Source organism: Xiphophorus maculatus, chromosome 3, assembly GCF_002775205.1.
Source record: "Xiphophorus maculatus strain JP 163 A chromosome 3, X_maculatus-5.0-male, whole genome shotgun sequence".
NCBI classification, from domain to species: Eukaryota; Metazoa; Chordata; class Actinopteri; order Cyprinodontiformes; family Poeciliidae; genus Xiphophorus; species Xiphophorus maculatus.
Window position 1 is genome coordinate 22,362,953 of NC_036445.1, and position 103,745 is coordinate 22,466,697.

General features: G+C 38.0%; 3 protein-coding genes and 1 non-coding gene across 4 annotated transcripts; 3 read left to right on the forward strand and 1 right to left on the reverse strand.

The window, feature by feature from the left end:
• Nucleotides 1-29,816: 29,816 nt before the first annotated feature.
• Nucleotides 29,817-78,103, forward strand: LOC102231365 (A disintegrin and metalloproteinase with thrombospondin motifs 16). The gene is made up of 24 exons (XM_014473504.2): nucleotides 29,817-30,368; nucleotides 30,517-30,604; nucleotides 34,882-35,240; nucleotides 42,622-43,042; nucleotides 43,907-44,109; nucleotides 45,304-45,387; nucleotides 45,824-45,983; nucleotides 49,471-49,576; nucleotides 50,038-50,175; nucleotides 53,009-53,162; nucleotides 56,726-56,821; nucleotides 58,336-58,484; nucleotides 60,082-60,254; nucleotides 60,370-60,500; nucleotides 60,817-60,940; nucleotides 61,622-61,866; nucleotides 61,948-62,089; nucleotides 63,331-63,457; nucleotides 74,747-74,951; nucleotides 75,289-75,483; nucleotides 75,613-75,669; nucleotides 75,789-76,004; nucleotides 76,394-76,541; nucleotides 76,627-78,103. The coding sequence occupies exons 1-24, from the start codon at nucleotides 30,279-30,281 to the stop codon at nucleotides 76,740-76,742; spliced, it is 3,927 nt and encodes a 1,308-aa protein (XP_014328990.1). The 5' UTR covers nucleotides 29,817-30,278; the 3' UTR covers nucleotides 76,743-78,103.
• A 3,702-nt stretch (nucleotides 78,104-81,805) lies between these two features.
• Nucleotides 81,806-81,877, reverse strand: trnae-cuc. Its single transcript has one exon. It is a non-coding gene; the product is annotated as a tRNA-Glu (tRNA).
• Nucleotides 81,878-82,602: 725 nt separating this feature from the next.
• On the forward strand, nucleotides 82,603-92,769 carry ice1 (interactor of little elongation complex ELL subunit 1). Its single transcript, XM_023329808.1, has 20 exons — nucleotides 82,603-82,820; nucleotides 82,970-83,028; nucleotides 83,517-83,628; nucleotides 83,741-83,817; nucleotides 84,299-84,336; nucleotides 84,419-84,501; nucleotides 84,598-84,674; nucleotides 84,791-84,828; nucleotides 84,973-85,055; nucleotides 85,149-85,185; nucleotides 85,371-85,421; nucleotides 85,529-85,612; nucleotides 85,709-86,064; nucleotides 86,225-88,600; nucleotides 89,744-89,912; nucleotides 90,097-90,257; nucleotides 90,625-90,815; nucleotides 91,517-91,617; nucleotides 91,725-91,823; nucleotides 91,960-92,769. The coding sequence occupies exons 1-20, from the start codon at nucleotides 82,731-82,733 to the stop codon at nucleotides 92,139-92,141; spliced, it is 4,464 nt and encodes a 1,487-aa protein (XP_023185576.1). The 5' UTR covers nucleotides 82,603-82,730; the 3' UTR covers nucleotides 92,142-92,769.
• Nucleotides 92,770-93,761: 992 nt separating this feature from the next.
• LOC106700028 (non-canonical poly(A) RNA polymerase PAPD7-like) lies at nucleotides 93,762-103,250 on the forward strand. Its single transcript, XM_023331623.1, has 11 exons — nucleotides 93,762-94,730; nucleotides 94,856-94,979; nucleotides 95,618-95,664; nucleotides 95,999-96,119; nucleotides 96,246-96,353; nucleotides 96,433-96,561; nucleotides 98,661-98,874; nucleotides 99,310-99,433; nucleotides 99,525-99,628; nucleotides 99,774-99,955; nucleotides 100,944-103,250. The coding sequence occupies exons 1-11, from the start codon at nucleotides 94,048-94,050 to the stop codon at nucleotides 101,523-101,525; spliced, it is 2,418 nt and encodes an 805-aa protein (XP_023187391.1). The 5' UTR covers nucleotides 93,762-94,047; the 3' UTR covers nucleotides 101,526-103,250.
• The last annotated feature ends 495 nt before the right edge of the window (nucleotides 103,251-103,745 follow it).

Consider the following 103,745-nt stretch of genomic DNA (forward strand, 5'->3'; position numbering starts at 1 on the left):
ATGTTTCGGGCGAGAGGAGAGGTACACCCTGGACAGGTCACCAGTCTGTCGCAGACTGGTGACCTGTCTGTCCTGTCTGTCGCAGGGACAGACAGGACAAACAACCATGCACACACACTCATACCTAGGGAGAATTTAGAGAGAGACCAATTAACCTAGCAGTCTGTGGGACTGTAGGAGAAAGCTGGAGTACCCGGAGAGAACTCACGCATGCACAGGGAGAACATGCAAACTCCGTGCAGAAAGATCCCAGGCGGGAATCAAACCCAGGACCTTCTTGCTGCAAGGCAACTGCGCCACTGTTCAACCTAGCAGAGCACTGTAATAAAAATAGTTTACTAAGTTCTGTAAAAGTCAATAAATTGAAACTGTTCATAAGAGTAACTTATGTTTTGACGTTCATGAATTAAAAATTACATTTTTATGCTCACTGGTGGGGTACTGCAAAGCTGATTAGTGTATTTATTATATGCCAGACCTTTCTTACAACACTTTGGAAACTGTACTGAAAATATAATCCAAGGCATTTATGTTTAAAATAATAAACAAAAAGAAAAGTCTTAAAAATCTCTCTTATTTTCATTCATCCATGTTGTGCCACTAACACTCTTAATGTATTTAATAGGCATAACCTTAAAAACACAAGATTAAATCAATGTTAAAGCAATCATCTGCCCTTCTTAATTTACAATTTGCCTTGAAAATTATCTGTAAAGGAGCAGCAGGTATTTATTTATTATTCCTTCAAAGTGGCAGTTTTTATCTGTCCGTAAGTAGAAGAAGATCCAAATCATACATGTGTTTGGTGCATTTCTGTGTAGTCTCGGCGAGACATGCATAGTCTCTCTCACACAGAAACACATGCAGGTGTATTGGGTTTTTCTGGGCTTAAATGTGTTTTGTTTGCAAGTGCCCTCTCACACATCGCAAGTGCACATGCTTCATTGCCACAGAGAGAGAGGTGGGGGGGTGGATCCATCTTTTCCAGTCCATTTTTTGGGGATAATGACGACCATTTCTTCTTCTCAGTGACTGATGACAGGCAGAACTAACCGCTAATGGCATGCCAGTGCAGGAGCGTGCCACTTATGTTATTTTTCCTGACAAGGCTCAGGGGAAGACTTTATTTTTTTGACACTTGACCATGCAAATTCACTCTCGCTACATTATTCCACATTTACAACCCTCCTCCTCCCATTCCCGTGCGTCTCCATTCACCTTACCCCACCCATCACTTCCCCTCACAATTGCGCAGTGGTTGCCGATGGTAAAAAGCAAACCTTTTATACTTGATTTTTTATTTTATTTATTTATTTTATTCATACTTCTCAAGCAAATGAGCAGATCGAATGCAATAGGATGCGATACATATGATTCTCCCAGGAGCAGTCGAGGAGAATATAAAAGCCACCAAATAATTCATAGACATGGGAAAGTTCAAATTGGTTTTCGTTTATTGCGATTCTTTTGCTTTGTGACATGCATGTTACAGAAACCTTACAGACTGTAGGAAACTACTCAGATGGTTGGATGGCTTTATGAGTTAGAAAAGCTATTAAAAGAACATTAAAACAGCAAAAAACACAGACAGTTTGGATTTTATGGCATTTGGGATATTAGTACGTTAGTCGAACCTTTATTTCAAATATCAAAAGAGCATCTATTTCCCGCCGTATGACAACAACTAAATTAACTATGCATTTATTCCAGCAACTTTAGATCTTTGCAGGGGATCTAAAAAGAGGATCTGTCCTAACTAAGTGATTTTGGTTTTTCATCCAGTTACATCAGTGTATTGCTTAAAGTGTTTGCACATTTGTGTATTCGTACCCTTTGAGATGCCGTTTGTTTGTTCGTCCCCATCAGAGCTGGGATTCTGTATATGATGGGGAGGGGAGAGCTGTATAAGAGAGAAAGGCAGGAGGCTGGAGGGTCTTGGTGGGTCAGCACACCCGCTGTGGTTACAAGCACTCTGGGACAGGTAATGTTCTCTGAGCTGACAGGAATCTCCCTCACAACTCCAAAACCCGGCCCACCTTCTCTCTCCTTCCCCTTTAGCTCGAGCTTAGATAGATTGCCCTTGTAACGGGGGCTAATAACGTGCCACGAAAAGCATTTTAATAGGTAGGGGAGGTGGGGAGGCTTTGATAGGTTTTCCAGGATGCAACAAAAGTCATACAGAGGAAGACATGTTATGGCCATGAAGATGAGCAACGGACTTGCATGTTGATGTGCATATGCATTCCTGCATAGCCAAAGACTAAAACAAATGCATGTGTGCACATGTGTCAATGCACACAGCCACACAAACTCGGCCTGTCGGTTTGTTTAACCATATTATTGCAGCTGGCAGGGGGTCTCTGGCCCGCTGCTGTTCTCCAAAGACAGCCTGGAATGTGTCACGGGGGAGGGAAAAAAATGAGGAACGAGGGAATGGAAGAAGGGAAAGAAAGAGGAAATGGAGGAGGAGGTAGACTGCCAGCTGACAATGAAATAAAGCCCATTAGAGAGAAGTAAAATAACACAGGGAAGGAAGTGACAGCAGGCCTGTTTCACATACAGCTTTACTGTCTTTAACTACTGTCAGCTCCACCGGGTGACAGCAGCTGCCATCTATCACACATGAAACAGGGGGATACACATGCACATAGGTACAAAAATATAAACCTGCAGACAAACATTTCAGGATTGCAGCTTGAGCTAATAAATAAACACACAAACAACACATCGATGCATATGGACTGAGGGGAAAAGTTGGTATTCTGAGAAAAAATAATGTTTTCGAGCAAGTTATCAGACTTATAACATTTTATCAAATAATGTGGCTGAGCTTCAGATTCAACAGCAAGGCTAATATGATGGCATTGTTTCATTTATTTATTTTTTTTTACAACCTGTAGCTGTGAGGGAGCTTCACTGATTCAAAAATGTTAACAGCCTGTTAAACACTTTCACAGGCATACAGATATTTTTTTGCCTAGAAAATACACAGACTACTTTTGCAATTTGCTTTGCAAATCACACCAACAACCCGGACTGATAAAACTTTTAAAAACTAAATAGTTTTTACTTAACATATGATTTTGACTCAGTTTCACTAAAAATCTAAATGAATGATTTAGTCTGACACTTGGTGTTGCTTCTAAGACAAGAACTATTATGTATCCCATCTTTAGAGGACTGATCTCTTTCAAAAATAATGATTGGGACGTGCAAAATTATACTCACTGTGGCTTCAGGAAAAGAGTAGTCACTCACATTCTACAGCTTGTGAGTTTGGTCCCAGCCTTCTGCGTTACATGTCACTGTGCCTTTGAGGTAAGATCAACAGTTTCATACACCACCATTGATATGTGTCATGACAGCAGTTGTGTCAGTGACACAGAGCCTTTAACATTTGTTATTATTCTGGACTTGCTTGAGAGACGTCCTGTGAAGTTTCAAACTACCTGCGACATCTGTGGGTAACGACTTCTTGCTTGCAAAATAACATCACTGAGCAAAGACAATTTTTTCCAAGAAATCTACAAAAAATTGACAATTCTGTTTGGTCATGGCATGGATAATTGCAATGATCTGAGGCTGGAACTTGCACAATAAAACAAATGTCATGTAAAGGCAGATTTCACTAATGTCCTTGTCATCGTGGTCATTCAAATGCACATTTTAAAGAGACACGAGGCGGTGCTGTCAGGAAAAATGGACTTTTAAATGGTATAGACAGAAGTCCTGTCAGGCCAGGTCTCACTAATATCTTGAAATATTAATGTGTACCTCCATCAATGCATGAGTGAAGGATATTCTAATAGATGCTCAATTATTCATATCCACAAATAAAAATCTGCTTACTTAGATTAGGACCTTAAAATCCCTTCGCTGATGGCTTACAAGGACAGCCCAGTAAATGTATGTGTGCAAAGTTTGTGGTGTTCAGCTGTACCTGCGCATTAATTTTAGTCCACAAGCCGAGACAGACATGTGTCGTGACTAAAAGCCTGACTGTCAGATTTATGTTCATTTTTTATTCACAGAAGACAACTTTCTGAACTATCAAGGGTTTGCAACACTTCACTCTTCCATGCTTCATTAACAGGAAGGGAATATGTTGGTTTAGCACACATGGAGCATATCTCTATGTATACTACAGATATCTGTTTGCTCCAGTGACTATTTACTTTTCTTTCTTTTTTTTTTTTACTTCCAGTTTTTAATCACACCACTTTCATTCACTGCTTGTTGGTTCCTTCTGTCATTCCTGATGTTTCCTCGCTGGTATTTCCCCTGGATTTGTGTTTTTGTTCTTCTCTGACTCCCTACATTCCCTGAGTTTTGTAAATTTTCATTTTTGTCATTAAACACATACAAGAGGATCCAGGCTCCCAGCTTCTGTCTGCATTTTGAGTCCATTACCAAACACTTCATGACTCAGATAGCAAAAAAAAAATAAAAATAAATAATAACGGTCCAACACACTTTGAAAACTTTAAGCCAGTTTCAGCATTTTTGTTTTAAAATATGTGGAACGTACAGATATTAACAATGAAGATCCTCTTCTCAAGTGTCCTGAAAAATGAACAACAGGAGTCTAGAAAATATTTGAACTTTTGAATTTGTGTTGTCGAACAATAATACTATGTTTAAAATTAAGAACTGGTTGTTACTGCTTCATAATATTTTACTTTTGACAGAATGAGAACATTTCCATGATGTTCTTTGATAATTAGAGAAAAAACAAAGGGTGAACATTTAAAAACTCCCAGTGAGGCAATCCCTAAAATTATGTGAGGCCGTTTTTACTCATAATGAAGTCCTCAGTTGCGGAGAGCAGCACAACCACGTGCATGACTGCGCGCACACTTGTATATCTTTGAATGGCAATCCCAAACTGTGTGGTTAATTAGGATCACATCTAAATAGAGAAAAGATTTTCTAACAAAGGGTTGAGATACAAGCAGAATGAGAAGGAGAAGAAGAGGAAGATATACAGATCATTTCTCCTTTGGTGCCGTTTCCATCTTAATAACACAGCAGGGCGAGAGATGGGCCTGCTGTGCCCTCCTGTGGCCAAACCAGTGAAATATTACCTGTCCCAGTTCCCTTCCTGCAACTAATTGCAGCAACTCTGGATGCCATTAATCTGGAGAAGTGCATAATGGAGAGTGATTTTGATTGCACTGGAAAACAAAAGTCTATTCTGTCCAGCTTTTTATTATATTATATTATATTATATTATATTATATTATATTATATTATATTATATTATATTATATTATATTATATTATATTATATTATATTATATTATATTATATTATATTATATTATTAAGTAATTAAAAGCATGTTGGTTTAAAAGATATAAAGACAGGATGATTTTTAAAAGAAGGACTAAAGGAAATAAAAAAGACCCTGACTGCAACTGGATGCGTCACTACTGCAACAAAAATTTAAGAAATGCCTTATTTAGCTGTACTCAAACAAAACCTCCATCAATAATGCAACAATAAAAATTACCCTACTGTAAGCTGATGACATTTTTTGTCTTAAGTTTGAATTAGTGAGCCATTCAACAATCAAACCAATGTGTAATATATTATCTTGGAAACAATCAAAGCATCTCAACAATTGTCAATAAAAAGCACAAAATAAGGCTCTCTGTCCTAACAAGTCATTTAGATGCTCACCTAATCCTAAAGACAGCCAACCAGCCAGTCATCCATCCAGTCAGCCTGCCACTCATGAGGTTAGTCAACGAACATGCCTGCACATCAACCAGTCATTTAATTTACTTTCGCACAGCCACTGAAGTGGCAGCCAGTCTAAACTTCAGATATCTAGTCAGTCACTCAGCCACCCACACAGGAAACCAGTTAACCTCTCCTGATGAGTCAACTACTCCATCAGTATTACCAATACTCCACCTGTCAGTTTAGCACTGTATACATTTAGCAAGGCTGGAGAGCACACATGACCTTTCTTTCTTCCGCTGTCGAGGAGCTAAATCATTAATATTACCATGGTAACCACAGCGGGCCAAGACACACACCACGAACACAATAAGACAGAACCATTAAAGGGGTGGACTGATCGCATAAACATTTGTGCATATACACAGGGGCGAATCACACACAAACACACACACACACACACATTATGACATGTGCCCATCTCCTCTATTTTGCCCTTGGAGAATCTAAATGCTAAATGTATGTGCATATTTTTTCATAGCAAGAGACATATTAGAATTTTTCCAGCGACCCCACTACCCCCTCTCCACATTTGCTGTCTCCCTTACGGAGGACATGAAAGAGTCTGAAGTGCATAATGCTGCAGGAATTAAGGGATTCCTTGGTGGCTCCGGGTACCAGGGGCTATCGTAATGACGAGAGGGCTCAAGCATTTTGTATCCCCCTCTTTTTACTGCACACTGTCTCTGCTGGGCTGACAGTTTGCTTGAATTTCTTTTCTTTTTTTTTTTCCCAGGGTTTACGCATCATTAAATATTCATCTTGAGGTAGAGACACATATTTTAACACTTAAAGAGATCGATGTTTGTTTTTGTTTAGTAAAAATTGTTATAAACATACCCATAACTTTGCGTACAGCTAGTCTGTTACTATGCAAATTAAGATCTGAAGACCATCGTTAAAGATGCTAATGTCATTTCCTTTACATTTTGTTGCTGTATTCTAACAAATGTACTGGCAGACGGAATAAAAAGCAAACAGCCAAAAAAGACCCACTTTCCCCAGTGAGCTAAGATGATGTCACTCCTCTCTTTTATCACTCCTCCTCCAATGATGTCTATTGATCTGGGTCAAAGGTAGCAGAGGCAAATTGACTGAGAAACACTAGCCTGGTCAAAGAGGAAGGGTTCCCACAAGACCTGCTTACTCATGTTTGCGTTATATAGATCTTTCTCTCCATCAGGGCCCACTTAGTGTTCCACCATTGCTGTCAAATATTATATTCCAGACAGAAGGATGTCTTCTTGTATTTGAGTCTTGTTTTTTTTTTATTTATTTGTATGTAATTTGTTTACTAGTATTCTTTGTGTGTTCATCATCTCATTTATTTAGTTTATTTGAGAAAGGTGCAGTAAAATTGTGGATTTAAATAAGAAGACAAATTATAATAGAATTTTTTTAATGAATTTATTTCATACTAGGAGCAGTAAAACTATGTCTTCTGTCTGCAGACCATTGAAAACTGAAAGGTTTGATGTGTGGAGCTCTAAAACCATCATGACTGATGGTCTACGTCTTTACCAAAATATGCCCACTAGAGGGAGAGATTGAACCTTTTACAGTTTCTATCTGCACCTTTTCTTTCTTTATTTATTTGAATGGGGACAAGTGATAAGTATAAACAAACACTGAACACTAATATTTTTAGCCTTACCTAGTTTCCAATACACGTCCCCAAGTAGGGAGACATGTATAGTTTTAAACCAATTTAAAAACAATAAAACAACATAGCAAGATAAATAACATAAATCCTAAATTACCTTAAAACACACCCTCCCATAAGTCCTGGTCAGAACCCATTTGGAGTTTTGATTAAAAAAAAAAAGTTTAACTTTTAATGCCAGTTGTTTATTTTTTTTTTTTTGTCAAACAGAGCTGCATTTTTCATAATATTCTTTACAATCAATCTTATTTCTTTAATATTGGCATACAAAACCACTCACAAGTATCTACAGTAAAATCGCATCTTCGATGATCTCTTTTAGACTGTATAATGACATCCTAAAAGTAATGCAGTTTCTTGCATTACTTATATTTGTAGACCCAACAAAAGATCTGAATTATAACCAGTCCAGCAATCATTGCGTAGAAAGAGATACACTTTAGGTTTTTAGATATCTTTACTTTTCCTGTCACTGTGCTACAGTGAATAGTCGCACAAAATTCCACATAACATAATCTAAGTCACAGGAACATAGAAAAGTGTTTAACTGAACTCAGGCATAATGAAAGCTTATACAACAAAGTACAGTCCAATTATATTTAGTAGCACAACTGCTCACTCAGATAAACCCACAAAGAGGAAAATAAAAATGGAAGTGACTCAGTGAATTAAGAGTAAGTTTTAGAATGAAAGAAGAAAATCCCCCCCATCACAGTCCTAATCCTCCTTGTTGTTATCACTGTTAATTGAAAGACTCAGCGCTATAATACGGTTCCCTGCTGTGAGATTCATTAGACAGAGCAGAGCCTGGCGCAACGCATAAACACTTCCAAGAAAAGGAAGGCTGTTCTTTCTCTCACATTTAATAAAGTAGGAAGGCTTCTACTTCTTGTAGAAGTGTTTGTTTGAAATCAATGATCAGTTCATGTGTGACTGCTTTATCCTTTCAAAGAACGGAATCAAAATTGATAGGGACAAAATGTAAAAAGAAAAACAGAAAGATTAAATAATTTTACGCTAAATTAGATTTTTTTTGACCATTGCAGATTTTTAAAATGTTCGGACAGACTAAATATTCCCAGATCAGTGTTTTTTTTTTTTTTTTGTTTGTTTGTTTTTTAAATGTCAGAATTACCTTTTGGAGAGCTTTTGATGACATTCTACAAATTCAGATGATTACATAAAGTAAGATTGCAATGTCTTTAAACAATTTAGGAAAGCCCAGATGGTGATGTAAGCTACTGACTCACAACATTTGTTATGTACAGATGCACATCAAATCCACAGTTATCTTGTGGCATATCACAAAGGAAATCCGCCAAAATATCACAGAAAGAACTGTTGACCACCAGCAGCAGGCTGAAGAGATTGCTGTTGGTTGCACAGCGGGTTGGAAAGCTTAGGATGCTGACCTGATGTCAAAAAGGGTCGCAATGAGGAAACATCTGCTCAAGAAAATTTAGCAAATTCTGCAGAATGTCCCAAGAATAGACAGCGCGGAGAGCTGGGATAAAAGTAATTTTGCTGTAGAAGTCCAGTTCAGATTGTTTGATACACATCACCTGAGATCACTTGTGTCTGGTATTCTCATTCAGGAGTTGACTGTGAATATATACTTTATTCAGTGATATTAATAAAGGAATCGGGTCAACTTTCTTGTGAAACATATTATTTCTAACACAGTAGATCATCATGTCAAGTGTTGAAAGTGACAACTAAGTGGCTTGGGGGTCAAAACATTGAAATATAGAGGCCACTGACAAGAAATTCTGCAAATCTTAATCCAATTGAGACTTCATTGGAGCTTTCTAGAAACTTGATGTATTTCTTAAATGAAGCTTTTAAAAGTATGCAGTGTTTATTATCTAACACCATTGAACTCTCTGGTAAAAAAAAAAGACCTGGAGACCTGCAAGCAGTACATTTTGTGAAAAAACTAAACTTCTGTTAGTCTCAAAACACTTGGCTATTATTTTTGTTATTCCTTCACTTGGTTTTGTAGCGCGCTTTACTCGTGTGTCATTTGTACATTCATTGTTAGATGTGATCCTTCACGAAATAAATTTTTTTGTCTTAAAGTAAGTGCTATTTTTTAAGCCCTTAGTTTTGCTGTCTGGGTTAATTCATATGGATGCAGTCCAGAAAGCTCTTTACAACACTGATTAGAAAAAATCTTCCACTTCCAAATCCACCACAGCAGACTTTCTGGTTGAACTGTAAACAAACCTTCCTAAAAAAGATGGCAGAATAACTGTCTACATATTTTAACTTTAATGGTCTGAGAAAGGCTGTGCTGATATCTTTACCGAGGCTTACGTTTCTGGTGGTGCAGCTTTGAGCATATCTGTGAGGATCCTTATATGACTCTAGGGGACTCCGAGTGTAAGAACAAACCCTAACCAGCTGTTCATAGGATCTGTAGCAGGAATGGAAGGCATTTTTCTCAGTCATTTTCACCACATGAACGGAGCACATGTCACACCCAGAGAGTAAAATGCAGACATTCCTCATATCAAGCATGAATAGTAACCTGGACTGTTTTTTGTTTTTTTTTTCTTGACAGATATGCATTTGCCCCACTGATTGCACGTAAACAAGGTGGGGTATTTAATGCCCTGCTAAATTTGGTATATTTTAAATAATATTATGTTTGTTTTTTTTAAATCTGTATATATTATTATGTTATCACTAAAGTACTATTAGTGTTATTGACGCACTGCAATGAGAAGACGTTCTAAAATGGGAGGAGACGTAAGGCTTATCATTTTTCAAAGTGTTTGCACCCTCTAGTGGTCACAGAGCGTATACTTACAAAGTAATTCTGTGCAAAGAAAAACATATAAAAATGATTTAACTGATCAGCAGCCAGTGGCAGGTTGCAACCTGCTATGAAATTAGCTCAGACACTGAAATCTTATCAGTTATGCATGAACAACAATGTGATTTAATGCCAAAGTGGAATTATTCTAAGTGTTTCAAGTTTACACCACAGGCAGATCATGCATTATCACTGATCTCTAAATTGTATGAACAAATAGAATGCATTTTCTGTGCAGCCTTGCCCAACATCGGGTGTTGGTCATCCGTCTTGTCAGTTTTTCTTTTTTTTGTTGGTTTTTTTAAGTACAGCAGCTCCTATTATCCTACAATCAGAGAATCAAATTTTCTCCTTTGAAAACAAAATTACAGAGCCCACTCTCCCCCCTCCCCAACATTTTCAGTCAATGTGGAATGTGGCCTTGGCTCTAGAAGTCAGTGTGTTTCTGTGACTGTGTGTGAGTGTGCGTGCATGAACATGGATGTCCCCGAGTCCATGCCTTTTACTTTAAATCCCGACACAGAATAAAAGGATGTCAGTCTTCAAACATTTGGCAAAGACCCAAGATGTGTTAGCATCCTAATTAGACCAATTGAAATGCAGCCTTGGATATCACGTAAAGGTTTCCACTTGTTTCACAAAGGCTGTTTGTCAAGGAGGAAAAGGCATTTATTCCACTATTCTGTTGTAGTTTCCATCCAGTCTGACTACAGTTTAAACAGTCTATTGATGAACAGCGTAGCTTTACAACATACTAAACAACATGCATAATGCACTCATCAAACAGATTTAATGTTGCTCAAATAGCGTAAATGGCTGAATGCTTTGAAATCGTGCTTTACTGAACAAACCCAGGAAGTAAACGACAGCAGACATTCATGTACAAGACTGTTCATGTTTGCTTTTCAGATTTAAAATGAATCAAAACTGATATCTTGAATATTTTTTTGTCAAATTTTAAACATCATAAAATAACAAGGAATAAACTAATGATTATTATTTAGTTTATTATATAGCCTACTCCTTAGAAATCTTTTGTTCCACACACTCATTTAAACATCTGGTGGGGACTTAGTTGTTTCCCATAAGAAAGCAATAAAAAGCATTTCTCTTACACAAGGATTTGGTTTTTTGTTTTTTGTCTTTGTTCTTTGTTTTTTTTTTTTTTTTTCATTTTGTATCCGCTCAAAAATAAACTGAACACTCGATGTTAAATGAAAAAAAATAAATGTTTTTTGTAGTAAAGGAATCTGCAGATATGAAATATCAAAGGCACTTTTATGTTTTTTCTTATTAATAGAAAGGCATACAAATAATTTTTGGAGCTGGGTGAGATGGGGCACGATTTTATATTTTTTTGGTCATACGGAACATTGAAGTAAAAATTGTTTCTATTAAAAATGTTTACTTTCTCTTGTCAACCTGATCTAATTCTGAAATGTGTGTATCCTGGAATTTTGTTGCAGAACAATGCAGAAATAAGATATCAGCTTTGGTTTTCAAGGTGAGAAGGGGTGAGCATTTATTGTGTTTTTACAACACTCTCCCAATGTGCCCAGCCATGTTGCCTTCAATGATGTATAAATGTACATGGCTTTAAACAGGGTAAAAAACAACATTACAGGCTTGCCTCTTTTAGTCTTTGATTTCTGGCCACCATTTGAACATCCATCCAAGCATATCCAGTTGATCCTTGAAAGTTTGCATAAGGCCTGCCGCTGCCCTTCACTGGTCTAGTGTAGATATACAGGAGACAGGCTACACCCTGGTCAGATAACCAGGTCATCGCAATGCAACACAAACACATCGGACTAACAACCATCCACATCAAGTTTCAGACTGCTTGGTTTTGGATGGAGAAAAAAGAAAGTCAAAGTGCCAGAAGAGAACCCATGCATGTGCAAGGAGAAAGTGTGAGCTCCACACAAACAAGACCGAAGGCCAAAACTTGAATGGGTGCCTTCACTTAGATGCTTTGATCTGACCATAATCAGACTATTCCTGCTCTAAAAACCTCCCGTGTAGATAAACTAAAACAGTTTTGCAAGGATGCGTGACCCAGAATTCTTCCACAGAGATATATATAAAAAAAAAAAAAAAAAAACTCATTGCAAGCTATCTCGAACTTTTGGAGCCAGTTGTTACTGCCAAGAGCAACTACTCTATTTCCCCCCTTAAGAAATCAAATGATCATTTGAAAACTGCATTTTATTTGTTAGCCCTAGCCATGGGCGGAGACCACAACAGAACTTCACACAGAGAACAAAAGTCTTGTAAAAAGTCTGAATCCCCAAATTAACCCAAACAGTATTAACCTATTTTCATGACAGCTTCCAAAAAGGAGGAGTCACAGCTAGAATTCCCATGATGTAAGAGAGCTGCAAACCGCAGGTTTTTGCTTGCAGCACTCCACAGGCTGCACGGGGGAGAACACACCTATGAAGGAGGTCTTGATCTGGAAACTGGCTGTTTGAGCTCTTGTTGAACAAATATGGTCATTGACTCCCCAAGATAACACGATGTCCCTAATTACGTTAACAAAGCACGTTTTCCATGACAAAGAATGGAAAACATGCTTTGTCCATGTTTTTTATACAACAGAAGAGTTCACGGGAAAAGGTTGTGTCAGGTCGGAGGAAATCAGTTTATGATTAGACCCGGAGGAAACTGGATTTGAGGCTATTGGTGAATCCCCTTCCTCAATCATTACCCAGTATAAAATATGTCTGAATAGTTATTGTAAACATGTTAAATTGTGTCTGTTATTCTAGCCGCTAATGTTAAAGCTAAAAGCTCTGCTAATGCTGAGACAGAGCGTAAGTTCTGCTGTGCTTAATGCGCAGCTTGCTCTGTTTGTGCTGCGATTGCGCACCGACACCATAGTCCATCAGACTATTCAATCAGTCACTGTGATGACAAGCTAACACAAGATTAGGTATCAATAGTTTAAAAAAAATTGTATTTATTTCTATCTCAGCAAATTCATTTCTGGTTATTTTGACACCTAGCAACTGTTATTTTTTGTTAGCTTTCAGATCTAATGTGGCTTCGTTCCAATTCTTCAAACAAACCTTAGTTACATACATAGTCAAACTGAACTGTGATTTCACCGCATCATTTTAGTGGCCATTGGTTTCAGCTTTATTCTTGCTTGTGTTTCTTATTCATTTCATTTGAACTTTGGTTAGTTGAACTTTCAACTAACTTAGTTGCATGTTACTGAATGTAACTTGATAAATTAACTTCTTGACTGAAGTTTCATTAATCATGCTTTTAATGTCTGTCAGTATTTTTGTTGGTGTTCAAAGACCACAACTTCTGAAGAGGGTGGAAATAATGGTATATGTCTGCATCCCAGAAATAAAGAGAAATGCTACTGAACGTCTGTCCAAGTCAACTAGGAGACTATTACACCTAAAGAGTGACTTACCAATAATATCACTACCAAAGAGGTGCATCAATTGAAATTGTAAGCTGTCCTTCAATGGGCTGAAATATCTAAAATCTTTTGAGTTCTTTACTATCAAAAAGTAACATTTTTTAATCTTGGTTTTCTCTTTTTCAAGCAAACATGTCTTAACAGACTTACTTAGAACCTAAACTACTTCGAGTAAAGGTGGACATAATGAAATTCTTGATAAAGATCTTGATCAATTCAAACAGCAGTTTGAGGTGCAGAGTTGCAGCCATCTCTTAGTTTGATTTATCTATAAAAACATATTCAATCTCTGTTGCCATTAAACATTGACAAGACCATTGCAGTTATATTTCATTCTTGTCCTTTTTAAGGTAAGAATGAGGAATGTTTACATCTTTCACTTACTTTTTTTGGTATATTTTAGGACAGGTGATATACATCTTTAATAAGAAATTGTCGTTCTGTGGATAGACTTATGCAGACATGCCAACCAGTTGCATTTGTGGCAAAACCCCCATGAGTTCTTAAGAAAACATTTTTTTCTCAGTCACATGTTTCACCTTTGAAGTTGGCAAATATTGGAAAATTGCCATCTCATTCTCTGAAATCCAATGCAGTGTATAATTTAATCTCGTGAACTGATTGTCTCATTACACCCCAACAGTGATGTGGAAATTATGAACATATTTGGATTTTTGCCACGGGTCCTAGGATCAACAGCCAGTATCCAACTGTTTTTAAAAAAAAACATTATTATATGCTGCTTATGTCTCTTTGTCAGAGAAGAAAATAAATACTCTCCAAAACAATAACAAATACATAAACACAATCATATCCACATATGATTATAACATACCCACATGTCCAGTGGGTTTACTTCTGACTCCATTGACTGTTTACTCATTTCCTTTTATGTGCTTTGTGTACATAAGCAAAAAAGATCATTATTTACCAAATGATAACATGATACTATGTATGTCATGGAGTGTGTTTCAGTTCAAAATGTAGTGATACTACCATCCACCACATTGGATGATAGGATTCAGTAAACTTATTTAAAAATGCCCTGGCTTCTTAACCTTAGCTACAATAATATAACATCCGGTATTACTGAGATTACCGGTTTAATCTTGTTTATCATCTTGCCCTAGGTTAAAAGTGCTACTAACTGCACCATTAAGGAGCCTTTACTATAGTGACATACAAATTACACATTTGCTTTAAAAATCTTTTTTGGTTGATGTCATATCTCTTCACATAAAAAATTAAACTAGCAAAGATCATACGTTTACATGTGATACAATAAGCAGGTAAATACCCAGGTGTACTCAAAGTTCCTGAAACATTCAGACCCACAGCTGATGATATATAAACTACACAGCTTCCCTAAAACCATACACACCAAGTGCCATTGTCTTCTTAGGTTACTGGCAACTGCAGGGTTTATATTCTTTCCATAGTGGTAAATTAAAACCATGACAAAGCAGTTCTTACTCCTACTTAATTCAACAAGGACTGATATGTTCTTGCAAACTCATAGGCGGACCAGCTGCTACCAAAGGAGTCTGTTTCAAGTGGCAGAGATTAGTGAAAACCAGTTGTCAGTGGAAAATGAGAGTCATGGGAACAAAAAAAAAAAACACAACATACATGTGTACGAAATAGCCTTCAATTATCAATTGGCAGCGGAGTTCTCTCTTGATATGATAATAGTGCAAGTGAAAACCTTTTGCATCAGCGCAGTGCTCTGTATATGTTTGGCATTGCAAAAAAAACTATTCTCAATTCTGTATTTAACTACAGAGGTGAAACAGTTAAAATAAACGGTTCTGATGGGAAATCTCTCTGTAATGGATAGGTTTTGATCAATTGATTTTTACATAAATACTTGAAAATCCTCAGATTCTAAAGCACAGGGCACTCTCTATTTTCTAGACATTTACGGAAGACAGATTTATAGCCTGTCATCCCAGCAGTGCTCTTCCTCTTTATTTCAAACTGTATTAAAATGTCCCATTTTCTCCCCCTTTCACTTCCCTCTGAATCTGCAGAGTTCTTTAATGTGGAGTCTGCTGTAGAATGCTGATCGCACAAGGAGACAAATCCTTGACATTTACAGATAATGGTCCTTTATTTGCCCTAGTAACATGGAAAGAGCTTTGGAAATTGCCCATTCAGAAACAGCTTTTAAACAAAAAGACTTTTTTGGAAAGAAAATGGGCGCTGATTCAGTTTAATGCCTGATAATCTAAGGCTCAAGAAAACACTTTTTTCCTTCTTTTGTGTTGGTTATGGTAAATATGTGGGACAGGGAAATAATGAGGTTGTTTATATTTCCCCTTGTTTTCCAAGCAATCAGTTCTAGGCAACACTTTGTGGGTCCAGCTAATGGTCTGATGTGACTTCATGCGTAAAGTAGTCGCAGTTTTGAAGAACAGCAACAAAACAAAACTGAAACACATTTTCAAAAGCTATTTTTCATAATCTCCCATGATCCGTTGGACTCAGTTTGCCTATTTTGACTATTTGTGTCCATCTTGTGATTCCTGCCTCTCGACACCTGTTTTCCATCTGCTAATTTACTCACCTGTGTTGCATTCAGTAATAAATGTCACAGTGTTATACAACAATAATGCAATAATGTAATGGTCTTTTGTGTCTGCGCTGACACCAAGTGCCGTAAACTTTCAAATCGTTTTATGCTTCTTTCACATCAGGTCTGCCTACTTGCATGATGAAGCTTATCCTGATTTACTGATGCTGGTAAAAAAAACAAAAAAATAACAGCCCCTTGTCTTATGATGTTTGCTTCGTACAGAGGATCTGGGCTCTCAGCTGTTGAGACGGCTGCTTCCTGGAGGCGTGGACTGTGTTGAGGTTTTAAATTTGACCCAATTTCTAACTTTTGCCCATGTCATATGTAACATGCCAGTTCAATGCTAAGAAGCTCACTGGAAATTGCCTCCTCCACTGAAAGAAAGACATGCCAATCCGAACGAGGCGGCTGCTAATTTTAATTCAATATTAAGAAACGTGGCCAACATGGACTGAGTGGCTTTGTTCACCTCTTCCACCGTCGTTGCTAAAAGTGTAATTCTAAATCGACACAGAAAATCAATGTCATATGTTCTCCTTCTGTTTGCTGATTGGCAGAGAATCTACCAGAGACAATCCAAGTCAGGGTGAGAAAGCACAGACTGTGATGTAAGCGAGAATTTCTTTCTGAGCGGCATTGGACAGGATAGCAATAGCCAAGCTATAGATATAGAAATAATATAGAATAGAATAATTTAGAATAAAGCCAATAGTGGTGCATTTAGTTGACTGTTGTTGGTTTGATTAATCCTGTAGTCTGTGATCACTGAACAGGCGCATTTGCCGTCTTCACACAGTTTTGATTGAGATGTACAGTGAATGAAGAGGATTAACATGTGACATGACATTTTTTAAGCCATCGTCTGGAATAAAAATCTTTGTCAGTCTGCCTGGTAAAACATTTATTTAATTTGGGCACATTATCTAATTATAACTGAGTGATTGTAGGCATTAAATTTAATTTGATGTGGATAAGCAGCAAGCATTACCCATTTTGTCTCCAGTCAGAAAGGTTTTGTTACTTCCTCCATTGTACGGTATGAAATTCTGTACTCTGAGACGTTTATAATAAGATCATTAATATAATTGTTCTTATAACAAAGTGGTAGACTTTGGTTAGTTGAGAAATGGCTACCGCAGAATGACTTCACTTTTTACAGGTACATGGAACGTTTAGCTGCACACGTCAGATGTCAATTATATCTGATTCAGCCAAACAGTCTCCATATTTATCTCCAGGACTCTATTAAATAACACCATTACAAACCAAAAATGACTGACAGCTCTAAGCTTGTAGTCTAGGAGCAGTGCAAAGATGCCTCAAGCATTTTTCCTTATGCATGCCTCCCTAAGCAAAAGCAGATCTAGGCACTTCCCATTTTATCCCCACAGCATACATATAGTAGGACTGGGTCTAAGAGCAACAGCAAGTGTTAACAATATGTTTAAAGGTTCCACGTAGAAACTGTGATTAAGAGGAAGGATGTGCAATGAAAAACTAAAACGCTCCAAGAACTGGTTAAAGGAAACACAGATCAAAAGCTTAAGCAATAAATTACATGACATCTGTATGTAAGCGTTTTTCCTCCTAAACCTTGCCCCCCCCCCTCCGAAAAACCATCTGAATGTCAGATCTGTTTCGCTTGCCAGCATCAGACCTGTCATCTTTTATCTTTGACCCAGATCAGAGGACGGAATGTGGTTTTAACTAGTGTAGACATGGATATGTAAACTCCCTGCACTGTGGGGTCACAGGGCAGACCGCATTCCAAAGGAACCCCTTAATATTGAAAGCAGAAATGTATTCACCGTGGATTTATGGGAGATACTTGTTTTACTGTCCATTGTCATATTTCAAATCTCAAACGCTTATAAAAGCGGTCTTCTCCTTTTTGAGAAAGATCCTAAAAACAATTATAAACACAAGCACCTATAAGAGTTGGTACATCAAATTTTTAGCTTCTCTAACAGAATCTAAGTACTTTGACATATTTCTGGGACTTCAAAGAAATGTTTGCTTTTATTTTAGAGACACATTTTCCCACCAACAGGTTTCTGTTAGCGGATAGTAACCCGACCTAGATATTTTCTGGTTCACTGACATCGCCACGCTGGCAGCCATTGCAGTGTCTGCCGACCTGCGCCTCAGTATCTTTGAACATTGCAACCAAAATAGAACTTCCCTCCTGCAACAAATGGTCACCTATTCTGTCACTGATGAGAACGCATGCTGACAGAGGTGGTGACCTGTGATGATTGTCCGTTGCACAGAGTGTTGGTGTTTTCTCTTTGTGTGTGTGTGTGTGTGTGTGTGCCTGGCTGTGTCAGATGAGTGACCCAAAAGAGATTGTTTGTAGAGTCTGGATGAGCAACTGCAAAGGAAGTACGTTGTACTTGGAGCTTTTCCACTGTGAAGGTTTTTGCAGGTTAAAGTCCAAAGTGACAGTCGTAACATATTCTCTAGCAAATAGAGAATAGAAAATGAAAAACACACAAGCTTTGATGTGTTTTGTGGAGATTTCCTGTCAGTTCAGCACAAATTACATAATGATGAAGTGGAAGGAAAAAGGACATGTAGTGAAAATGTATTACAAATAATAACCTGCATCTGGTTTATATCCACCCCCCTGAGCCAAAACTTTGACAAAACTTTGACTTCTTAACTTTTGTTGCAATGCCAGTGGCAAGTCTATACATTTTAGTGTCTACATTTGAAAATCTAGAGACTGCATTATTTTTTGCTAAATAGTTAAAACTCTGATTTAATAGAGAGAATCCAAGTCTTAATATACATTCTAAATTAAATGTGGTTCTATATTTATGATGATTGTCCTGCTGGCAGGTGAACCACCTCGAAGGTCTAAAATCATCCTCACCTTTCAACAAGGCTTCTTCCAGGATTACCCAGAACTTATAGGTTTACAGGTAAGCCCGGAAAAAAGGTTTACCTGGAACCTTCTTCCATCACAGCATGATGTGGGGAAACGCATCAGGTTTGTGCAACGTTCATGTCCAGTTTGGACATCAACCTAAGATCTCATCTGACCAGATCACCTTCTTGCCCTTCTTCCACATTAGTCATTCAGTAAAACTTAGAGACATATTTTTACAGAGAGACTTGACAAAACACTTTAAAGGTTACAGGTTAAAATCAAAAAACATTAGCTATGAAATATTTTTCCAACATCATTTAGTTTTTGTGGCTTTGTAGTATGCTACTAGGTCTCTTATTCATTGACAGTTCCTCACTGTGAAATCTTTGCTTAATTGCCTGGAAGTAATTCGAACTAAAACAAAAACAAAAAAAAAACAAGCCCTTATAGCAAATTCTGTCTGATCAAAACCCAATCCTTTGACTTTAGAAACAAATAAATGGTTGTGGATATTTAACAAGCGGGGAGGCTCAAAGGAATCATTATTCAGTTGCAGGATAATTTCCTTGAGAGCTATGCCACCGTGTAGCAGAGCAGAACGTTTGTGCCAGTTCAGAGTGAGTCAGTGTGTAACAATGGGAATGTTCGTCTATAACTCCCAAAACATTTCTTTGATAGTCCTAAATTCAGTGGGGTTTTTTTGTTTGTTTGTTTGTTTTTCTAAAGACCTGCAGGTAAATACAAACTTCACATTTAGAAAGACAATTACTTCTGAGTCACATATTGATGGCGTGTCTCTGTGTGTGGCTGAGTGTCTTCCTGGGTGGTCTGAAAATGTTCTGTTCTTTGATTTCCACTGGTGGCAGAGTTGGATTGCTGGTTTGGTGACTCTGGGCGAATTGATGTCTGTCAGTATTTTGTGCCAACAAAATTTTAATCCATTTGAGCAAATACAGTGCAGCTTTGAATAGTCTGGTGGCATGACTCATTCCTCCTCATGTACTCTGAATGTGTTCTCCTAATGAAAGGGAGCAATTGTTATAGACTATTACCATTACCATTTTGACAGTGATCAGCAAAGATGTCCTAATCTAATGATAGATATTGAATCATGGCCCCAAACAAGGAATTTCTCAATGACCAGTGATAGAATGCCTGACTAAATGCAACTCCCAATAACACCCAAGTACTATTTTGGATTTTATCAGCTGGACCATATGGTCTCCTTTTGTGCAAAGATTTCTTAACTTTTAAACATAGTGTATTTTTATGTGAATGACTTGCTAGACCATTAACATTATTTTCTTCACTTAACTAAGATAGGTCCCTAAGGATCTAACTTTTCTCTTTTTGTCACTTTCACTGACATGAAAAAACATACTTGCTGCTATAAATCAGTCTTTGTCATTTGACATGTTCAAAGCACTGGGGAGAGAAAAGATAGTTAAAACTTTCAAAGCAAAGTGTTTAAAGGCGTTCATTTATGTACTCAAAAGTTTGTTGCTATTCTACTGCTTCTCAAAGGTGCTAAATTTTAATGCATCTTTTGTACATGTCCCTGACTTTACTAATCATTTGTAGAAGGAGCAAAATATTAGTACAACGCAAGTGTTTACCAGATTGGAGAAGGCTTTGAAACTTTAATAAAGTCTAAATTACTGTGAATCTCACTGGGTCAGTTTTGAAAGACATCAATAAAGGATTGAGGCCTCCATACAATCCTTTCTACAATGCTTGCTTACCAATATATTTTTTCCTCAATAAAGAAAAAGCTGTGTAAATATACATTTTATCCCATAAAGGGTCTATTGGCTAATGCATTAAAAATAATTTATTAAAAAAAGAGACTGTGGTTTTTGTACAAGACACGCATTTTGCAATTGCCATCCTTCTCAGCAGGGCATTTTAAATGCATGAGTTTTGAACTAAATGAGGAGGTTTGTGCTTTCCCTCATCTGTCCTCCATCAGATCCCACTCCACACGTCCCTTGGACACTAGTGGACTGTATGGTCCAAGATTCTTGTCCAAAATATTAATTCCCACGTGGCAAAAATCTCCTACTGGCTTGTACACATGCAAAAGTTCGAGTGCAGAGACGAATACTCTCCTTCGGTTCTGGCTCAGTAAAATAGACCCACTGTGCAGCACAGGAGGAGAGACTGGCATTTCCATACCCAGTGAACAGACACTGCAGTTAGCCTGCGTTTTTGCATGGTTTGGGCAAAGCTTCCGGAGTTACAGACTAATGCAAATACTTCTTGATACCTACGCACTCAGTATCGCTTCAAGTTAAGATTTTGATGATTCCCAATTTGGGAGGGAAAAAAAAAAACTTTGGCTAGACTGCCATCTCTGATAAAATATTTGCACTTTTTGCCTGCCCAAGATAAAAGCAGCTTCATATAACAGGGCTGCTTACAAAATAGAGAGGTGGTGAACTTTAGCAAGCCTGCACCCCTGCAGAGTGTCATAAGACTAGCCACTTTGTTTTCATGATCCATCCCTCCAGAGATGCTCTTTCTGCCCCACTGATCACACATACAGCTGACTTCCAATAATTAGCACAATTTCTCTGTCCTTCATTTTATATTTTGGGCAAATCTACAAGAGAGAAAAGCCTGAGTAGGTAGCAGGGTTTTCACAGGCAGCTTTTGGGCAAAAACGTTTTTATTTACATGCAAGCAACTTTTTGCCTTCTCATCCATTATAACAAAAGTAAAAGAAATATATCTGTTTCATTTGATAGCTCGCATCTTCGTGAAGAAATTTGCCTTCAGCCATATACACACTACAGAATATGCCACATGCTTACAGTGAAGACAGTGTTTTCCTAGTAAAACTGTTGCTAAAAATAAACACACAGATAATTGGGACTAATTACCTAAATCACTACTTGGAAAGAGAACGAACATCACAATGATTGCTGCTATTAATCAGATTAATCAGGACAAACATCAACTTGCATCCCACTTTGAACTATAACTACTTATGGGGTCAAGCAGGGTCATGACAAGACCTCCCACATTGCAACACTTTGTGAACCAACCAATGTTGAGAGCTGACATCAGCACAATAGTTTTACTAATCAGTCATTATTATGGAGGACTAAATCCTGAGTCTGAGTGTCCCGAATGTTGTCCAATGTTAATACAACAGCAACACGTCTAAATTCCCAGTTGTCACTGAGGTGTTGAGAGGCCCAAACAGATTCAAGGTTTGCAAAGACTAAAGACTCTGTCGTGCACAATACATTGTTTTGTTTATTTATTTCTCTAATTGCCCCAATCATTCCTGAAAGCCTAACATTTATGCACAATAGCACTAGATATACTGTGGTTCTACAAAGATAATAGTATGTGCACATGATTATGGCAACATTATGGAAAACCCTAGTAGCAAAAGAAGAAAAACATCCCATATCCCTCACAAGACAAGGTATCAGTGTTGGGATTGTACATTCCAGATTTAAAGGAAATTGGCAAATGTGAGGTCTTTAAAGCCTTCTGAGAAATGAAATTACATTTAAGGACAATCTCTTTGTGACATTGCTTTTATGCTTAGAATTTTAAAGTTGATAAACTACTGATACATGAGTGCCTACAGTTTCATACCTCTGGATTTGTTTGTGCATACATCAGTTGAACACCATGCAAGTGATGGTTCTTTTTTGTCAGAAAATCTTTTGAACCTGTTGTTGTGTTAATCCATATCTTTTCTAACTGATCTGGATTACAATAGTCATCCACTTGTCAATCCAAGCTCTCAAACAACTGAAGTAATTGTGTTTGTGATTGAATAATTGGTGCCATGACAAATACATTAAGATCATTTTATGTGTGTTGGGAAAAGAAAAATATAAATTAAAATGAGAAAAAGGGAAAAAAAGCAAACTAGGTGTAAGCACAGCTGGCTTATGGGACCACTAAACTGAACTGGAAACTGACCAGAGGATCTGGAAGCAGCTTATGGAAAACTGGAGTTTAAATTTGATGAAGGGTAATCAGGTAAGTGGATGCAGGTGTTCCTGAAGGGAACAGGGAGAGGTGGTGACTGACAACACATAAGAAACAAAGGGGTAAAAAACAAATTATGAGAACCTATGGAGGTTACTGATAATCTGAACAAAAACAAAATCTAAACAATAAATTCAATTCAAGGACCAGGGAATCCAAACAACTCAAAAATATATATATATATTGTAAAAATATTGTACTCTTGCTATTGGACCTTTTTGTTTGTCTTCTTCTGGACGTTAATTCCCATTGTTGTTGTTTTTTTTGTTGCATAATTTGTTATTGAATGAAATCAGTGTTTGTCTTCTGAAAAAAAAAACCATAGCCAAACTTGAGCATCTGCAAGTATTTAAGTAGGAACTGATTTACTAAGAGTTGATATGTCCAATGTGTATAGGTTAAACTAGATAAGGTTAAGATAAAAGCTCTAAACATCTCGGTGTTCTTTAACAGACTACTGAGTTTTTCAAAGACTAAGCAAGCCCACAGTCATGAGCAACGCTGGAAGCCACCACCTCCTCTCATTTCACTCTCACCTTCATATTCCTTTCTTGCCTCCCTTCATGTTTGCTCCTTGTCAGCTCCCATTAGCCTCCCCTCTGTGATGCTCAGAAAGGAATTTCAGAGCTGCTGTCAGCTGCACACAGACACATTTAAAGACCAAAACTCTTAAGCATAAAAATACATGCATGAACACCCCGTCACACTCACACACACACAAATCACGAGAGCGCATTAACTGAGGGTGTATGCACTCATGCACACACACGCAGACACACAAGTTCTCTAGATGATAGTATTAGCTAGCTAAATAGATGACTCAAAGCACCTAGAAAAAGCCAAAACAGGAAAGTGTAGTAAAACTACATAAACATGTCAAATCTTACAATAGATGAGTAGGAGAAGACCCTACCAGGTGCCACTGAGAACTCACATGGACTGTCCATTCCTGGTAAATAATAGACGTATGGTCCAAATAACTACAATTAATTTCACCTGAAACATTTGGATACTAGAGTCATAATAGAGTATAAACAATTTGAAAACATGAATAAATGTCTTCCACAGTCACCAGATCTCAATCCCATAGAGCAATGTTAGGAAAGGACAGAATGTCCTTCAAGGAATCTAGTGATATACAACTTACAAATCAAATCAAGGCCAGAACTAGCAAGGTGTACATAATAATGAGTCCCGTAAAAGTATTTGGGAGAACACAGTTCAGGTTAGAACTTTTCATACCATGTACCTGACCCACCAGAAAATACCTGCTCTTGAATGAACTTCCTTTCTGAATCAGTGCCTTGCCTGTGTACATCCCAGATGATATTGAAGACAGACATTCTGGCAAATTGCCAAGCTGATAGAAACAAGCGGCCAGAAGAATAAGCAGTCGGACCAACAGAGAGGCTTTTACAGGAGCTGTCCAGTTCAGAGGTCAAAAACATTCCCAGCACATCCAGTAGTTCAATCTACTGGATGTGCTATGCTCACTTCAGCATCTTTTATTTATTTCTTTATCTCGTGATTTGATCTAACCCAACACCCCCCATAAACTTCTGTACGCCCCAAAGCAAAGTTCTGAGACAGTTAAAAAGTTCAAATGGTTGGCTACGGCCCAATCAGCTGTCTTGGATTTGCAAAACAAATAGGAAAAACTGGCTCATGCAGAGCACTGAGGGTATTGCTTCACGACGTCACGTCACACCCGTTGCTCCATAGATACATAGTAAGTGTTGCACTACAGCTAGCGCACATGTGTGCCTGGCGTGTGCTATGTCAGAGAAGAAGGGATGCTTTACAGTGTGAGCCGCTGCTGACACTGTAAAAGCCCAAATTTCCTGAGTCTCCAAACATATGGTTAAAATTTGTTTTTTTATTGTGGTATTTTATCACTGATTGAATCCAGTATTTGGCAAACTTAGGCAATGTTTTTTGTTTTTTTTTCATACGTATCAGTTTTACAGGCTTAGAACATATCATTCTGAGAATGTCAATGCTTTCATACTTACTTATCATTTCACTTATTTTAGAAGAGCTTTAGTCATAAAAAGGCTAGCTGTTTGGCTTTGATATCTCCATCATATCCTTCATCTGCCTTCTATATAAATTCTTCATTGTGCTGTGTTATAATTGGTCATATATTTTACAATCACTAGGTTGAGTGTCAAAGTCAACTTGTGGTTGACTACTTGTTTTTTTTTTTATATAAATATTTAAGGTTCAGTGGAATTAAATATTCTATTGGTAGTTGCTTGTGTTTGTAATAAATAATCTCTTTACAAACATGAAATAGTTGTTTGTCTTTGTCATATTGTTTGACTTTGTTTTGGGTTTTGTTTATTTCGGTGTTATTTTGGTTAGAGCTGTCTTGTTCCTGTTTTCCTTTGGTTCATTTCCTCTTAGTGTTTCTGGTTATTTTTATTTCTTATAGTTATTCTTTGTTACTTTAGTTTTACTAAGTTTCTTAAGTCTGGTTATTCTTTAGTTTTAGAACTATTTCCTGATCCCCGGTGTACTTTGTCTTGTCCCCTGTGCCACTTTCTCTCTCCCTATCATCAGGCTGCCTCCTGCTCCCTCCACTTGCACCTGCAATCTGGCTCATCAGCCTAGCTCTTTTGTTCAGCATTCAACCTCTTCAGTATTTAAGCTTCTCATCTTGAGTCACTACTCACAAGATCCTTTTGTTTACTTCCGTTCCTTCCTCGTTCTACCTCGTACTTCCTTGCTGGTTTCCTACATGTATATTTTGTAGTTTTTGTTGTATTTTCATTCAAATTCTCCCACACCTGCTCAACTCCTCTGTCATCTGCATTTGTTCAGGACATTCACACATAATCACACATAAGCTGTTTTTTTAACAAACAGGTTGCTTCGGAACACACTTGATTGCTATTTACTTTATTTATTGTATTTTTATTTAAAAATATATGCTATGCTATCAGAGTTTACCCAACCTTTTTTTCCAATGATTAATGGGATAAAATCTAAATCCTCTCCAGCATTAAGGATTAGATTTGATGGACACAAAATAAAATGGGGAGAAAATGTTAAAGTCCTCATAAATGAAACAACATAATAAAATTTTGGTCCATATTCAATGACAAAAGTCCATTTCATAAGTTGTCTATCAGCTACAGAGTCATAATGGAGTTAAGCTCTGCTGACTTGTGTTTATAGCAGAACCAGATTCTTTTCACCTTGATGCACATATTCAGATTTACAGCTAAAAGGAACTCATCAACAAAACCTAATCCACATTTATTTCTGCTGCCGCACAGCAAAGATTCTCATCTGGTTTTCTTTTATAGAGAGTAAAATGCTCAAGAATCATTCCACGGCCCTTTGGCTCCCACACTCTGAGCACTTCTATGAATGATTGTGGGGAGTTAGGAGACGTTGGCATGCTGCCTATCAGTGCAGCTGTGGAATACAGCTGAGACGAGGAGGATGACGAGAAGATTAAACGGGGTCAAATGTTACATTTTAGGCTTTAAACCCTTGCAAATTACTAATTACCTGCTTCAGGGTGTAACTTTCACATCAACTTTGGGTTACAAGTTCCAGATTACCAAGTTCAAGTTCAGATATTTCCTTGTAAGCATTGAAAAGAATTGTTTCCAAATGATCTAGTGGAACAAAAGTAACACATTAATTCAATTGCAATGCTATTGTGTTTTCCAGGCACGTAGTGATATTTTATAGCACAATCAATAAACTATGTTACCTTCAGTTGTTATTAAAAATGTTGTGTATATGAAACATGACTTAAAAGAAATTTGACTTTGCAATTTGACAACTTAAGATTGGCTTCTGTCTCTTTAAGAAGCTCCTACTCTTTTCGCGACTTCAGCACGTCATCATAACCTCACATTTCCATTACGCTGTTTACAGCCATTCTTAAAAAAAGGGTTGGACAAAGAAGTAGTTTGTATGATGAGTTCAGAAGAAGAACAATTCCAGCATGTCAGTCACAGCTGCTGCTAGTCTTAAATAGTTGAGTGGGGAAAACACTCAACTACAATCAGAAGTATTAAAGTTTCTGATTGATCAGAAACTATAATGTGACATGTGTCAAAGAATATTTAAAGAGAAAACATGCAACAACCAGGGCACAATAGAGAATATATGTCAAACCCACGGCCTGCCAGTCTTTTCTGTGGCCCTCAAGACTTCAGAGGCCCGCAGGAATAGAAATCCAAGATAACGACGGTTGTGTCCTTAAATAATATTTCATCACTTAAATCAAATCATATAGGAAGTGTAATGAAATTCTTGTTTAATATTGTTAATTTATTATTTTTTAGTCTTAAAAAGTGCAAATTGAATGCAGAGAAAGCTATAACATTTTATAAGTTTGGGTTTACCTTTACATTCTTCCAGAACCAGCCCTTTGAGGACATTCGTGATCTAGATGTGGTCCGAAATGAAAACAAGATTGACACACCTGCACTAGAACCCATTAACTTTATTGAAGCAGCTTTTAATTCGAGTCCTGCATTCTGTCTTTGTTGGTAACAGTCTGGCAGCATACCATCTCTTGCCACTCAATCTGGCAAAAGTTCTTCTAAACATTGTGAGGACACATCTTGTCCACAGCCTTTTTGTCACTTTTGATAACCACAGATTTTCTGCTGAATTTAGTTCTGGACCCTGGCTAAGCCAATTCAAATCTTTTGAAGAAGCACATTTTCCTCTTATGAAATCATTCTTTTGTTGAAGTGAACATATGTTTGGACTCACTGTGATACTGGAACATAAAAATCAATCTTCATCTCAAGCTTTCCATGTAAAGTTTTAGTTCATACAAAGTTTTGGTAAGTATTTTCTCATTATATTTTTTGTCTTGTCATTTTGTCTATGCTGGCCAAAGCACCCCTTTTTGTGTCTCTGGTATTCTATATTTTCTAAAACTATTCATAACTAATTTTTAATAGAATATGCTGTATTTGTACAATAAAACCAATTGAAGCTTTTGAAATCTCAGCAAATGAGCAAACACCAGAAGGATTCTATTAGAACTACTGAACTCTTATTTCTGCATAATCAAATTCACTTTAACAGATGCTAAAGGATGGAAATTAAATTCTATAAAATGACATTTTACTTTTAGTTTTGTTCTCAAGCAGATTTTCTTAGTTTTCACCTTGAATGTGGGAAAAAAAAGTTGTTTTTTTTAAAAAATCAGTATGTGTACAAGACAAAATGTCAGTCTGCCTGGCAGGGACCATGCTGTCGTTTTTTTTGTCGATAGATCATGTAAACTTGGCCTTACAGTGGTAAAAAACAGGAATTTTGAAGTGCTTCTGCTACTGCAGTTACTCCTTTACACCAAAGGCAGGAGATTGTGCCAGTCGGAGTCAAAATGAAAAAGTTTATGGTGAGAGTTGCTGAGTTTGAAATGTTCACTCGCTCACTCAGGCAGGGGCAGGACCTGAGTTTATATTCTGAACACAATGTGAGTAGTGCAGTACTTTATAATTATGTGCAGCCCATTTCAAATAGCATGTTACCTCATCTGAGGAGACTGACAAAACGTCATGTATTTTGTCTAAATGTATGTTGTTACAAGAGATGCTACTTTTTTCTCCTGCAAAAAACGTTGCAATCTGTGCAGTGTTGCTGAAGTTGTTTTCCTTTTTTGCATTTAAGTGTTACACATTATTTCTTTGTTGAAATGTGTTGCTGATATCAGATCATACAAATGGTGCACTTGGCCTTGTCATTTCCTTTGTAGCTCTGTCTCTATTGTGGACAAAGCAGTTGAAGGAGTTACTGTAGCCACAAACTGCATGTAGTTTGTTTAGCTGCCACTACATGGAGCTACCACTGCAAGGTAGATTTTTGTTAACATAGAAAGTGAACTCACACTGCTTCTTGTGTTTATTTATTTTTGTGTGTGTGTGTCTTTTCTGGCTTCTCAAGTCCCGTTGCAGCAGGTAGCCATTCAAACTGACCCGGCGAGTGCGGGCCTGTGTGTGTATGTAAATTGGCATTAAATAAAATTTGACTGCACTGTATTGTAACCAAACTTGCAGGAGAATTTGAATTTCTCTGGATGACTGACCTGATCAGATGACCTATTTCTGCAAATAAATTGTATCTATTAATCTAGTAAAATGTCTTAAAATTATATTTATTGTGAATTGCCGCTAGATAAATACACTGTACTGAAATAAATAAATTAACATATTCAGTTGCAATTAAATATGGAAATGAATGTCATTGATTTTAGCTCAGTGCAATATTGATAAATCACTTAATTGCTAATAGAAAGCAAATTAATGCATCTGCACATGCTCAGGAAGTTAAAAACAAACATCTTAGGAACATCTTGTGTAACAACAGCTTCTTTTCTGAGTAAAACGGTAGGCTATTGGTGATTGGTCATGCATATCACCAAGTACTCATGGCAAATGCTTTTTTTGTCATAGAGGTGAAGGTCATCTACACAATTATATTCAATTATATTTAATCCCAACTGATTTAATGGGATACAGGGACATTTTTTTTTATTATTGTTATTTTTGCCCATCAGTTACTGCCGTTTGTTAAGAATGAGTTGCGGGAGCGATCGATACAAACGCAGGTGCCAAACGTGATTGGCTGCAAGCCGGAGTCTAGTTATCACCACCCCCTGCGCTCACTCCTCTGAACACACACTGTTACGTTCAGTGCTGCCTCGGCAGACTCCACTGAGGAAAGGGCTCAGTGCGACTTTCATAGAAGTCTGCTATTGCCAATAAGAATCACGGCCTATATTTATGACAATCACATGATTTCTCTGGGAGTCCAAGTGGTCCGCAGGGGGTCACTGGGCAGCGAGAGACACGGAGAGCGGCAGAGGGAGTGAGTGCTGAGGGAGACTGGGGGGGAATGATTGTTGTTGGGAGAAAAGGAAACATGACTTAACAGGGGAGAGGACCTGAGTTCATGCACTTTCTTCTTTCATCTGGACTCTGCGCTTGGAGAGGAATGGATACCAAAGTGGTTCATTTAAGAAAGACTACATCTAAAACTGGTTGATGCTTTGTTCAACAAACTGCTGCAGCCGTTGTTTGACTTCTCAACTCAAGCTGCTGGAAGCTCTCCCGAGTCTTTTTTTTTTCTTTTCTTTTTTCTTAATATATACATAAAAAGGTAATCCACAGAGATGGCTTTGTTGCGCCTTTTTCATGCAGCAGATATAACCCTGACGCGGTGGCTGATTTTGTTCTTCATCTGCTTTGTCACATCGAGCAAAGTAAGTCTACTGCACTGGATTAATTATCTCTTTAGCGCGCGTACGCACATGTCTGCAGATCTTATTAAGTCACCACATTATAATGTAATTGTTGAAAGCATACCAGTAGGTTTCCGGGAGACACGCTCACTCGCCCTTTTCTTCGCAGAGCGTGCTTCTGAATAATGGTGCAGACCGTGCAGGATATCAAGGTGCCTCGGCGGTTCTACGGTCGCTTAATTTGCCTCTCCACACAGGTACGTCAGGTGTTTAAAGCTAACTGACTGATTAAATCCCAAATGTTAGTTTTCGTGCTGTGATGTGCGTGTGCAAGCATACTTTTATTATAGCGAGCTTTTCTGCAGTGTCCGAATCCAAGAAAGTCTTTCCGCTGCTGCTTGCATCTCTGAGTCACCGCTCACCTGTGCGGCGCGTTTCCTCTCTTCACCACAGGGAGGCGACACACAACCTGGCAGAAAATAGCCAGTGTCTGCTGCTGCAGCAGCTGATCTCTGTTATCCGCATTATTGTTTCAGTGATTAAAATGATTTACCTTCTGTATGAATGAAGTTAATAAAACGAGACATGTTAACTAAAATTATAGAATAGACTACCCAAAGACTTCTAATCTGTACCAAAGATCTGAGAAAAGGTTACAATGCACTGGTTAGCTAAACAGCTGATAGCTAATTAGCTATTATCTAATTATTAGTGTAAGCAAGCATTTTCGTCTGCTTTTTGAGTTTGGATTTCGAAGCTGAGTCTACTTTTTTTTAAAGAAATAGTTTGTTTATTATATTGTCACTTCGATGTGTGACACTCCACTTCCTCATTATGCTTTCATTGGCATGTCAAATGTTCATCTATATCAAACATTTACAACATATTTGACACTGACACGATGGATTATAATGGGGGATATAAATTCACTGCTCACACCGGTGTTGACTTTATGTCAGACTGCTCACTGTTTTATCAGTGCTAATGACCGTCAGGACTCACTAAACCAACACACTAACAAACTGCAAGATCTTGTCTCAGTTCAGCAGACGTCAGCAGACAAACCTTCTGTGTCTGTGTGCACTTTTCCCGCAGACTCTTTGTTTGAGTATTGTCAGACACGGGTCAGTGCAGCTGTTTTTTTGTTTTTTTTTTTACTTGGAGTGGGACTGCTAACTAGAAGAGGGGGTGTCTGCATATGGCTGTGTATGTGCGCCTGTGCTAATGATGCAGGACAAAGCTGTGACTGAGAGGATCCATTTTTGCTTACATCTACATGCCTTACCCCTAATCGCTGCATTTCTACTCAATCAAACAGATTAATCGCAATGGCTAATACTTAAAGACTCGATGGTTGCCTTCAGCTGTAGCTAGAAACTGGTGCAGTCTACGCAAAGCACTGTGCTTAAAATATATGTATGTGTTAATGAGAGTGGATGTTCTGTTCATTCTGTGGGCAAGATCTTTACGACTGCCTCAAGATGGACCGCACAACAAAGTTCAAATCCCCAGTCAGTCGCGTTGCTTGTGATGACAGACTGTCTACCAACCTGCAGAGCCAAACATGTGTCTGGACTATATTTACTTACTATTAAAGCAGCTCACTCTGCACATGACCAAAAAATGACTGTAACTCACAATACATTCAAGATTACTATTATTAAATTGCCTTTTAACCTGAGAAAATGACCCATGACTCCATCAATGCTACACTGTAATAATGTGTCTAATATCTTGCAGAAGTTTTAACATCTTGGAACATTAACTGTTGTGACAGTTTGTCATGTTCTAACCACAAACTTCAACATGTTTTCTTGTGTTTTTGTAAGAGAGGTCAATACTGAGTTCTTTTAAGCATTGTAGTCAAGACCTCTTGCACACAAGAGGTCTTGACTACAATGCGTACAAGAGGTCTTGACTAGACCTGTTGTAGTCAAGAGGATCTTGACTACATTTGTTCAAGGAGGTTTAGCTCAAATGTAAAGCTTTGATCTAAAACCTTTACATTTTAGCTGCTAGTTGTTATTATTGTCCTACTGGAAGGTGAATCTCCACTCTGTTCCCTAGCAGCTATTCTTCCAGTATTCTCTGTGACTAGAATCATCTCTTCAACCATTTACTTTGACCAGCTAACCTGTCCTTACTGAAGAAAACTCTTGACATGGTGAAGGCATGTCAGGGTGATTTGCCAAGTTAGCTTGCTGTCCCACTTTGCATGCAAGGCAAAAATGTTAGCGTTGGTCTAGTTTAACAGTACCTTCGGTCCTATGACTGCATTGCCCCCAATGGTTGGTGGCAAACTGATTTCTGTGGCATTCTTTCAATGTTACTTTTCTTTCCTCTTGTTATTCTACAAGATCTGTTGATCTCTCCAACTCTTCAAGAGTTGAATGTTCAAGCATTCTTTCCTTTGTTAAATATTAAATGATTGGTGAACACTGTATTATACATTCTAAACTTGGAACATTGTTTTATGACATAAGGTTCACTGCATCAACATGACCTTCATGATGAGGGTGTATCACAGTTTAGACTTAAAACTGTGCTGTTCAAATGAACAGTGGGCTTTAGAAATTGATTTTTATTTCAAAACCAAAAATCTTTTACCTCCGAAATCAAAATCATGCTTCATTTTCTATTGGTCAACCACATAAAACCCTTGTTAACTACTCTGAACTTTGTAGATGCAACATTACAACTACAGAGTAGGAATATTTTTACCAGGCAATTTAAATGGCAACTTTCTGCTACAATTAATAATAGAACTGTTGTTATTTTGGGGGGTGGGAGGTTTGTGCTTTTAAGGGAGTTACAAGCGATCATCACATTTCGGAGAACTGTCCATTAGTTTCTCTTACCAGAGGAGTATTGTGTGTATAAAAGTTTGAGGGGACAGGCTTGTGACCCCCTACCATGCTCCTGTATGACCTGCAGTTATGCAGCCTGAAATGCAGTAAAACACTAAATCTAACATAACTCACATTCTGCAGAGGGGTCTGTTTCGGAAAAGCCTCCTTTACTTGTAATTATGTCTTGACCCTGCCAGCAGAAATATACGAGTAAGGTCAAGGAGAACATAAAAAAGAAATGGGGAAAAAATATGTTATACTTTTTTATTCTAGATGAAATACAGCGAGGAGAACAATGTTCACTTTGTTGTAATCAGCACAGACTTCGGAGAAAAGAGTTTCATTCTTGCCAAGGAATTAAAAAAGTGTTTTTTGCATTCCAGTCGTTTCTGAATCATTTCCCAGAAAAAACTGAATATCAAAGCTATTAATATTGAACTGAATTGGTCAGAATTTATATTCAATGATTTTAACTCAAGATTGTCTAAAAAGAAATATTCTAGTAGCTAGGTAGGCAGTTGGGTCCTATGAGTTTAAACAGACCAAGTGTGAAAACAAAGATGCATATGTGAAAAAGGATATTGTGTGAAATTATATACCAATCATACTGGCAGAGCCTACCATATAAGACTGGAAGTATTGTTAAGACCTAGGGTTGTTTCAGTTGATTTAGTTATGCCATGGACCCAGTTTCATGGTGTCAGCCTATTTACAATGCATCTGGAAAGTATTCAGAGCGCTTCACTTTTTCCACCTTCTGTTGTGTTACAGCCTTATTCCAAATTGTATTAATTTCTCTCATAAAACATCTACACACAAATGCCCCATAATTACAGAAAAACTACTGCTCTCATTTCTGTCTGTTTTCAGGTTAATAAAAACACTTTTGTATATAGCGAGTTAAGTGGTGTGTTTGGAAATCAAAACGACGATACTCGCATGCTAACCATCCATGGTGAAACATGGAGGTGGTAGGTTCATAGACTGGATTCGTTTTGCTGCTGCAGCTGAATGATTTATCAGCATTGATGCCACAGGGACTTTTAAGTTTAGTTCTTGTATCCATGCAATTCTAAAATAAATGTAGAACTAGACAGACAAAATTTATTTGAACACACAATTCTGTGAAAATATTACAATATTTTAAACTTTAATCAAATGGCATTGGTTTGCAATAATCTGCTGTACATATAAGAAATTTCACCAACATTAACCAACATAGCAATTTAGGGGATTGTATAGTATAAATTAGTAGAACATGAACATTTTTGTTTTTAAGCGGACTGGATCATTATTGTGTTTTTTATGCTTAGATTCCCTTTACAACATCATAAATCTATTGAATTGTTATGGCATTATGGCAACATCCAAGATATTTGGGCTTAATTTGGCCTCTCTCACTGAGTAAAAAAACAAGTTTTATATTGCCACATATTTCTTAAATTGTGTTTTACTTGTTTAGCTTCAAGGCTTCCTTAAAAGTCTGGACTTTTGAATAATAATCAAACAAAAACATTTTCCACGCCTTCTCTATGTCCAAAGAGTAAACACTGTCGTTAAATGACTGGGATACTTGTGCAGTTGCTTAGATTGCATTCTAATTCAAAGGCTTCAATATTTATACAATTTCGCATAAGTAATTTTCTTTCCCCGTTTGTTCCTGTCCTCCTTTATCTTCCATCCAGAATATGAAATAGTAACCCCATATGAGGTTAACCACCAAGGTGTGTACATCTCTCATGAAATCGCCCATCATAAGCGTAGAAGACGACGTCGATCCCTGACTTCAGGTGCAGAACATCCAGACACTGGACGCAGCCTTGAAGCAGTCCACTTCCAGCTCAGGGGCTTGGGCCAGGATTTCCACTTGGAGTTGAGGGAGGCTTCGGAGAGCCTGATGGCACCTGGCTTCACTGTTCAGGTCCTGGGAAGAAACGGCACAAAGAGCCTGAGGGTTTACCACCAAGACGACCACTGCTTTTACCAGGGGTCGCTGAGGTCAAGGGTCAACTCCTCAGTGGCACTGTCCACATGCCTGGGAATGGTGAGTCTGAACATGCACAGAATCAGGTTGCAGCCTCTGCTGGGTAGAAAGAAGGGAGAATATGTGCTACCTAGCAGAACTATACAGGAACTTTTATTTAACTTTTTCACCTTACAACCGCACACTGTGATGTATTTAGTTGGGATGGTTGTGCTGTTTGTTCTCATGTTTGTTAGCTAAACTGTGAAACCGTCAGAGAACAGTTGTGTTGTAGGCTGATTAAATGACACACAGCTGGACTCTATTTACTAATTAGGTGTGTTCACAAAGCAACTGGCTACACCTGAATATATGTGCCACCCATTCTTTCAGGCTTTTTGTTTTTTGTAAACTGGTCTGAAAATCTGTCCATCCACTTCACAATTATATGATACTTTGTGTTTCCATATCAAATAAAATACCATAAATACATCAATGTTTGAAGTTGCAATATGGCAGAATAGATAACAAACAGCTGCAAAGCGAACTTAATTTTTGTTTTGTTTTGTTTTGTTTTTAATCTGTCAAGAGGTCAATTGAACTGAAAGTGCATCTCTGGGACAATCTTGATTTAGTTTAGGTTTTGGCAGCATTTACATTTGTCATGGAGTGCTTTAATCACACTCCCCGAACTACAAAAAATCAGAAGTTTGGGAGCCAAATAAACTTAACTGGTCTTGATGGTGTGATAATTACAAACACGCTGAAGCCCACACATCAAGAAACAAGAAAGTTAGCAACCCATTCTGGTTTTCATCTGAAAAAGTGAGAGACTAAGATTTAATCAAAAGTAAATCAGAAAACAGGGTGAGATTGCAGTTATATTTGTAAATTGAGAGAAGAAAAGTGGTATTTTAACCCAGAAATGCTTAATAGATACTAGGCACTGGATTACTTGCGGCTCAATGGAAACATTGAAAACTTTATTTGGTACAGTATTCCCCAAATAGCATTTTACGCGAGGTAATATCAGTGGAAATTTGCTGAAACACCTTATAGAAGTGTCACTTGTCTATGCAAACTTTTCAGAACAAAAGCAATGTACATTCAGAAACCATAAACTGTGTTTAATCCCATCTAAGGGTGTAAAGCACCACCTGCATGTTTTGTTTCTGTTTTTTTCTGGTGGTTTGATAAGACAATTTAGTTTATGTCAGGCGTCCCTCCTCAGCTTAATAAAAGTAATTTCATTCAGGTATTGCATTGCTGAAGAGAATTTTACACTTATTTTGCTAGTTTGTGCAGAAGCATGGCCTAATTTTAACAGTGACCACTGTGGTCTTTGTCTGACACAAATGTGATATAATACAAAAAATAATAATCCTGAAAGAATGACATTTGGTAAGTCAGCGTGCCGACCTCTAGTATTATTTGAGCCCTCTTATGCCAATAAAAAAAAACTTAACTTTTATGGACTTAGGTATGATCCTTTTAGTCTAAAAATCCTATACACATTATTTTCTCGGTTTTCACAAGGAACATTTTTTAACATAATAATATAACTCACTTTAACCACAGCCTGGCACTTTTCTGTCTTTAACTGTATTAAAAGCCTGAGTCATACTGGTAATGTTTAGATTTGTAGAAACCACTGCTGTGTCTGAGAAATGCCCTTTGAAACTAGAGGTTTCAAATGGCACATCTCAAGGGACACTTGCTCATCTGTACGTGTGTATCTCCTCAGAGGAGTTCCAAATAAAAGATTTAGCCATGAAGAGCTGCAGCGCCCATAAATGTGGTTCTCACGGTTGATGTTGGTCAGGACAAAGTGGGCCATTGCATCCAAAGGGAATTGGAATTTTTCTGTGCAAGTTGGAAACTACAATTATTTGTCTGCAATCCAAGATATTAAAGCTTCAGGGGAAAGATAAAGATAAGGTTCCCAAAATATCCACATGTCCCATACCAGGCTCCGAACCATGTTTTTGTTTTTATAAACACGTATTTTCACAACATTATCTCACCAAAAGCAACTGATTATAAAATAAATATTAACATTAATCTAGACATTAAATTAAACTCCCCCAGAGAAGTACCTATAACACAAGTTTTATTTACTTTTATTTTTAGTTTTTTTTTTTGAGGACGATTTAGCTAGTTTTAGGTTAGAAAGAAATAATCTTAGCATCTCTTAATGCATAGATGCATGTCTTATCCATCAGCATCAATAATAATTAAGCAGTGAATACATTTTTAATTCATTATTCATCATTTATTAGAGCGATACTATGCCACGGCCTACACAAGCAATGAGAAAACTGCTGACTTGACAATAATCCATAAGAGAGTCATTAGTTAAGTCTGTTTTGTCATTTTTTTGCTTCTAATGCTGTGGCTGATTGATGTCCAAGTGCATCTCAACAAATAAGAACATAATCATAAGAGTTATTTTAGTCTAGCAACTCAAGTCAAAACGTGACACTAACATCAATTCATTACATACAAAGTAATGCTTCTTCAGGCCTTTATTTCTGTTCATTTGGAGGAATTAGTTTTAAGATGTAGCATGGACATGGGTTACAACTGTTCTATTTCTTGTGTTTAACTACTCACCCTTAGACAACATCTGAGGTGTCTTATCTGGGTTAAGGAGTAAAAAGGACCAGCCTGTTGCTTGGTGGTCTAATGTCTTTTCAGTCTTGAAATTGGATCAGATACTGACTTAAGTACCATCACCCATTGCAGGCAAATTGCCTTATACTGCTACACTGTGCACAAGACAAGGGGCCACGCACTCTGCTATGACATGGAAATGCAAAGATTTTATTGGGAAAGTCATTACTTTCTCCTGCTCTAATTGTGGCAGCCCCTACACTTGGTGGACTGACATGATTGTACATTTTCTATTTCATTTCAAAATAAGGATCTCATGGAACATAGACGTCCAGGTGCTTGAGGTCTAGCGTGGTGTGTCCACATTTCATCTGCAAGTGTTGGTTCACCGTGTTTTTGTAAGTTCAAGGTCAAAGTAGCTTTCAACCAGCAAATATTAGACCACTTATTGTTTCCCTCTGCTGACAAACTATATCCAGATGCTGTTTGTGTTTTACAACAGGACTTGGGATCTATTCAAACTGCCAAAGATTCAAATATCGGAATTAATCGATGACAACAAGAATATCATGCTTATTGGGCTGGCTTACCTGCCTGACCAAAACCCCATCAAATACTTTTGCAGTAATGAAATTTATGGGACACTAGACCTATAACAAAACAAGTCATACGCCATTATTAAGGCAACTGAGGCTTCCTTAAAGCCTTAGCATTGTCACAGTCTGTCTGCATCTTCTTTCTAAATGTAATTACTAGAATAAATGATCTTTTTAGCAATATCCTATTTTGTTATAGATGCATTTATATAGGCCAAGTTTGGCAACAAGCAAATACTGGCAACAGTCTCCCTAGTGATCCTCAATTTACTATGTTACAACTTTGATCTGCTTTTTGTTAACCATTGTTGGGTCTTTTATCCTAAAAAAAAACATTGTTGGTTCAAAGCCCTTACGGAGCGCAGATGTGTCTGGTTGGTAAATGTAAAATAGAAAGCATAAGAAATCATAGTTTAAAAAAAAAAGATCAAGAGATGAAGGTTTTAAGGGTCTTTAAAACAATAAATCCCTACAAGGGTGAGTGATGGGAGAAAAGTAAAAGACGCCTTTTCAACTTTCTCCTTCTGGCAGCCCCGATGGTGGTTATTCCAGCTTTGATGACAGTAGAGATTAACCATGAAAGTCCCTTTTCTCAGAAGCAAGGCATTGGTGGAAGAAACTTAGCATGCCAGTCTCACTAAGCTCACAATCCACCTGCCAAATATTTTCATACTCTGGATGGTCGCACACATGTGAAAGGAAACGTCATATTTCTGTTCCTCCTTTGTGTCGACTTTATGTTGCTGCATCTTGACTGGATTTTATTGTGGTGGGTATTACAGGGTCAGCAAAGTGCTTTGCAGAAATTTTCACTTTAGCAATATTAATCTTTTTTGTTTAGTTTTTATCTTGTAGTCCCTCTGCGTGGAGTTTGGCCATATTCAAAGATAAAAGACAGGGAAATATTGTAACTCCAATATCAGTCTAGTATTGGAATATTTTGGGGAATAAAACTCGAATCAATATAGTTAATGTACAACTATTTTTTTTGCCAAAAAAGGTTATGTTTATATAGTCATATGTGGTAAGTAGTAGTAGTATGCGGAAAAATAACATTTGGAGATTTTTTTAAGACTCTTTTTCTAAAGAGCTGGTAAGACATTAGTTGAGTAGACAATTTTGCATTTAAGGATTTTTTTTTTCAAATTCGCATTAATATTCTCCCTTCAAATTCTTCTGTATGTCTTTGTACAAAGTCACTTTCTCCCACTTCTACCAAAAACCTCTTCTTTCTTCTGAAAAAGTGCTGGTGTATTATTTTTGCCCTGAGGCTAGCAGAAGCAGTGATAATTTCATGCTGCACACTTGTCCCACCTCTGGGATTTCCAGGATTATATGAGGGATGCTCTACTGATCTGATAGAGCTTTGAAAAGAGAATAGTGTGGTCTTGACATGTTGCTATATCCAATGTGTTGCATACCATTCATGAACAAATCTGGAGAGAAAAAAAAACAGTTTTGCCTGTTTTATCATGTGTGAATATCAATCATTGTTTCCCTAGTCAAGTAAAGTAGATTTCGGGTGGATCAGAGTCGTGTCCTGGTGGAAATCCCCAATTAATTTGGAGAACTAAATAAGAGAGACACATACTGCACATTCAGGTGCACCTTGTAATGCACTGAATGCCCCCCTTCCTTTCCGTTATAGTCTTCTCACCTGCCCACCCCCATTCCTGTTGCTGCTTGTCCGTGTGAGTCTTGACTCTGGAGAGCCCAGCTGTTTGCGCCCTCCCAAGTAGTGTTTCAGCATTTTATGACAGCTATTTGCACCTAGTGGAAGACAGTGTGTAATCTGATGACTCTGGCAATGTAGAACTGGGACCAGTGTGACCCAGTCTCCTGAGATAGACAAAAAGTCTGCAAAAAGTCACGTTTTGCAGATTTTTTGTGCAAACTATCAAGCCATTGAGAAAGCTGTTCTGTCTCCCGGCTTTTGACGTAAGACAATGAAAGTATATGCATAAGGGTATTATTATTTATTTATTTTATTTTTTACAAGGCTTAAGTCCAAGATTGTCTCCAGCTCTGAATGTCTCTCTCTATGTATTCTTCTGTTATACTGGTTATGTTTGTCAGGAAACAGCAGTAACTTTATGGCTACTCTTGCAGCTAACAAACACCTGCAAACAGGAACTGCTTTCCATGAGTCTGTTCTGAGGGCATAAAAATTTACATATTTGAAAAAGTATGAACTTATATTTATACTTGCAAACATTCATCTAACTGTAACAATGTTTTTGCCTTTCTTTTTTGCATTTACACATAAATGTTGTACTGTAGTCAGACTTTCATGCTTGTACATATTGCATATTCTCCAAACACTACTTTTGTGTGTGATTTCACTATCTGCTTCAGCCCATTTTTCTGTCTGTAGTGACAAAAGACCTCACACTCCACTCAGCAAAAAGAAAAGGGAAAAAAAAGGGACTGCAGTCAATTAAATGTGTTTCAAAGAAATGACCGAATTTGCCAAATGCGTTAAGTCTAATGCTCCAAAGCCAGCTGACTGTCAGCACAGATATGCTGCATCTTTGGAGAGATTGAAAGAGACAAACATGAAAGAGGAGAGAAAAGTGCATCCAAGTCACTTAGTCTGCGGTAGTCATTAGAGGATTTTTTTTTCTTGTTTTCAGAAAAAGGCAAAGATTAAATTTGCCAATAGATTAAGTATTTTAATTTAACCTCTAAAATTAAGACTTAGACTTAGACTGACTTTATTGTCATTTTGCATGCACAGGGTGTATACAGAACGAAATTTCGTTGCATACGTTTCAGGACAATGTTTTGAGGTTTCAATGTTGTGAGGTTACTCCAGACATTTCCTCATTACCTAATCCTAAAAAAGGAAACTTGTAATCACTGATGTATGAAGTAGGGAATTAAAACTTTTGCCATCTTGATAAAAAAAAAAAGTGCTGATAGCCAAATAGTTGCTTTTTATTTTTTTTGCCACACTCCCATGATGCAAATCCCTTGTGCCACCACATCCTAATTGTTCTCAGTTGGATTGAGATCTGGTGTGTGTGGAGGCCAGTTAAGTACCATGATCTCATTGTCACGTTCAAGAAACCAGTTTGGGAAGACTTGAGCTTTGTGACGGAACACATTATACTGCTGGAAGTAGCCATTAGAAGACTGGTACATTGTGGTCATGAAGGAATAAACATGGCTATGATGTTTAGGCAATGCTTAGTTAATAGTAAGAGGCCTACAGCCAAATATATCCACCACAGCATTACCCCACCACAAGAGTGAGCCATGAATACAAGGCATGCTTTTATGTTTTACGACAAAATTCTACCATTGAAATGTTGCATCGAAAATTAAAATTTATCACAGCAGGGAAAATTCTTCCGATCTGTTAGTGTCCAATTTTAGTGAGCCAGCGGGAATTATAGCTTTAATGTTCTTAGCTGACAGAGGACCCGATACAGGCTGTTGCTGTTGTAAGCCATCTGCTTAAAGGTTCTGCATGCGGTGCATTCAGAGAGGGAGTTCTGCAAATCTTGGTTATAGCAAGTGGTGCTTATTCTCCTTTTCCCTTTGACATCAACAAAGCATTTTCATCCACACATAACTGGACATCCTCTTTTCTTCAGACCATTTTCTGTAAATCATAGAAATCACAGTAGCTTGTTTTTTGTAATACTCAGACTAGCATGTTTGGCTCCAACAACCTTGGTACCTTCAAAGATTTGCAAAGTTATTTGAGAAATGTATTCTGAAACTTAATTCAAAACATTTAACATAGTCAAGGCAGTAAGCATGTCTAAGCTGAGTTGTAAACAAGAGTGTAAGTTGTGATTGAGTGAATGTTTCTCGCACTATGCAAGTCTTGCTGATAAGTAGCAACTGACCTAAAACAAGAAAACAGATGTTAGGGGTGAAGAGCCTAGGCTAATAATTGAGCTGCACAGAAGTTTAATGGGTTCAGATTTGGAGTGACCAAAGGTCACATTCTGTCTAATTGCTGACCAAGACAAGTTGAGGAGCTCAACCAACAGCAGAAGTGAGGTAACATACTGGAGCTATTAAGTGAGTTCAGCCCTTAGGCTATGTTCGTTAGAAGAAAAAATTCTACCTCCCAAGTGTGCAGGATAATTTCCCCCCTTGTTATCATTTTTAACTATTTTTTGATGAAAAAAAACACCAAAGCCAGACATATTTATTGACTGCTGATGGATTCTTTGAAAAGTTACAGTCTGCCCAAGAGTAATGGAGTAAGCTGAGTCGACTTTTTGTTTTGTCTCTAGTCAGGTTTTATCCGAACGCAGGATACAGACTACTTTCTAAGACCAGTGTCACGTAGCCTGGCAGAGAAGGAGAACTTCACCGCTCCCGTCAGTCACCAGCCACACATCCTCTACAGGAGAGATGGAAACTCCTGGTCGAAGCAGAGCTATCACAAGCTGCAGAAGAGATCCACTGATGCATCTCATCACAAACCACACAGAAGCTTCCTCTCCTCAACAGAACCCACCTACAGGGCATATAAAGGAGATCAATACAGACCACCCATAAAGCAAAAAAGTGACATCCACATAAACCTGGGTGAGAAAATTAACGGCACGAGTCATGGAGACCGACTGAAGCATCTAGAAAGCAGCCGTCACCACAGAGATTACAGACACGGAGAGAGGCAGAGGCAACACTTCTGTGGCAGAAGGAAGAAATGTATGTAAGGGCAATTTCTCATTTATTTTCCAAACTAGCAACATTCATCTTCCTCATTGTGCTTAGAAATATTTAAAATTTCTATAGTTGCTTTGTGCCGACATGCTAAACAGAGGACTTGGAATGAAGTACTGTAGAAATACCACATTAACATTTCTTTTTTTCACTTATGATGTAAGTAAATTTATTACTAGGTCAAAATACGTAACTTTTTCCCCCACATTTAAGTTGTTTGTATTTCTATACTGGTCAATTCCATTCACAAATTTTAAAACATAGCAGTGGTAGACTGTAACATTCAAAATTATCATGACAGTAAACGTTTCAAAATACAAGGTTCTGCACTGGAAGTGTTTTGCTTTCATTTTCCAGGATCATTATTTAAAGATTTGATTTAAGTGTTCATACATTTCATGGTAATTGTAATTTTTACCTGAACATGACGCTTATTTGAGGTGTTAAGGACTTAAGGTTTACTTACTCGGTATTCATTATGTCATCCACATGAGCAGACATGAACCAGGGTCTTTTACCACCAAATAAACATGAGACGCAACTCACTTCTGTCATACTAGGGCCCAGAATTTAACCACACACACACACACACACACAAACAGTCAGTGTGTGGGTTTTGCATGTGGAATTAGGGAGGATTGCCTGGCATGCAAAACCCACTCTTGCGTATGAAGATCAGTAAGCAGCTATGTCTGATAGTTCGCCAAAGTAAATGTTCAATAAGGACTCTTAAGTCAAATTACTTAACATTATCCAACTTAACTCAGTTGTGACAAAATGAAAAATTGGAATGAGTGTTATTTAATTTTAATTACTTATATTTTTTTGTCTTGTAATTACTTTTCACAGATATGCCTAAACCTCCACAGGAGGACGTTTTTATCCTTCCAGATGAGTATAAGATTGTCCCCAGGAACAAGCGGGCAGTGCTGATGAAGGATCAACCCAATCAGAAGCTCAATGTGGAGATGCTGGTTGTAGTTGACAAAAAGATGATGGACAACCACGGCCATTCGAACATCACTACATATGTTCTTACTGTGCTTAACATGGTGAGAGAAATTTCTATGCTGCTACTAACAGGCTATGGGCCATGGATGTTTGAATTAGTTGATACCAGACTGGCTTGGGAAAGTACAAAAAAAATGCAAGCTATGACAGATCTTTGGACAATGAGTGCTGTTGTTTTTAAGATAGGCTATTCTGTGACAAGCTAAAAAAGCTTTATTCTGGTAGCTTAAAACTAGAAATTATATATTAAATCAATACTGAGCAACATAATCACAGCACTGTAATATGGGAAATATTTAACCTTCAAATGGCGGTCCATTCCGTCATACATTTTTAAAATGCAGTCATGGTAGGCTATCATATTCCAAATGATCAAGACAGTAGACTAGTTTTAAAATACAAGGTTGTGAGCTGGCAGTGGTTTGTTTTCTTTTTTGGGTATATTTATTCAAGAGTCCTTTCATGTGTTGTCAATGCACAGATTGTAACTTTAGCTGAACATGCAGTTGATTTGAGGTGTGAAGGCTTAGGGTTTAGTAACTGGATATCCATGTCTTTTATAAAGTCTGAAAGACACAGACAGCTATCAGAAAGCACACATCTACAAACATGAAACTGATACAGAGTGAGGTCATTGGAACGGCTTTCAGTGTCCCTCTGCTGATCTTAGCTCATCTGCAAGCAAGGTCCGTCATGCTCGTTTTGCTACTTAATGACTGACTGACAAATCCAAAGATAATCCCTCTATTTGCAAAACATAGTTCTGTCTAGTAGACCCGCCATGGAGGAGTCACCTAAATACAGAGTGAAGATCCACAGAAAACACCCAAATCCTTAACTCTACCTGCCAGCTCTCTAGAGTGTTAAGAAGAACATTTGGTATTTGTTGAAAAGGTAATTAAATACATCACTCAAGTAATCACATAGGTTTCTGTCTTTCCTGAAGCAGAATGAAAAGGCAAATGTGTTTTATGATTACTAATTTAAAATAACGTACTTTATGTTGTGTACCTGAAAACACAGACGCTCCATGGAAACTGTTTCCTTCAGGTGGCAGCCAAAACATGCTGAATCACTGGGACTCTTTTGATCAGAGTAGGATGTGCAAATCTAAACCTCTGTCAAACACCGCGGCTCTGCCATTATGTGTCGCTGAAAAGCAAGTTATAGGTAAAAGAAAGCACGAACAAGGTGTGTCAATAAATGTTGTCTTCTTTGTGTGCTCTTCCTTGTAGGTTTCCAGTCTATTCAAAGATGGCACTATAGGAGGCAATATAAACATAGTTATAGTGGGTCTCGTTCTCTTGGATGAAGAGCAGGTGAGGATATACATGCCAAATAAAATGTCCGCACATCATCAAAATTGAGCCACATAAAAGTAGTATGGAGCCTTGGAAAGAAAAAGACTGCATGTGTCAGGTCTATTATTCTAAAAGGCTAAATATTAGGATTATTTTCATTGGATTGCTGTAAGTTTTATGAGGGAAATTTGAGGGCAGGAGTAGAAATAAACATCAAGATGCATAGAAATGCATGCATCTTGGAGAATAGTGTTTTACATCCCGCGTGCAGTAAAGTACATGGAATAGATTTTCACCCTTCTTTGAAAATAGAAGGATGAAACTTTAATATCCATCCAAAGATCATTTTTGATGGAATTAGGGAGTGTTGCAATAAATCAGGCAACAATTCTTTATCTTTGTGAAGACTATACAGTCTTATGTTCTACTTTTTTATCTACTGTCTCTCTCTCAGGATGGCTTGGTAATCAATCACCATGCTGACCACACTTTAAACAGCTTTTGCCACTGGCAGTCAACTCTTGGGGGCAGAGAAGGCCGACACCACGATCATGCCATCCTTCTTACAGGACTCGACATCTGCTCTTGGAAGAATGAGCCCTGCGATACCCTTGGTATGACTTCATTGCCCTAATTGCAGCCGGAGTGCTCAAAATTTGAAAAATAGCAAACACTTACTTTAAAATTTTGATGAGTAGTGATTGTAGTGTGGTGATGAACTTTTGAGGACGTAATATGCACTCTAACACAAACATCGGTACTTCAACTCACAAGTTTTTCTCAAGTCAAAGAAATACTCTGACAGCCTTTATTTGTGTAATGGAAACATGTGCTGTCCACATTGAGAGGTCTGGCAGCCATACAATGTGCTGCACAGAGGCCACTGTACAACAAGGCAAAGGTACAATGCCTTGCAAAAGTAGTTATGCTCCTCTAGCTTTTTAGCACTTTGAACATGCTAAAATCACAGACATCATGGATTTTTACTGGGATTTCATGTGATAGAGCAGAAAGTGGTATTACTGTGAAAAGTGGATGAAAAACTTTTTTATTATTATTTTTTTACCTGAAAAGTGTAGCCTGCATTTGTGTTAGCCCTCTTCACTCTGATACTCCCACACAAAACAGTGCAAGGAAATGTCTTCAGAAGTCAACTAATTAGTTATTAGACACTACCTGTGTGTAGTTTCATCCTAAATATAAATCCAGCTGATGGCCACAGAAGTTTGTAAGAGAATATTAATGAACTAACAGCATCACAAAGACTAAAACAAAGCAAAGAGATCTGAGTTTAAGTAGCATAGCAGTTTAAAGCAGGGTTAGGTTATGAGTCAAGATTGCAGGCCTTAAATCACTGGTCAATCTATAAACTGAAAATGCAAAGGGTACGGGCCAACTGGAAATATTTTTTTAAACATTTTCTGCTAATCTGAGAAGCCAGATAAGGAAAGCAATAAGCAGAAAAGGAGCTAAGGTGGCAATAGTAACATTCGAGGAGTTGCAAAGATCCAAACTTCTGCCAGGTAGGACAACTATTCGTCATGTACAAATCTAGTCTCCATGAAAAAGTGGCAGGACGAAAGCCACTTTTTATACAAAGCCAGAAGAAGTTACATTTGACCTAAATCCAATCAAAAATCAACGTATTGTAATAAAAATAATTAGCGTTTCAGATTTTAATGTGAAGCAAAAGTGAAAAAAAAATTCAAGGGCTATGTCTACTGACTGTACTTTTAAAATAATCACAAACATACACAGCATAGTATGGTGTCACACCAGCCTACTTTTACAAATCTGCTCTGATGTGTTCTGCCAGGATGCTCCTGTTCCCTCTTAATATGTGACCTGGCATGGTACTTTCCAAACCACATGGTAACAATTTGCTGGCTTGGAAGGAATAAAAGTAAGGTTTTCCACTAGACATAATGAAAGATATTATGCTAATCACAACCTCCAAAAATGTGCTTGGGACTGTCTCTTTAGACACACCTTTCACATCAAAGTTCCACAATAACCCCCCCAAAAAAACACAACATTGAGGACAGAATTAGTCTTGAAATCAGTGAGCAGGTCAACATTTTTCTCAGATCAGATGGAAACTGGAGGATATCTCCTCTGTACCCAGAGACAGAAGAGCTGATGCTGGCATCTTTGCAATGATTCAAGCTTGTTCTGCAGCTACATCTTACCCCTTGCATTTGGTAGTGATTACATGTTTATTACAGCCTCCAGAGGTGGGTCATTGGAGTAACATTGTTGGATCAGTTTTGACCCCCATTTCAAGTTGGGACCTTACAGCTGATCGAGAGACATAATAGATATAGAAATGAATGGATGATATGAAAGGGGGAACTGTTAGTCTTCCTTGCTGTCAGAAAATAAAAGAAAATGTATTCTTAGTGTTGAAATCCTTTTTATAAAACTTCAAGACAGGACTAAGGGTCATCTTTGCAGTCTTTGACTAAACCAGTGAGCATAGTAGAAGTCAACCTCTGCTACACCGCTGACTCAGGTAGTCAAAGCCCCACATCGGCTGGCTTGTAGAAGTGCATTTCAGCTTTGCAGATTGAAGGAGTGGTATGGAGATTATGTAGGATTTTGTGAACAACCAGCTGCAGGATTTGAAAGCATAAACAAACTCCAGAAATCCTTTTCAATTGGAAGAGTAAGCAGAAGAGATACAATTTAATTCTTAAGCATTTCCTCGGGCAATTAAAAGATTGCGGACTGAGTTTGTCCATTATTATTATTAGTAAAGGGGGACTTCTGTTGCATATTTTAAGCCTGATTCTGACCTCAGTGCAGCGAACACCTCCTCAAACTGTTTACCTATTGCTTCGGTTTTTGCTGTAAAGGCCTTATATATGTGATTGTGTGTGTAGGTGCCTGTTTTTTGTCAATCAAAAAAAGTTAGTGCTGACTGATTCTCAGGGGTGCAAGATAACATGGCCCCAAATAAAAGTAGTCATCATATAACAAAGTTTGTTTGTGTTGCCATTACATCAATGTTTTCGACCATATTTCAAAAGCAATATATGATACATGATCTGCTCCTTTCCTGACATTTACATAGACTAAATTGTAGTTCTCACAGTCAATGTGCCTAGTTATGTTAAATATCATTACTCACATTAGATATATACATGAAGACATTACATTTGGGGTTTTGCACTTTGTGGCAAATGGCTCTAAGTCATAAATTAAGTAAACCATGAGGCTATATCTCCAAGAAACACTGAGACAAAAACAGTTAGGGGCCCCCATATGCATTATCCTGTTTGATTCACAGCCAGGCATATATGTGTCTGCCAGGAAAGCAGAGACAGAGGGAGAGCGGACAGAGACGAGCACAAAGGCAGTTTAATAGAGAATGAGAGATATAAGAAAGAGGTTGGGATTTTATTTATTTTAAGTGGAGTAAAAAGTAGCATAGGGATTTGCAAAGTTAAGCATATGGGAGGGATTGTTGCTAAGGGATGTCCTTGTTTGATTTTCTTACGCATACAGTTCATAGACAGTAGAAATTAGTGTAAGATTTCCTTTTACAATTTTGGAGTTCATCTTTCTTCGTGAATTGAGCTAAGAAACACAGTTTGTCAATGAGGGCTGTTCGGATCTGGATTTTTTTAATTTGTCTGTAAAGACAGATCAAAGATATAGGCCTGCGGAGTCCCAGTCCCAAGAAAATAAAAATTGTATCCATGCTTTAAACGTATCAGTTTTTACATTTGGTAAAATATCACATTACATTCCAGCAGCTAATGCAGTCTCTCTTTCACTGTGAAGACAGATAAACACTTAAACAGATTTGTGAAACCAACAATATAGTATATATAGTTATACTATACAGTTTTGTAAACCATGTACCTGTAAATAGACTGAGATTTTCTTAGAATTTGCCTCAGGGACGTCACAAACAACATCATAGATTTTGTAAGTTGAGCTTAGTCAGGAACTCCTTAGCTCAACTGGAATCATTTTCTGATACTTAATATGAGATGAAGATATTCCTATTGTCAAATGCTATTGTATTTAAAGATTACATTAGATAATAATAACAAAGTGGATTAAAAATATTTAACTGCTTTAATTCCTTTGCAGGCTTTGCTCCCATAAGTGGGATGTGCAGCAAGTACCGCAGTTGTACCGTTAATGAGGACACTGGCCTGGGTCTGGCCTTCACCATTGCACATGAATCAGGACACAAGTAAGAACTACCATTACTTCCGCAGATCAAATTATTTCAAAAACTAGAAAAATGCATATATCATTAGCTGAAGTAAAATTACCTCATCGTGTTTATTCTTATTTTGAAAACAATGAAAAGGAAAGGACTAGTGGTAATATAAATAAGTCATTCAAAAAACACTGATAATGAATAAAATATTAAATATATTAACAAATATTTGACGTTAATGACATTTCTCACTTAGTGTAAATAGCTGTACTTGTGCTTCCTCAGGCATAGTAAATTCTTATTGCTCTACATCCCTCTACGATTTGCATCAAAAAACGAAAAGCATTGTTTTTTTTTGGTCTTTGCTGTTGCAACAATGCAAATATCTTCTACTGACCAACAACTGTAGCATTTTTCTGTTCCACATTGTTCTAGTATAGAGCACAGATGTTTCTATAAGGAAATATTTTGTGCACTTGTCATTTCTTCAGCTTTGGAATGGTCCATGATGGTGAGGGCAACGTTTGTAAAAAGTCAGAGGGCAACATTATGTCTCCAACATTAGCCGGTCACAATGGTATCTTCTCTTGGTCTCCTTGCAGTCGCCAGTATCTCAGTCGCTTTCTGAAGTAAGTAGCTCTACTCTTTAATGCTACTGATCTATGTAAGAAGTCATTAACATTAAAATGTACATTTAAAGGTATGTGTCTTTGTTAGAGGCTTTGTAATTTTCCAAAACACGGTAGTGGTGTAACAAGGCTTTTTGTGTCGATGTGGCACATGCACAGCACTGCATTGGTCTCAGGTCATATTAAACTGGGAATAAACACTCATTTGGATTATGCATCATTGATTGAGTACATTTTGTAAAGAAAAAAAAAGTATTGTCAGTCCTCCAACTGGAATGCAGTGTGGCTATGTGAAGACATGCACTCATCTAATAGCTATTAGACGAGCTGGATCGTTGCATCTGATCCAGATGAAATACACAATTAAGCTGGCATAGCAACTATATGAACTAATGTGTTGACGGTCTTCGCTTGTGATGTTTTACAGAAAGAATATTTATTATGTGTTGAGCTATGTGTGTTTTTGTGCAGTGACTGCATTTCCAGGCAAACAGGCTGTTCACCAAAGCAGAAACACAACCACCACTGACATAGCGTCCATATGTCTGGCGGTGTTTCTGCGTCTGTCGGGGTGTGTGTGCATGCGTGTTCCTGTGTGAATGTTTGTGTGCTTGAAACTAGATAGCTCCGAGGCAGTGCCCTGCACTAAATTTACCAGTGTGTTAACTGAACTGTCAGGTCTCCCCTCTCTGAGTGGTGGAGACAGACAGTGTATTTCCTTGCTGAGTTATTAGAGCTGGAGTGACCTCAACCTTGTTAGGCCTGTCAGCCTTATATTAAACTCCCATCACCCATTCAAGCCATGTGGAAATGACCCCTAACATCACCGAATGCCCAGGATCTTCTTCCTGTATAACTCTTGCATTGTTCAACATTTTCCTTGTTGCAATCAACAGAAAGTTGTGATATATAAATATTTCTGGGATATATGTGTCTCTTTGAGTTTTGTAAGACTTCTTAATGTTTATTTTTTTCCTCCTGTGCTATGGAAGGAACCATAGTGACATCTTAAATCTAAGTTTCATTAGTCTGCTGCTATGGAGGTCTGAGCAAGTCTGGAAATTTAATTAAAGTCTGTCATGTCACGAATTGTCAGAGGCTAATATGAAAACCTATATGTTCCTTCACACGTTAGTGATATAGAAATTCCTGTTTAACAAAGAAACAGGTGTTCAATACAACATAGGTTTCAATATAAGTACAGTATCTTGTAAAGGTGTTTATTTGACTTTAGTGTACATTCGTACACAATAAAGGTAGTGCATATGTGCCAACTGAAGAGACAATGTTTGTCAAAAGTGTTTGCTTGGTGCACTTATTTTTAATCCTCTGCTTAATAGTTTTATTTCCAAATTTCACAGGAGTTACTATGTATAGCTGGAAGACTTTTAGAGCGTGTCAATACGAGTTTCGCACATATAGAAATGTACATTTGTTTTTATCTTTTTCACATGATGTAAATGTTAAAAAGCAAGTTTTTTAAGATCTCATAGATTTTCAATTAGACTTAGGTCTGGATTGTGATTGGTTCATTCAAATCACATAAATATGCTTTGAAAAAAAATTACTGTATTGATTACAGCTTCAAGGTTATTACCAAATAGCTTATCAGTTACTGACTCAGCCAAGTAATTGATGTTCATACAAACCTCCTGGCTGCTTTTGGCTCTACAGAGCTAATGCACCGGTGTTCATCAGTGTTCCCTATGGTGATTCTGTGGTTCGAAGTTGTTGTCGAGACCTTTCAGGCTCTTTTATTTGCCATTTAACGAGACATTGTTCACATCTTGCTTCCTGCACCAGCAAATTGTGCCGTGTGTGAAAGGCCCAATCATTTCCCTTTGGCTCTTGAGTCAAAAGATCTGTGGAGAATGTTAAAAAAGAAAGGATCTTTTTCAATATTCTTCTCTATGTTCCACATAATGTGTTCCAGTGTTCTTAAAGCAGAAAGTTTGGGGCAAACAGTTTATTTTGAGGATCATGTGGAGCCATTGATAAATATGAAAATGTGATTTTTGTCATGAGGTCCTTTTAAAATAACATTTTGTGGGATATTTTGTCAGTATAAATGAATTAATTCATTCATGTCTGTCCATGGTTATTATGTAATTTTCATTTTCCCTTTTAATTGAACATCACAGAATATCAAATGTGCGGAGCAGTCATTGTTCTCTGCAGACACATTGGACTCAAAGCCCTGGAATAACCTCATGTAGACACATGCACACACACACGCACACACACACCCCATCACACAATGATTCTGTTAAAGCAATCAGGACCACTCACTAACAATATTCCAACATATTTTTGCCTTTTCAACCTCTTTCCACCATATTTTTGCATTAGCTTCCCCTGACAGCTGTGTTTGAGCTGTAAAACATCTCTTTATAGAAACCATTGATATCAGTTAACATTGGAAACCAGTCTGGTTGTGGAAGAAAATGAGCGATATAAGCAAAGAGTTTTTATGTCTCTCATAATTGAGTGTCTGATGCATTAAAATGGTCTCTCAGGTTTGGCAGCATGTTATGTTACGATGGCAACATTCTTACAGTTGCCCCTGGTGTTAGGAGGAGTTGAACAGTTTGCTGCTTGATGTAGTGGCTCCTCTTTAAAGCCGCTTAACTGTCATGTATCTGCATTGACCCCTTGACTGACATGAAAGCGTTTTGTGGGTTGTAGTTTGTATCTTGTCCTACATTAATTTTTTTTCTTGTCTCAATTTACTGCATTCTTATTTTCACTTACTTTTTCTTAGTTTCTTCCGCTCGCCCTTATCTCCGATACCCTCACTTACTTTCTCTGTGTTTTCCCATTTTTCAACAACTAGCACTGCCCAGGCTTTCTGCCTGTCAGACGAACCCAAAGCAGTCAAGGAATACCGGTACCCAGAAAAGTTGCCAGGCGAACTGTACGACGCAGACACTCAGTGCAAATGGCAGTTTGGAGAGAAGGCCAAACTCTGCACCCTGGATTTCAAGAAGGTAAAATCCATTTTGTGTACACCTAATGTGCTTGACGTCATTACCTAATCTGTGATTCCTCCGTATGTTTTTTGGCAACTCACCTCAGGGGCATAAAAAAAAAGGTTCTATGTAGCGTGTTTTAGGAAACACAAAGAAGTTGAGGGGGAGATGGGATGAATTAGGCAGACGGAGAAGAGGTAAAAAGGAGATGAAAGACAAGAAATAACTGGTTAGGATTACATGTCCTCATGGCTATAAACACTTACGCTTTGACTTTAATATCTCTAGCACACAGGCAGTCACACATACACACACATACACACACAATGCAAACAGTAAGATGCTCCCCTTACTCTGTGGGAAAGATGACTAAATGTACTCTGGAACATTGCCAGTGGGAATCTCTTTTTGTTGCTCTCCCATTGTACCACTTTTACTGATGTTATTTAACTGACCTTGGCACATATTCAATAAATTACCAATTTTGATTTTACTACATAGTTAATAAAATATTAGTCAGTTGTGCTATTTTTGGCATCTGTCTAAAACCAGCTGTTTTTAGACAATTTTCACCTTTCTCTGTTGAGGGAAAGGTGTAGGTGGACACTTCCTACTCCCTAAACAGCGGCATTATTCTTATTTAGTAACTAAGCGCTGAATAATCATGAAAGTTTGTCATAAATCCCATTGTGACCTTTAGTACTAGGAAATCACCTTTATGCATTTTTTGGGAAACCAACGCACATCATGTCCTGCTTTAATAAAAATTCAATAGATGAGAGATGAGTTTTAACTACATCTCAGTCTTGAAGTGGTTACAAAGCTGTTTTAATGCTTTTGCAATCGTTCACACAGTAATGGAAAACATGAAATAGGGATGAGCTTTTTTCAGGAGTGGCTGGTCTACGCAAAGGACTTCAAAAGTACATCAATGACTCATCCATGGCTCAAACAAGTACATCTAAAGCACTGCAGACCTCACTTGCCTCTGTTAAAATAAGTATTCATGTTTCAGCAATGAGAAATGAGTCTGGGGGGGAAAAAAATTTCACAGAAGAGGTGAAAATCATTGCTGAACACACAAGCCCATTTCACATTTGCAAAAAACATTTTGATGATTCCCAAGACATTTTGGGAAATATTCTAAATAATATATATTGTTTTAGAAAGTATGCATCATATTAAATTTAGCAAAAAACTTACGCAGTGAAGAAAAATATTATCATATTGACCATCAAAAATGATAAATGGAATGGAGTCATATAGCACTTCTGTAGATCCACAGAGCCATCAAAGTGCCACAAACCTGCCCTCATCTTATGCTGATAAGCAGATTGTTGGGCAAATCAGGATTAACTGCTTTCAACCGAGGATCAATGACATATGAAAGGCACAACTTTCCAATTGCAAAATGGCTACTCAACCTAAAGAGCTAAATGGTGGTTGCAAAGTGCAGTGTAGTAAGTAATTGCTCTCTAGACACACAAAACACACCAACGGATGTCGGCCATTGGTTTGACACCTTAAGATGAAGCACACAGGAGCGGAGCAGCATAATAATCTGATGTACACCAGCGAGTCTAACTCTGAACATACAAAACATAGTAAGGTTTTGGAAAGTTGTGTGTTGGACCTTTTATAAAATTATGTACCAATTCTCACAAACTCTTGGTTGGATTAAGAGCTGTGGATGATGGAAGTCTAGCCAACATTCCTCAAATCCTTCCGAAACAATCTTTGTTTCGTGCCAGGGTGCATTATCTTCCTGGAAAAGGTCACGGCCGTCAGGGAATACAGAAGGGTGTAGATGGTCTTCAACAGTGTTTAGGCAAGAGGTACGTGTCAGAGTATTCTCCACATGGATGACAAGAATCAAGGTTTTCCAGTAAACCATCACCCACGCTAGCTTTTCACCTCCACAAGTCTGTGTTCTTCTCATGTCACATCACTGTGTCATGTGTTCCTCAGGTAACCAATGTCCACATATCATAATATACATGACACTTAGTTTTCATCAGACTAGGCAACCTTCTATTACTCTGATAAGATGCCCATTGTTGGGTCTTTTGATGATTGATGAGATTAATTTGTAATATTTGCTCTTGAACCTTTTATGACACATAAGGAGGAGACAAATAATACCTTCCATAGTGTATGTGGGTAAATATTGAAGGGTTCCCCAAACAAAAAGCAAAAACGGACTCCCTGTAGTTGTTTTGTCTTTCTTTCTCAGATTCTGTCAAACTTAATCTATCATCTATCCCTGTCTCTGTGTCCTCATTCAATCACTGGACCTGTCTTTAAGTTTTATGGTCTGAAAAATCCTGAGCAAGCAAAACAGCTGGACTAATATGCCTTGGGATGAATTCCATGGTGGCTCTTGGCAGCAACGAGCTAAGGCCAAGGTGCTTGTCAACATCTGCAGAAAGTTGTCAAAATCTGATATAGTCATTCAGACAGTTACAAAGTGGACATGTTAAAAAGTAGCAGGCTTGATTTCTCAGGCAATATTAGGAAGGAAAAGCCACCTGTTGATCCCATCTAAATCTTTTAGACAATGCAGAGCCATGACATCATGAAGGTTTTGTCGAAGCGCAACTCTGTTATTTTTGTGTTCCTTGGAGATTTCTTTTTAGATTTTCTTTTTATTTACAGAAATTTATTTATTTATTTATTTTTTCTGGGAGGGACAATACTCACGTGCAGTATATTAGCTTGTTAAACCTTAGTCAGCAAAAAGCAGTCAGTCTCATGCTCTTTTAAAATCAATTTCTTTTTCCATTAAGCAAATTTTGTTACGTGTTAAGGATCAGAAGATTTTTATGTATTTCTCAAGATTAGGATTGACTCAAGATCAGCCCCTGAACTTTTGCACATCAAGTTAAATAGAAAGCGGCTCAGAAAATCACCAGGATTTGGTCATTAATAAGATAAATAAAAGCATCATAAATCGAGCTTAGATATATTCACAAATCAATTTTTAATAAGTTTAATAAACACTCATACGAACAAGAGAGTCTAAGACTCCAACTCATTCAATGAGACAGCATCACATTTCAGAGTTTAACAATATTCTAAGTTAGAAATAATTTTGATTATTTTCAAAACTTTCTGAATTTGTTCACACTACTTTGGAGCATAACTCTTCGGTGTCATAAAATACACTGAAATTTTAGAGTTTCTGAGATAGTACTTGTGTGGAATAACAAGGTATGACTATATCTAAGGGTATTGCAAGGACATTGTGTTCCTAGAGTTCTAGCAGAAAGAAAAATGTGTTCTTGTGGGTGAAAGGTCAGTTCTGAAGTGTTCACATGGACTACCCTGCTGCTATCGTTGCTACAGAAGCATAAATATTTAGAAGATACATGATTGCAGCAGAGCCACAGCTTGCCAAATGATAATATATTCACACAATCTCTATTTTAGTAAGCATTTATCAACATGCTTTAAAAGCACCCAGGGGGGAAAATATCATAATAATGAATTATTGTTCCTCCAGGTGCTAGCTTTGTTTAACGCTGTTGGGTGGAGAATCCCGGACATCCCATCTCTGTTCTTTTTCTGTAATGTTGTTTCAGGATATCTGCAAGGCTCTCTGGTGCCATCGCGTTGGGAGGAAATGTGAAACCAAATTCATGCCAGCTGCTGAAGGTTCTGCCTGTGGCCCCAATATGGTGATTGAAAATGCTTAGTGTGTTTGCATGAGCTCAGTCATACTTTTAAATTCAGTCATACTTTTAAAGGTCTTTTCACTATAAAAACACATCACATGACCACAATAGAAAACTGTTTTGATTCAATCATCTAGCATTGTCACATAGCACAGCTATCAAGTTTTTTGAAAAAATACCAAAAAAAGAGCGAAAACATGCATTTTTGCTATGCGTTGACCCAAAACGAACTTGCATTTGACATACTGTACGTTTGGGAAAACTCAATTTTTATCAAATCAGGTCAGCTTTTTTCTTTTTCATTTACTTTTTTTATTGGGGTCAATCCATCGTTCCATGGCAACATCTTACTAAATAAATCGGCAAACAAAAGGCACCAAACAAGAGCCTCTAAGACACATTGCCTTGTGGTTTGTGTAAAAAAGAAGAAAAAAAAAGAAAATCATACAATAGCAAAACACCAATCAAACGAGTACATAAAAAGTGACGGTTTTAAAGTTCTCCACTCAGAAATAATAGACTGAGCTGATTCAGGAGTAAATTTTCCTTTTGTGACAAGACTTTTTTTTTTCTTTTGTTAGTGTGATGCTTAACATTATGAACTGTGCTGCGTTCAGTTGGGGGTAAAGCTTGTAAAAAGTGATGTCTCATACACAGACAAACACATTCCTTCTCCAAAGGATACCGCAGACCCCTGACTCAGTAAATTGCAGGAGACAAAAAGCAACAATAATTTACATTGTGGACAGCCTGTATCTATGCTATAATAAAAGCCTAAATTTATTGAGTGTTTTACTGTTACTTGGTGCTAATACCTCCGCGGAGTCTTGCCATTTAAAGACAAAAGCCCTGAACTTGGTGACAGCGCACTTATATTCTAGGGTGAACTTTTTAATTCACTTAGATAGTGACGGAAGATTAAATCATTGCTTCAAACAGAAAAACCACCCATACTTTTCTTTATTTGAAGGAGCAGCTGGTTTGTAGCTGCTGCTGGAGACATATCCCACTGGGTTCCTTGTATATGCCTTAATTGTGCCTCTTTCTTTCATGACTAAGTGAAGCCCAAGACTCCCTGTCCTGACAGCCCATCATCTGTGTTTGCTCATAGTTTTAGACTTGAAATTTTAATCCTGCTCTTTCCCCTCACAATGCAATTAAGTGAACACAAACAATGACAGTCTTGCATAGGAATCCATGGCACTTAGCTGTAGGGGAAAACCTGTGGGGGAAAATCAGCTGTTCTAGTTATTAGTGAAACCATGAGAATATTCTCAGAGGCTTGTCTGTGTGTGTGTGTGTGTGTGCGTGTGCGTGCATGTGTGTTCATATTTTAGGACATTTAAAAAGAAGTTCTGCAAGTTTTATAACCTAACTATTTGGTAATTATTTGCATACTGTAAAACAAATTTATAGTTGCATTACACAGCCTTCCAAGTTGGATATTCCATCACCATAAGAAACTTTTCTATTCCCTAACTTCTGTTTTTTTGTTTTCATGTGTCCGTCGCCTTCAGTGGTGTCGTAGAGGTCACTGTGTAAAGCAGGGCGATGAAGGCCCCAGACCTCAGCATGGGCATTGGTCAGAGTGGTCATCATGGTCTACATGCTCTCGAAGCTGTGAAAGTGGTGTGACCTATCGAGAGAGGCAGTGTAACAACCCCAGGTAAAGCAAACCCTAAGTTTTGGTTTCTAATTTAAGACAATACTGTATTCCCACTACCTCTGTCACACTTTTGAGTGCCAATTGAATTTCTAAGACTTATGAGACATGTGACTTTAAAAAGATAAAAATATTTGATCATTGAATTTATCTGATTTATCTGCTTCAAATATCTCAAATATTCTGGAGGTTTTTCAATGTCTTCTCATGTTTTTTTGTTTGTTTTGACGTTTTGTCAGTCATAAAATTAGAAAAATATTTGATTATCAAGATATGGAATATGATTATAAAGAGAAAAAAAATCAGTTTATATAACAATTTATTTGCTTTATGAATTCAAAGTCTAGACTCTGTGTGTGAGTGTAACTAAACATCCCCATAAACTGGAATTAGAAACTGACAGTCTGAATTTGCCTGGGGAGAAAACTGGAAGCCAAAGGTGTCGCATTTAATAGAAACCTAATGCTAGAGTCCAAAAGAAATGACATAGTAATAACTCCAATAGAATTGCAATGTAACAACAATTCTCTGCAGATGCACTGTCTGCATCAATAAAGAGTTATTCAACTCAAAAGGCTGTTTCAAGTTGCTGAAACATCTTTCAACACGGCCCTTTCTTTTAAGTAATTTAACTAAAACTTATTTGACCACTTGGGGCACTAATAGAGGGTGTACAGAGGACTGAAGTTGATGTCATGTAAACAATGTGATAAACTAAGCTAATCTTACCTCACCATAATACAGAGACATAAAACTGATTGAATAACTTTAGCACAGAAATAATATTATCTCAACATTAACTTTTTCTGTGACATTCCTGACTTATAAGGCTTAGCATTGTTTTAGTTTCCTGCATATTGATGGCTCAATATCCATAGTTTACGACCAAGAACATACGTTATTAAAATAGTAAAGCTCATTCACAAGTGTTTCATTGCTCATTGGTTCACCCATTCCCTTACTTATCCATCAACTACATAATTAATTGCACACTGGCAGTCAGTCAGTGAGCCCACTCACAAATGTCATGACCCGATCTTTATCAGGCCTAGATCCTGACAAGTAGTAAGCTAATTTTGACTGAGAATGATGGGAAGAAAGAAACTGGAAGGACAGAAACCTGATGAAAGATACACAAAGACAGGCCTCAAGAATAAGCCAGACAGGCAACAAGAGGTACGTCTACAGAGAGGGGATTAAGAAAATAAAGGAATTAATGTTACAATATGAAATAATGGAGTTTGCGATTGAGTTATAGACAAGCAAAAATGTGAATTGAAAGACACATAGAGAGTGTAATTGTACCTTGGAAGGGATTTTTGGAAATGCAGCCTCAGGATATACACCTGTGATAGAAGCCTCAACAAAGGCACTCTCACAGACATTCATGCACAGATGGAGATATACTCTCATGTACTAGTCACTACAGGACAATGAAATCCAGTGTGGTTTGTGAAATTCCTAAGTTTAGCTTACTATGCACATCAGAAGCATCTTAAGGATTTTCCTCTTCAGGACTATGCCAAACGTGTGATCAGAAATAATTTACAAGGGATGGAAACCTTGGCTACATACCATGTGTTTTCACTTGTCTTTACAGACCTACCAACGGTGGGAAGTTCTGTGATGGCTCCACTAGATCATACAAACTTTGCAACACTGTGGATTGTCCAACCAACACTGCTGATTACAGAGCAAAACAGTGTGCTGAATTTAACAGCAGGCAGTTCAGAGGATGGTACTACACCTGGAGACCGTACACTAGAGTGGATGGTGAGACTCTTACTTTTCCCCATTTTTGTTGAACTTAAGGAAATATTAGATGTACCAACAAAAGCACTATGTGTATTTTTGTCATCTTGTGGTTATTCTATCTATTTTCTTCTAGATCAAGACATATGCAAGCTTTACTGCCTTGCTGAGGGCTATGATTTCTTCTTTGCCCTGGCCAGCAAAGTTAGGGATGGGACACTTTGTTCAAAGGATAGCTCCAATGTCTGTATTGATGGGTTGTGTGAGGTAATGCTGTTTTAATGTTAAAGCAGAAATTCAATTTTCGATTTTTATAGTTGGTTTAGTATTTCTTACTGAAAGAGTGAGCTCAACAGTGAGGTCTTTTAGATTGAGCTGTAAATTTTACGAAAGGATTAAGAAGTAGGCGGTGTCCCTGTCTCACAGCTACTTTCATGTTCATGTACATGAAATGTTAACGTGTCACCAGCTCCAGAATACATTTTGTCATTTTAGACAATTTTCATCTGTCATGTAACATGACAGTTTATGTACTTAATCTCCCTAGCCTTAAAAAAATGTATGTATGTCTCTTTTTCCACAGAGAGTGGGGTGTGACCGTGTCTTGGGCTCAGCAGCTGTGCCTGATGCTTGTGGTGTGTGTAAAGGAGACAACTCCACCTGCAAAATCTATAACGGACAGTACACAAAGCAGCATTATACTAACCGTAGGTCGACCCAGTAAACTGTGACTACATTTGATGTTTTTATTTTTTTAAAAAAGGTCAGTATTGCCCTCTTAATTTCAGTTGTACTTGTACTGTTTTAATGCAGCAGCTTTTATTTTTTTAAGTATTTTTAGTATTAAGTATTAAGTATTTAGTATTAAGTATTTTTTTATATACGGTATATATTTTTCAGAACTTTTTTTTTTTTATGTTGGACTCTGCTGGGCATTTTTGCCCTGCTAAACTACACATGATAATAGCATTTCAAGGAATTATGTTATGTTAAAAGCAAGCATCAATTTGACTGGAATATGTTTCCTATTGCAATTGATTATAAAATCTAGGCTCAGAGTTGGTTGTAAATTAATTCGGCACCGATGTTTAACAAATAAATGCTAACAGAAAATACTTTGCTTGCAGAAATCCATAACAGATGCTAGCTTAAAACTTCACACACTTCACATGTATTTTGCAAACAATGTTGGCCAATCAGTTGACTGAAAATCCATCAGTCAATAGATTTCCATTTGGCAGCTAATGGAATGAGCAATTATATGAACTTTTTTCTAGTTGTGGATTTGTTTCCATTTCTCAGCTTTGTTTTTGTGCATTACTCTTCTTAAGTTAGAGCCCTAATTTATTTTCAGCTTATCTGGTTAAAGATTGCATTTTGTTTTGTAGAGTACTATGGGGTCGTCACCATCCCAGCAGGAGCTCGGAGTATCCGTGTCATGGAAATGAATACTTCCAGCTCCTACTTAGCTGTCAGAGACACCCAGAGACACTACTATCTCAATGGTCGCTGGACAGTGGACTGGCCAGGTCGCCACCCTATTGCTGGAACAACTTTTGAGTACAAGAGACCATATAACAGACCAGAGAGTCTCATATCAGCAGGACCAACAAATGAGACACTGGTGGTTGAGGTGAGCAGATAAGTGAACAAGGACATTTTGTTTTGATTACAGATATTAAACTTGATTGTCAACAAATGATTCCTCTTTTAGGTATTGCTGCAGGGCTGGAATCCTGGAATACGTTGGGAATATTCTCTACACAAAATAGATGAAAAAATGGCTAAGAACCACATTAAATACAGCTATACATGGGCTATCGTACGCTCCCACTGCTCAGCAACTTGCGCTGGAGGTATGTTTAACTTTTTGAATGCTGAGTTTGAATAAAGTTCAGATTTCAAAGGAACTTTAATTCTAATTTTAATCTTTGCTTGATCCAAAAAAAATAAAATACAAGAGAACAGTTTGAGGATGAACAGATGAGCTTATAAAATGTCTGGCCTGGCCAACCTGTAATAAGGCCTCTAGCTGCAGGTTAAATGGAGAGGAGAGTATCTCCATCATTATTGATAAGACATCAGAGGCAGAGAGCTCCTCTACTACAGACCCTCTATTAAACACACTCTCAAAGCAAGTATGCACATGCTTGTATCTCTATCTCTACTACAGTTAGTCCCATCAAGGCCTGGTATTGTGCACAAATATCCATACACATACATGCACATATGCACATGAATGCAAGTAGATGTTGTTGCCTAGGCAGATAATATGCGAGCAAAGGTTAAGGGACATTGGTGAGCGTTTTTGCGTGGTCATGCGTGTTTGCGCAAATACACTTGTCTTTTTGAGTTCCTTAGACACATGCATATATATGTGCATGTGCACTTACTTGGCTCAATAAGTGTGAACAAAGCCCCCAGTGTAGCGTTCCTACTGGCTGACCCTGAAGGTTAGAGTTCCCATTCTTGTCTGTTGCAGTCCACTCCTAACCATCTCCACCTCTTTATGTCCTGATTGGAGGCTGTGATGGGTTGGGTGGATGGCGGGCTGCTTTATTAAAGGGTGTGACTGACTAACTGGCCTTTTTGAGTAAAGATGTGCAGAGTGACCTTGCCTTAGGGTGAATAACATCTCAACACTGGAGTAGTTGGACATTTAACACCAGAATTTTACCTTCAGCAAAAATTACCAAAGCAAAGGGCACAGCATTTAAAAATGTTGTGTAGTTTAACTTCAATAAGGAAAAGTCACATTTACAATGGAAAAAATTTGATCAACATCTAATAAAATAATTTCTTTTCATGGCATACGTCCAAAGCGAGGTATGGTTAATACGTTCTACGTTCTTTTCTCCTATTCCAATGGTGTTGGCTTGTCAGACAGAAACATAAGCTTTTCTGATTGTTCACTTGCATACATTTGTGCAGTTTATAATTAAATATTTGATGAACATACATTACTGGCTAAGCTTCAGCAACGCACAGTAAGATTTTACATTACAGTTTTGCTTCTATGTTAGTTCATTCTATCTGTGAAAAACATTAATCTTGTTATTCAAGAAATGTGTACTTAATGGTCTATGCCTCCAAACAGGACATATGAACACCAAGGCAGCATGCTACAAAGACTTGAGAGTGCAGGTTAATGTGACGTACTGCAGTCCCAGAACTAGACCAGGAATTGGAACGATACCCTGCAATACCCACCCATGTCCTGCCAGGTCAGTGTTGTGTTCAGTGCTTGTGTGGTATACAATTCATGTTATGTTAATACAGTTGTTGTTTCATAAACTGTGATTGTTTTGTTAAAGAATTTTGTGCCTTGTAAGAATTTAAGATCAAGGGTTTGCTGATGCCAAGTCCCAATATCGCCGTGAAGTGAAGTTCATATTAATGGCATGTGAATGTTTGAAAACTGTTGCAGTAAAATAACACTGCATCACATCAGTATTACGTGGTCTACATAAGGATTGTGACTGTGTTCCACTTAACTCACTTATCAATGATCTTATGGATGCAGTATTCTTAATGATGTGTATGAAGATCTGTTTTTGAAATAAATGCCAACAAAACCATTGCCATTTTTCATCTTAACCCTATGTTTCCCCACCTGCAAGGTCAGTGTAATATATTTAATGTATAGAAGAAGTAAACAGGCAGAAAATGCCAATGCATCAAGTAAAGCCTTCAGGCACAGTCAGACCAGACATCATTGTTTAAAGCAGAACCTTTGCACTCGCAGAACAAAAGGCTCATGGTGAAGTGGAAAAATAGGCACTGGATGTAAGGACTGCAAGCTCACCTCACAGAAGGTTGGAAACCTGAGCTATAGGGCACCTGGCAGGTTCAGAAAGGGCAGATGGATGGATGGTCTACAGGGTAGGGATCAACAACAAGTAGAGTAGGAGAGATGCTAGAGGCTCCAAATCTTGGTAAAGAAAATACTGATCACTCTAATACACTGCTTTTTGAGATTAACAAGTTGTTACTTTGACAATGCTATACAGGCATACAATAGGCATCATCCCTCTGCAACCCAAACAAATACTAAATGGGTACAGACCATGGATGGATAGATATACATATATGAACACCTAACTAAACTAGTTAAAGTCCCAATGAAAATCGATCAGGAAGGTACCAAAGAACACACCATTCAACCTCCAAACTTTTGCAATTACAGTTGGATGGATTCTGATGGCATTTCTGGAAAGATTACATAATTTTATGTTCAAAATTATCTGCTGCTAAAGTCAGAGTACCAATCACCGCAAAATTGTCCACAAGTTGTTATTGAAGCCTTGAAATGTTTGGTTGGCAAAAGGTGGAACTACTGAAGATTAGTTAAAGGCATGAGTCGTTTTAATATTATAGCTGATAGGTGAAAATATCCAAAATCACTGTCTGCTATTTATTGATGGAGGAAGAGATAATATATCTTTAGGGATATAACTGCTCCAGATTACTACCTCTGGTCATGAAGTCAAAACCAGGGTACCATTTGGGTTTGTCATCTACAAATTCATTAGGTGACACAAAATTAAATAATTATGGCTAAATACCATTTCAGAGTGTACTCTGAGTCTTCATGACACCATCTCAGGGAGAGAAACAAATAGACAAGAGACAGAAACTAACTCAAGGAACACAGGGAATACACTAATGAAGAGTATAATATGTGGTAACTATGTCACAAATGGGAAAATTGCATCATTGATAACAATCTGTTAATTGTCCTGGGAGAAGGAAAGCTATCATAAGTGCTCAAGAATAAAACATTCTTAGATAATAACAGGACATAACAGATTAAAACACCACCAAAACATTATAGCATTATGCGATCAAGATATCCCACATCATTACACTAATTCATCTTTGCTAATCTTCAACGTACAAAGTTTCTAAACACTGTCAATTACTTAATCTTTGTTGAAAAAATTAAGTTTAAACCAACTTCTTCCGACTGTCAAAACATGCCTAAAACATTATATGATTCATGTTGATATTTTTCTAATCTTTTTGATATACTTAGACAGATCCAGTGACCCCTCTAGATTTTACGATTGACCATTACATTTGTGGTTCAATTTAAAGTCTGGCAGCCATATTCTTTTAGATTTTTCTTATGTTTTGTTTATACTTGTCTTCCAAGTTAAGAAGGTACAAAATTAGCATGATGGCAGGGAAATATCCATTTGAAGAGTTGTCATTGGATTTTAGGTCAACATTTGTATTTTATCAGCATCGGTTCTGCTATTTTACTGTTATTTACATTAGACGTATTATATGTACATTATCTATTCAATTAATCCATATTCTACTTCCTGTAAAGGTTTTTGTAATAATAGTGGTATTGATTTTTGGTTTGCCTGTTCCCCTTTTATTGAACACTCATCCATTATATCTTAATTTTTGCTTTGCTAGTCCTGTTGCAATTTTTGTAGTGTATTCATCCTTTTAATTCACAGCTTTTGAGTTACTATATTTACTTGATTGCTACAGCTATCTAATTATTCTTCAGCCGTAATTAAGTTGTCATTGTTTTTTTTCCCTGACATCAACACTTTTCTTTTTGAGCCTCCCACCTCATTGTATCACATTTAGCCTTTCTATCCTCTTGTACTTTTCACAGTCTTTCTTCCCCATTCTGTTTGACTGCTATGTATTATTTGCCTGCAACACCTTCACATTTGTAGTTTCTTGATATGGTATATCAAAAGAGATGTTTATTGGGCAATTCCAGTCTTCCCAAGCTATCTCATGAAGGCAAATGAAAGTTGTCAGGCAGGTGAAGCACATGTTCTGTGAGAATGAAATTTTCTGCTCTGTATTTTAGAGCAACTTACATTCATAAGACTTTCTTATCGTGTGAACATAATATCTCACCATTCAACAGTGATGACGAGGTTCTGTAGCTTTTCAAAATCTACCTACTAAGGATTCATTTGTCTAAATTCACATTAGTTTGCAAGCTCCTTTGGAAACACTCGTTCTGTGACCTCGCTCTTTTAGAAATGTGCTCACAGCCAGTTTATCTGATGGGACATGTTGATTCACTTCTAAACGCGGGTGATCAGACATGTTGAGGTTTCCGTTGAAATGGCTGTGGGGAAGCAGGTGTTCCTCTATGTTGTAAACTGTCACCGGTATGTGTCAGTTTGAGTTTCTTTGATGAACAACAATGCCTGACAGAGCAAGAGTATGGTGGAAGAAGTACTCACGTCTCAGGGTGGGGGTTATGTCAGATCTTGGCAAAATAAACTATTGCGTTGGTCACGGGACATACACTCCTAATAATCAGGGACAAGACTGTTGATCAGTCAATGGGTTCTGATGTTGCGGACATCATAGGGAGTGGTTCTCCCAATGACAAACAGGACACAAGTGAAGTCATGCACACACAAGAAGAATGTTCCTGCCTTGTCTACACCACTCTGGACAGTGTCAAGAAGGAAGCATAAAGGGCAGAAAATATAAATGAAAGAGGCACTTGGGAAAACAGTGGTCTTTAACAGAAAGCAAATTTGAGATGTTTTTTTTTTTTTTTTGGTAATGATCATTTCTTTTTTGTTCTTAAAGCCAAACTACCTCATACAGAGCACTGAGGTTGGAAATTGCGTATATAACACTCATATCAGGTTATTGGCACCATCTCAGTTAAATCTGTGCAGGAACCAGCTGAGATATAGAATGTCATTTGTAAAGCAGCTGTTGCTCTCAGAGTGCTGCATCCCCAAGAAACGACTCAGACCCAATGTCATGAACCTTTGGAACTCGTGTAAGAGCTTAACCAGTACAACATATGGGGAAGGTGAGTGATGGTGAACTCTCTTAGGCATATAATGTATCATTCATTAATTTTCTAAAGTATACACATTGTATCTTGGCCTGGACTGGAGGAGACTGGAACCTGTCTTAGCTGTTATGGAATAAAAGGTGGGGTTTGCCCTGGACAGGTCAGGGGTCCAATAAAATGTGCAACACTCTTAACTCAATCAGTCCATTTTGAATTTCTAATCAATCTAGCATATATGTCATGCAGTGGTGTGTTGGGGAAATTGTAGTGTATAGAGAAATGCCAAAGTAAACTCTAGACAGAAAGGCCAATCGCAAAATTTGAGCCTCTTTCTAGTGAGTTTCCACATATAAACAAAAGCCACAAGCTGTGCTGATATCAAAGATTTGTTTAAAACAAGTTAGCTCTGCAATTTGCTTTGTTGCAATCGTCTGTATTTGGTAGGACATCTATTCCACATTATATTAATTTTGTTGTTTTTTGTTGTTATTACAAGGAAGTGTTGAATTGTTTTGCACCACAATTCCAAACAATTCAACACACAGTTGACTGATTCCAGCTGAAAACCTCTTTGCTGGAGAAATGTGCACTTTCTGCTGAAGTCACCACTTAGTGTGTGTTACAGATGCAATGTAGATTCTAGTTTTCATGGACTGGGAATTTATCTAAAAAAAAATTGACAGTTAAAACTATAGTTCCTACATGTCTCTTTTCTAAATATCCCCATGTACATTTCTTAGAAATGGTATGAAACGTCAGTCAGCTTCATTGAAATGAAAGGGACAATCGTGACAAGTTTTGTCTTGATTTACTAGAAGAGAGGGATTCAAGTTGAGACGCTGACGTAATTTCGAGTCAGAGCAGCATGTCCAGAAAAAGTACATCTTCCTGCTTTTAAAACTGCGCTGTATCCCGAGATACAGCATCTCTTAAAAGTATTCACAACTCTGAGATTTTATTACATTGCAACCAAAGTCTTGGGTGTATATCTTATGATTTCAAAAGACAGATTAACCCAACATGGGGCATGATTGTGAAGTGAAAGGAAAGGTATGTTGTGCTCTATCTTATTATTTGCACATAAATACCTGTATTATGATGTGCATTTTTTGCATAGGTAATGCCTATGTCTTTTTAAAATTGCTTTCTTCTTGGTACTCTCTAAAAAAGCCAGATTTGTGGAGTGAATTACTAATAGTTGTCGTTTAGATTGTCCTTCCTTACTACCCTTGCCCGGTCCTTTGCTCTCCTTGCTCAGATTCTCATTTTAGTGAGTGCCATCTACAGTAGTGCCATTTCAGTGAAGAGTGATCTTTGCTCTTTCAGTTCTGGTGTCTAAAGCTTTGTAATCTGAACCTGCTTTAAACGTCTCCTCAACTTCATCTCCGATCTGACTGCTATGTTCCTTGGTCTTCAGGATGTTGTTTGTCGACTCATTTTCTCTAAAAAAAAATAAAATAAAAAAATAACTCGGAAGCTTTCACAGAGAAGTTGGATTTTTTTTGTGAAATTAACTTCCTCACTTGTTGAACTCCATTTGCTCACTAATTGACTTTTGAAGCAAATTGGTTGGGCTGCACTTTATTTAGTGATGTTGGAGTAAAGAAGTTTCAGTAGAAATGCACGCCACACTTTTCAGATTTAATTAGATTTAGAATTAGTTGGGAAACAAATCATGAAGCCATGTATTATTATTCTTCCACTTCACAATTAGGCTCTGCTTTGTGCTTGTCCATAATATGCGTTTTATAAAATACATTGAATCATGTGATTGTATCATGGAGAAAGTCTAAGTGGTGTGAAAATCTTTCTCATTTCTAAAAAAGCCAAGCACCAGGTACGAAAAGGCTTTGGTGCATCTTAGCTGGTGGAGAGTGTGACTCGTGCATAATCCATCATGTCTTGTTTTCTGTGTTGATGCCCTTAATGAAGTAAAATGGGAAAAGCATTTGAACTGTGTGATGCGTTAAATGATGCAAGAAGACATACATGACCACAAAATTCAAACAAGTGCCAGAAATACAACAGTTTGGTCTGTGCTTGGATGCCTGTGTAATGCAACAGATTCATAATTTGTGACTCTGCTGCTGTTGCTGCTCCCAAAGTCAAAATTCCTTTCTGACACATAAGCACATACAAGTGGAAAGAGAGCAACATTGTGAAGAAATGGCAGTGGTGTTCAGTTACTCTGATTCCCTCATCTGTCTCTCTTCTGTCATATTTTAACAGCACCCCGCTTCCAATTCAGAGCAGACTGCAACCACAGCAATTTTTTTGTCTCTGTGTATGAATTGTCACTTTCCTTTTAAAAGGCATTCCAATAGAGAAATCATTTTCCTCAATACACCAGTAGCTCCACTACCTGGTGTAGAAAGCTTTTTTTTTTTCTCAGTAATATGTGCGGTATTATTTTGCGTACCAATATTATGTAATTACCCATGAAATCATGGAATCTTGTTATATTAGACTTTATAGCATGTTTTATAGTAACAAACAGCTGTTCAAAGGGGATTTTTTCCCCTCTGCATAGCAGTGAGACTGGCTGGATATTTCCATCGTCCTTAGTGTTGTATATCTCCATTTTGGAAAAGGTATCCTAGGAAAGTGAAGTGTAGCCACAGAGTTCTGTCATTGTCTGCGACAAATGACCTATGAATTATTGATTTCACTATATTGGTTACTCAGAACTGTGGCACGTGTTCTCCGGAGCTTTGTCAGACACTAAGCAAAGGTGGCAGGTTTGTGGTTAACTGCATCATGTGTAGTAATATGCTGTATGTCATGTAGTCATGACCAACTTGTTTTCATTGCTAATTCAAGGGGGGGAAAAACTGATGCTTTAAGCACAACCCACATGTGCCAACTGTACAGATGATTTCCAGCAAGATGACAAACGTCAGCGTTGTCAGGCACTGTGGGTGAAAATGCTTGTAAAATGATCTGCGAGGGTGGCTACTACTTTCTGCTGTCTACATAATTAACTGCAGGACTGTATTTGGGAGATTTCTATTACCGAAGATTTTTCCAATGTCAAGAAACACTTTATCCTTGTTGCAGGATAAAAGGCTTTCCATACAGCAAGATGAGCTGTATTTGCTTGCTATTAGCCTGGAATAAGATGCAATGAGTGCGTTTTTTGAACATTGTAATTAGTTTGCTGTACTATAAATGATTTATCTGTCTGTTCCTTTTACCTATGTAGGTATATTGAATTATATTTTGTAGATTTTCTTTAAAAATAAATACTTGCTATTTAGTTTGGTGTTATCTAAGCTTAAGCTGCTCATATATTACATCCTTAAAAGAACTCTATAAAAACAGACTTAATTATTTTAACTATGTTGTTAGATTACGATCTTGAGTAGATCAGATAATGCAAACTGACATGTTAATGCGTAAGAATGTTGTGTGCACACGGAACAAGTTCATATACTGGATTATATTACAATGCCACAGTGAAAGTGGAACATTGAATTAGGCTCTTACTTGTAAATGAATCACTGTGAAGCACTGAAACTAAATGTGTTTGGAAAAGAAAATGCAAGCATTAAGTTTGTATTCTCCCACAGAGAAACTTTCAAAGATCAGTATGAGGAACTTAACCACCTTCAGGTTGTGTGTCATTCACACACACAATCTGCTGTACGACCCCCGCTGCTGTGTCCATTATCTTGGTGGTTTGAGGCTCGGCTGTAAACATAAGTCTAATGGCCTGGGCCCTTTGATGTTGTCTTTTCCCTTTATGACCTGTCCAGCCTTGTCCAGCTGCGCACACAGACTTATACCAGCTGGCGCTCAGCCAAGGATAACTGTCATTCAGTTTTAGTCGTGATCATGTCGCTACACTTTTAATCTCCAAGTGGTGTTGTGGCTTTTTTGACAATCGGCTGCTGTGCTTGTCCCACTGTCTGGATTGTTTTAGTCGTAACTATGTACAGCTTCACATCCCCCACCTACATCTACCAACACCCCTTCTCGCCTTTTTACTGGTGTTTATCTTAGATGTGGATGTTCCTCTCTCACATTTCTTTCCACTTTATTTTCCTTTCTGCCATCTACTTTCTCTTTAGGCACATCCCCGCCATTAGACGTTCACAGCTCCGATCAGGATTTACTCACTAATGGATCGGTGTGTTTACACTGGCTTTGGGAAGCAGTGATAGTGCCTGTAAAGTAATCCCACAACTGTTTACAGTCATCTCTTGGGCTATTTCTGCTTCATTATCTCCGCCATTTGCTACTTAGGTGTGCTTGCACATGCATCTCTATTTATATAGTATTTGTGTGAATGTAAACAGTAGTAAAACCAGGGATTGTTAAGACAATTACAGACAATTAATTGTTGGTTAATTACTTTTTGCATTCAGAATTTTTTTTTTTTTTTTATTGGTTAGACCATTATTTTAATGACACCCTTATTCTATAACTATTGTTATAAAATTTGCCAAAAATAAAATCAAAGTGAAGATTCAATAATGAATACTATAAGCCAAAGTTCACATATGAGGACATAACTTCTGCTCTAGTAAAAGAGATGTATTGTAATTCTATATATGTCAATTTCTCAACTCTAATATTTTGTACTCATTTCATGTACTACTGTAACATAATACTGTAAGAGTCCTCCTGAATCAGGATAAATATTTTATCCTCAGTGGTTGAACTGTTGTTGACAAGACCTTGCGAAAGTATTTATAGCCCTTGAACTTTTTCAAGATTTGTCAAGCTACAATCACAAAATCCTTTATATTTTCTTTGGGATTTTATGTAATGAAATGGCACAAAAATTAATTGGTAACTGTGGCAGAAAAGAAAAAATAATTACAAACTCATATCAGCCCTCCTGACTCAGCATTTTGTAGAACAATAATTACAGCTGCAAGTCTTTTCAAGTATGTCTCTACCAACTTTGCACATCTGAAGGCAAAATGTTTTTTCCCCTTTTTTAGGAAATAACTCAAGCTTAGTCAAATTGGATGTAGAGCATCTGTGAACAACAGTTCTCAAGTTAATCCCTTTTCAGTTGTATAAACATGCTTTGTCTGCTCTAAATCATTCCATTGTGGCTCTGGTGGTATGTTTGCGGTTGCTGTCATGATAGAAAGTAAAATTCCCTTGTGTCTTTAAGTTATTTACTGCCTTGAGCAGTTTTTTTTTTGTTTCAGCATTACCTGATATTTAAGTCCATGCATTTTCCCATGAACTGAATATAGTTCCACTGACTGAGCATGTCACACGTTTCAGAGTTTTTTTTGTTACATTTTTTAGAAACTCCCCGCATTGCGAGTTTATGGCGTCACATTGGCCCAACCGAAAAAGTTTAAGTAGAAAAGATGCATTGCAAGGCAATTAAATTTCAATTGTTTTTGTAAAAGTGGATAACTTTCATTTTGAGCAGCCAACATTTGGACAGCTTTTGCGATGTGATATATATTTTTTTCTTATTCATTGGACCCCTTCCTGGATGAACTGTGAGCAAAGATTAAACACATGTTGTGCTGACCATAACATGCTGGGTAAAGCAAGCCAGCTGTGGTCATCTCTACATGTAATGCTATTTTGAGACGTTGTAGCTATTTAATTTTGCTGTCTGCTCCCAGTGATTTGTACATAATGTGCATTACATCATGGGGAATGGTTCTCGATGTCCACTTATAATTATGATATGATATCATACTATTTCTTAGTGTGCTTGTGCATTTGGACTACCACAGGTAAAAAAAACCCCACTGATATCCACTCGTGAAAGTTGAGCCTCGTTGACAAACACATACCCCCAACCATCCCCCCGCCCCACACACACACACAGCAGGAGAGCTATAAACACTTGTTAGCACTTATTAATGCCACTACGGTCCGTCTCCTCAGAGGCACCTGACACGCTCTCGACTGGACATCTGAACCTTGTGGTTCTGTCTGGAGAGTTTGACCCTTACTCATGGTTAGATCACACTTACAGACTGCTGCTGAGACTAAAATAAGAAAAATTACTTCAATGAATATTTAAGTTCTGTGATTAGGTTTCAATATTCTGGTATGTTTGAACTTTTAGATCACCAGCTAATTATCCATTAAATAGTTGAATTTTTATTAACATAAAAAAAGTCACAAACACTTAAGTAATTCAAATGAAATGTTCTGCAGTTAAAGTAATTTTATTGCTTTATTCGCTGTACGTATTCCAATGACAATACTTCAGCTTAAATTTCATGATTTTCACTCCAGTTCCAGAACTTGCATGTGCCACGGTATTTTAAATGTTTTGAAATGAATGGCATTCCTTCTGAAAGGCAGCCATAATTTAAATTGATTTGCAAAAAGTTGTCTCGGTGTTGTGAGAGAACTTACGATATACACTCACTGCCCGATTTATTAGGTGCACCTGTTCAAATGGTAAACGGAAACTATAACCCAGCCAATCACATGGTAGCAACCTAATGCTTTTGCCTCTTGGAAAATTTTATGCTCAGTTGAAGCAATTGGACATCGGTTATGCACCTCAGTCAATCTGAGCATTGTTGCTAACCATATCCATCATTTGATAACCAGAGTTATCAAATGGTGGACAGTTTCTTAATGTACCACAAAGGTCAAACTGTCTCAGATTGGTTTCTTGAACATGAACAGTGCACTCCAATCCCCTCCACAGTCACCAGACCTCTATCCAATGGAGCGCCTTTGGGAGTTAGTGCAGTGATAAATGCATGATGGTCTCACATCAACATGGACTCTCAGGAATATTTCCTATGCCTTGTGGAATATTTGCCATCAATGCAATTCTGAAGGCCAAAAGGGATGCAAGTGGCCAGTTAGTAAAGGACATAATATATATAGAAAAAGATCTTAGTGCAGCCAGTTCAAAAGAAGTTTTAACAAAATCAAATCAAATTCTTGATATCATTTAACCTCCACAAAAGCCTGATTGCAACCTGATAAACATTACAAATTACTGAATTTACATGCTTGTTTTATGCCTGCATGCTTGACCAGGTATTTCAACAGTCTGTCAAATACATGGTAAACATGCGTGATAGGTTTGAAACAGTACGGGTACATTCGGATGAGGTCAGAGATTGAGCTGCTTGAACCATGCATGGGGTCAGCAGGAGGTGCAAAAAACTTTGAGAGAGCACTTGGGGATTGTGCAATTTATTTCTTCCGACTCAAGCATGAACTGCAATGTTGGAGACTGAGGAACAGTAGACTGAAGGGAGCTAAATAAACAGTTTATTTTAAGCCAGAAAATGTGTTTCAGTCTTATGTACATTTGCTTAAAAGTGCTCAGCACAAATGGAGGTTATAACAACAGCAATATTTTCTGATGTTTCAGCAGTAGTGTAGGCTGGCTTTTGGCAAGCAGGGGGTAAAAGTTTTTGAATTAGGATTTAGGATGCTGTTTTGACATACAGTGCTATATTTCTTTACACCCTCTGGAGTTAAATCTGGACTTGTACATGTCTATAAACTGCTATTAAAGTACTAAATATGCTTTTCAAGAAGCATAAAGCACCACATATAAGATTTACAGTCACCCTTCCTTTGAATTACTCTCTCAAAATGGAAAATAAGTAATTGAATCTCCCCAGGTGGTCTTCACCAACTGCTGTTGTACAGTGATCATGCTCTCATTCATGAAGTCCTTCAAGCTTGTCTTGAGTAAGTGATTGAGGAGCTGCGCATGTTTACTCAGTGTACTTGTGTTGTGTTGTTCCAGCTGGTCTGCAGGGGAGTGGGGGGCATGCAGCCAGAGCTGCGGAGGAGGGGAGCAGACACGGCAGGTTCAATGTGTCCAGAAAACCAGTCAAACCAATGCAGAGACCCTGGCAGATTCTCAGTGTCCACATTCAGCCCCGGCAACGAGGCAAACCTGCAACACACACAGCTGCCCACCAGTCTGGAGCGCTGGGCCATGGTCTCAGGTGAGTATGTAAAATATAACATTCACTGAGAAAAACTTTTTTTTTTGACAGATGTCTGTGAATATAAAGAAATTTTCTTGTAGCATAAAGCTTTAGTCCACATAATGTCTGCACTTAGTACTCCTGCGCAGTACTAAGGAGTAGTACTGCACTAATAAAAATAACATGGCTATTGTTTGATGAACCTACTTTCTTACATTTGTGATGGTGACAAGCTCAGAAGAACTCCTATCTTTTGGTCACGGATAAAATCTATATCTGATTAAAGTTTTCCATTTATTGCCACGTGATCTTAAATAGCACACATAGCATGTTCATGCTGCTTTGCGTTTGGCAGTGCTCACTCAAGTGTGGCCATGGCCTGAAGAAGAGGAGCGTGCTGTGTACGAGCAGCAACCCAGGTGCTCAGATTCACACGCTACCTGACAGCGAGTGTGCAGGCCTGCAGAAACCTGCCACTCAAGAATCCTGCTTCATCAAACGCTGTCAGAAACAACGTAAGACCCAGTGGTTTGTCTCCACATGGCAAGAGGTAAGGCAACAGTACAATGGCAATGATTTTTAGAACGTTCTTTAGATTGTTGTATTTGTTCACAAACTTTGTTAATTTTGTGCTGATGTGGTCTGTTGCTTCTCTCTGTGATTTGTTGTGGCTGTTCAGTGTTCAGCAACATGTGGCCGGGGTTATCAGGCACGCTTCATCAAGTGTGCTGAGAAGGTGTGTATTGTATGTGTTTAGTTTAGTGAGCAACAAAATTGCCACTGCCGTGTTTAAGTTCACTCGCCATGAACATTATTGAAAATGACCCTACTTACATGTCACTTTTCATAACAAAGAACACTGCAGGAAAGTACAGAGAACTTACTGCCAAAAAGTGCCACCATGTCCCCAAGCCCAAAGTGGAACTTCAAAGGCCCTGCATCCTGGCTGAGTGTCCTACCCGCACTACTCCACCACTCTACCGATGGAGGACGCCTCATCACCTCTACCCACCTCAGCCTCTCCCTCAAGCTGCACCATCACCAGAGTGGGACTCGTCTCCTTGGTTTCATGTAAGATGACATAAAGATTAGAAACGGACTGATCAAAGTTTGGTATCCAAATTTTGATTTGCTTCTATGGATCATTGTCTTAAAATAGCTAACCCCAAGTCTCCTTCAGTCAGTAATAAAGCCCACTCTGAAGAGCAGGACTTGACATTGTTGGCATATTGGTGTTCACTGATTTGAAAAAGATCTGAATTTTCTTTGAAATCTTATGATCAGTTGGTCATTAATCAGGGCTGATTTAATGAGAATCCAATTTAGTAAATCTCTAATATAAATGTGTTTTGCAAATGAGCAGTTGATGATTAACAAGAGACAAGACAGTAAAGGCCTTGTACTTGGTGCAATTGTCTACTTTGTTTTGTTCATTTTAAGGGACTTCTTTTCTTGCACAGTGCTCAGTAACATGTGGAGGAGGGGTGCAAGTCAGGACAGTGCAGTGTCAGATCCAGGGAAAGCCTGCTATTGGCTGTGTCCTCCATCTTCGACCCTCATTGTCTCAAGCCTGCAACACAAACTTCTGCCCACAACCAGAGAAGAAAGGTACTAAAGCCCTAATTTATTAACCTTTCCTACAATGTGACAGAAACATTGAACAATTCGTTTTCTATTTTTGTGTTTTCCACAGATGTGGCTTGTAGGGATTACTTCAACTGGTGCTATCTTGTGCCTCAACATGGAGTCTGCAACCACAAGTTCTATGGCAAGCAATGCTGCCACTCCTGTTCAAATTCCAACCTATAACCATTCAAAGCAACTGTCGGTGGTACATATGTAGCTGAATAGTCAACGGACTATATTGATGCCCATGCATGAAAAGATATGTTTTTGTCATAAGCATGTGGCAAGCACTGAAAAAGGTTTAAACACGCAAAGGAGATGTTGTGGCTTTGGTTCTCTTTGTGATGCCAGACATCTGAATGATGTCCGATTCTGACGCAAAGATTGGGATGCATTGGAGAACAGAATTCTGAGAAGGAAATATTAAGATGCAAGCTAATAGGAGAGATGGTTTCTACCTAGAAGATTCACAATCCCCTGGACAAAAAGCAACAAGATGAGGTTTTAAACACTGCAAGGCATCAACAAGTGTTATGGCGTCTTTCTTTATTGACTTGCAAAATACACAAGATGTTATGAGAAAAAAGGATGCTTTAAGGATGCATTTACAATTAAAAATGTAGCCAAATACTGACATAAAAATATCCTGCGAAAAGTTAGAATTTCTGGAGTCAAGTACCTTTGAAAAACCAAACGTCATACATTAGAGAGCTATTTTGAAAGAAGACCTATCTGTGTGAACTGGCCTTCATACTTAGTGGTGCTACAAGTTGTCACTTTGATTTCACAGAAACAGTGATATCCTTAGGATTCAGGACAGAATTGTGTTACATGTGTACAGTATTGTTTGTTTTATTTATTTGCTTTACAATACAGCATTGCTGAAAGACTGTATTATTAAGCTCTATACACACTCTTTCACAATACCTAAAGCTGTATACTTTCATGTGTTTTGTCACATACTGACCAAACAACAACTTTTAGCCTTTCATTATATCCTAACTTGTGTTTAACATAAACAATTAAGTTAAATCTTCAATGGTAGCTTTGTTGGCATATTATTTAAATTGTCTTGCGACCTTTGATATGTCTTAAATATGGCACAGCAATGCATTACATATTACTATGGTCTGAAAGCAATTAGGCAATAGTTAATGACTGTCTGACCTTTTGCATTTAAAATGAAATAACATCAACAGTTGTGTGCCATAACATGAGGTCTGATGTCATCCTGTTTAGCTGAAAGTGGGACTGAATGTATTCCTACAGGGAGTATAAACTTTGAATCTCTAAGTGGATAGATGCAATGTGGAGGAAAAACTCAGGAGAGAAATGTGAGCTCTTTAGTTGTATTTCTTTGGCTTATGTTTTAAACACTGCAGGGTGTTGTCACCTTGCCCTCATAATGGGTTGAAGTTTTTGTCTGTTTTTATCTTCGTCCCAGGGGCTAGACTGTTGTTTTGTACTGCGTAGTTTAATACTCTGCTTTTACCAGTTGGTTTTGACAATTGTATTTTAAGTTTGTAAAAAAAATAATAAACATGTTCCAGCTCTCTCTTTGTCTCTTTAATTTTGAATTCCTGCAATTCACTGTATTTGTTCAGTGTGGCACACGTTGAACACATTAAACCCCCATGCTATCTCGTTTTGCTTTGAAATACATAAATTATATGCACACATTCAGTTAATGCACAGATATTTTTTCCCATGGTCTTCATTTTTTGATCAACTGATGAGCAGCATACTTGACTTTAAATGCAGTTTTGAGTCATTTGCCTACTCTGATTTTTGTCTCTTGAGATTTTAATCAGCAGTGTGTGTTTAATATATCCTGCTATTGCTTTAGGCTGAGGCTGACAGTGTGAGGCACAGTGCGCTGACTGATTGGGATCTTCCAAAATCATGCAAAGCTTTGGAAATACAATGCCATTGGTCTGTGACATTTTTATTTTAAAAAATATGTTTTCTGTTTGCACTGGTTTAAGCCTCTTGATGGGACTCAAACAATGTGATACTGGGGAAGAAATTTCCATACCAGAGTTTGTGTTCTCCAGCAAATCCCGAAACTGGGATAGTCCTAATGCTTAGATCTAGTTTTCAGCATGGTGGCTTGCAGACATCCAAGCCAGGACTCTGACTAACAGAGATGCCAATGTGGTTTTGGGAATTTCAGCACCTATGACATATTGTGTCTGGAGTGGACCCTGCTTTTTCCTTATTTCAGCTCTAGTCAGAGAAACACAGACGGTTAAAACAAAATAGCCATTGTCATCAGCCTGCAGGCAGTCATAAGGCCTTTAGATGAAGAGCGAGGCAGGAAGAGGAGAAGTATGAGATGACAGAATGTAGAAAGAAACAGTGGAAGGGGTAGATGGTGATGTCATAGACGAAGATGAATTAACCAGGAGGAGGCAATCTATGCACTAAAAAAGACATTTTCATCTGTTCATCTGCTAAATTTTCTTTTGTGAAAAAAAAGAAAGGTTTTATTTCAAATTTGCTGACAAAGCAACGCAACTCTTCAAAGCGTAATACTCTGGCTAGCATGGCTATTGTTATTAAAACAGTTATTTCCAAATGCATTCCCTAGAGCAGGAATGCTCAGTTGTAGCTATGGTTGTCCTGTCACACATGTTTAAAATGTTTCTTTGCCTGAACATTATTATTTTTGAATAAATTGGTCATGATAATGCAATAATCTCCATCCTAGAGAATATGGATTACTTGAACCACCTGAGACTTCCAAAAGGTCAAAAGTCCTAAATTCATCATATTCCTTGTCAGACATATTGAAAGCTTAAAGGGATAAAACAAAGCATCTCTGGATTATTATATCTAGCCTTTCTGTTATCTGCTAAAACAAGTCTCCTCTATACTGTAACCTGAAGGAAACACAGACATGTGTGGACGTGTCATAGAAAAGGCAGTATCGTTTATTTAGCCCTGTGCTGCTTCCATCGGCTTCATCTTTAAACACCTTATTGGTTCTGAAAACGTCTAACTTTGAGGTTTAGCTGGTGGTGTTATCACACTGTTGTTTTTGTATCTGGTGCGATTTACCTGAGTCATCCAATTCTTTCAGCAGCTAATTTGTAGAACTGCATACCTTTTTACCCTTAGTTAAATATCACTTCTGTAATTCCTTAACCTTTTAGAAAGTATTTCTTGTGACTTTTCTTATGCAGAGACTGTTCATAATCAGCCAAAAGGAAGAAAAATCAAAAACAACCACCCAAAAAGAAAGAGATGAGAAGGCTGAAGCATTTGTGTTTACTAAGAGATAGTGATCGGATAAAGGCTTCCTGTAGGTAACAAAGCTGACAGATACCAATCAGGCCACATTCAAAATGCTACCTTACTCATGTCAGGTAGCACAACAGATTATCTGTAAGAGACAGACGGGAAGATAGGAAGCTTACACAGCACTCACCTTTCCACTTGAAAGAAGCTGGACTATCTCTAACAGCATCTGTTTGGAGAGAGAGGTGGCTCTTTAGCCTTCAGGCTATACTCAGAAGGTTCATCTGAAGTTACAGGCTTATTATCATTCCATCAGGATGCAACTACAGCAAACCTGACAAACCTTCCACTCAAAACTTCAAGCAGAAAAAGCAACAGCAAGAAGAAAAGACAATGTGTCCCTTTATTTCTAAAATATGATTAACTCACATCCTAAATGATTTTGGGAAGTATTGGAAAATCTTAGTCTCAAAGGCAAAACTGTGCTAATACCAATTTCTTTTTGCAATATGTCACTTCCCTAACCACAAAGTTTGGGATTCTTTCATGCTAATACCCCTACAGTGATTGGATAGTATCGATGAAAATCTACATATGGCAAGGTTACAAAGACATGACTCACTTTCACAGACAATTCGGCCTTGAAATTTTCTCCACATTACCTACGTGAGTTGCACGTGAAAACAAAAATGTTAGATTCACTTAATCTAGCTAGTCTCTATTAGGCTTAGCAATATGCTCTAATTTTAATCTTTGCATTATGAGCAGCTGATATCAAAACCCCAGGGACGGATGTTGATAAAACCAGCCTTTTGTACTGTCCTTTGAAAACTGTTATCAGAACAGAAATTAAGGTGTCTTATTTTCTTCTTGCAATGTCGCCCATCTGTTCTTCCTCTTCCCCAAGGTACTACTTTGCAGTATTCATAACATTAAGAACATGTCTCCTAGACAGTTTGCTGCTGTAGAGTACATCTAAATCAAATACTGTGGGAAATGTCTGGACCTGATTTTAAAAACCAAAAAAAAAAAAAAGACCAGGGATCATGAATCAAATTGTCTTTTGTCTTTGTGGGAAGGAAAAATTATGCAAAATAAGAATGCCATAGACCTTATATTATAGTTGTTTAGTAACTGGAAATTACCTTCAGCTAGGCTTGTTTGCACATCTAAACACAAAGTGTTAGTCTTTCATTATAATTCCATGCGATAATAGATCCTGTGTGTTTAGAAAGAGAGGTTGAGAGTTAGAGAAGGGCGTAAGCAATGCAATATCACCCTCTAATGGCAAAACAACACATTTCAAATCAAAGGAACAATATATGGAACAAAATATGACTGGTATTTAGAAATGATCATGTAGACTAGAATTTACTTATAAACCAGAAGGCAGCATAAAGGTGGCTTCATTCTCATTTTTATGAAGCGTAAGGTTGGGGACACAAAGAAGGCTGTATTTTCTGAGAAGACTAAGAAGTGCCAGTCTATGAGTAAATCTGTTCTTCTACCACCGCTCCATGACAGTTTCCTCACCCAGAGCATCCTTTTGGGATTTGGTAGCAGCTCTATAGACAAAGAACAAGACCCAATAAAGAACAGACCAAGAGTTGTCTTAAAAGTCTGCTGCCTATAGAAGACATGCCACATTTTTTCTACCATGCTCACAATCTTTTCAACATGTGTCCCTCTGGTTTATGCTTAATGTCACAATAGTCCAAAACTTTTTTACCCCAGAGCCATCTTCAAAATGAAATTGAACTAAAAAAACAATACCAACATGCTGTAATTACAGGGCCAAACAGTTCTTTATGCATGTTCTAGTACAGACTTGAGAACACATCGAGAACTGTGCTTCTCACAGAACTGGTGAAGGATGAGTGAAGGAGCATAAAAATGGTAAAATGTTTTTCAATTTTATCAGTGCTCTTTGGTATGCTGGACTCTCTATTTAGCTAAATGTAATTCGTCTGTTCTCGTAAAGGCAACACACAGTGTGGAAAAATTAGTTCCCTGACCGGGAATCGAACCCGGGCCGCGGCGGTGAGAGCGCCGAATCCTAACCACTAGACCACCAGGGACAGTTGCTGCAAAAACACTCTCGATATTTTTATCAGGTGACCTAGATGAAGTCTGGTACATGCAACAGGTACATGCGTTTCGCAGTATATTATTTGGTAGCATTTCTTTCATGTCGGCATGAAAACAGTCAACCATCATTATCGAATACTGCATAGTTAAACACAACCCGCAGCTACAGTTGCAGTATGTTCTTTATTTCGGTCTCATATTTTCTCATTCCAGTAAAACAATAAATATATAATAAATGAATCATTAGCTGACATTTTTTTCGAATGTATACCAGCGCCACAGAGAGATGTATTATATTATAGAACTGAAGAATACCGTTTGACACCAACATACTTTCCGCTGTTTCAATATAAAAGGTGAATCACTTTTTTTTTATCACTATGTCAAATTTAAGCGCCGCAACTTATAATGCAAACGGTAAAATGAAACTTAAATGCGGCCCCTACAGGGTACATGTTGAGTCGCAATCGTATCTTGTAGAGTCTTTCGCCACAACAAACTGCCTGAATGAAAATACCACACCATAAAACAAATCTTAAACTCAGAGCTAGCACAAACACACAAAAAACATTAAACCTTTTTTACGGATGCTATTGTTGTTTTTATGCAATAAAAAGGAAGAATATACCTCATACAGAGGTATAATTAAGTGACAAATTTTACAGGCGTTTTCCGAAGCTCCTCAAGCTTGCAGGGTCCAAACGGGGGCCTTGATCAACGTGGGAGACGCGAAAACGTGAAGTTGTTTTGGTCCTGTTTGGAATGTGTGACACCGACCGTTGATTCTTTGAAAGTCTGTTTATTAAGTACATTGTGCGTCGTTGTGGAAGTAGTGGTCCTGCCATGATGCCAGGAGACACTCAGGCCAAAACGGCGGCAATTGCCGCGGATGCGACAGTTGGGAGTTGTCAGAACTGCTCTGTTTTGCACCAGGTTAGTCTTGGTTTCTTAGACAGGAAAGACTCTTTAAAGACTCTCTAGTCATTAACCACGTTAACGGTCTCAAATCTGAATGTAGCATGTTGATGATTACACATACTTACACCTTTATATTTTTGTGTGTCTCTTATTTTGTTGAGCAGAGCCTAACGGAGTACGTCGCATCATTTCTTGCTCTGAAACAGAAAATAGCAGCTACCGAGTGAGTATCGGCTTCAAGATGAGTTGTCATGGTGACAACTCAGCCAAACGCAGATAAATCCGCTTACTTCAGGAGCCGAGATAAAAGTTTTAAAGGAATAAAAGATAGACTAAGCTTATCGTGACTAAATTGTTTCTATCTATTGTTATTGTTATTACATATGTTTCATTGCTTTCATAATTATAGCCAGAAAATAGACTTAAGGGGGAAAAAAAATAAATTCCATTCTGTTATTTGACTCAGTTAATCTCTATGCAGATAGTTTTACTTTGCACTTACTTAGCATTACTTAACATCTCAGAAGTAAAATAAACAAGTATGAACTTAAAAGCAGACAAAAAGCAAAACTTTAAAAAACAAAATGTAGAATAAAAGCATGCAAAAGAATTAATAACGAGTGAAAAACAGCTTTTACTATAACTCTTTTGATTGTTTCCTTAAATTTGATAAAAGCTTCAATTTTTTTCATTACATATCAATGTTTGCAGTGACTCCATCAGGCTTCGAGAGCAACTGGAGGAACTGCAGATGCGGTTGTTTACACTGGAGAAAAAGACAGCAGATTATGAATCCATACAGGCCGAACTGGAAGAGAAGACGGTAGATCTTATCTCTCCTCAAAAAAATAAAGAAAATAGTTTTCCTTAAATGAATCTGCCTTTTGCTTCTAATGTACAAAACTTAACTCGCCTATATTTTTTCATTTTTATAGGGTGCACTTAAGGCCTATGAACAGCTGTCTGAAGACATGAACAAATTAAAGCAGGAAAAGAGCAACGTGTTGACTGAGTAAGTGACTGTTTTGATTGCAATTCCAGTTCCCCTACCCTTTGAAATTTTCCATATTGTGTCATGTGGCATACAGAAACTGGATTGTATTTAACTGGGGTTGTGTCTGATTGATCACCATAAAGTAGTATTTGCTTGCATTCATTTGGGTGGAATATGTCAGACTTGTGATTTGTAAATTTAGGAGTGATATACCCCAAAAGACTTGCAGCGATAAGTGCAGCTATAAGGAAGTTGGATTAGGACTGAAAATAAACTCACTCTATAGATTTTATAATTTAATTTTATTGAAAAAAAATACAAATCTGAATTCTCATGTCCTATCTATGCATTATTTTCTTCTGGTCTGTCACATAACATCCTAATAAAATAGAATATGAACAAAGGGGTCCAACAGTTATTTTGAGATATTGTTAGGGAGTATGGATAAAAGGGTCTCTGTCATGGTGAATAACTCACTGTAACTCTTCTTTTTTCTTAGGAATGAAACTCTTAGAGATGAGCTGAAATGTTTGAAAGGTAAATTGCAGTTATTTTCAGTAAATTCTACTAAGATATTAACAGTATGCTAACTATTTCTTTGTGTGTGTTGAACTCTTAGATTTAACAGAAACACGGGGTCTTGAAAATGCACGTGTGAAAAGAGAGAAAGCAGCTGTTGAAAATGATTTATTAAAAACTCAGGTAAAACTTAAACAAACATCGAAAATTCATGATTATTTTACTGACCAAAACATCGATCTCCTCAATATCTTTGTAAACTTTTTTTTTTCAAATCAGGCATCTTTAAAGGAATCTCAGGAACAAGCAAGGAATGTTGATAAATTGACAAAGGAGAATGCCATCATGACAAACATGTAAGAGTTCAGCTTGTTTTGTTACTGAAGAACAACTATTTCCATGCTACTCACACTTGGTGTGTATTTTTGTTGTCGTGGGTAATGGTTATGCAATGTCCTTTTCTGATTGACAGGAAGGATAGTCTGGAAAACAAAGTTAGCGTGCTCAAAGGTGAGATTTAGACGTTAGTATTTTCAAAAGTATTTTCTGACATGAGCTGAAACTTTATCTGCAGACTTTGTTGGTTGGAGACAGCTTGTTTTTTATTTTTTCTTTGGCGGGTTCTTAACTCTACTTCTTCTAAAATTATTTCAGACTCGATTTGTAAACAGAATTATCAAATATCTCAGCTGACCAATGAGAAGATTCTGCTTGAAAGGAACCTTAGTGACCTCCAGGTACAGTGAAAGCACTAAAGGGAACTGCAGACTTGGGGAGAAAGGGGTGGCAAATAGTCAAATTGACTGATTGTCTTTAAAATTTTCTTGTAGGCGAGACTGATAAAACTGGAAAGAGAAAGATGTAAAGGTACAGAATGCATAACCTTTTTTTTATTATTCTTAATTTGTGATGGCGTCTCATTTTTACTGTTTATTGGGAATTAAGAAGCAAAACAAATGCATCATAGCGTTTGCTTAATTTTCGCTTATAAAGTAAATAAATATCCAACAAAAACATTGTAAATAATCTAATTGTGTCTTTAAAAAAAACAGACTATAGGAGCTCTACAACTCAAACAAGAGCAGAGCCAAAAGTTGACAAAGGTATGATGATGGCTCTTTTTATGATGATTCATTCGATTTGCATCATGACTAAGCCTAAAACCAAAATGAATTTTTCTTTGTAAAAAATCTCTCTACGTACTTTACAGGAAAGGTGCGACTGCTGCTGCAGAGTTTATGGGAATGTGTGGATTCAGAGCACGAGCAATCGTCAAACATATCCATGTCACCTGGTGAGGTCATCATTAACACCTCTTCTGCACTTGTATGATAAAACAGAAATGCATGTCTTTTTATGTTCTCACAGTCTTGTTTGCCTTTTATGTTAGAGTTTGGTTATAGGCGGGCCCTTCCTCCTTCTCCACAAACCAAACTGCAGGCTAATGAAAGGCAAATGTCAACCTCTGCTTCTGAGACCATCAGGGTATCGACCGGTCTTCATGTCGAGACCAAATCTGCTCTCACAAAGTTGAAACCTTGTCCTCGAGTGCAGGACTCGTGCAAGCACCAAGCATCTACCCACCACTTGAATCAAGACAACACACTGAAAAAGAGCAAAGAGTCACCCAAAAAAAATAAAAATAATGAGTCATCTCCCATCAAAGACAACCTTTATGTATCTATTGATGAAATAAGGGATTTTTTAAAACCACTGCCCCCCTGCATATCTCCGCTTTCAGAATCGGTGAGAAGTTTTTTTTTTTGTTTTTTTTTAGCTATGTGCAGCTTCATATGCTTTTTACTAACTGAAGTCTTCCTTTCTGTGTACAGTCACCTATTAAACAATTCTGTTTTTGTACACATAAAGTTTATTTCACTGCTATACTTTTGCTTCTATCTTTCAGGACACCAGTGTAGAAGATGGCGCAGCACCAACCATCTCACCAAAAGAGATGGATGGTGAAGAAAAGAATGACAGTCCTGAACTTTCTGAGGATGTTCAACTTCCTAAACAAGATCAGCCTTCAAGCTCTAAAACATCACCACTACATCTCAACAGTCCAAAATCTCTGTCACTTTACAAAAAAGATAATGTGGACATCCTGGAACACATTTCAGATAAAAAAGACATTGGACACTGTGGATTGGGCGGTAGTGCTGAACTGAATGAAAGCTCAAATAAAGCTCATAAGAACAACAGTTCTCTAAAAAACGTGTTCCCACCCAAACTGCCACAGTCTTTATTATTACTTAGTAATGTTTCAGAAGAAGCTCTCTCATTACCAGATGAAGATATGGAGCATTCCCATAGTGAAAATTCCAACAACCAAAGTACAGATATCTGTGATACTGGAACGGTTTTTGAAAAGGCAAAAGAAAACAATTCGGATACTGCTATAAAGATGGATGTAGATATGAGTCCAGGTGACATTCCTGATGTCACAACAGTTGTTACTGATGGGGAAAGAGATGCAACTGCAAACTCTGGAGAAGCAGAAAATGAACAATGTGTTGCCCAATTTAAAAGCAAAGAATCTTTGATAGACACCAGTGTCACAGACAACCAAAAAGGTCATGTGGATTCTTGTCAGGACAGTGCAAATCTCACTGCCTCAGGGGCTCTCTGCAAAGACTCAGAAATGCCAGAGGAATCCCCACCAAGCAGCAGTGACAGCATGAGTTGTGTCTTAAATAAAAACCTTGAAGAGGGAATGGAAGTAGATGCTGGAGTCCATTGCTCTGGGGAGAATGAAGGGAATGCAGTGCAAGTTCCTAGAGAAGTTGATGTGACAGCTTCACCCTCAGACCTGAATGTCCGTGATAAACCTTTGTCTCCTAAAGAGTCTCCAGTTTTGAACAGAGAAGTTGAGGGGTCCCGTTCTGACCTGGAACATGAAAAAGCAAATTCTATAGCTCCATCGCCAAAGGATTTTGACAAAGAGGAAACAAAAAGTACCAATACACCTGATAGTGCTTCTTCATTGTCCCCAGAAAAAATAACTGTTGACTGTAAATCTTTGGAAGACAAAATGCATTCTGTGTGTAGACAGTTAAGTCCTTCATGTCGGTTATCTCAAGTAAAATTGCTTCCTGTGGAAACTGACCCAAACACGGAAAAAGCTAACGACAAAAAGAAAGTTGCAAAGAACAAGCTACTCACCTCAGAAAAGGAAATTGTCAACAAACTTCACTCTGATCCTACTACTTCAAGTCATAAGATTTCTTCTGCCACAAAAGAACAAAACCAGAGCCTGGAGACATTTACACCAGTCCATGAACAGCCAGATTTACATACAAATGGTGAGGAAAATGTTACACCAGTGGGCAGTCCAACGGCAACTCAAACACCAGAGTCCATCAGCCATCTTCTCTCGGAAATGGGTCCTCCACTTCCCCCAGTCCTGACCCCTATAACAACACCTCCTAAGGCAGTAAAGCCAATCAACCCAAGCCACGCAATTGGAAAACTTTCATTTCCTTCACCGATGGATAGCTCAGCTTCTACCACTCCAGTAAAATTCCTTTCAACACCCAACAGTCAGCAGCTCAGCTATTCTTCTTCCCTGACCAGTCCAACCCATCCAAATGGAGTCCCCTCCTCACCACTCCAGTTTAGCTCAGCCACTCCAAAACATGCATTGCCAGTTCCTGGTCGCTTGCCTGCCAAAGCAGTTAATTCTTCCCCTTCGTCTTCGACCAGTCCACCTCAAGAAAAGTCCATGAGCATTCTAAATACCATGGACCCCGGTTCCTCGGCCTGTACCTGGACTCTTAACATTTTGAAAGGTAATGTCAATCTTAGCATGTGTTCATCAGAGAATCTAGTATTACCTAAAACAACGGACAATCAGAGATCAGGCTTCAAAACCATCAGCTCTGCTTCAACAGCCTTCACAAAAACAGAGACCAGGGGAGAAAAAAGACCTGCTGGCGATTCGTCCCAGTCCAAAAACAGTAAATTCCCAAAGCTTGACAGCAGTTCTGCAGATGTTACTGACAAACAGGAGTCTTCCTTCTCTTTACACAGTGGCAATGAGGCAGCCTCTTCCAGTACTGTGGCAAAAGATCAGAAGAAAAGCAGTACAGCATCTCCATGCATAGAATTTGAAGAACCAGCTGAGCAGGATCTTATTGTTGACTATTTAAACAAAGTTAAAAAACAATGCTTCGATTTGCTGCCTGTTGTCCAGAGCCACCTTTATGTTGGTAATCTGCCCAAAAAGCCTATCCTGAGAGAAGAGGAGAAAGAGGTCATCTCTGGCATATGCAGACGTAGCTTGGTGAGTATAATGGTTAATGGATGACTTTGGCTAAGCCTGGAATGCAAACTATTTCTTAAATTCTCTGTGTCTGTTCATTTTTGACAAAAGAAGTGCCACAGTTTTAGGGAATCCTTGATTAATCAACAAAATTAAGTTAGGGTTCATTGCAAACAGGCTGCAAAATGATTAACATGCAGCGAGTTTACACTGTTTTATGTAGAGCAAATTTAAACTCTCCTTGGATGATATTAATAATGTCTATTTCCATTTTGTTGGTATTTTTTGTTTGAGTTTCTGCAGGGGACGGATATTGGTCATATACACTGCTCAAAAAATAAAGGGAACACTTAAACAGGTGTTTAACACTTAAAGTGTTCCCTTTATTTTTTTGAGCAGTATAGTATTTGTTTGATCGTGTGATAGTGATACAGCACAGGATTGTGGGGTGTTTTAATTGAAGCAGAGAAGCAAAGTCAGCTGTTGGGTCATTTCTTCAAGGTGTGAAAAGCGTAGAGAAATATGCATGTCTAATATTGGTAAAAATCAGTTATTGGCCACAACTACAATATTAACATTGAATATCAGTATTGGAGTAAATGTTCATGTCGGTACGTCCCTACCAATTATAGTGTTTTCTCTCATCTCTTTAGCTGAATTAATTTTTTCACCCCTAGATTCAACACAATTTTACTTATTTCATTTTCTAAAAGATAAAAACCTTATTCATATATTTTTTAAATTAATACTTAAATTAGTTTCATCGTCCTTGATATGCCAAATAAAAACTTAATATATAGGGTAGCAGTACTTCAGTTTTCGAATGTCTGGCAGAGAACACAGAAAAGACTTCGAATGATGCACACCCTTTTCAAAGTCACAAATGGAGATTGAACTTCCTGTTTGACCTTGCTGCTGTCGCTAGTCTAATAGTGGCGTAAACAGGCAATGTTCCTCCGAATGGCTACCACGGGAGATTCAGGGATTTCTCAAACATGCATGAAAGAATCAGCAACACGCCAGGTGTGTTTTTAATGAGGGAATAACACGATAACATGATATAAAGTTGTTTTTTTTTATGTTAACTTTACATAATACTGCCACTTTAACAAAGAAATATATTGTTCTTATGCAAATTTTAAATGTTGTCTTTCCTCTCACCAGCTCCAGGTAGATGAAATGATTGTGGCCATATTGACCAAACTAAAGGCTGAAAAGAATGCCCTTTGTCTAAACTACTTACAAGCCCTCTGTCGAGTCTATATAGGCATCTGTAGACAGAAGAAGTATTGGGAGAAGGCTCGTATCCTAGCCTACAGCATTCTTGTTGAAGGTGGGCACTTTTTTTTTTCCCTTACAGAAACTTAATATTCATATTTGTGTACTTCCACTTTAAAACACGATTAGGTTTAAATTATCTTACATTTAAATGAGTCCTAAAATCTTTTTTCCTTGTCTTTTTATGTCTAACTTTCAAATTTTGTGATGATTTATTTTATGCTGTTTTACCTTTTCAGATTTCCCAGATTCAGCAAAACTGGTCTTGTTTATGGTGACGACATGGCCCAATGTTCTGTCACACAGCAGCTTACTGTGCCAGGCCATTCATGTTATTACCCAACTGAAAGCACCAGAAGGGCTTCTTGGCTGCCTGTCAGCTTTCCTTGGATGGGAAAAGGTATACTGCTAAAGTGACTTCATGTAATTGGGTTCTTTTGCAAATATTTAAGTCGTTTAATTGTATGACACATAGCAGCAACAAAGCAGTTAAAAATGCTGTATATGATAAAATCAAAACACAGTAACCGATTATTTTAGAATTAACCCATGCTCCAGTTATTATTAATCAGAGGCAACTCTCAACAAGTGGGGTTTTAGTGGCTTCAATTAGTATAGGAGCCTCAGTCTTTATTCAACTACGATTCGATTAAAAACATAACATCAGTATGATGCTCAGTGATGGCGTCATTAGTTATATGATGTTAGGCAATCTGAATCTAATGTGATTTACTGAAACCACGTCTCCCCTTCTACCATCAACATAGAACCCTCCTTGTGACCTTGACCAGCTGATCCTTAGAACTCTGACGGAACTCAGTTCAGGAAACAATCGGTCTTTTACGAAGCATATGCGCTATGGAGAAGACCTTGGAGCTGGAGCCTGGGAACAAATCTTCACACTGCATCTCCTGTGTTCACACAAAAAGTGGAAATGGACCTATGAACACATCCTGGGGTATGCTCTTATCTTTTTCTTTCTTTCCAACATACGGACCTTCTTTGTATTTACAAGTTCACTATCTTTTGTTTGTTCTACTACAAAAGATATATATATATATATATATAGTACAGACCAAAAGTTTAGACACACTTTCTAATTGAATTCAATGAGAAGGTGTGTCCAAACTTTTGGTCTGTACTGTATATATCACACAACTGAAATATTTTAGGGCTCTTTTTCTTATCATTTTTATGTTTATGGCTGACGGATAATGAAATCTTAATTTCTCTGAAAATTACAATTTTACAACAAAAAAAAACATTGAAATTTGAATTTTAATAGGGGAGAGTTATGTTTTTGTAATGTTACGGCATACAAAATCATGGACGATTCATCTACCCCCACCTCATGTCAATATGCTCTCGGGTGAGGTATACAAAGATGTGTTTCTTTGTATCAGTATATGAATATGTAAGCGTTCTGAATGCAGTTTGGTGAATATGACTAGTGTAAAGCACTAGGAGTGGGTGGTACGAGTAGAAAAGCGCCAAAGCATTTAATCTAGTTACATTGTTTTAGAAAATATTGGGTTTTGTTTAATTGTTGACCAAAATCACAACAGTGAATAAATACTTGACATTGGACATACTCATGATAGAATACATTTTTCATAATATTCTTATTTATGGATGCTCTTGTTCATTTTATTCTGTCAGCAAAGAGTTGTGGCCGTTAATGAACGCCTGGGTTCTACAGCCAAGAGATCAGCAAGAACCAGTTCGAGATGAGACTGTTGCTACTGTACTTCGACTCATAGGTCTGTGGTTTGTTTCTTTGCTTGTATATTAATGCCAACTTGAACTAATGATTAAAATGGATTATGATTAGACAGAGGAGAGTCTGATTACATTTGTGTTTAAACAGGACGGCTCGGTCAGCTGGGCCTTAAAGAAGGTTCTGTTTCCTCTTTGGTCACTGTGGCCAATATCATCAACGCATTTGGAAGGCATGGACAAGCTGAAGGTATGGGGCTTCAGCGAAAACTGACAAATTTTGTTCAGCTGTAGTAACCCAGCCAAACAGACCAAAACCGTTAAGAGTAATGGTTACGCAAAGATCCTCGGAAGTGTTCTAATCATGCAATATCATTTTCTTGCAGGGGTGCCTTGGACGGTCCAGTTAGCAGCTATTTATTGCATCTATGAGCTATCTCCCTGCAATCCCAAACAAGCCCTGGATGCTTTGGCTGAGTGGAGAGGCGAGGCTTCACAGAACGTCCCTCCTGCTGTCGCAAGTTGCATTAATCAAATAGCATCTATTTGCAGAAATGTCAGGAGCTGAAAATATACTAAACCACATTAACCATCATTTCTGTGCGTAACTATTTTTAAGACAAGACAAATACCTCAATATTGATTTACAGCCTGCATCCTTAATATAGTTGTTTACCATGTAAGCAGGAGTGGCGACTAAAAGGTTTGTATTCTTTGTAATACTACAGGGTGTATTGAACTCCATTTTAATATTTTTGTCCACATTTAAAGAAGATTGTTTCAAATAATTTCAGACTTTATAAATGTTATTTGTTTTTAAATTGCATTTAAATTTGCAAGTCTTTGGAGCAAAATATTTTCTTTTATGGGGGTCCAAGAATTTTTATTTTCTAAAGTTTAGTCTACTACATCCTGCAAAAAATGCACTAGAGCTAGACATAGTAGACTATTTGACATTGTACAATTTTCAGGTAACAAAGTACGGTATAATACTTTACAATATGTACAGTGTGCTAAACTGTGAAGCTGGTGTATATTAATTAGAAATATTGAATTTCTTGTTTTGCCAAAGTAAATGTTTTGTACAGTTTTCTTCAGAAGCTTTTATCTTTTCTAATTAAAATGAACACATCTTGTATAAATTGATCTTTTCGCTGTTGTTTCTAATTAGTATGTACTTGATGTGCTTTTTATGTTTGACCCTTTCAGCCATGCCCTCAAATAATAGGAGGAAAAATACAGGTTTGTATTTTGCAAGGATTTTTGGTGTTTTGTGACTCTAAAGCTACATGTTGTTTTAAAGAACCAATGGAGGATAGAGAACTGACAATCCTAACAAACCTTTTAGGAGGCCCTTGGACTGACTACACCACTCAAGGAGAAGAAACAAGAAAAAATTATTTGACAAAATAGATAAAACGCCTGCCCGTGTGGTGTTTTATTTCTTACTGTTTATTTGTATTCAAATGAATTTTGGGGTGGTACTGATGCTAATTTTAAATTTGATCAAACCATAGATGAGATCAGTGTAGATAATCCAGCCTAAAAGTTTTTTGATGAGCAGTTGGAAACTGTCCAGTATGAACTGTGGCTTTCCTTCGTTGTTTATGGGAGGTTTATGTTGTGTATGTAACCTTAACACTTACAGAAAAACGAAACTTGCTCTCCAGGATCCCACTAAATCCTGGACAGGATTTAGTGGGATCTAAATCTAAATCCACTTCTGAAAAGCAGTTGTGATGTCATCTTGTGAGTTTTGGACAAAACTCTTATCAATGAAATAACATTTAAAAATGTGCATAGTGTGAATTAATATGATTGAGCTTTGATAAAGGGCAGGACTGCGAAACAGGCTGCATATTCGGTATGTTGCTTAGTATCTAGGTTTTGCAAGTCTATGTTCACAGACCTTAATCTCATGCATCCGCCTGTATTTGTCACATAGAAAACGATTTGTTTCCGGTTTTGACTGCCAAAATAAGTAGAAAAAAAACAACAAATATTGCTTAAAAGTAACCTTATTGTTAATGTATTTTCTTATGCATATTTTTTATAGTTTATTGATATGCATTATTATTATTATTGTCAATGTTATTTTAGTGGTACAACAATGTGCGCCTTTGTAAAGAGAAGCTTTAATAGTCTAACTTCCGGTATTTCTGGTTACATGTGTCTAACTCGACACTTCCTCCAGCGTAGTGTGGGTGTGTTCAAAGATTTAAATCCCTGAGAGATGAGCGGTTGGTGAACCGTAGTGGTGTTGCTTGCGCCATATTGCCTGCCTTTTAAGGGGAGAGGAGTTCGGCCGACCCGCTTGACAAATCAAACCAGTCTCCAGACATGAAGCTTTTTGGAAAAATCTTGTAAAACGGCACCGCGTGATTCTTTCGTGTCCTAGAGTGTAAAGTGTCAAATTGCGAAGTTGCTTGCGTTGGTTATTTCTGTGTGGACGGTCCTCGGTAAACTCGCGTCCAATGGATCGCAGGACCGTTTGGATTCAACCGGAGCAGAAGGGACCGGCCACTTCCGTGTGGATGCAGGTTTGGGAGTCCTCACAGGCATTCGGAGCAAATTCCGGCCTCGACAACCGGCCTCACCACCAGCGCAACTTTGCGGTACTAAATGCAAACTTGGGCTCTTACGTCGAGAGCTGCGGGCATGTAGTGCCGACACCCGGGACTGTGTTTGGTAAACTGCCGCGGGCAGACGGCGGCGGCGGAGAGAGGGGAAGTGTCCGGAGGAAGGGCTCCTTGTCACCGTCCTCCTCCTCTCTGGACTCGGAGGCCGACAGCTCCTCTCCCCACGGCTCCTCGCTTCAGATCGACAGTCTGAGCGCGGCGGACGAGGCCGAGCAGTTTTTGCACTACGGTGAGCGGAAGGTGAACGAGAACAGCCTCAGACGGCCTTTCCACGCTGTTCAGCAACACTGTCGCAGCATGCAACAGCCCGGCGGCCACACCCCCACAGGGATGAAGAACCATCCAGGGAGCAAGCAGCACCACTATCAATCACATCCACCCGGCCGCAGGCGGCAGCTGAACAGGGCCAACACTTTCCACGGCTTCAACCCGCTCCTCTCCTACGACATCAATGCCCACTACGTGGACTCTTCCTATAGCCTGTGGAAAACCCGGCGCTACAGCCCGGGCATTAATGGGTAAGAGAACATGATGGTTTATCATTACCAGCTGCCGTATTAATGGATACGGAACACGTTGTCTCCTTTTTCACGTGAGCATTTTAACGTGTTTAAATTGAGTTTTTTCTCTCTTTCTTTTTCAGTTTACACGAGGAAATAATGGACTTCTTCAGCTTCATGTCCCCAAGACCCGAGGAGGAGGCCATGAGAAGGGATGTAGTGAACAGAATAGAAAGTGTCATCAAGGATTTGTGGCCTACAGCTCGGGTGAGTGGAACAGGAGAGTGTAGCACAGTTGAATACTGGAAGTATCTCTGGTGAATCCTGCTTTGATTCGTCTGTTTGGGGGGCCATATTACACTGAAGTGTTCTACTGAATTCTCAAGTTAATCACCAAAAGGTAGTGCTGTTCACATCCTAAGCAAATGACATAGCTCCAATTTTTAACCTTTTCTCTTCAGTGTTTTCTAAGCATTCACTTGAAACATTCTACAATTACAGTGCCATCATAACACTAATGTAAGACTTCTTGAGCATTAGCTAGAGTTCCTTTTGGATAGCTTTGTACAAGTGTAACTTTGCAAATCACAAGTCAATGTTGTTGGACAAACCTAATTTATCCATCAGTGTCGATGAATGATTTTAAAACCAATGCCACTGAATTATCTTTTCGTTAGCACTGTCTGGATTTCCAGCCATTCTCATAAGCCTGAATATTCTCCACACTCTAGCCTTATTTAAGTCCTCAGAAATGGATAGGCTTCAAGACTGGCATATTTTATTAAAGTGATACACTTTCCCACTGCCTGAAAGCTTTTGCATGAAAAAAAAGCTTTGTCTATATTGAAAATGATTTAAATGTATTAGAATTTAAATCCGGTTTGTATTGTTTCATCTCTCTGCAGGTGCAAATTTTTGGCAGCTTCAGCACAGGTCTATATCTTCCTACAAGGTATTTTTTTTTGTTCGTCTCTGCATCTCTGAATAAATATTTCTTTTAATGATTTTAATTTTTTGGAAGTGGAACATCACTAAATACTGATGTACCAAAAGTAGAGTTATTTGTTTTTGCCTGCTTCACTTTGGTCTGCATGGAAGCAGAAAGTTGATTTTTGATATTTGTTATATAATTTTCCACAGTGGAGGTGGAGATATGAAATGAGATGGATAATATACATTTTGTGCAGTTGTTTGCTTTGAAGCACCATAAGGTCTGTGTACTAATACCTACCACAGGTATAGATAAACCTTTAGGTAGCTGATGTTTGCATGTTTTATCTCCTCAGTGACATTGACCTTGTGGTGTTTGGGAAATGGGATCATCCCCCACTTCAGGATCTCGAGCAAGCTCTTAAAAGACACAATGTGGCCGGCAATTATCCTATCAAAGTCCTTGACAAAGCTACGGTGAGTAGTCTAAAGATTTTCTTTTTTCTTTTTTTCTTTTTTTAACCTTTGACGGGTGAGTTTATTCAGAAAATTGTCGAAACAAACCTCTTTTAAATGATTTGCATGTGTAATTCTTGATCTCAGGTTCCAATTATTAAACTCACTGATCATGAGACCAAGGTCAAAGTGGATATCAGCTTTAATGTGGAGACTGCAGTGAAAGCAGCACAGTACATCAAAAGCTACCTTAAGGTCAGTTTCAGGTATTTCATATTTTTAAAGGGCCCATTATAAATGTTTGGATTTGTAACACTTCCTTTTGGTTTTGTAGAAATACACAGTTCTTCCACCCTTGATCTTCGTTCTGAAGCAGTTTCTCTTGCAAAGGGATCTGAACGAAGTCTTTACTGGAGGCATCAGCTCATACAGCCTTATACTAATGGCCATCAGCTTCTTGCAGGTGCGCAAACACACATGCAGTATTCATGTTACAAAAATGTGCCTTTCCATTGTGACATGCTAATACTGACTCGCTGTTTTTGTGAAGTTGTATAATCTGTTGAGGAAAAATGTCGTACTATTAAAAATGTAATGTAAAAAATGCCAAAGAAAGTGAGCTCAAGGCTCCATGGCATATAGAACATTAAGCTTGAGAGTTGATGATGTTTATCTCTATAGCCACCCAAGAAGATGGTGATGGGAGTGCCCTATTGTGAATGCTGTGGCCTACACTGAGTGGTTTTTATATGGTCTTTTGTCTGGTAAAGTTGAGTAGAGATGAATGTTGCCTAGTTTGGACAATGATAAGCCCTGCACCCTACCTAGTGATTAAAAAAATGCTCCATGGACCTTACCAAGCTCCGCCCACAACCGACCCACGTGACAGCAAGTCTCACAAGCAAAGCCTCGCAGCGCGTTGTTTCTATGTAAACATGTCTTGATTAGTGCATCATTTCTTCCGGATTTTCACAATATATCAGCTACTATAATGGTCAGAAGAACTAACAAGCTCATGTCATCATCTGGGAGGAGGTTACTGGTTTCTCAGTCACAAGCTGGTTGCAAACCTGAGGCCAGCAGGTGTCAGTCAGTTATGGTAGATCTGAAATTTGGTTTGATGACGTCAATATGAGAAGCTACAGACTGATAGGAGGAACCAAAGAGCTCTGTAAAGGTAAAGGCAAATCTTCTGAAGTTGGGATATAATTCATTTAATTTCACATAATTATCGCGGTAGAAGCCATTTGTTTGTTAAAATTTTATGAAATATATTTGTTCTATTTGATGTTTGTTGTGAATGACGTAAAGTCACAAACGAACAAGGTAATTATAGTCCAACGTTTAGAAACTACAGCGGCTGTAAATCGCCACAGCAAAGGTAAACAAAGGTAAAATAACCCGAACAGGTGATCAACTCAAAACCACTCCTACCTTTTTACTCTCTCTCTCTTTGTAGTTTAAGCACACCTGTTACCGTGGCAACCGCCTGCGCCCCGCAAGATGAGCAACGATCACGTTAAAAACATAACATTCAGTCCGTTACCATATCAAGTTTCCAGGCTTGATATTTATTTTTCGATTATTAATCAGCGCTTCCCTGAACACAGCAATGGTTGATTGACTAGCTGCACTTGGTGCTAACGTGGCTAACACAAGTAACAGTTTAGTCCAAAGCCTTTTCTGCTAAAATAAAATCTTTAGTGTATGTCAGATACAGACACATTGCATATTGATCTGTTTAGCTAACGTAAGACTGTGTAGCAGACAGGCTTCAATGTGTAGAAGTTGTATCAGTTCTGCCATTATGCTGTACTTAGCTAAGGGGAAGCTGTATTTGTGAGACGGCACGTGACCACGTAGAATGGGCATCAGCCAATGAAAAGTGGCCCCTCTGGTAAGGTCTATTGGGATTCCAGTTTGCTTGAAAATTGCCATAGTGGAAAATGATGTGTTTTGACAAAGTTTCTAATAAAAATAAATTTTCAAATGTCACCCAGCTGGGCTAATTTTTGCTCAAGTTCTGACCAGCATTCTTACCCTGATGTGGAAGGAGATGTGACAGCATTTATAGCAAATGTGTCAACAGAGCACTTTGTTGGTAAAAGAGTTGACAGTCGCTTTTGGTGTTACAGAGCTGTTTTCAGGGCACACTAGCTGAATAATTAATTGAATACTCAAATGCATGTAGTTTATTTGGATAAAAATACATTTTGCTGATATATTTTTTATTATTATTTTGAAAGATTATGCTGCAGAATGTAAGCCTCTTGGAAGAAACTTCTCAGATAAAGCATCCGAGCGTCACTGTAGGCTCCCACTGGTGTGGCTCAGTCAAGTTAATTTGTGAAAGGCAGAGGCAGCTTAAATATGAGCTTTCATTTTGTCATGGAATTAAGTTAAAATACATTTTAGACATTTTACGATATGATTTCCTGAATCAAAGTTGTTCAGCAGGGATAATGAAAATTGCAAAAAACAAATTTTTCCCAGCACAGGAGCTCAAATTTTTGAGGTTTCTTTTCTACTTTTAACTGTTATGGTTGCTATCTTGTCAACTAGTTACATCCTCGGATTGACACACGGCGCACCAACATTAACCTGGGCATCCTGCTGATTGAGTTCTTTGAGCTCTACGGTCGTGACTTCAACTACATGAAAACAGGCATCCGAGTGAAGAATGGAGGAGCTTACCTGTCCAAGGAAGAGATTCTGAAAACGATGGACCACGGAAACCGGCCTTCCATGCTCTGCATAGAAGATCCTGTGCAGCCAGGTTAGAATTGGATGGAAAAGTGTAATTAACTGCAATGTTGAAATTAGACTTGTAGTTGGACAGAATCAACCCTGTGAAAGTGTTATCAGTGCAATCAGATTGAAGGTGGAATTGATATCTGCAACGAAATGAACAATAGTTCTATGATCATTTGCAGGGTAATTCAGTTACAAAAAGCAGAAAATTAAGTATTTCTGAGATTCAACATGGGGAATATGAGGGAGGGAGTTGGACATTTGCAGTTAACCAATTTTGGTTGTGAACTTATTTTAACCATTGATTTTTCTTTTTAAAAACTTTCTGATTGAATCCTTTATTTAAAAAGTGCTGCTTGAACATGTTTGTATCGAATGACTTTCACTTAAATTCTGCTTGTATTCAGACTGACTTTGTCCTACTGATGCATAGCTGACCTCCCTGTTCCGATCCTCACAGGGAACGACGTTGGCAGGAGTTCATATGGTGTCCTGCAAGTCAAGCAGGTCTTTGATTTTGCTTATATGGTTTTGAGCCATGGTCTTTCTCCTCTGTATGCATACCCAAACAAAGAATACGACAGGTTGGTGAATTGCATTTGAATACCAAAGTCTCTACATGGTTTAGTGTGTGGGAGTAACCTGCCTTTTCTTATATTTTTGGGGTTGCTGCAGTACTTTAGGACGGATTGTTAAAGTTAGCCCAGAGGTGCTGTCCTACAGGGAATGGATAATCAAGAAGTGGGGAACCAAACGGTGTGCCAAGCTGGAAAACAATGGTAAGTCTGTGTTCCACTTTGGATTGCTTTTATGTTCTGTTTGGAAAATTTAATTTTATTATTGTAAGATGACGTTTTTGTTGGTCTTAACAAGATGTCTGGTCATAACGAACATCTCTTAACTAGATGGTTGCTTTTTTTATAGCTGTAGAGACCTGTGAGCAGGAGCTTGCCAGAATGATGCTGATTGAGGATCAAAGAGACTCCCCCTCTCCTCTGAGCTCGGACTCCCTTTCACCTCCTCCAGTGTTTCCTCCCAGCCCTCAACACCATTCTTCGTCTTCCTCAGCGTGCTCACTTTCATCTTCTTCCTCTGGGAGCGACATTGTAAGGCCGTATCCGTTTATGTTTTCATTTGAGGAAATGTAATGCTAGCACCACTTTTTATATATTAGAATATTGTTACTAAGTTAATATAGTTTAGTAATTCAATGTAGAAATTGAAACTATCAGAGTTATTTGAAATGCTCATTTCTGTAAAATGATTAAGGCTTACATCTAATGAAAACATGCAAGTCAGGTAAAAGTTTAAATGTTAATTCTTAAAATAATACAATTTTAATCCTGAAATGTAAACCCACAGAAAACTACATTCATGCAGTGAACAGTATTTTCAGTGGGTGCTTGGTCCAGACTCCTTTTTGCACAAACTTCTGCTGCAAAGCAGTTTGGCATGAAGGAGATCAGGTAGGGCCTTTCTGGTTGGCACTACCTCTCAATTCCAGATTTAACCTTCAGAAAACACTTATGTGATTGCACTTAATGATCTCCCAATAAAATGCATAATTTACCTGCACCTGAAAAGCAGACATTGAAATACTGAGCGATAGGTTTGTACATTTTTCTCCTTGACCCAAGTTAGACATCTTTCTACTTAAGAAATGGCTCAACAAAAGGACTACAGAAGTTGTAGCCTATAAGTTGGATACATCGGTTTGTGGTAGCTACTGAAGTACTGACACCCGCCATAGTTCACACATTCACACATCTTTTCCAAACTTTTGACCTCCCCCAGAGAAGTCTCCATTGATAATCTTGGAGTCTGTAGGTTATGCAATGGCAGTAACATTCTGTTTAAAACCACACTTTATGTCCTAAAATTATATTCTGGTTTTCATCAGCTTTTAAGCCATAATCATCAAACTGAACAGAAATGTGTGCTTAAAACTGAGTAACTGTAAGAAATCTGAGTTTCACTTTTTAAATTAGGTTACTAATAATGTTGTTCAAATTGAATGAGAAACCCTTATAGATGCTGCCTTCTATTTCACCTTATTTGAGCCTCAATGCTTTCTGTTATTCTGTCTTTCATTAGGAGTCTGACTCTCCAAAAAGTAGCAACAGTTCTATCCAGCTCCATACTCTCACCTTGGCTTCAATCCATTCAGTGATCCAGGTGGCTACTGACCTGGGGGCCACACATCCAGCGAGCTTTTTGCACACTTCTCACCCCGCACCCCATGTTCAAATGCCTCTCCCGGAAAACCTCACCATCCCTCCTTCCAATTGCCAGTTCTACCATGAGAACCCTCCTTCCATTAGCGTTGTGCACCATCACACGACGCATGCCGCACAATTCCCCCAGCAAACTAAGCCACCAAGCCCTCTCCTTGCCCACCTAAACCACTCTCAGATAGGTGGGCCGCTGCACCACCCGTACGCCCAGAGATCCTGTTCCCAAGGCTCACTAGAGCCTCACAAGTTTGGCTCTAAGCACAACCAAACTGGTAACATCCAATGCCATAATATCTCTCAAAGCAACTTCAGTCTTCAGCACAGGCTGGTTCACCAAGCTCACAACGTGGTGCCATGCTTCAGGAACCAGCACCAGTACAACCGCAACACGTGGCGACGCAGAAAGAAAGACATGGTCCCAGCTCTGAATCAGAGCCAATGATGGAAGTCAGTCGTAGCACACATTCTGCTGTTGAAGGGTCTCCAAAACGCATCTGCACTTGTCCCCCAATTCACGAGTTGGTATGAGGTGTACCCCATTGCTTATTTAGGACCATGCAAAAGAACAGAAAAAACTCTTAAGGTCTTAACCATGCTCATGTTGGTCTATCAGTCTAAACTCAGTGGCCCTCAAACCAGCCTAAACTCAGTTGATGAATTGGTGATCAGCCTACTGGGCCTGCCTCACCGGCCTCATCTCCAGATTGCAGAACCGTTCAGTATTTAGTGTCCATGCAATTTGAACATCATGTGCCATAGTACTGTTGTGGTTCATTTAAGCCTGACACTCCTTGAACTTTTTGATTTTTATTGAGCCTTTTTTTATTATTAGGTTTTGGTCTATTGAATGTGTCTCCCTCTTTAGCTCTAATGCTTATTCGGAGCTCTTAAAAGTCCAGCATCTCTTCTAGAAATTGTACTCTGGACCGAAGCGAAGCACTACACTTTCCTTCTACCTATGCAGCGCAATGCTGACAATGTTTTTTGATGTGATGGCACAAAACGGACATTGTCTCAAGTGGTTACACTGTGAAGACTGGTCTGAATGTACACTTTTTGTGTGTGGGTATGTTGGTCATAAACTTTTTTTTTTTTCTTTCCTCTTGCTTTAGACTCACCTGGATTTTTAAAATGTTGTTTTCACATTGGTACCATCGATACTGCAGACTTTGCCACCTTATGTTTTTGTTGCAACAATGTGCAATATTACCGAGATTTTATTTCACATATAATTTTTTTAACCTTCGTTGATGTGTGCAATAGATTGATTCAAGGGCCTAGACAAAGCAAGTGTGTTTGTGTGTGTATGAGAGATCTTCCTGTAAAAGGAGATGGTATGGTATAACGTTAGACATGTGCCAAAAACCCTTGACTCAACATTTACTCACTTGAATTTTTCCACATTATCACTTGAATTTTGCCAACTGCCTGTCCAAAAGGTTTTATTTTTATTTTAAGCCCCAGTACTATTTAGCAGAGCTCAAAACCATCTTCAGTCATGTTTTTCTCATGACATTTCAGAAGTAGTTGGTGCTATTTTATACCAGCAAAGTGCTTGTTTTCTGCCTTATGAATGTTCTGATTCTGTTAAAGCAGCAGGTTAACTGCCTTCTTAACTGACCAAATGTTTTTTTGTTTTTTTTTTTTTTCCTTGTGTGGAGCCAGAGCTTTCTGTATATGTTTCAGTAAGCACTGCCAGGGTTATTGAGGTGCAAGCTCAGTGAGCAGACTACTATTGCTGTTGGTAAATGTCAGTATTGCCATCATGTTTTTTTTTTTTTATTATTATTATTATTAGTCTGGTAAGTAAATCTGCGAAATGGTTGTAGGTCTTAATATTTTACAATTTACACATTGGTTTACTGAAATGCGAGGGCTTCCACATATGGAAGTTTTTTAGCAGATTCACAGCGAAATTTGAGAACTTGTTTTGAAAGTCGAATGTGCCTCCTGTGTACAAAACCCAACATGCTTTTCTTAACATTATTCCTTGGTTTTCAACGCTACTTTTCAAACTATTTTCTGGGTTATTACCACATTGCATCACACCAAATCCCCAGATCTCTGTATGAAGGATGGGTTATAATGTGTAAACAACTTGCATTTCAATGCATAACTTTTTTTTAAATGTCAGTTTTCTATTTTTTTAATAAACATTTTAAAAAGCTATAATTTGAGTGAAGTTAGAATTTTTTTTTTCTTATCTGACCAGTGTTCATTGCTTCATTTTATACAGTGCAGACCAAACATTTGGACGCACCTTTTAATTCAATGAGTTTCCTTTATTTTCATGACTATTGACATTGTAGATTCACACTGAAGGCATCAAAACTATGAATAACATAACATGTGGAAATATGCACTAAACAAAAAAGTGTAAAACAACTTAAAATACCCCTTATATTCTAGTTTCTTCAAAGTAGCAACCTTTTGCTGTGATTACTGCTTTGTACACACTCTGCATTTTCTTGATGAGCTTCAAGAGGTCGTCACCTGAAATGGTTTTCACTTCACAGGTGTGCCCTGTCAGGTTAATAAGTGGGATTTCTTGCCTTATAAATAGTCATGAAAATAAAGAAAACTCATTGAATTAGAAGGTGTGTCCAAACTTTTGGTCTGTACTGTATTTAATGAGCTGCAATGATTTAGTGTTGAAGAGTTT

Excerpts from the sequence above, each read along its gene's own strand:
- LOC102231365 (XM_014473504.2), top strand. The coding sequence starts at position 30,279 with ATGGCTTTGTTGCGCCTTTTTCATGCAGCAGATATAACCCTGACGCGG. Across the intron at positions 44,110-45,303 it reads TTCTTACTGTGCTTAACATG|GTTTCCAGTCTATTCAAAGA; the intron begins GTGAGAGAAATT and ends TCTTCCTTGTAG. Across the intron at positions 50,176-53,008 it reads TATCTCAGTCGCTTTCTGAA|CACTGCCCAGGCTTTCTGCC; the intron begins GTAAGTAGCTCT and ends TTCAACAACTAG.
- ice1 (XM_023329808.1), top strand. The coding sequence starts at position 82,731 with ATGATGCCAGGAGACACTCAGGCCAAAACGGCGGCAATTGCCGCGGAT. Across the intron at positions 85,056-85,148 it reads GGAACCTTAGTGACCTCCAG|GCGAGACTGATAAAACTGGA; the intron begins GTACAGTGAAAG and ends ATTTTCTTGTAG. Across the intron at positions 85,422-85,528 it reads AGAGCCAAAAGTTGACAAAG|GAAAGGTGCGACTGCTGCTG; the intron begins GTATGATGATGG and ends CGTACTTTACAG.
- LOC106700028 (XM_023331623.1), top strand. The coding sequence starts at position 94,048 with ATGGATCGCAGGACCGTTTGGATTCAACCGGAGCAGAAGGGACCGGCC. Across the intron at positions 96,120-96,245 it reads AAGTCCTTGACAAAGCTACG|GTTCCAATTATTAAACTCAC; the intron begins GTGAGTAGTCTA and ends TCTTGATCTCAG. Across the intron at positions 99,434-99,524 it reads CCAAACAAAGAATACGACAG|TACTTTAGGACGGATTGTTA; the intron begins GTTGGTGAATTG and ends GGGTTGCTGCAG.